A 144,179-nucleotide genomic window follows, 5' to 3' on the forward strand; every position below is an offset into this window, starting at 1 on the left:
ACCACCTCACCTGACTCCTGAGAAACCTGCATGAAGATAAAGAAGCAACGATTAGAACCAGGCATGAAACAACAGACTGGTTCCAAAGAGGGAAAGGAGTATGTCAAGGCTGTATATTGTCATCCTGCTTATTTAACTTATACGTGGAGTACATAAAGGGAAATGCTAGGCTGGCTGAAGATCAAACTGGAATCAAGATTGCCGGAGAGATATCAGTAACCTCAGATTATGCATATGACGCCACCCTAACGGCAGAAAATGAAGAGGAACTGAAGAGCCTCTTGATGAAGATGAAAGAGGAATGTTTCAAAGGTGACTTAAAATTCAATATTCATAAAATGAAGATCATGGCATCTGGGCCTATCACTTCATGGCAGATAGTTGGGGAAACAACAGAAACACTGAGAGACTTTATTTTCTGGGGCACCAAAATCACTGCAGATGGTGACTGCAGCCATGAAATTAAAAGACGCTTACTCCTTGGAAGAAAAGCTATGGCAAACGTAGACAACATATTAAAAAGAAGAGATATCAGTTTGCTGAGAAAGATTCATCAAAATCAAGCTGTTTTTTTCAGTAGTCATGGATGTGAAAGTTGGAATATAAAGAAAGCTGAGCATCAAAGAATTTATGCTATGAACCATGATGTTGAAGAAGACTCTTGACAGTCCCTTGGACTGCAAGGAGATCCAACCAGTCCATCCTAAAGGAGATCAGTCCTGAATATTCATTGGAAGGACTGATACTGAAGCTGAAACTCCAGTACTTCGGCCACCCTATTCAAAGAACTGACTCATTGAAAACAACCCTGATGCTGAGAAAGATTGAATGCGGGCGGAGAAGGGGATGACAGAGGATGAGATGGTTGGATGGCATCACAGACTTGATGGACCTGAGTGTGAGCAAGCTCCAGGGGTTTGTGATGGAAAGCCTGGTGTGCTGCAGTCCATGGGCTTGAAAGAGTCAGACACAGCTGAGTGACTGAACTGAACTGTTTGTCTCAATATATATTTTGAATAGAAACAGTATAATGGTTTTATGCTGTGGACCAACACATCCTGTGCACCACAACTATTGAGCCTGTGCTCTAGAGCCTGGAAGCTACAACTATTGAGCCTACATGCTGCAACTACTGAAACCCAAGTGTTCTAGAGCCTGTGCTCCAAAAGAGAAGACACTGCACTGAGAAACCCATGCACCTCAATTAGAGAGTAGCCCTTACTTGTTAAAACTAGAGAAAAGCCCACACAGCAATGAAGACCCAGCACAGCCAAAAAATAAAATGAATAAATAAAATTATTTAAATAAAAAAAAAAATAGTGCAGCCTTGGGAAAAACTTCCAAGTGATGCACTTAATGGCATCTTTAAACTCTTCTACAGTACTAAAACCCCTAACAAATGGAAGATGAGCTACTTGATTAAACAATCTTTATTCCAGAGAGAAGGTCATAGTTTGTAACCTTGAGAACTACAGAAGGTCATTAAGAGACCACCTGAGGCCAGATTAAAGGAATGCAGGTCCTGAACACACTCTGATCCTTACCAGGAACCCTGCCCTTGAACCATTACTATAAAATTCCTCACCAAATCCTCCTGGGGTGGGATAGAGTTTTTGAGGACTCGGTTTTGTTGTGTCCCCCTATGCCTGGCAAAGCAATAAAGTTATTCTTGTCTACTTCACCCCAAACTTGTGCCTCTGAGATTTGACTTGGCAGCAGTGCACAGAGGCTGAGAGTTTGGCATTGAAACTATTCTGGTTTCTGTTTCGTTCTTCTGCGCACTAGGGTAATTATGACCTCCTTGCCGTTGTGGTTGAGTGCCACCACTTGGCACCTGTGACCCAGGGATTATAAATTTCTTTAACGAATGCATTCAGTTTATTCTTCTTTTTGCTTCATAATATAGTAGTCCCCAAATAATACTATTGGCTCAATATAGATTTTGAATAAAAACACTACAATGTATTATAGAGAACCTTTAAAGAAGACAGCTGCAAATACATATGTATACAGACACAGACTTATCTGGGAGCTAATAATCTCTAAGATATTTAAATATATTGAATTACAGAAATATAGTTTGTGTGCAGCTTTATTTCTGCTACATGTACATATCTATGTATGATGTATTTTTGTGTGGCATTATGTTATGTATACACAGGAAACATTATGCCAAACATCTAGTTCTTTTTTTTAAAAATATTTTTGTTGCCAAAAGAGTAAGCTGGTGGTATTTAAAGGTGCTGAATAATTTCTTAAGAAGTTCCACTGTAGTTCATTTACTAAAAACTTGGTAAAATTAATCTAATTAAATGCTATTGTTGATCTCAGACTAGTTGGCTCTTGCCACAGTATCTTATTTTTTTCAACAGATTATTAAATTTAGATTGATAATAAAGACAAAAATAAATAAAAATGACAATGAAATTACATTATAAATGGTAAAGCTCCCTTTGAATTTAAAACACTTGAATTTAGCCTTCTTAGAAGACATGTTCTAGACAGGACAACAGACCAAATAAAATCTTCTATTTCATGTCTTACACTCTGACAATTTTTGCTCTACTTTTTCACATGTATTTACTAACCTAGTAATTTTCATATTGTTTTGAATATCTGAATCACTAATATTTCTAAAATTGTATCAAGCAATATTTTGGCAGTGATAGTGGTACTTAACACTAAATAGATATTTAGAACAGCACCTGCATAATTTCTCTTTGTCTAGTTATTTTTTATTCTCCTCAAAATGATGCATTTTTAATTTGTTTTTATAGTCTACCACACATCTCCCCTTGGTATTGCTATTAGAAAATGATATTAAATATATCCCTTCAATCATTAAGATAAAATGGAATTTTAAAAGGTAGAATTATATGAAGCTATACCCTATAAACATGGCATGGGACTTTTCATTCCCAGTTCTTGATATGAATGAAATTTAACATTATAATAGTTTATAAAATTTATAGTTTTCCCTCCTGTATAATTGATTATATAAAAACTCAGAAAATAGAGCTTTTCAAGATACTGCTAGAGTATTAAAACAAGACTCAGGTATGCTAAGTACAAGTGAATTCTTGTGTTAACATTACTTTGTTGGATTAACTGGAATAGGAAATATTCCTTTTGTCTTCCATTTCAGTTCAGTTCAGTTCAGTTCAGTCACTCAGTCATGTCTGACTCTTTGCGACCCCATGAATCGCAGCATGCCAGGCCTCCCTGTCCATCACAAACTCTCGGAGTTTACTCAAACTCATGTCCATTGAGTTAGTGATGCCATCCAGCCATCTCATTCTCTGTCATCCCCTTCTCCTCCTGCCCCTAATCCCTCCCAGCATCAGGGTCTTTTCCAATAAGTCAACTCTTTGCATGAGGTGAACAAAGTATTGGAGTTTCAGCTTCAACATCAGTCCTTCCAATGAACACCCAGGACTGATCTCCTTTAGGATGGACTGGGTGGATCTCCTTGCAGTCCAAGGGACTCTCAAGAGTCTTCTCCAACACCACAGTTCAAAAGCATCAATTCTTTGGCACTCAGCTTTCTTCACAGTCCAACTCTCACATCCATACATGACCACCGAAAAAATCATAGCCTTGACTAGAGGGACCTTTGTTGGCAAAGTAATGTCTCTGCTTTTTAATATGCTATCTAGGTTGGTCATAACTTTCCTTCCAAGGAGTAAGTGTTTTTTAATTTCATGGCTGCAATCACCATCTGCAGTGATTTTGGAGCCCAAAAAAATAAAGTCTGACACCATTTCCACTGTTTCCCCATCTATTTCCCATGAAGTGATGGGATGAGATGCCATGATCTTGGTTTTCTGAATGTTGAGCTTTAAGCCAACTTTTCCACTCTTCCATTTAGGATTCCATAAATCAGAGAGTCTAGTTTCCTGTTGCTGTGCTATACAATCAGTAAGAAACAAAAATGAAACCTTTGAAATTGGCAGGCAGTGTGTTGTAGCACAGATAAAAGATGAAAGGAAAGGACTTGAATCAAAATGGTCAAATAAGAGGATGTGGAACTCACCTCCCCCTAAGAACACATTATAGATACATTTACCTGTGGAACAGTGGTCAACGAAAATTAACTGGGTCATTGGCAGAAAGACTTCTACACAACCAAGGCTATGAGAAGATCCACACAGAATAGGACAGGAAGGGTAAAGACCCAGATCTGTAGTTCAAGATGGGAATCAGAGAAAAGATTAATAGTAGGTTACATGGGTGGAAACTTCACTGGGTAGTGAGTGATTCATATTTTGGGTACCAGCCCTTGGATACAATGAAAGGAAGATGAGCTCCCTTGACTGGTTGGAGGGCTGATGAGACTAATAAGAGGGCTGAGGAAAGCCTAGATTCCTCTTACGAGGAGTGCAGAATGCTTATGGACACCAAAAGCACTACAGAGAGAATGGCTTGAAACGGCATGGGGTTTTGACTGGCTTATTGCAACCCCAGTGTATGCCTCAGCCTGAGCCAACTGAATGCTACAGCAGTGCTTGCCTCATGTCGTAGTATTCCCATGATGAAGTAAAGGCTACTACAACCTAGGGAAAACCTCAGCCACTAGAGGCTGAGGCAGCTCAAACCCTAAGTAGCATCTGAAGAAGTAGAAGGCAGACATTACTGGTGATTGCACAATCAGCAAATCAGAAGTCTGGATCACTGATGGCAGCCAAACCACCTGCAGACCATTGTAAATACCCACATCAGCTTGGGTACTTCTCCCCTCTGGGGCAAGGATGCCAACACTCGGAGGGTGAAAATCACACATTTGTGGGATTACTGAGCCAACTCTCACCCAATGCTCAGGGCTTCTTCCCCAGAAAATTGGAACTGTTCAGTCACTAAGTTGTGTCTGACTCTTTGAAAATCCATGGACTGCTGCATGCCAGACTTCCCTGTCCTTCACTAGCTCCCAGAGTTTGCTCAAATTTATATCCAATGAGTCAGTGATACTATCCAATTATTTCATCCTCTGCGGCCTTCCTCCTTTGCCTTCGATCTTGCCCAGCATCAGTTTTTTTTTTTTTTTTCCCAGTGAGTTGGCTCTTCCCATTAGATGGTCAAAGTATTGGAACTTTAGCATCAGTCCTTCCAATGAATATCCAGGGTTGATTTCCTTTAGGATTGACTTATTTTATCACTTTCAGTCCAAGGGAATCTCAAAAGTCTTCTCCAGAATGACAGTTCAAAACCATCAATTCTTCAACTCTCAGCCTTCTTTATGGTCCAACACTCACATTCATATGTGACTACTGGAAAAAAACATAGCTTTGTTTAGATGAATCTTTGATGGCAAAGTGATGTCTCTGCTTTTTAATATGCTGTCTAGGTTTGTCATAGCTTTTCTTCCAAAGAGCAAGCTTCCTTTAAATTCATGGCTGCATTCACCATCTGCAGTGATATTGGAGTCCAAGAAAAGAAAATCTGTCTCTATTTCTATTTTTTTCCCTTCTATTTGCCATAAAGTGAAGGGCCTGGATACCATGATCTTTTTCTTTTGAATGTCAATTTTAATTCAGTTTTTTCACTCTACTCTTTCACCTTCAAGAAGTTCTTCAGTTCCTCTTCACTGTCTGCCATTAGAGTGGTATCATCTACATATCTGAGGTTATTGATATTTCTCCCAGCCATCTTGTGATTCATCCAGCCAGGCATTTTTGCATGATGTATTCTGCAGAGAAATTAAATAAGTAGGATGAAAATATGCAGTCTTGTCATACTCCTTTCCCAGTTTGGGACTAGTCAGTTGTTCCATGTAAGGTTCTACCTGAACATATCACAAATTGGGCAGTGACAGATACTGAATAGAAGGAAAGCTCCACCTCACACCCAGCTCTGTCCTAGCCCCTCCAAATCCAACTCTACTTCCAACAAAGGTGATAGCTGCCAGCACACAGAGAAAGAATGTGACTAGTGGTCACATTAAACATAGCTCTCATACCAGCTACTGAGCTATTGTAGACTGTATAGGGATGCTGCCACATAAGGACACTCCTTCAAGAATGAAGTTTTAATCATTTCACCTAACTTCATATAGACAGAGAAAGATAAAGAAAATCTGAAAACAAAAGAATTTACCTCAATTAAAAAAACAAGATAAAACTACCAAAAATACAACTACTGAAATAGTAATAAATAATTTACCATTAATAATTCAAATCATTAGTAATAAGAATAATGACTGTATTAGGGAAAAGAATAGATCAACACAGTGATCATTTTAACAAGGAACTAGAAGATGTACAAAGATCCAATCATAATGAAGAATATAGCAACTGAAATGAAAAACACACTAGACAAAAGGAACAGCAGATTAGGTGATAAAAAAGTGTGCATCAGTGGCCTGGAAGACAGAGTAATGAAAATCAACCAATCAGAACAACAAAAATAAATTAATTAAAAAATGAAAACAGTTTTTGAGAGATTGTTGGGATAACATCAAATGTACCAACATCAGCATTATAGGAATTCCAGAAAAAGAAAGAGAAAATTATATATTTGTTGAAATCATGGCTGTAAACTTTCCAAACCTGAAGAAGGAAACAGATATCAAGGTACACTAAACACAGACTGGATCAAATAAGGTAAACCCAAACAGACCCACATCAAGATATACCATAATGAAAATAGCAGAAGTGAAATACAAAGAGAGAATGTTAAAGGCAGTAAAAAAAGAAGAAAAAAAGTCATATACCAGAAAACTTCTGTAAGACTCCAAGATAATTTTTTCTACAAAATTTTTCAGGACAGGAATGAGTGGCACAATATTCAAAATGCTAAAAAGAGGGGGAGGGAATCAGAAAACTGATACTCTACCCAGTAAGATTATCATTTAGAGTTGAAGGGAAGATAAGGAACTTAGACAAAAACTAAAAGCATTTATCAATAATAAACCTACTGAAAAAGAAATGTTAAAGGGTCTTCTTTAAGTAGCTAAGAAAAGGCTGTGACAAGAAAGTATCCATAGAAAAGGAAAAATCAACTGATAGAGAAATATATATATATAGTCTATGTGTCACCAACTTAAATAAAGCAGTACAAATATTGAGACAAAAATTGTAAAACTAAGTATAAGTATAATAATATGTAAATGGATAAACATGAAGATGTAAAATATGACATAAAAAACACAAAGTATCAGTAGAAAGACTGAAAAGTGTAGATATTTTTGAATGTTTGAACTTAACAGACTATATATTTGAACTTAAATGACTACTTGTTTAAAACAAATAGATATATTTATAGGTCATCATATATAAACCCATGGTATCTACTAATCAAAAGCTTATCATAGACCATAGATGAACAAAACAAGGAGGAAACAACACTAGCATACCAGTAAATAAAATCATCAAACACAAGGTAGAAAATTAAAAGAAGAAAAGAATAAGGAAGAACGACAAAAAAAAAAAGTTAATAAAATGGCACTAAATACATACATATTAACAATCACTTTAAATGTCAATGTACTAAATGTTCTAATTAAAAGACATAGGGTGATGGATTGGTTTAAAAAACAAGACCATCTATGTGCTGCTTACAAGAAATCCACTTCAGAACTAAAGACACATACAGACTGAAAATAAGAGAATGGAAAAATATAATTCATTCAAACGAAAATGACAAGAAACCAGACGTAGTGATACAAAAAAAAAAAATATATATATATAGAAGGAGGATGATGTCTTTAGCCAAACACAGTGAAGGGCATTTATTATAAAGAAAGAAATAATACAACAAGAGAATATTTGACTCATTAATATAAATGAATCCATTACAGGAAAAAATAAATATATGAAACAAATAATAACAGACATAAAGGGAGAATTAACAATAATACAATCATATAATAGAAGACTTTAAAACCCACTGTTATCAATGGGCTAATTATACAAACAGAAAATCAATAAAGCAAGAGCAGTCTTAAAGAGCACAATAAACAAGTTGGACTAAATAGGACATTCCATTGAATAACAGCAGAACATGCATTCTTTTCATGTGAAAAGTATATTCTCCAGTATAGATCACATACGTGCTAGGCTGCAGCACAAGTCTCAACAAATTTAAGAAGATAGAAATTATATCAAGTATTTTTTGCAACCACAGTAACATGAAAATAAAAATCAATTACAGGAAGAAATTTGGGAAAAGCACAAACACTTGGAGACCAAATAACATGCTATTAAAACGCTAACGAATCAATGTAGAAACTAAATGAGAAATCAGGAAACAATCTGACAAATAAAAGTATAAGCACAAATTTCCAGAATCCATGGACCACAGCAAAAGCAGTTCTCAGTGGATAGTTTATAGTGAGACAGGTCTACCTCAAAAAATAGGAAAAATCTCTAATTAAAAATCTAACATCATTCAAAGGAATTTGAAAAAGGAAAAGAAAGCTGAAAGTTAGCAAAAAGAAGGATATAAAGACTAGAGAGAAAATAAATGAAATAGAGACCAAAAAAAAAATTAATCAAATAAACAGAATCAAGGAAATCACACATTGTTTCTTTGAAAAGACGAAAAAAGCAAAAACACAAAATGTTAGTCAGGCTTATCAAAAAGAAAAGACAGATGACCCAAATAAACAAAATTAAAAAAAAAATAGTGGAGAAATAAGAAAACCACAGAGATACAAAAAATCAGAAGAAAATACTATGAATACTTTTATGCCAAAAATTGGAAAACCTAGATGAAATGGGCAAGTTTCTGGAAACACACATCCTGCCAATATTGAATCAGGAAGAAACAGACAATCCAAACAGACCAAACAAAATTTCAGGACAGGACTTTTCCTAATGTCACTGGGAAACTCTACCAAACATATAAAGAAGAGCTAATAACCATCCTTTCCAGATTAGTCCAAAAAATTGAAGAGAATGAAACACTCTCAAATTCATTCTACTTGGCCATTGGCCACCCTTATTCTGCTATTGAAACCAAATACAGTACTGGAAAAAAGGAAAAGAAAAGAAAATTACAGGCCAATATCTTTAATAGAAATATATGCAAGAATCGTCAACAGAATATTAGCAAATCAAATTCAACAATATATAAAAAGAATAATACACTGTGATTAGTGGGTTTTATCCAAGGGGTGAAAGGATGATTCAATATTCACAAATCAATCAATACAATAGACCACATTAACAGAAGGAAGGATAAAAAAATCACATGGCTAGCTCAACATATGCACAGGAAGCATTTGACAAAATTCAACATTCACTTCTGATACAAACTCTAATTAAAATGAGTGTAGAGAGGGCATATCTCAAAAGAATAAAGGTCATTTATGACAAGCCCACAGCTAACATCATGGCCAACAATGACAAACTGAAAGCTTTTCCTATAAAATCTCAAACAAGAAGGACGCCCACACTTATCACTTTTATTAAGTATACTATTGGAAATTCTAGCACAGCAATCCTACAAGAAAAGAAAATAAAAGTCATCCAAATCATGATGAAAAAAATTAAAACTCCCATTATTTGCAGATTGCAAACACTATGTGTAAAAAGCCTAAGGTCTCCACCTAAATCTATTAGAAGTAATAAATGAATTCAGTAAATTTGGAGAATGCAAGATGAATATTCAGAAATCAACTGCTTTTCTATTCATTAATAATGAACAGAGAGATATTAGATTTCCCTGGTGTTCTAGTGGTTAAGAATCCTCCTGACAATGCAGGGGACACAGGTTTGATCCCTGATTGGGGAAGATCCCATATACCACAGAGCAGCCAAGCCCATGCACCACAACTACTAAAGCTCGCATGCCTAGAGCCTGTGTTCTGCAAGGAGAGAAGCCCAACGCAATGAGAAGCCTGTGCAGCACAACAGTAGCCCCTGCTTGCTACTGCTAAAGAAAATCCATGCACAGCAGTGAAGACCAGGGCAGAAAAGAATAAGTAAGTAAAGTAGCTTTTAAAAAGAAAATTATATTAAAGTAATAACACTATTTATAATCACATCAAAAAGAATGTTACCTAAGAATATGCTTAACGAAGGAAAGGAAAGACCTAAACTCTGAAAGATATACAACGTTGATGAAGGAATTTGAAAGCAATACAAAGAAATTAAAAAAAGAAAATTCCACATTCTTGGATTGAAAGAATTATTTTTTTTTTGCTTTTATTATATAAGATGATTTTTTTTCTTTTTTTTTTTTTTTCATTTATTTTTATTAGTTGGAGGCTAATTACGGAAGAATTAATATTGTTAAAATATCCATGCTACCCAAAGCAATCTATAGATTTAAAACAATCCCTTTCAAAATAGCCATGGCATTATTCACAAAATTAGAACAAATAATTCTAAGATTTATATGGAACCACACTAGACACCAAATTGCAAAAGAAATACTGAGAATAAACAACAAACCTGGAGGTATGATGTTCCCTGATTTTAAACTCATCTATGCAGCTACAATAATCACAACAGAAATCAAAACCATCAACACGACAAAAAGGCAACTTAATAAGATAAAATATTTGTAAATGATATTTCCAATAAGGGGTTAATATCCAAAGCATAGAAACAGTTCATGCAATTCAATATCAAAAAGCTGAAAACCCAATTAAAATATGAGTAGAAGACTGAAACAGATATATATATATTTTTTTCAAAGAAGATATACAGATAACCAACAGGCATGTGAGAAAAATGCCCAACATTTCTAATTATCAGAGAGATACAAATCAAAACCAAAATGAGGTATCCTCCTCACACTGGTCAAAATGGCTATCATCAAGGAGTCTACTAATAACAAATGTTGATAAGAATGTGGGAAAAAGGGAACCAACTCTTGGTGGGGTTGTAAATTGGTGTTACCACTAAGGGAAATAGTATGAAGTTTCCTCAAAAAAATTAGAGAACTACCATAATATCCAGCAATTTCTCTCCTGGATATATATCTAGAAAAAAAAACAAAAACACTAATTCAAAATGACACACGCACCCCAATTTTCATATCAGCATTATTTACAATAGCCAAGGCACAGAAGCAACTTAAGTGCCCATCAACTTAGGTTAGATGAATGGATAAATAAAATATGATACACACAAAATGGAATGCCACTCAGACATAGAAAATAAAATTCTTCCATTTGGAACAATGTATTTGAAAACTTAGAAATAATTAATTAGTGAAATAAGTCAGAAAAAGACACTCTATTATTACTTACATGTTCAATGTAAAAATAAATTTGTATTTTTTTAAAAAATACTCACACACACAGAGAACAGGCTAGTGGTTACCAGTAGAGAGAGAGAAGGGAAGAGTGAGGAATATGTGATTGAGGCAAAAGCTACTATTCATAAAATTAAAAAACAGCAAGGATATGTACAGTATGGCACAAGGATGTATAATCATTATTTTGTAACAACTTTAAATGAAGTGCAACATATAAAAATAGTGAATCACTGTTGTACACCTGAAACTAACATAATATTGTAAATCAACTACTTCAATCAAACATTTATTTAATTTTAAAAATGAAAAAAGGGCAAAAACAGAAAAGTATATACACAAGTACACATACATTCATTCTAAATATTAATGTGAAAAATAAAGACTGCAGCTGAAATAAAATTTTGGACACTTCTTCATGGAAGATATATTGATAAACAGTAATTTAAAGAAGATTGTCTGAAAAATAATCTGAAACTTGGAAATACGCCAAAGAGATTGTTCAGCTTTCTTTCAGTGAAGTACAATCTAGTGTTTGAAACTTTGATGTATTTACATATTTTATAAGTCAATAGAAATATAAGTTAATTTTTAAATTTTTAACAAGCAAGAAAAATTCAAGTATTTTCTGCCACTGGGAAATATAACTGAAATTTTTATTGTTTATTGTCTTAATATGCATTTAGGAATTATCTATAAATACCCAGCTCTTCACTATGCATTTTGAACTGGTCCTAATATCTCCTTATTAATATATTGTTTTGATAAAAATTTGATACACATTGTTTTATGTTTTCAGTTTTGTGTATCCTATTTTGTTACCATAGTGGATTTATCTGATGTGGTCAATTATATTTTGTTGCTTGAAAAGAGCACATCATTGGCTGGTTAAATTCAGGCACATCTTTTCTCTTTCTTGGCTTCCAGAGGGAAATCTGAGAAGCAACAGAATTTTCCTCTACCTCTTTCTTTCCCTCTCCCTTTCCTTTTGTTTTTGGCTACTAGTTCACACACAGCCAGTGACTTACTTTCCAATGTGACTATAATTCAGAGTTTGATTTTTAGTCTGATAATTTGGAGACATTTGTTAGATGAATGATGAAGATCTGTACCCTACCAAGTGAAAGGTAACAGAACATCTATGTTTTAGTTTTTTGTTTGTTTGGTTCTTTGTATACTTGTCACTCACTTTTATTGCAATCAAGTGCTTTCCCTTGCACTTACTATTCTTAGTCAAAGGATCATATATTTTCTGACAACTCTCTTATGATTCTCTGACAATACTGTTTCTCCAGTGTCTGATTCTATATTTTAGGGAGGGGGAGCTTTTTCACCACAAACTTTAGAATTTCTCAGAAGCCCTTGAAATCACAGAGATTTGTTATTTCTATGCAATAAGAGATAGCAGGAATGTTTTGTATGTGTACAGTATATATTATATGTTATCTCATCACTGTTGGAGGAGCTGCATGGGAAGAATCGTGAAATTGGAAGACATATCAGCTGTTTCTAAATCAAGCTTCTAAGGTTAAATGTTGTTAATATAAATACTTCAGAAACTATATGCTTCTAAGTGGTGGGGGAGGGCACTGGGTATATCCATACCTTCCCTATACATACTATGTTCTGACCTTTGAGGAAACATGAATCACATCCTTATGAAATAGTTATGCATTATAATTCAAAGCCAAATTTGTAATAGCCCATTTTATATAGTTACTGAAGTAAATTAATGACAGTCATTCAGTCTTGAAATCAAACAGATCTCTGCTTCCTTATATAGTCCTTGTATATTCCCCACTGTAGTTTAGAAAATGTCCTCACAGTCCCAGATCTCTGTGCAAAGAACTGCATCATATCCTTTGAAAGATTCATATTTTAGAAAATAGGTAACTTTGTGCAGGCTACCCAGCTCTCATTGCATGTACAGCTCTTGACTATGCAATTAGTCACTATTAGAATTTTTGGAATTTAGCTCATAATCAGAGCGACTAATGACTCAAAATAAAAAAACCCAAAATTAATTCCATAAAATTGAACTAGTGAGAGAATTGCAATTCTTATTTGGAATATTATTCATAGTATTTTCACTGACATATGTCAGTATTTGATATTCAGGATCTCAGTGTCACAAGTGGTAAGGAAGTTTATAAACTTTAGCAAACTTTGAAAACCTCAGAAAGAGTGTTAATTCATCCAACTTAGTAGATATAAACAAGTAGAGAGAGAGTTTTATACTTAGTTTTCTAGCCTCAATACACAGAAACAAATAATATAGGATTTTGGATGTGCAATCTCAATTCCATATGAAAATTTCCAGAAGAAAGTGAATTCTCTGGTATTGATTTGTTCAATATTCCATGATCAATGAAATATATGTAATTAATTAACACCTGTTGGATTCATACATCTAATAATCAGCCCAAATCTTATGAAATGATTAACATAATTAAGATTGATCTTTGGAGATTTTCATCAAAAGGACAGTGGGAGACTGTTAGAAGTTATCTTCAGATTGGTAATAAGCAGAAGAGATTATTAGTTATTCCTTTAAGACATTTCCACTCTTGTACCTTTAGACTGATTTTCTGCTGACTGGTTTACTTTACATTCTATAAGGAAGCTTTATTTTGTAGATTATTTTCAAGTAAAGATACAAAAAGTGTGTGCCTGTTAAAAAAGATGAGTTTAAAGATTACAATGTATTGTCTTAATGACATGAATGAGCTCTGGATCTAAAAATCTAATTTTATCTTACATTCTTTTATTAGATTGTAGATACAGCTCAAATGAACTTTGAACTAGTTTCAACACAGTACTGTTTCCTCATGAACTAATGAAAGCAATAAAATGCTTGACATATATTCACTATATAATTTCCCTTCTCTTTTTTAACCTTTTAATATTTTAACATTAGAAAAATGCACATTAAAACCACATATCACAGAACAAAACAACAAACAGTATTGGTCAAAAACAAAAATTAAAAACAAATAAAAAGGCTGTCAACCTTCAGTTTAGTTCAGTTCAGTCGCTCAGTCATGTCCGACTCTTTGCGACCCCACGAACCACAGCACACCAGGCCTCCCTGTCCATCACCAGCTCCTGGAGTCTACCTTAAATGTTAGCAAAAATGTTGAGTCACTAAAACCTCATGCACAATTCATTGGAGAATAAATTGATAACCACGTAGGAAAGTGTTTAGCAGTGTCTAGTAAATCATAATATATATTAATTTGTGACCTAAAAATTTTGTGTATATAAATATGCATATATGTATATATATTTAAACACTATGGAACCTTACCCAAATATCCATCAAGAGTATATACAAAGGATAAATTGTGTGCATTTAGAAAATAGACTGTATAAAGCAATGAGAATGAATTGACAACTATGTGCATTAATATGAATAAATTTCACAAAATTGATGTTGAGAGAAGCCAGATATTAACAAATATAAACTCCATAACTCCATTTATATCTATTATGGTGATGGTTTAATCACTAAGTCCTGTATAACTCTTGTCAACCCATGGACTATAACCTGCCAGGTTCCTCTGTCCATGGGATTTCCCAGGCAAGAATACTGGAGTTGGTTGCCATAGTATGTCTATTATAAAATTAGTTAAAACCAATCTATCTTACTGAAACAGAATGATAGGGTAAGTTGCCTGGAAAACCTTCACTAAGAGGGGCGGGGGGAGAGGGGTAGGGAGGGGGATGGAATTTGAAGTACTGATTAATTATTTAATTTGTTAAGCTGAGATGTAAAATTTTAAAATATTAGCAAAATATATTGAAATCAACAGCAAATTCTATGCTATGGCAAAATCAAGACGTGTTACATTATAAGTATAGGAGTGTTCACCCTATTGTATAGTTGGCAGAACTTATAGTTCTATAAGAAAATGCTTTAGGCAAAATATGACTTCCAAGTAACTGTGAATCAACAACAGGCAACCTCAAACTAAAGTATGGGTGAAAGAAAGAAAATCATTTATGATTTGATTTAATGTTCCAATCAATATTCATTAAATTGTGGGTTTCTTAAGGGCAAGCATTATATTTTTGTACATTTTAGTTTATTTCTTATATTTCTATGTCATGTTAGTCTTTTAAGCTATTTATTCTACTTATGATAACATAGAATAAAAACAATAATGAAATAGCTAACATATCGATTATATAGCATGTATAAAGTACTGTGAAAATTCAATTTAAGTGGATTAGCTTATTTAAAATTTCAATAATTATCTGGGAATGATTTTTGGGTGTTTTTATCTTATGAAAACAAGTTTATGGTTTGTCAAAGGTAGCTATGAGGACATTGATTTCAGAGCAGTCTTAAGGTTTTTTGTTTTTCTGTACAGTCATATTGGTTTCTTTGGTTAGGATTCCAATATATCTATTACACCTCCAACCATGAAATAGGCATTCCAAGCAGGAAGAAAATGAGAGAAGGGGAAAAAATCTGAATGCTATGTTCCTCTTCTTTTTTTTTTTCAGAAAACCAAGAACTTTCCCAAATTACCTGCCAAGAAGTCTTTTCATGCTTCTTATTAGCCAGAATCATATCACATGTTCATCCCTAGATGTATGTATTAGCTCAAGTAGTTTAGACCAATCACAAATCTTTCCCTGGATTAACCAAATCTGGGAGCATCATAAGCAAGAGAAATAAGATTGGAATCAAAGTCTGTTGAGTGAGAAAAGAACATTAGATGCAGATTTCTTCCTGGGCAGCTAATGAAAACCTTTATAATGTACCTTTTTAATTTTGAATGATGTGAATATATTAGCCAAATCAAACCTGCAAATTTAACAACACTGAAAATAGGATGAAAACAAATACAAAAACTCATGCTACCTATAGAATGCAAAGATAATACAGCATCATTGTACGATGTTACTGCTTAAGATGCAAAATCTGTGTCTAAGAAGCCCAGCCTGAGAAATATTCTACATATTGCCTTCCTGGGTGGCGCTATAGGTAAAGAACACATCTGCCAAAGCAGAAGACATAAGAGATGCAGGTTAGATCCCTGAGTCAAGAAGGTCTCCTGTCGGAGGGCATGGCAACCCACTCCAGTGTTCTTACCTAGAGAATCCCAAGGATGGAGAAGTCTGGAGAGCTACAGTCCATTGGGTCACAAAGACTTGGACACAACTGGAGCGACTTTACACACACACACACACACACACACACACACACACACACGGCCTGTAACCAGTGAAATGATCATGATCATGAAAGACAAAACAGAATTCTTTCCCTATTTAATGAAGACATGAGGACATGAAAACTTTATACAAACATGATTCTTGCCTGGATACATTTGTTTTAAAGACATTGGAAAGATCCGTGAAACTTTATTGGCTTTATTATATCAATATTAATTTATCAGCTTTGATGGTTACATTGTAATTATGCATCAGAGTCCTACTGCATAGGAATTACACACTAAAACTTATGTGAAAATGATTTGGCCTTATATTGGCAATTTAGTTGCAAATAGTTGAAGAAAAAAGTGCTCTTTGTGGTGTGTTTGCAAAAAAACTTTGTAAGTTATATTTTCTTTTAATGTGAAGATTTAAAGAAAGGAAAAAAAAAAAAAGGAGCTCAAAGTCTGCTCCTTGAATAGGTTTTGAATCCTGATTACCACTTGCCAGCACAGAAATTCTGATTCAAAACCAAAACACAAACAAACCAAAAATGAGAGAGAAAAAAGAGAGATCAACAGCTCATGAAACCTGTAGAGTCTGGTAAAATAAATATGAAATGTGTAACTTATATATCTGTAAACTTCACATCTCATGATATATGGCTGACTCCCATGAAAGTGTTAGAGAAAATAAAACCACAGACTCCAGATTTTACACAAATGTATGTATGTATATGTATTATATATGCAAAATGTATACATATATGTGTAACATTTATATATATAGATATAAATGAATTGCCTAAGGAAAGTGATAAGCATGCTTACAAACCAGTGACTTGAAATCTTCCCTTTATATTATTTTCAGCTTTTCTTTTATATATAGGTACACCCTAGAATATCCTCATATTCTTGGGGACAGCAAAGAGGAAAGAATCTTATGAAACTTTGGTAGATTGACAAAGACTTTGGGATTGTCAACAAGTGGGGAGAGGGTTGGATCTGTAGCCTAATTTAGCAAAACTTTAAAAAGCTATTTGGAAGGAATTTTAATGACATGACGTGGAGGTTTTGGTTTCTGTCCAGTAGAACATTAACATTTCATTTAACATAATACTTCATTTAGTGATCATTTATCTTTCTAGCTACTGATTTGCAGTGATGACTTACGGAAGGACTGATTTCTTCATCTGAGAGCAACTTCCACTTAAACTAATTTCACAGACAAAATGACAAAGCACATCAGGAAATCCACAGATATGAAAATAGATTAAAGAATTGAAAGAAATGAAAAAAAATTGAAAGAGAAAGAACCATACATTTTTAAAGCATGTGAAGAGGAGAGTGAAAAAGTTGGCTTAAACATTCAGAAAACTAGGATCATGGCATCCAGTCTCATCACTTCATGGAAAATAGATGGGAAACAGTGACTGGCTTTATTTTTCTGGGCTCCAAAATCACTGCAGATGGTGATTTCAGCCATGAAATTAAAAGACGCTTACTCCTTGGAAAGAAAGTTATGACCAACTTAGACAGCATATTAAAAAGCAGAGACATTACTTTGTCACAGAAGTCCATCTAGTCAAGGCTATGGTTTTTCCAGTGGTCATGTATGGATGTGATAGTTGAACTATAAAGAAAACTGAGCACTGAAGAACTGATGCTTTTGAACTGTGGTGTTGGAGAAGACTCTTGAGAGTCCCTTGGACTGCAAGGAGATCCAACCAGTCCATCCTAAAGGAAGTCAGTCCTGGGTGTTCATTAGAAGGACTGATGCTGTAGCTGAAACTCCAATACTTTGGCCACCTGATGTGAAGAGCTGACTCATTTGAAAAGACCCTGATGCTGGGAAAGATTGAGGTTAGGAGGAGAAGGGGACAACAGAGGATGAGATGGTTGGATGGCATCACCGACTCAAGGGACATGGGTTTGGGTGAACTCTGGGAGTTGGTGGACAGGGAGGCTTGGCATGCTGCGGTTCATGGGGTCACAAAGAGTCGGACATGACTGAGCCACTGAACGTAACTGAACTGAACTGAGGTGAAAGTGAAAGTCGCTTAGTCCTGTTTGACTCTTTGCCACTCCATAGACTGTAGCCCGCCAGGCTCCTCTCTCCATGAAATTCTCCAAGCAAGAATACTGGAGTGAGTACCATCCCCTTCTCCAAAAAGCATGTGAAGGGGATCTTAAAATAGGTCTTGATTAAAATATGCAAAGAGTACAAAGAAAGAACAGAATAAGATTAAGTGAGTATTAGTACCTTGTCCAAGGTTATATAGTTTCAAAGAGATAGATATAAATTCACACTCAGATGATCATGAACCAGAGCTTCCTCTCTCTCTCTCTCTTTTTTTTTAAGCCATGTTACCTGTCCTCCTTATACTCTAATACTGTTTAGGTAAAGCCTAAGATTCAAAAATGCATTTATTAATTTCTCTGGCATTTCTAGTTCTGACTTTCTCATGTACTGACTGAACAGACTTGGGAAGGTTGCAGTCTTTCTAGGACTTAGACTAATAATTCATATTACCTGACATGTAGGGCAAAAAGGAAGATGAATAATACACTGTATATAAAAGTGTTCTATATTCTTAACCTAACAAAACATCAACAAAAAATAAAACTCAATTGTTTGTGACAGATGCATTACTCAATTTTTAAAATGCTGGATGATATGTAGATCTAAAAGCAATTTTACTTGGCAGTCAATTAGCATTTTCCTTCTATTGCAAAGAAAAGGCAGTTGAAAATTCATGGGTACAGGTTAAGGGCTAGCTAGGTTATTGACTAGTAATTTATTTGCTATTGTTTGGGTGCTGTTATTTTTGTATTTGAAAACAACTAAGTTTTAGACCTCCTGACCATATATGAAATATTTATGCAGACTATAAAAAGTCAAATCCTCAATACCAAGTTCTAAAATTTTCTTTTATAACATAGAAAAGCTTTAAAAAGTACCCTTTTGATGCAAAATCTGACTTGTTTGAACTCATTTGATGGAAAACATACTTTGAAATGATGTAAGACTATTTGAATTCTATGTTTATAAGTAATATTTTAATTAATATTTTTGGACAGTTTAATATAAGTAGAAATTGCTGTCCAAGCCCATGCTGAGAATAGTATACACAATCATGTAAACTTTAATTTATTTATTAAATGTGAAAACCTCTCAATTGGAAATATATCTGGCCCAAAGTATTTCAATAAGAGAACTTGGATCAACAAAAATCAAAGTAAATCAGTATTTTTAAAAGTCTAATGAAATTAAAGAAGTTCCCAATTGTTAAAGTGCTATTCCAAGTGAAATATCTGAGCTAGAAATACTCTAATTCACTACTATGTTATATATGAAACAAAATATATCAAGTAGATGAATTCTATTTATTTTTTATTGGAGTACAAGAAAGTGATTCAGTTATACATACATATATATCTATTTTTTTTCAGATTTTTTTCCTTTATAGGCTATTACAAAATATTGAGTAGAATTCCCTTTGCTATGGAACAGGTCCTTGTTGGTTATATTTTATACATATATATATATATACATATATAATATATATATATTAGTGTGTTTATATTAATACCAAACTCCTAAATGTTAAAATTGATAATTTTTTAGAGAACTGACTAAATGACTATTAGAAGTTATTGTGGAACTGTAACTTTTATTTTTAGATTTATAGGGAAGTTTCTAACCTCCAGGAGCAATGGATCATCATAAGTTTAGATAACTGAAAGGAAAGAAATGGATGTACTGTACCATGTATGAGCATTAACCCATACTTTAAGGGATATACTAATTTTTCCTCTGTATTAAATATTAAATCAAATAGTTTCTACTTTGTAGACAGTAGAGATAAAAATGGTGTGTCTAAAAGAGGAATGATAATGTTTATAAACCCCAAAGGCTTTTTTGTACTTGTACTTAACTATGACACTTAATTAGGGTAGTTTATAAAGTTTTGAGCATCTGAAATTTTTTATTTTGGCTTCAATTTAATCAGTGTTTTTCCTAGGAAATTTTCTGATGGCTACTTAAACAGCGACAATTATTCTAATCACACTCAGAATATAGCATAGATAAAAATAAAGTCATAAAAAACAACACAAACATTCTGCATATCTTTGAGATTTCAACAATGAATTTTTGTAATTTTCTCTATGTTTGATTCAATGTGAAAGAAAAATGCTATCTACATTTCACTGTAGGGAGTATAAATACATCTAGATGGAAAAATTAATTTGAAAAGTATAAAAAATATATAAATAGAATGTCTTATATGTCAATAATTTTAATATTTAGCATATTGGTAAATTATACACTGAAGTAATTAATTCCTAGCTCTGAATTCTTAACTAATGGCAAAACAATAATGATACTTGCATAACAATTTTAGTTTAAGTATTAAAAATTACTTTTTAAGGTATCCCAAATGCTTCAGTTACACTTACTGGTAGATTTATAGTGATGTGATTTTATGTTAACATTAACATATATTTTACCAGTTTTATGCCAAGGGCATTAAAATCAGGAGACCCATAACGAGTCTACTGTGCATAAGTTAAAATATATCACAGATCAATGGAAAATATCTCACTTTTTAAGTCTTAAATATCAGTGAGAATTAGGAATTTGGTAATTGAGTTACCTTCTGTCATCATATAAATTCAAATTCAAATTCCAGAAATCACGACATATTTATTCTAGGACTGTACATAAAATGTTGTTGTTCAGTCACTAGGTTGTGTCCCACTCTTTGTGACCCAATGGACTGTAGCCCACTAGGCTGCTCTGCCCATGAGATTATCCAGGCAATAATTCTAGAGTAGGTTGCCATTTCCTTCTCCAGGGGATCTTCCCAGATCAGAGATAGAACCTGTCTCCCGCATTGGCAGAGAGATTTTATCACTGAGCCACCAGTGAAGCCTGATACATAAAGTATACATCACAAAAAGGTGAGTGCCTACTCCAGATCTTCTTGAATATGGACCCTTAAAATCCTTGGCAGTAATTGTGTCTTGGGAAAGTTAACTTACCTCCTAGAGTTAGTTTCCTTCTTAGTAAAATGGGATTCATTAGAACTACTTGAAATTATTGAGAGCTTTTATGAAATAACATTAGATACATCTCAGTATTTGACACACACAAACCAGAAATTGATTGTTTGGATTTTTAATGTATGTTTTATTTTGTTTTTCCTCTTCCTGTCCTGTTCATCTTCAGCCCTCAACAAATACTGTGAAACAGCTTGTCATGCTGGACCATATCCTTGGTTAATATCTTCCAGAGCTTCATATCCACTCAAGAAAAAACTGTGGGCCACACAATGATGCACACATTTAATATTAGGTTTGGAGAAGACTCTGATGTTGGGAAAGATTGAGGGCAGGACAAGAAGCGGGCAACAGAGGATGAGATTTGGATGGCATCATCAACTCAGTGGACATGAGTCTGAGCAAACTCTGGGAGATAGTGAAGGAGAGGAAAGCTTGGTGTAATGTAGTCCATGTGGTCCCAAAGAGTCCAATATGACTGAATGACTGAACAACATTAACAAAAACATCAGACTGGGAGGGACTCTAAAGTTATTTGCTACATTACCCATGTGATGTTTGAAGTTGTATTAAGGAATCAGTTGCTGAACACAAATGACTAAAGTTTTCTAAAATACTTTCAAAAATGTTTATAGTGGGAGTGAACATCACCATAGTGCTTGAAATGCTCTTATCTGTTAGTCAAAGTACTAGCACATATCAGGCAACATGAAATCTAGATTAAGGACATTAGATTCAGCCAGTTCTGGAATAATATGTATCTCCACTTTTGGAAAACAGAGATGCATATCCTGTAGGTTTGCAGTGCATAGCAAATAAGATGCAATGTTTAGAGTGCATATAATTTACAATATCACTGCTACTATTACTACTACTTAAATATTTAGTACATAGCATGCTATGGCTATTTGGCACAATGTCTATCAAATGTTTGCCAGACACTGTGCCAAGCCTTTTATAAGAATCATCTTCTAATTCCCATGAGGTTATAAAATAGATTACATTATTTCAGTGATTTTACAGATTAAAAAACCGGACATTTAAAATTATAGATGTGGATTCATCAAAGATGGTTGTTAATAGGCCCATCTTATCTGAATATTACAGAAGTTTCATAATAACACACTCATTTTTAATAAGCTAGATCCCCTGAGTCTCTTCCTGTAAATGAGTATTAGACAATCACAATCAAACTAACACAACTTGGATTTTCTATTCGAGGCTCAAGTGAACTTTTTTTTTCTTTTTTTACTTTTAATTGCTTATATTTAGCCCTCTTAGTCATACTAATTACATACTAATAATTGATGCCTCCCTAGAACTAGGTACCTTGTTTAGACTGGATACTTACATAAACTAATACTACTATAAATTTCTATTCATAAAATAATGCATATCCTTGCTTCCTTAAATTCACAGAGTCATCTGCAAGATACAGAAAAAGGATCGCAAGTGATCATCTGGATTACAGAAAAATGATGTTTTGTTAATTTCACTTTATCATATCATGAGTGTTCCCAAGTTTGACTCAGAGAAGGAAACATTATCAAAGACTTTATAGTTTTCAATGCTATTTTACATCATTCTCTATCCTTCTGTAATTGTTGTCCTATATTTCATAGGAGAGTCTACACCCGCATGTTTGTCTTACCCAAATGCAATCTCTATAACATTCATATATGGTGTGAGTATTCAGTTCAGTTCAGTTCAGTTCAGTCCATCAATCCTGTCTGACTCTTTGTGACCCCATGGATTGCAGCACACCAGGCCCCGCTGTCCATCACCAGCTCCCAGAGTTTACTCAAACTCATGTCCATTGAGTCGGTGATGCCATCCAACCATCTCATCCTCTGTCGTCCCCTTCTCCTGCCTTCAATCTTTGCCAGCAACAGTGTCTTTTCAAATGAGTCAGCTCTTCACATCAGGTGGCCAAAGTATTGGAGTTTCAGCTTCAACATCAGTCCTTCCAATGAACACCCAGGACTGATCTCCTTTAGGATGGACTGGTAGGTTCTCCTTGCAGTCCAAGGGACTTTCAAGAGTCTTCTCCAACACCACAGTTCAAAAGCATCAATTCTTCAGGGCTCAGCTTTCTTTATAGTCCAATTCTCACATCCATATACGACCACTGGAAAAACCATAGCCTTGACTAGATGGACCTTTGTTGGAAAAGTAGTGTCTCTGCTTTTTAATATGCTGTCAAGTTAGTCATAACTATCCTTCCAAGGAGCAAGCGTCTTTTAATTTCATGGCTGCGTTCACCATCTGCAATGATTTTAGAGCCCAAGACAAAAAAATACGTCACTGTTTCCCCATCTATTTGCCATTAAGTGATGGGACCATATAACATGATCTTAGTTTTCTGAATGTTGAGGTTTAAGCCAGCTTTTTCACTCTCCTCTTTCACTTTCATCAAGAGGCTCTTTAGGTCTTCACTTTCTGCCATAAGAGTGGTGCCATCTGCATATCTGAGGTTATTGAGATTTCTTCTGGCAATCCTGATTCCAGCTTGTGCTTCTTCCAGCCCAGCATTTTTCATAATGTACTCTGCATGTAGTTAAATAAGCTGGGTGACAGTATGCAGCCTTGACGTACTCCTTTGCTGATTTGGGATCAGTCTGTTGTTCCATGTCCACTTCTCACTGTGCTTCCTGACCTGCATATAGATTTCTCAAGAGACAGGTTAGGTGGTCTGGTATTCACATCTCTTTAAAAATTTTCCACAGTTTGTGTTGATCTACACAGTCAAAGTTTTGACATAGTCAATAAGGCAAACATAGATGCTTTTCTGGAACTCTCTTGCTTTTTCAATAATCCAATGGATGTTATGATGTTACATGAACTTAAATTGCATTTCCAAAAGAAAAAAAAAAGCAAGTTACACTTCAGTAAAATGTGTGATTTTGAAAATTCACTTCTATTAAGGATTAGGTCTGGTTAAAAAGAAACTCCAGTGTATGTATGTGAGGGTCATGTGATGTCCATGCAATTTCTGACCTTTCATGATCTGAAAGAAATTCATCAAGAAACAGATGTCTTTAATAGATTTGTCAGTTTTTATATATTTAATACAGTCAAGTCATTGATTGCCCAGAGCTAGACCTTTTATATGTATAGATAGATATACAGAATAATTTTTTCTTCTGTGTCCAAAATGTACTGCTTAGAGACTTGAATGAAGGTTCTTTCATTTCTTACTTTATCTTAACTTCTTTCCTTTCCCTGTTGACAGTTTCTCTTGAAATGAAATCAGGCCACTGCAGACCTTCCAAAAATCATGTACTAGATGTTAAAACCACTTTGTTTCAGGTGTTTAATCAGAGCAGTGGTTTGATATGTTGAAGTTGTTGATGTTGTTTGTTTGTTGTTTGTTTTTAATTTCATAAATATCAAATTGACAAGCCTTGTTTCTTTTCTTTTTTTAGTTTGTCCATTTGCTTTTCTTCTTTAATATTCTCTGTTAAATTACACTTTCTGGTGTGTATCATCATTAATACACAAAATACTTATTTCAGTGCTCATCTTCCTAGTAGTCTTTTCCTTTGGAGTTTATAATTTTATAAATTGTTTGAAAATATTATATTTTAACAAACTGTTGCTAAAATTATTTGTTCTTGTTACAATAAAATTGTGCCTGATCTATTGATTATATACACATACACATTCATTTTTCAAAAAATCCTTTAAAAAATACTTTTTGCATACATAGGCAAGATTTATGTAAAATAATTTGAATTCTCTGTACATAAAAGTGCTTAGAAAAAATGAGACAAATGTCCCACTGTCCCTTAAGTTCTGTAAATTAAACTCTAGACAAAATATATTGGAGTCAATAATGCAGTGAAAAATATACTTTCAGATGATATGATAGTTGTTACAGATAGAATTATTGGGGACTGATCTGAGAAATGAAGGTGTAGAAAATTTGCCTCTGGATAATATTTTATATTTAACTTTCAAAGACTTTGTAATAAATATTAATTTTGAATATGATTTTGAATGAAAAGCTGAAAATGATGAAAATGAAACTGTAAAGATTTTAGAAGTATTCTGGTCCACAAATAATATCCAGTGCTTTGGGATTTCAAGGTGACCATATTTAGTTTGGAATTTTTCAAAGTAAGCTTTCTGTCACCTTTCTATCATAGAAAAATAAATCTATATGCATCACTAGAACCATCATATTTCATTGTACATGCAATTTACTTTATAATAAAGAAAAGCATAGGCATTTTCAGTAATTTTAGTGTTTCGCCTCATATTTGTTCCTTTGAGAAATTTAGTACAAACTAGGGAATTAAATTTAGCGTTTTTAAAATATACAATACTTCAAATTCTGCCCATGTGATAGTATAGATCACTGAACTTTCACAAACTTTACACCTGTGTAACTTCTATAAATAAAAAATATATATTACTAACACCACAGAAGCCACTTCTTTCTTTCTAGTCAGTAACCTGTATCTTTAAAGTTTGTATTGACTTCTAATAAAGTATTTATCTCCTGTTTTTACACTCTATGAATGCAATCATATAGCATGCACGCTTTCATGTTTGCCTTTACTTATTTGATTTTATGTTTGTGACCCTTTATTCTCATCTCAGCATAGCGTTTCATTGCATGTTATAATTAATTTATTTTTCTGGCATCCATGTAAAATTGTTTAGTTTCCAGTTTGAACCTATGACAAATAATAAACCCATAAACATTCTCATATAGATTTCTCATGAACACATGCATAAGTTTCTGTTGAATATCTATTTAGACATGGATTCACTGGGCCCTAGTGTTAGAGCCAAAACTGGCTGGACTAGCTAGATCTGTGACCTGATGCTTCACTTGCACATCCTCCTCTTTCCGTGTTTTGTTTTTTGTTTTTTTTTTCTTTCTTTCTTTCTTTTTTTCTTTTTTAGGTAATGATTCCTTTGCACCTAATTGCTTAAAGTAACACCTCGTAGTTAAAGCTCTGTCAAGCATATGGTGTTTTTCCGCTTTGAAACACTACCTACTACTCCTCTTCTTTGTAAGCATTCTTCACTCAAGAAGAGAAAGTCATGTAGGATAACCCGGAGACAGTTATTTAAATGCAATTTGAATGCAAGATAATACTCAAAATTAATATTTATTACAAATTCTTTATAAGTTAAATGCAAATTTTATCCAAAGACAAATTTTTTACACCTTCATTTCTCAGATCAGTTCTCAATAATTCTATATGTAACAGCTATCATATCATCTCAAAGTATAATTCACTGTCTGGCCCCTTCCCTGATCCTTATCAAGAACCCTATTTTGAGCTAGCATTCTGATACAGTCTTGAGGGCACTAGCTTGATTTGGCTTCCTTTGACAGGCAAATAAATAAAGCTACTCTTTTCTTCTTTACCTGAAGCTGTCTGTGATTTTGATTTGGTGCCAGTGTACAAAATCAAAATTTTAGCAGCAATAGGTTTTTTATTTAGTCAGACTAGGTAGAAATTGTCAAACAACTTTTCCAAGTGGTTGTATCAATTGTATCTCACCGGCAACCTGTGATTGTTTTTGTTGATCCATATTCTAAAATGCACTTTACTCTTCATTTATATATCTATCTATCATCTGTCAATATTTATATATATTTCTGTATTTTATTAATAATCTCCATTCTCTACTATATGTTGTGGTGTCACATTGTGCTTTTGGTGGTGGTATTGTCTTATTCTTTAATTTTTCTAAAACTAAAGAGATAGAATCATTGCATATAATTTCTGGCTTATTTGATATTCTCTTTGGAAAAATGCATTCTCAACTATTATGCCCATTTTTATTGGATTGTTTGACCTTTCATTTTGGTTTTTGAAAGCTGGCTTATTTTCTGAATTTTTATATCATATGTGTGCATTGGAAGTATTCCTTCTCACTTTGTGACCTACATTTCTAATATCAGGTGTTTTTAAAACAGATGTATTAAATTTTAAGATATTAAGCTGCATATTTAATCTTCATGACTTTGACTGCTTTATAAGGGAGCTATTTTAACTCAAGTCTATGACTTTTCTTCTAGAAGCTTCATGATGTTATCATCTGAATTTGTATCTACAATTCATCAGGAATTTACTTTTGTATATAATGTATTATAGAAATCCAGATTTATCTTTTGTATCCCATATGGACATCAAATTGGTCCAGAACAATTATTAGAATGATCATTTCTCATTTATGTCAGGGTCACATTGCTATAAATTATAAGAATGGGTGAGTTTTTTCCTAGAATCTATTCTAAGTATTGGTCTAATTGTTAATCTTCATGTCAATATCATACTTCCTTGAGTGATATAGCTTTATATTTTGATCTTGATGATCATGAAGAGCTTAATCTTTGTTCATCTTAATGTAAGGATTTTCTTTATCCTTTTTTAAAAGTAACTGTTTGTCCCCAAATATTATGTAGTTCTGAAGGAAATAAACAGCTAAAATCTGAGATCATTAGCATCCCTAAGCCAGTTGAACTTTATGGTTCAGAAGAACACAGTTTGGGAAATACTGGTAGAGAAATGTAAAGGAATGAAGAAAAGTCTTTCCATGTCTTGGAGAAATCTGTATGGTTTTCAGTATCCACCTGTCAATGTTAAATGGTTTCTCTGTAAATATAACACTGGAAAATACTAGGACTGGGCTAATGGTGGTCATTCAATACAAGGATTTTTTCCTCAGTATCAGCACAGTAGCATCAAAACAATCTGTGAAGTGTTCTCAAAGCCAGAGAAATAGATCCATCAAGCAACAATCTTAACTGCATCTATTGTCTGAGAGTAGACCTCATGGCAGGTGTTTCTATAAGGAATCAATCAATGAGGGACTATAGAATTGAAACATATTAGTCGTTAAATGATTTAGATCTATTCCTCAAATAATTTCTCAACTATTTAATACAAATATACATGGAATAAAAACACATGCGAATACTCATTGTTCTATTTGCCCACCTTCATTGCACATGCACACATCTGTGTACACACACACATACATGTAAGCACATTGCTAAGGGTGGTATCTTTAAGAAAATCATAGGGCATATAAAAGATGAGACATTTCCTAAGAGGACCAGCTTTCCTAAATGGTGAGAAACCATATATTGCTTACCCCTTTTCGTTAAGGCTAAATCCTTAAAAATTAAATTTCATCTGAGAGCAAAATCTCCAGAACAATTGAAAAACAATTTTCAAAGTTTTTAAAACTCAAGCAAACTCACCCCACTTGAGATTATTATGTGATGAAAGACTCAGATATTATAAAATTGATTTCCAATTTGGTCATGGATATATTTAACAATTTTTTTTTAATATGTGTATTCTTCAGAGTTACATAACACTCATGTGAATTTTACAGAAGCTAGCTTCTATCTGCTTTATTGTACTAGAAACATCTTCCAAAATTATTATTGTTTTTAATGCCAGCATTCTTGAATTAATAGCTTAATTATTGCTATAATATAGCTATTTATATATAACTATAGCTATTTTAAAAGATACAAACTTAATATTATTAGTCATTTTCCTTATTTTCATGTGAACATACACATGTTAGAGTATTTTCTTTAAAATTTGGAAAAGATATTGAATATACCAATAGCTTATTTATATCTGTGGGAATTTTAATTTGCTTACCTTATTTGTCCTAATAGAGTTCCTTCCATTTATCCAGAATTCTTTAGTAGAACTAGTTATTTTCTATCACTTTTATATTCTCTTTAGTGATTTTATATATATATCCATATAGGAATTTGGACTATTTTGAGGATTATAAATCTATATTTGGAATTGATTCTTTGTTCACTGTTTTACCTTTATGAATAGATTTGGCTGATTTTCTGTATTTGTTGTTTTCTATATTTCTTAACATAGAACAAATATGATTTTATAATTATAACTGTATAATTATAATATACATTGTACTATTTTCTATATTTTCTAGCAACTTATATTATGGGAACTTTTTCTTTGATAACTGTCAAAACTTATCTGAAAATTTATGTAGAAACTGAACTGTAATATGTTCAATGCTTATAATTGCTTCAGTGAAAAGTTGCTTTTTTTACTTTTCTTGTAGATTTTAGAATAAACATCTATTTCTTTTAAAAATATAGTTCTTGGATTATGTCTGAATATATATATGAATTTGTGTCTTCAAAGCCATGAAAATAGTATATCTATACATTTATTTAAGGTTTCCCTGGTGACTCAGTTGGTAAAGACTCTGCTTACAGTTCAGGAGACCAACTGCAGAGCAGGAGATCTGGATTCCATCCAGAAAAGGAAATGGTGACCCACTGCAGTATTCTTGCCTGGAGAATCCCATGGACAGAAGAACCTGGCAGGCTACAGTCTGTAGGGTTGCAAGAGTCTGACATGAATCAGTGACTAAACCACCACATACATTTATTTAGATTTTTTTTTATTTCTTTCATCATTATTTTACATTAGTTTATAATTTTCAGCAAAAGGTCTTACACATACTTTGTTGGATTCTTACCTAAGTATACTTTTCCATAAGCTCTCTAACTGATTTGTTCTTTCCTAATCACCTAACTAAAAGCTCAGTGGTTGAGTTTCCCAAACTTTGCATCACATTTCTTCACTTTTTCTCCTGAAGTCTTACCATTATATAACATTGTGTGCTGTATAATTTTTTTCTATCTCTTTCTCCCATTTATGTATAAAATCCTCTTGAATCAAGTTTTTTTTGTTTATTTGTTATGGTTTGCTTTTTAACAGTATGTAGAAGACTGCCTACTAGGTAGTAACTGCTTGATAGATATTTGTTAAAAAAGTAATAGCTGAGAAAAAGGCAAGAAAAAAATAAAAGTGTGCAAAGACTTTTCAGAGAGTTGGCAGAAAAATAACAAGAAGAAATTAGTGTATCTTTTAGCTCAGAGTTTAAAAATATCACTGTGGCATATGGGGTAGTGTCAAAGTTTTCATTTTGACCAATATATTTTATTTACACTTGTAATGCATCAACGCTTGGAACAAGTGTGAGCTGTTTATATCTCCATTGACCCATGAATGCTATTTTTGGAAATGTATGAACAGCCATTCGTGTTGAAATATAATGAGGGTTATTAAAGAGTCAGCTCAAATTTGGCTGAACATGCAGGATTTTTTAGAGCCCACAAAACCAGAAAAATAAATTTAGAATAATGTCTAACATCTTTACAATAACATACCTTAAATTTTAATTTTTCCTACAAGACTATGTAGTCATCCAAGTAACTGACTTTGCTTTAGGTAAACTTACTTGGGAAAATTATTCAGAAATTACTTGAAAATCATAGATTTTACTGTTTGAAAGCGTATTAAATGATTTCTTTTCACATACCTTTTAGTCTTATCAAATTTCTGATAAAATAAGCATCCAATTTATCATAGTAATTAACACTTACACAGCAATTGTTTCAGACTCTATCCTAAATTCCTTTATATATGCATTATTCATAATCTATTGGGTTGGCCAAAAAGTTCCTCCCATTTTTTAATTAAAAATAAAAGACACACTTTTCATTTAAACTAATAACCTTACTGAAGAACATATTCACAGTTTTGTTCCACTACTTTCTGCCATTTTTCATGCACCTTCATAATTCTATCTTCCCAAAACTTTTTAAATGTTTGAGCAAAGAACTACTCCAGGTGCCTTTTCCCTTCCAGGGAATTGCAAGTTTTTCTACTAAGAGGGTTTTGTAAAGGCCAAAATAAATGGAAATCTGGAGATACAATGTCTGATGAATCAGATGAACTTCCCAGCCAAGCTGTAATGGCTTTTGCCTGGTCATCAAACAAATACGCAGTCTTGTGTTACACTGATGAAAGATTATGTATTTTCTATTGACTCATTTTGGATGATTTCATAAAGTGCTGCTTTCAGTTGGTCAGTCTGAGAGACGTACTTGTTGGAATTAATCATTTGGTTTTCCAGGAGGCATTCGTGATGGAGTTTGATGGATCTAACATATACACAGCACCACCTCTTTGGATGAAGACCTGCCTTTGATGTGATCGGTGGTAGTTCATTTTGTTTGCCCCATGACCTCTTCTGTTCCCCATTGTTGTACAATACCTATTTTGCATTGCCTGCCACAATTTGTCTTAAAACCAGAATGCTTTTGTTATGTTTAAGTAAGGTTTCTTTCAATTAACTTATGTGGAACTCAAATGACAAAGCAATTAATATAACAAAGCTAGTTCAAATGATTTCCAACCCTTGATTTGAATATTTTGAGTATGTCAGCTATCTCCCACATGGTATAACATTGATTGTTCTCAGTTAATGTCTTGATTTGATCCCTATCAACTTAAACCAGTCTACTTGACCTTGCAGCATTGTCGAATGAGAAAACTATAGCACAAAACTTCACAAACTATTTTTGACACATTCAACCAGTCACCATATCTTCTCCATACACTGCACAAATAATTTTTTGTGTGTTTCAGTTGTATTTTTACCTTTCTTGAAATAATAATGTATAATATACTGAAAATGTTGCATTTTAAAATTCTACCTTCAATATTAAAATGGCTGCACAAAAATTCATGACTTCTGATTTTTCTTTAATTCACACTAACACAACAGCTGTCATATCACAATGCAATCTAATGAAATTGTTTCAAATGAAGTTAAAGACAACTAAGAACTACTAGGGTCATTTTAAGGAAGAAACCAAATGAAACTTCTGTCCAACACAATGTTTATCACCATTTGCTTATAACACAGGAGTGATCATTATTATCACTTTATAGATGAATACTGCTGTGCGTGGCAAAATATATTTCTCAGAGGGTCAGATAACATTCAGTTCACAATATACAAATCAGGTTGCCTGGTATTTGGTGGTCCATGGTTAAGCATTTGGTCTCTACTAAGGCCCACTAGGAAGCCAAGAACTGTTTATCAAAAAAGAGAGCAGAGGTCTGTGGAGCAGCAGAGAGTTTTGCTAATAAAATCCTAAGGGCCTAAACTCAGATTCCTCCATAAAAGTCTGTTAAATGCTACAAACACCATTTCTATCTGCCACTGATACTTCAAGTACCATATGCTGTATCACATGACCTGAATGGCAGAGGAGCTTGTATTACAGTCTGGACCTTGTTGTACTGTCTTCCCTTGTTCTGGTCCCCATTTAAATCTACCAGCATTTCAGGTGATTTTGTAAATGGGCCAGAGAAACATACTCCAAAGAAGAATATGTTGTCTCCCAAATTCAAACAGGCCCAATAGACATGGGTCTCCTTTTTTGGTTATAGAAGGATCAGATGCAGCTACTTATCCTTCACCTTTGTAGGGATATCTTCACTTGACTTACATCAATAAACTCCTAAAAATTTTAATAAGGTAGAAGATCCTTGATTTTTGAAATTTATTTTATTTTATTTCACTGGTCATGAATATCTTAGAAATCACTTCAGTTCAGTTCAGTTGCTCAGTCGTGTCCGACTCTTTGTGACCCCATGAATCACAGCACGCCAGGCCTCCCTGTCCATTGCCAGCTCCCGGAGTTTACTCAAACTCATGTCCATCAAGTCGGTGATGATATCCAACCATCTCATCCTCTGTCATTCCCTTCTCCTCCTGCCCCCAGTCCCTCCCAGAATCAGGGTCTTTTACAATGAGTCAACTCTTTGCATCAGGTGGCCAAAATATTGGAGTTTCAGCTTCAGCATCAGTCCTTTCAATGAACACCCAGGACTAATCTCCTTTAGGATGGACTGGATGGATCTCCTTGCAGTCCAAGTGACTCTCGAGAGTCTTCTCCAACACCACAGTTCAAAAGCATCAATTCTTCGGTGCTCAGCTTTCTTCACAGTCCAACTCTCACATCCATACACGACCACTGGAAAAATCATAGCCTTGACCAGATGGACCATTGCAAAGTAATGCCTCTCCTTTTTAACATGCTATCTAGGTTGGTCATAACTTTCCTTCCAAGGAGTAAGCGTCTTTTAATTTCATGGCTGGAACCATCTGCAGTGAATTTGGAGCCCCAAAATCAAAGTCAGCTACTGTTTCCACTGTTTCCCCATCTATTTCCCATGAGGTGATGGGACCAGATGCCATGATCTTAGTTTTCTGAATGTTGAACTTTAAGCCAACTTTTCCACTCTGCTCTTTCACTTTCATCAGGAGGCTTTTTAGTTCCTCTTCACTTTCTGCCATAAGGGTGGTGTCATCTGCATATCTGAGGTTATTGATATTTCTCCTGGCAATCTTGATTTCAACTTGTGCTTCTTCTAGCCCAGTGTTTCTCATGATGTACTCTACATATAAGTTAAATAAGCAGGGTGACAATATACAGCCTTGGCAGACTCCTTTTCCTATTTGGAACCAGTTTGTTGTTCCATGTCCAGTTCTAACTGGTGCTTCCTGACCTGCATATAGGTTTCTCAAGAGGCAGGTCAGGAGGTCTGGTATTCCTATCTCTTTCAGGATTTTCCACAGTTTATTGTGATCCACACAATCAAAGGCTTTGGCATAGTCCATAAAGCAGAAATAGATGTTTTTCTGGAAGTCTCTTGCTTTTTTGATGATCCAGCAGATGTTGGCCATTTGATCCCTGGTTCTGCCTTTTCTAAAACCAGCTTGACCATCTGGAAGTTCACGGTTCATGTATTGCTGAAGCCCGGCTTGGAGAATTTTAAGCATTACTTTACTAGCGTGTGAGATGAGTGCAATTGTGCAGTAGTTTGAGCATTCTTTCACATTGCCTTTCTTTGGGATTGGAATGAAAACTGACCTTTTCCAGTTCTGTGACCACTGCTGAGTTTTCCAAATTTGCTGGCATATTGAGTGCAGCACTTTCACAGCATCATCTTTCAGGATTTGAAATAGCTTATTTGGAATTCCATCACCTCTACTGGTTTTGTTCATAGTGATGCTTCCTAAGGCCCACTTGACTTCACATTCCAGGTTGTCTGCTCCAGGTGAGTGATCACACCATTGTCATTATCTGGGTCATGAAGATCTTTTCTGTACAGTTCTTCTGTGTATTCTTGCCACCTCTTCTTAGCGTCTTCTACTTCTGTAAGGTCCACACCATTTCTGTCCTTTATCGGGCCCATCTTTGCATGAAATATTCCCTTGGTATTTCTAATGTTCTTGAAGAGAACTCTAGTCTTTCGCATTCTGTTGTTTTCCTCTATTTCTTTGCATTGATTGCTGAGGAAGTCTTTCTTATCTCTGCTTGCTCTTCTTTGGAACTCTGCATTCAAATGCAAATATCTTTCCTCTTCTAATAGGTCTAGATTAGCTGCTATTCCTTTCTATCTAGGTCCAGTCAGCATGATCTTATCAATGTAACAGACCAATGTGACATCTTGTAGAAGGGAAAGCCAATCAAGAGCCCTACAACCTAATTTAGAGCATATGGCCAGAGAGCTTGTATATCCATGATGAAGGAGAATGAAACTGTATTGCTCAACTTACCATATTGCTCATTTTACAAGCTATAAGCAAGAAACTTCTGGTGTGTTTTTGTTTCTTTTAACATGGGTAGATTTTTTTTTCCATTTATTTTTATTAATTGGAGGCTAGTTACTTTACAATATTGTAGTGGTTTTTGTCATACATTGACATCAATCAGCCATGGATTTACATGGGTAGATTTTTAAAAAGCATCTGCCAGATCAATAACCATATATCAAGTACAAGAGGATCTGCTATTTGCTCAAGTAATAAATGCACATATGGTGCCAATAAAAATGCAACTGGAGTCATCACCTGGATAAGCTTATGATAATATAATGTTGTTCCCAATATGCATCTGTCTTCCACACTGGATACATAGGCCTGTTGAATGGAAATGTCATAAAATCATCACCTCTTCAAGTTCTTCATGGTGCCACTAATCTCTGTAACCTCCCAAGGAATGCAGTTTTACATTTTATTTACTATTTTCTTAGGTTGAGGCAGTTCTATTGTCTTCCACTTGGTCTTTATCGCATAATATCTCTCATTCTATATGTCAGAAAACCAATATGGGGATTCTGCTAGCCATTCAATATGTCTATTACAATTTTACATTGCTTAAATGAGTAAATAACTTCAAAATGGGTCTGATGACCCATGGGACTCACTCTGAGATGGGTCTGAACTAATACTTAATTTGTCAACTTATTGCTATAAACCAATACTCTTACTGGTTGACCACAGTGGCATTTAGTTTCTCATGGAATTAATGGTAATTCAAAGCTAGTGTCCAGTAGTCCCCAAAAGGTTTGATAATTTCCTCTTCCCCAATGCACAGTTACCCACATAGTAGACCAGAGGTCATTTTCTGGGAAAACTGTGAGAAAGATTAAAAGTATAAATTTTAGTTGTGTAGTGAAGTATTTTCTGAAGGAGTTCTAGCCTCCCCTACCTTCAAGGGGCTTAAGACTGAGAATTGACTCAGGAGCCATGACTCTTGATTTTTATGATTCAACTTAAAGCTATGTTCACTTGGCCTGCAATTTTTCTGCTTAGGTAGATCATGTAAGATTTTCGCAGAATTTCTATCAATTTCATTTCAAGGAACACTGTAATTAAGTGGTCGATGACAAAGTCCTGTGCAAGTCAGATCAAAACAGAACAGGACCATGTGGGTACAGAAGATTTTCTGTGTCTCTTGTTTCTTATCTGTAGGAAATAGGCTTTCATGACCTTCCTGAGTTTCAAAGAACAGACTAAAACAATTGTTAATCAGGGAGGGAGTGCTGAGACAAGGGAGGAACGGTCAGGACATAATAGTGAAGGCTTTTTTGGTGGCTCAGTAGTAAAGAATCCACTTGCCAATACAGGAGACACAGTTTCAATCTCTGATCCAGGAAAATTCCCCATGCTGTGGAGCAACTCATCCTGTGAACAGAAACTATTGAGCCTGTGCTCTAGAGCCCAAAAGCCACAATTATGGAGCCTATGTGCCACAACTACTGAAACCCAAGTGTACTAGAGCCCATGCTCCAAAAGAGAAGCCACTGCACTGAGAAACCCATGCACCCCAATAGAGAGCAGCCTTTGCTTGTTGCAATTAGAGCAAAGTCCACACAGCAATGGAGACCCAGCACAGCCAAAAATAAAATAAATAAATAATATTAGTTAAAAAAAAAAAAAAAGCAAACAAACAAACAAAAAAACAATGAGGCCTTGGGAAAAACTTCCAAGTCATACACCTAACAACATCTTTAAACTCCTCTACAGAACTAAAGCCCTTAACAAATGGAAGATGAGCTGCTTGATTAAACAATCTTTATTCCAGAGAGAAGGTCATAGTTTGTAACCTCGAGAAATACAGGTCATTAAGTGACCACCTGAGGCCAGATTAAAGGAATGCAGGTCCTGCACACACTGATCCTTACCAGAAACCCTGCCCTTGAACCGTTACTATAAAATTCCTCACCAAATCCTCCTGGGTTGGGATACAATTTTCAAGGGCTTGATTTTGTTGTGTCCCCCCATGCCTGTCAAAGCAATGAAGCTATTCTTTTCTACTTCACCCAAAACTTCTGTCTCTGAGATTTGACTTGGCATTGTTGCACAGAGAATAAGAGTTTGGCATCAAAACTATCCTGATTGCTGTTTTCACTCTTCTGTCCACTAGGGTAATTATGACCTCCTTGCCTTTGTGGTCCAGAGAAGGCAATGGCAACCCACTCCAGTGTTCTTGCCTGGAAAATCCCATGGATGGAGGAGCCTGGTGGGCTGCCGTCTATGGGGTCGCGAAGAATCGGACACAACTGAATTGACTTAGCAGCAGCAGCAGCAGCCTTTGTGGTCAAGTGCCACCACTTCGGCCCTGTGACCCAGGGATCTAATCTCTCTTATTGTATTTAGATATCCCAATTCAGAGTCTGCAGTTTTTACTGGAAGATCAGGGCTACAGAGAAAAGAGATCACAGAACATTTCAAGGACTTGAAAAGTGGTAAATGCCTTCTGGGCCCTACCAATGTAAGTGAGTGTAAGTAAGTTTAATGACAAATCCACACTAACATGCCAACCCCCTAAGACTTTGATTTTTGTTCTCTACATTAAACCAAAGCATGCCTCGCCTTTCTAACTCACTCTCTATGAGCCACTCTTTGGTTCATGTTTCAGTCAAGCAACCAACCAATTGGAACACTTTCTAACTCTAACAGAGTACAGAATCTCTGCTTAGTGAGACTGAGACAGTAGCAGGCAGGAAGGCCAGGGGTCTCCTAATGGAGGAAACAGGCTACAAGTGTCAGATTTTTTTTTTTTTTTCCTCTGTATACAAAATCAAAAGGATGTTTCTCTTAAAATTTTGTGTTGCCATGATGACATCTGGTTCTGCCTAAACTTAACTTTTCTCAAACATGGAGCTAACCAATGCATTTTCCTTATGGAAATGTTTTTCTTAAGCTATGTTAATGAAACTATGTATTTGTTTTGGTATTTGCCTTTCTTCAAAATTGTTCCACCTAAGACTAACTTTTCTTTTTTTTTTTTTTTTCTCAAACATTGGGTTAATGATAGATCAACAAACCAGTACTCATATCAATTGTTTTATGGCTGGGAAATGACATGTTTAGTGCCATCCTATCTCAAAAATGCATACTGTGGGAGAGGGGCCTGGTGAAACTCCCTCAGCCTTGAGGTGTGTCTCTTATCTGATTAACAGCCTTCTAACAGACATGAAACAGTTAGCTAAAACTAGCAAGGGGGCCACTCTTTCTGCTTCCTTCAGATGAATATGTCAGAAGATTTGTTTATCTCTTTTATACTTTAATAAAATTTTATTACCCAAAAAGCTCTGAGCCATCAAGCCTTGTCACTGGTCCCAGATTGAATTCCTCTCATGGAAAGCAAGAAGATCAAGCCAGTCAATCTCAAAAGAAATCAACCCTGGATAGTCTTTGGAAGGACTGATGCTGACTGAAGCTCTAACACTTTGGCCACCTGATTCAAACAGGTGACTCTTTGAAAAGACCCTGATGTTGGGAAAGATTGAAGGCAGAAAAAGAGGGTAACAGAGGATGAGACGTTTGGATGGTATCATTGATTCAATGGACATGAGTTTGAGCAATCTCCGGGAGATTTGTGAAGGACTTAGAAGCCTGGCGTGCTGTAGCCCACAGGGTCTTGAAGATTCAGACATGACTAGGTGACTGAACAACAACAATTAGCCTATGAAATTATTTAATCCATGAAAACCTATGATTCCATACTCAGGGATCACTCTCGCTTTTGAGATGGGCTGCATTCTGTCTATGGAATGCCTACCTCTCTAAATAAGTTTGCTTTCCCTTTATTCTGACTCACTTTAGAATTATTTCCTGAATGAAGCCAAGAATCCGCATATGGCAGGAAGTCCTAAGGACTCCTGCAAGTATCATCATGACATGACATTTCCCTCTCCTGAAACACATTTAAGGCTGGGAATTTATTTTGCTGTAATTTGGCAAATTGCAGAGTAAAATTCTGATTTTCGGTTTTGTCAGTCTCACTCTGTGCCTATAAGAGAAATTTTAGGGTTAATTTTTGGAAAGATAGAGAAACTTTCATGTCATTTATGTAGTTCTTGATCTGGGAACTTGAATCATGAAACTCCAGCTTTCCCACTTTCTGCTGTGACATTCGGATCACCCAGCTTATCTCATATACTATTACTTTGACAAAAATATTTAAAAATGTGTCATCAATAAACCCTGCTCCTTATAAATGTATGATTGAATGTAGCTGACAGTGAAATGTTGCCTATTTCTACTGTAAAATCACCCCTTCATGTATCACAGACTTGTTATGGTAAAGGGGCTTGTATAAGAGAGAAGCTCTGAGCCATGCCGTGCAGGGCCACACAAGACGGACGAGTCATAGAAAAGAATTCTGAGCAAACATGGTCCACTGGAGGGGGAACTGGCAACCCACTCCAGTATTCATGCCAGGAGAACACCATGAACAGTATGAAAAGGCAAAAATATATGATAAGACACCAGAGGATGAGCAACCTCCTCCCCCTACCCCAAGCTAGAAGGTATCCAATATGCTACTGGAGAAGAGTGGAGGGCAGTTACTAACATCTCCAGAAAGAAAGAAGCATCTGGGCCAAAGTAGAAAAGATATTCCACTGTGGATGTGTCTGGTGTTGAAAGTAAAATAAGATGCTGTAAAGAATGAGACTTCTTTATAGAGAAAAGGAACTTGGAGTTTTATGTCCATGAATCAAGGTAAATTGGATGTGATCAAGCAGGAGATGGAAAGATTGAGCATTGATATCTTAGAAAGCATTAACCTAAAATGGACAAAAACTGGATAATATAATTCAGATGACCATTATACTTAATACTGGGTTCAGGAATCATAAGAAGAGATAGAGTAGCCCTCATAGTCAAGAAAAGAGTCCAAAATTTAGTACTTAGGTGCAACCTCAAAAACAGCAGAATGATCTCAGTTTGTTTCCAAAGCTAACCTTCACCATCACAGTAATCCAAGTCTATGCCTCAAACACAGATACTGAAGAAGTTGAAGTTGGCTAGTTCTGTGAAGACCTACAACACATTCTAGAAATAATACTATGAAAAAAAATCACCTTTTCCTCATAGGGGATTGAAATGTAAAAGGAGAAAGCACGTTTGTTCTCAGAATACAAAATAAAGCAGGGCAAGACTAACAGCATTTTATCAAGAAAACATGAAGTTCATAGAAAGTACTCTTTTCCATTTCCAACAACCTAAGAGATGAGTCAACAAGTGCACAACAATAGATGGTTAATAACAATATGTTCTTTGCTGCCAAAGATGGAGAAGCTCTCTATAGTAAGCAAAAACAAGATCTGGAGCTGACTGTGTCTCAGATCATGATCACCTTATTGCAAAATTTAGGCTAAAACTGAAGAAAGTAGGGAAAATCATTAAGCTATTCAGGCATGTGTGTGTGTGTATTTAGTTGCTCAGTCATGTCTGACTCTTTGTGACCCCATGGACTGTAGCCTGCTGGACTCTTATTTCCATGAGGATTCTCCAGGCAAGAATGCTGGAGTGGGTTGCCATGCCCTCCTCCAGGGGATCTTCCCAATCCAATGATCAAACCCAAGACTCTCACATTGCAGGCAGATTCCTTATTGCCCAAGCCACCAATCAAATCACATGTGATGATACATACAGTAGAGGAGATGCATGTATTCAAGGGATTAGACCTTATATAGTGCCTGAAGAAGTATGGACAGAGTTTGTAATGCTGTACAGGTGGCAGTGACAAAAACCACCCCAAAGAAAAAGAGATGCAAGAAGGTAAAGTGGTTCTCTGAGGAGTCTGAAAATAGCTGAGGAGATAAGAAAAGAGAAAGGAAAGGGAGAAAGGGAAAGATATACCCAACTGAACACAGAGTTCCAGAGAATAGCAATGAGAGAGAAGAAAGCCTTCTTTCAATGAAGAAAGCAAAGAAACAGAGGAAAGAAATAGAATGGGAATGACTAAATATATCTTCAAGAAAATTTGAGATATCAAAGGAACATTTCATGCAAGGATGGGCATGATAAAGGACAGAAATGGTAGAATTAACAGAGACAGAAGACATTAAGAAGAGGTGGCAAGAATACACAGAAGAACTTTATATAAAAGATCTTGACTCAAATAACCATGATGATGCAATCACTCACCTAGAGCCAGATATCTTGGAGTATGAAGTCAAGTGGACCTTAGGAAGCATTACTACCAATGAAACTAGCTGAGCTACCTCAAATTCTAAAAGATGATGCTGTTAAAGTGCTGTACTCAATACACCAGCAAATTTGGAAAACTCAGCAGTGGCCACAGGACTGGAAAACGTCACTTTTCATTACAATCCCAAACAAGGTCAATACCAAGAATATTCAAACTGCCTCGCAATCACACTTATTTCACATGCTAACAAGGTTGCACTCAAAATTCTTCAAGCTAGGTTTCATCTGTATGGGAACTGAGAGCTTCTAGCTACATAACTGGGTTTAAAAGAGACAGAGGAGCCAGAGGTCAATTTGCCAACATCCACTGGATCACAGAGAAAGCAAAGGAGTTCCAGAAAAAGCTCTACTTCAAGTTCATTGACTACAGTAAAGCTTTGGCTGTTCAGATCACAAGAAATGGTGGAAAATTCTTAAAGAGTTTGGAAACCTGGGTCAAGGAGTGGATGAAAAAGCAACAGCTAGAGCTGGACATGGAGAAAGGGACTGGTTCCAAATTGGGAAAGGCACATGACAAGGCTGTGTGCTGTCATACTGCTTATTTAAATTAAATCATGCCAAATGCTGGACTGGATGAATCACAAGCTGGAATCAAGATTTCTTGGAGAAATAACAACCTCAGCTATGCAGAAGATACCACTCTGATGGCAGAAAATGAAGAGGAACCTCTTCAGAAAATAAAGAGCCTCTTGAGGGTGAAAAGAGATAGTGAAAAGGCTGGCTTAAAACTCAACATTCAGAAAACTAAGATCATGGCACCCAGTCCCATCATTTCATAGCAAATAAAAGGGGATAATTGGAAGCAGTGACAGATTTTCCTTTCTTGGGCTCCAAAATCACTGTGGACGGTGACTGTAGTCATGAAATTATGACACTTGCTCATGAGAAGGAAAGCTATTACAATCTTAGTGTATTAAAAAGCAAAGACATCGGTTTGTCAACAAAGATCCATATAGTCAAATCTATGCATTTTCTGGTACTCATATATGAATGTGAGAAGTGATCCATAAGGTTGAGTGCTGAAGAATTGATGTTTTCAAATTTTGGTGCTGGAGAAGACTCTTGAGAGAGTCCTGGACAGCAAGGAAATGAGAACTGTCAGTTGTAAAGGACATCAACCCTGAACATTCATTGGGAATGCTGTTACTGAACCTGATGCTCAAATACTTTTTCCACCTGATAAGGAGAGGTTGACTCATTGGAAAAGACCCTGATGCTGGGAAAGATGGAAGACAAATGGAGAAGGGGACAGCGGTGGATAAGATAAGGCTAGATAGCATTGCTGAGTCAATGGACATGAATTTGAGGAAGCTCTGGGACATAGGAGCCTGGCCTGCTGCAATCGATGAGATCTCAAAGAGTCAGACAGGACTTATCAACTGAACAACAAAAACTATCAAATCAGACTCTGGATTATCAGTGGTCTCTTTACAACTAAAATAGGGATCTCAGAGCCAATCAGAAAATTCTTTTTGTGTGTTTAATTCTTTTTGTTTTGTTTAGATTTAAACAAATTTAAAGGGTAGACCCCTTTAAATTTCTACACCCCACAAATTAGAGTCCACTCGTGTTACCAATTTTTCTTGTTTTGAAAGTTTTATCAACAAATCAAAATGCCTAGCAAGTTCAGATATTTTGCCGAGTTTGCTTTTGTTTTTGTTTTTTTAAAAATTGAAATATAGCATATAGAATACTCCAAATGCAACAATTGTTCAGCTCAGTGACTTATTGAATAATGGATAGTTTTACCATAATTCAGATTGTTAAGAGAAAATTATCAATAATGCAGAATCTCATGATTCTTCTTACTAGACTACTTTTATGTTTCCAAAATGTAATCATTAGGTCGAGGTAATTATTCCTAATTAAGCTTTTTACCTTGAGAGAATTGTAGATTTACATGCAGTTGTAAGAAACAGAGAAATACTAAGCATCCTGTTCTCAGTTTCTCCCAATGGCAACATCTTGAAAACTTACAGCTTTTATCACTATCAGAATATTAGCCCTGATAAATGCATATGTAGTTAGATATTGCTAAATTTCCCTCTGCAGGTGTTTTACTACATTCCATGCTCAATTATAATCTGCAAGAGTACTTATTTTCCCTGCTGTCTCATTAAAAGAGCTTTTTGTCAGGTGTTTGAATATTTCCAAAGAAAGAATTCAGAAGAAGCGCATCAATGTAATTTAATTTGTTTCCTCTTATTGTGAGTAATGCAAAGCTTGCTTTTCATTACTTTCCACTTTTGAGTCATTTGTATATTTTTATGTGAAATCTGTTCATTTCCTTTGATTTTTATTCCCTTGAATTTTTGAGAATATTTATGTACTATACACATATATGTGACACATATATGAGAAAATAGCCCCCTTAAAATTGTGAGATATATAAATATATACATATATATATGTGTGTGTATATATATATCACCTTTCCAGATCATTTAAAATTTTATTTTTGGCATTGTTTATGGTTTTATCATGAAATGTTTTCTAGAATATTGTAATTTGATTTATCAGTCTTTTCTTTTTATATCTCAATTTTGAACCACAGCTGGAAGCCTTTCACTATATGTATATATGTCAATTAATTGATGTTTTAATTAAGATATTTATTTTTTAGATGTTTATGTATTTTACCAGTACCATTTTATTGAATTTAATATGCCAGATTTTTTAATGGCTATCAAAATATTCCATTTTAGCATATTAATAATTTCATATTCTCCATAAAGCACTTAACAGGTATTGGATTTCCTGATTTGCTTGTTTCTGTTTCTAGGCTTTAAATATTTTGCCCTTATGGCCCATCTATTCATGGACCACTATTCTGTTTTAATTATAGAGGCCTTACAAATGTTTTAACACCTGTGAAAGATGTTTGCTCTTTCACTGAGCTCTTTATTAAATATTTTTTTAATGTTGGATGTTAATGTTGGTTCTCTATATGAGCAAGAATTATTTTGCAATACCTAGGATAAAGAATAAAACTCATTTCTGTTTATATGTGGATTACACTAAAATTTCATATTTGAATGGGAGAAATTAGCAATTATATATTGCTAAAATGGCCTTCCCTCACCGGAAAAAAAAAAAATCATCTTCAAATTCACTCAAGTGCATTGTGAATATTTTGTGTGACATTATTTTGGCCACCTGATGTGAAGAGCCAACTAACTCATAGGGGAAGACTCTAATCGGGGTAAAGATTGAGGGCAGGATGAGATGGGGATGACAGAGATGAGATGGTTGAATAACATTACTAACTCAATGGGCATGAGGTTGAGCAAACTCTGGGAGATACTGAAGGACAGGGAACCCTGGCATAGTAAGGTACGCAAAGTAAGGAAATCTTTTTGCATCACATCAAGTGGTACATGACATAAATATTTATATCTCTTTACAAGTAAAGTGCACCTTGATTTTTACCACAGTAAGTTTACTTATACTTACAACTTCATATTCTGCTCATTAGAAGCAAATCACTATGTACTGTCCACTTTCAAAGAGAAAGGAATTAAGCTCTATTTTTTCCCATACATTTCCAAGAAGTTTCTTGTGCTCTTCCTGTAAGAACCCCCAGGAAATGTATGGAAAACTCCCTATATCTGAGGTTGCAATAGGCTTCATACTCACACATTTTGTAACACTTGGATGTTAGCAAATCATTAGAAATCTCTAATATGGCAAGCTAAAACAGAATTAATAGGCTATCTCTCCAAAGTAATCATATTTTAGGTACAATTTCTTCTTTAAGGCACCAATTTTTTTCCTCTCATATTTGGAATTCATGTGTGTGTCGGTGTTTTAGTCACCCAGTTGTGTCTGACTCTCTCCATGGGATTCTCCAGGCAAGAATACTGAAATGGGGTGAAATTCCCTTCACCAGGGGATCTTCTTGACCCAGGGATTGAATCCAAGTCCTGCATTACAGGCATATTTCATTACTGTCTGAGCCAATATCACAAATAAATTGTAACTGCATTTCACATCAACCTTATGCTCTATGTTTTCTGATGTTTTATTTCTCTGTGCTTCATTCTAAACAGTTATTCAATTATCTCTTTCTATTTCTTAATTTTATCTACTGTTCTTCTTAATCTGCTAAACTTATGACTGAATTATTAAATTGTTATTGCAAATTTTACATTTTAGCTCTACATTTTCTACTGCTTTTCTTAGAATTTTCATTTTCTCTATTAGTCATTCGGATATTAAAACCACCTGTTTATATTACTGAAAAGTTATTCTGAAATTATTATCTGACAATAGGCTGTTCCTATGGTTTATGTGCTTACTAGGTTTTTGTTTTTATCTCATCTTCTTAGTCAACTTTATATTTCTATTGAGTTTTGGTCAATATATATAAAATAAAAATATATTTCATGTTTTTATTTAAAATTATATTTTAACTATCTAATCACCCTAAATTGATGCAGGAAACAAAAAAAGACTTGAATATATGGGTTAATCCTAGACAGCCTGTTCATTGACATTTTAGGATCCCACAGGAAAACTTGGGGTTTTACTAAGATCTCCAAACTTTAGTGAGATCTAAATTCTATTTCGTACTTGACTCATGCATATATAAAGCATCCTGTCTTCTTATTGTTGTGTTACTATTTTAGGAGTTAGAAAACTCCTTAAAGGTTAAATTAGCCCCATATGCTAATCTTACTTCTCTAAATATATTTCTTTGTTTCTGATGAACTGATTTCCTACTCATTTGACAAGTGTCTGATGTAATTTTTTATTTTGTTCATTTATTTTCTCATTGTTCATGACAAAAGAGTTATTTCAAAAGGTTATCTACTCTGCCATTCTCATAGGCAGATATTTTTGGTCTCATTTTACATATGCTATTTTTATCTGAGTGGATATGTTTTTAAATAGTTGCATCAAAAATATGCAAATTGAAACTGTCTGTTTAGATGAGAGAGTGATAGTTGCTATTAAACCTGAATGATTAATAAAGATTTGATGCACACCATGAAACAATGATACAAAAATGGCTTCTATATTTCCAATACAAAAGACAATAGATAACAATTAAATAGAGAAAGAATGAATGTTCAAGTTATTGTACATTTGTGCTCATTTCATATGCTAGCAAAGTAATGCTCAAAATCCTTCAAGAGAGGCTTCAGCAGCACATGAACCAAGACCTTGCAGATGTACAAGTTGGGTTTAGAAAAGGCAAAGGTTTAGATCAAACTGCTAACATTTGTTGGATCATAGAGAAAGTAACAGAATTTAAAAAAAAGAAAACAACAACAACAACAACCTACTTCTGCTTCATTGACTACTCCTGTGACTGTATAGATAACAACAAAGAGATGAGAATACCAGACCTCCTTACCTGTCTCCTGAGAAACCTGTATACAGGTCAAGAGGCAACAATTAGAACCAGACAAGGCTATGGTTTTTCCAGTATTCCTATATGAATGTGAGAATAGGTCCATACAGAAAGCTAAGTGCTGAAGAGTTGATGCTTTCAAATTGTGGTACTGGAGAAAATTCTTGAGAGTTCTTTGAACTACAAGGAGATTTAACTAGTCATTTCTAAAGGAAATCAACCCTGAATATTCATTGGAAGGACTGATGCTGAAACTGAATATCCATGGCCACCTGATGCAAAGAGCTGACTCATTGGAAAAGGCCCTCATGATGAGAAAAAAATGAGGGCAACATAAGAAGGGGGCAGCATAGGATGAGATGGTTGGATCATCAACTCAATGGACAAGGGTCTGAGCAAATTCTGGGATATAGTGAAGGATAGGGAAGCCTGGCATGCTGTTGTCCATAGGGTCACAGAGTGTTGGATGAAACTTAGTGACTGAACAACAACATGGGAAAACAGGATTATAATTAAGTCAAGAAAAGCAGTGAACCAATTAGAATTGCTATGAAATACTACATTCAAGAGCTATCATATGCTAGGATGACTCCTATTTGAAAAGAAAAAACAACATGTGAACACATATTTCTGTGTGAAATTAAACTTAATTATATTTTTTTAATGTGGAATAAGTTATATATACCCAGAAGCTTTTCTTCCATTTTTTTTACATCTTCCCAAAGTACTTTGCTTTATCTTTATATTTATAATTCAGAGTACAAAATAGTGTATTTTAATCAATATTAAGCTAACTTCAAGTGGATATTATCATGAAATTAAGAAATCATTTTTTTAATTCATTATGAGTTACATGCACTCTTATTTTAGCATCTGAAGCTCATTCATTTAAAAAGAATTTTTCTCTTTTACTTTATTAGTAAATTCTTGTACTTCAAAAATTCTGAGGTATTAGTCAGTTATATTGCATGATTTTTATTCTAGCTTTGTTTTAAAATGGACAAGGATTAAAAGTAATGCAAGAAAAACTCCGTTGACCAGGAATGAGAGGAGTTTCAATCAAGATTTTAACAAAATCTTCAAGCCTGTTAGTATTTAATTCAGACTGTTGGAAAATTTTCATCAAATATTGTACTTTTGAACATGAATGGTTTTAAATAATAATTGTTAACATTTTGATAAATTATTAGCCAATTAAATTTTAGAAAGAAATGAAAGCTAAAAGTGAATTATAAAAATGGGAGGGGAATTCCTCTGATTTTAATATATCTCTCAAAAGCTAACAATATTCTCTTTCATGTCATTCATGAAAATGTGGTGCTTCCTTGGTAGCTCAAACAGTAAAAAAAAAATCTGCCTGCAATGAAGGAGATCTGGGTTCAGTCCCTGGGTCAAGAAGATCCCCTGGAGAAGGGAATGGCTACCCACTCCAGTATTCTTGCATGAAGAATTCCGTGGACGAAGGAGCCAGCCTGGCAGACTTACAGTCCATAGGGTCACAAAGAGTCGGATACCACTGAGTGACTCACATAAAAATGTGTCTGTGCAGATAACTTTTGTACAAGCAAAGCTGTAGGTAGAGCAACTGCATGATGTTTGTTTGCTAAAGTATAGCCATATCTTATTATTATTTTTTTTTAATTTTTATTAGTTGGAGGCTAATTACTTTACATCATTACAGTAGTTTTTGTTATACATTGATATGAATTAGCCATGGATTTACATATCTTATTAAAAATGCTATATGTTTATGTAAAAGGTAAATAATCACATTGAATAACCAAGTTATATTGTATAAATAATTTTGATTTCAATTTGAGCAGTCTCAATATAAAATCTTTGTAAATAAAAATAAAAAAATATAAAATCTTAGCAAATATTATTACCTAATCTTCATTGTTAAAATACATTTTAATTCTTATATATCAGCTTATCTACATGTAGCAGAACCAAAGTATTATATTGAATTCATATTTTGTAGGACAGGTGTATAATATGTTTTTATAATACACTAAATATATAATTGCATCTATTTCTATACAACTTTTTTAATATATTGAAATTTTTATCTATATCATTATTTTTTATAACCCATGGATACATTTGATTGTACCTTAAGCCAAGACCAAAGAATAAAGAATCTGATACAATGCATTAGATAAATGAGCAAAGTGAAAATTGTATATATATATATATATACATATATATAATTTTAAATAACTTGATGCTTATATATTTTGCATATAGTATATGCATAAGTACACATATAAAATGCTTTATGTATATAAAACATATATAACATATATATGCTTATATACCACACATACTTGCAATTGCTCAATGACTAAATATGAAATATGTGGTATACACTTTAACTGAATAGCAAGAGAGTGATTGTACTTATATTCCTACATATGCACATTCATGAAATGTGTGTGTGTGTGCGTGTGTGTGTGTGTGTATGAGTGCTCAGTTGTTTCCAACTCTTCGCAGCCCCATGGACTGTAGCTCACCCAGACTCCATTGTCCATGGACTTTTCCAGGCAGAATACTGGAGTAGGTTGCCATTTCCTTCTTCAGTGGATAGTCCCGACCAGGGGATGAAACGCACATTTCTTGCGTCTCCTGAATTTTCAGGTGGATTCTTTACCACTGCACAATCTGGGAATGTATGCACATTAACATCCATACATCCATAAATAAATTCATGGAGATTATTTAGAAGTTAATTTTAAATTATTGGAAAATACATATATTTAGATGTATTAAATGGAATCACAAATACTTAACCAGTGGATGTGTATGAAATCAACAAGGATTTCAAAATTTTAGCTAACATATTAGTTATTTTTTCTATATATACATAACAAAAGCTGACTTTTGCATCAAAATAAGTAAATAATAAAAGGCAAAATAAATGATAAATTATCAGTCTAGAAAGGATCTTTACTTATGTATATATAATATATGTTGGTCATTACATATAATCAGTGACAGCCTACTTCTTTTCAAGTGGCTGAAGACTCAAGATGAGCAACATTTCTTTCTTTTTTTTTTTTTTTTTTTTGGGAGACTTTATTTTTTTTTTTCCCATTTATTTTTATTAGTTGGAGGCTAATTACTTTACAGCATTGCAGTGGTTTTTGTCATACATTGAATTAGCCATGGATTTACATGTATTCCCCATCCTGGTCCCCCCTCCCACCTCCCTCTCCACCCCATCCCTCTAGGTCTTCCCAGTGCACCAGGCCTGAGCACTTGTCTCATGCATCCAACCTGGGCTGGTGATCTGTTTCACCCTAGATATACATGTTTCGATGCTGTTCTCTTGAAACATCCCACCCCCTCGTTCTCCCATAGAGTCCACAAGTCTGTTCCATACATCCGAGTCTCTTTTTCTGTTTTGCATATAGGGTTATCGTTACCATCTTTCTAAAGTCCATATATATGTGTTAGTATACTGTAATGGTCTTTATCTTTCTGGTTTACTTCGCTCTGAATAATGGGCTCCAGTTTCACCCATCTCATTAGAACTGATTCAAATGAATTCTTTTTAACGGCTGAGTAATATGCCATGGTGTATATGTACCACAGCTTCCTCATCCATTCATCTGCTGATGGGCATCTAGGTTGCTTCCATGTCCTGGCAATTATAAACAGTGCTGCGATGAACATTGGGGTGCATGTGTCTCTTTCAGATCTGGTTTCCTTGGTGTGTATGCCTAGAAGTGGTATTGCTGGGTCATATGGCAGTTCTATTTCCAGTTTTTTAAGAAATCTCCACACTGTTTTCCATAGCGGCTGTACTAGTTTGCATTCCCACCAACAGTGTAGGAGGGTTCCCTTTGCTCCACACCCTCTCCAGCATTTATTGCTTGTAGACTTTTGGATAGCAGCCATCCTGACTGGCGTGTAATGGTACCTCATTGTGGTTTTGATTTGCATTTCTCTGATAATGAGTGATGTTGAGCATCTTTTCATGTGTTTTTTTGCCATCCGTATGTCTTCCTTGGAGAAATGTCTGTTTAGTTCTTTGGCCCATTTTTTGATTGGGTCATTTATTTTTCTGGAGTTGAGCTGGAGGAGTTGCTTGTATATTTTTGAAATTAATCCTTTGTCTGTTGCTTCATTTGCTATTATTTTCTCCCATCCTGAAGGCTGTCTTTTCACCTTGCTTATAGTTTCCTTTGTTGTACAAAAGCTTTTAAGTTTCATTAGGTCCCATTTGTTTATTTTTGCTTTTGTTTCTAAAATTCTGGGATGTGGGTCATAGAGGATCCTGCTGTGATTTATGTCGGAGAGTGTTTTGCCTATGTTCTCCTCTAGGAGTTTTATAGTTTCTGGTCTTACATTTAGATCTTTAATCCATTTTGAGTTTATTTTTGTGTATGGTGTTAGAAAGTGTTCTAGTTTCATTCTTTTACAGGTGGTTGACCAGTTTTCCCAGCACCACTTGTTAAAGAGGTTGTCTTTTTTCCATTGTATATCCTTGCCTCCTTTGTCGAAGATAAGGTGACCATAGGTTCGTGGATTTATCTCTGGGCTTTCTATTCTGTTCCATTGATCTATATTTCTGTCTTTGTGCCAGTACCATACTGTCTTGATGACTGTGGCTTTGTAGTATAGTCTGAAGTCGGGCAGATTGATTCCTCCAGTTCCATTCTTCTTTCTCAAGGTTACTTTGGCTATTTGAGGTTTCTTGTATTTCCATACAAATTGTGAAATTATTTGTTCTAGTTCTGTGAAAAATACCGTTGGTAGTTTGATAGGGATTGCATTGAATCTATAGATTGCTTTGGGTAGTATAGCCATTTTGACAATATTGATTCTTCCAATCCATGAACACGGTATATTTCTCCATCTGTTTGTGTCCTCTTTGATTTCTTTCATCAGTGTTTTATAGTTTTCTATGTATAGGTCTTTTGTTTCTTTAGGTAGATATACTCCTAAGTATTTTATTCTTTTTGTTGCAATGGTGAATGGTATCGTTTCCTTAATTTCTCTTTCTGTTTTCTCATTGTTAGTGTATAGGAATGCAAGAGATTTCTGTGTGTTAATTTTGTATCCTGCAACTTTACTGTATTCATTGATTAGCTCTAGTAATTTTCTGGTAGAGTCTTTAGGGTTTTCTATGTAGAGGATCATGTCATCTGCAAACAGAGAGAGTTTCACTTCTTCTTTTCCTATCTGGATTCCTTTTACTTCTTTTTCTTCCCTGATTGCTGTGGCCAACACTTCCAAAACTATGTTTAATAGTAGTGGTGAGAGTGGGCACCCTTGTCTTGTTCCTGATTTCAGGAGAAATGCTTTCAATTTTTCACCATTGAGGGTGATGCTTGCTGTGGGTTTGTCATATATAGCTTTTATTATGTTGAGGTATGTTCCTTCTATTCCTGCTTTCTGGAGAGTTTTAATCATAAATGGATGTTGAATTTTGTCAAAGGCTTTTTCTGCATCTATTGAGATAATCATATGGTTTTTATCTTTCAATTTGTTAATGTGGTGTATTACATTGATTGATTTGCGGATATTAAAGAATCCTTGCATTCCTGGGATAAAGCCCACTTGGTCATGGTGTATGATTTTTTTAATATGTTGTTGGATTCTGTTTGCTAGAATTTTGTTAAGGATTTTTGCGTCTATGTTCATCAGTGATATTGGCCTGTAGTTCTCTTTTTTTGTGGCATCTTTGTCTGGTTTTGGAATTAGGGTGATGGTGGCCTCATAGAATGAGTTTGGAAGTTTACCTTCTTCTGCAATTTTCTGGAAGAGTTTGAGTAAGATAGGTGTTAGCTCTTCCCTAAATTTTTGGTAGAATTCAGCTGTGAAGCCATCTGGTCCTGGGCTTTTGTTTGCTGGAAGATTTCTGATTACAGTTTCGATTTCCTTGCTTGTGATGGGTTTGTTAAGATCTTCTATTTCTTCCTGGTTCAGTTTTGGAAAGTTATACTTCTCTAAGAACTTGTCCATTTCTTCCAAGTTGTCCATTTTATTGGCATAGAGCTGCTGGTAGTAGTCTCTTATGATCCTTTGTATTTCAGTGTTGTCTGTTGTGATCTCTCCATTTTCGTTTCTAATTTTGTTAATTTGGTTCTTCTCCCTTTGTTTCTTAATGAGTCTTGCTAATGGTTTGTCAATTTTGTTTATTTTTTCAAAAAACCAGCTTTTAGCTTTGTTGATTTTTGCTATGGTCTCTTTAGTTTCTTTTGCATTTATTTCTGCCCTAATTTTAAAGATTTCTTTCCTTCTACTAACCCTGGGGTTCTTCATTTCTTCCTTCTCTAGTTCCTTTAGGTGTAGAGTTAGGTTATTTATTTGACTTTTTTCTTGTTTCTTGAGGTAGGCCTGTAATGCTATGAATCTTCCCCTTAGCACTGCTTTTACGGTGTCCCATAGGTTTTGGGTTGTTGTGTTTTCATTTTCATTCATTTCTATGCATGTTTTGATTTCTTTTTTGATTTCTTCTATAATTTGTTGGTTATTCAGAAGCGTGTTGTTTAGCCTCCATATGTTTGAATTTTTAATAATTTTTTTCCTGTAATTGAGATCCAGTCTTACTGCACTGTGGTCAGAAAAGATGACTGGAATGATTTCAATTTTTTTGAATTTACCAAGACTAGATTTATGGCCTATGATGTGATCTATTCTGGAGAAGGTTCCGTGTGCACTTGAGAAAAAGGTGAAGTTGATTGTTTTGGGGTGAAACGTCCTATAGATGTCAATTAGGTCTAGCTGGTCCATTGTGTCCTTTAAAGTTTGTGTTTCCTTGTTCATTTTCTGTTTAGTTGATCTATCCATAGTTGTGAGTGGGGTATTAAAGTCTCCTACTATTATTGTGTTACTATTAATTTCCTCTTTCATACTCGTTAGTGTTTGCCTTACATATTGCGGTGCTCCTGTGTTGGGTGCATATATATTTATAATTGTTATATCTTCTTCTTGGATTGACCCTTTGATCATTATGTAGTGTCCATCTTTGTCTCTTTTCACAGACTTAATTTGAAAGTCTATTTTATCTGATATGAGTATTGCGACTCCTGCTTTCTTTTGGTCTCCGTTTGCGTGGAATATTTTTTTCCAGCCCTTCACTTTTAATCTGTATGTGTCCCTTGCTTTGAGGTGGGTCTCTTGTAGACAGCATATATAGGGGTCTGAGCAACATTTATTTCTATTGACTCCCAAGGTAGGAAAATAATCAGTTATCAAAAGCGCCAAGGTGAAAGGCTTGCAATTATTTATTTGAGTGTGTGAATGAGAAAAATCGATGCATAAAAGTGGATTTTATTTTTTCTGAGCTAAAATTATGCTCACCTCATTTTCTAAAAAAAAAAAAAAATTCTATTTCTTTTCTCTTCCGAAGAGTAATTTATGTATGTCTTTCCAGGATTTGGTTACAATAGTATTGATACATTACATCTTTTATAACATGGAAAACTAGGCCCACATTTAGTTCTTGCAATACTGATAACATTAAATAGAATCTTGCTTATAATTTATTTACACTTTGCCATATTATAAGAATATAAGACTTTTCTGTATATAAGTATTCTTTTTTTACAGTCTTTTGAAACTTATTTATACTATTTAATTTTTCCCTTTAAAATAGCTCAACTGAATTCTTTACATAAAACTAGATACGTTCAATATCTTTTTACTTAAGGGTAGCATTTATTGCATCCAATTCTAGTACTGAATGCTTTATTCCATTTTTTTCTTTCATTCACGAAACAAATGATTGCTCTCATTTTAGAGTAGAAGAAATATTCCTAAGCAAATTGTCTAATGATACATGAATTACATATTTATACATCCAGCTAATTAAAAATGAAATGCATATAAAAACATTGTGCGCTCCATAGATAAAGCAAAACTCTTAAATGTACAAACATTTTAATTAATAAATTAATAAGGAAAATTTTATTCTTATTAAATCAAACCCAAGTATAAAAAGAAATTCTTCATCTAGAATATACAGAAAATCCTAAATTTGACTAATATTGATATGAGCTGGCTAATGAAGATCAGATAGTGATGTATGTACAGACAAAAAAAATTCCAAAAAGACATGGCAGTATACATTTCTGGGAAAGATAAAACAGAATTTATTTGGCAGCAATCATAGAGGTACCAGGCATTTAAAAAACCACCTTGGAAAAAGTAAATAGAAATAGCTAAATCAGATGGCATTTTTTAATATCCTAGGTTAAAGTTTATATAACCAAAATGAATTGATATTATCTTTATTTGAACTTCTAGACTATATGAAATGCACACATATAGACACACATATACACACAACTATTTGTGTGTATACACAAGAAATTTAGATGGCCCATGTCATTTTGCTGTTGTATTTTTCTTCCTTAATCATATTTTTAGTTCAAATGAAATATTTCAATATATTTTCACAGTAAAAATTATTGATTGAATTTTCTCTAGTGATTTGGAAGCAAATTTCAGACAATAAAAATTGAGAAATAATTACAATACCTGAAAGGAGTCTGAAGCAGGGTGGAATTTTTCTCTTGGAATTATGTATTTTTTTATATTTCTCTAATATATCTCACTTTGATAAAATTCATGCTTAATTTGAAATAAATTATTTAAATTAAAGCATCATTGTGTTTGGTTTCTTGAGGTCAACTAAAAAATAGCTAAGCTTTTTATGAGCAAGTTTTAAAAGAAGCATAAATTTGTGATTACAAAAATATTGTTGACACAAATGTCTAGAATTATAAATGAATATGCTTTGTGACTATGCTTGTTGGCAATTTGATCTCTGGTTCCTCTGCCTTTTCTAAAACCAGCTTGAACATCTGGAAGTTCTCAGTTTACATACTGATGAAGCCTAGCTTGGAGAATTTTGAGTATTACTTTACTAGCGTGTGAGATGAGTGCAATTGTGTGGTAGTTTGAGCATTCTTTCGCATTGCCTTTCTTTGGGATTGGAATGAAAACTGACCTTTTCCAGTCTTGTGGCCACTGCAGACTTTTGCAAATTTGCTGGCATATTGAGTGCAGCACTTAAACAGCATCATCTTTCAGGATTTGAAATGGCTCACCTAGAATATCATCACCTCTACTAGCTTTGTTCATAGTGATGCTTCCTAAGACCCACTTGGCTTCACACTCCAGGTGCTATTGGTAAATGATCCACCTGCCAATGCAGGAGATGCAAGAGATGGGTTTGATCCCTGGGTTTCGTAGTTCCCCTGGAGAAGGAAGTGGCAACCCACTCAAGTATTCTTGCCTGGAAAATTCCATGGACAGAGGAGCCTGGTGGGCTACAGTCGACGGGGTTGCAAAGAGTTGGACACAACTCAGTGAGCCCAATATAATATATGGTTAATGTCCTACATATGTAGTTCATAGAGGACTTTGAATCACAATGAAGCTTATTACATTTTTATACTTTAGCTCAAATATCTAAATCACAGTTTTATGAATACATATTAATGATATTCATGCCATCATAAAAGGTAAATGTCCTGACAATCTTTACATAGATTCACTCTAAAATTAAAATTACATGTATCATCAAAAATACCAGGTTTGCCACCAGTTCATCTCATTTTTTGTTCCTTTGGCCCACATGAAACCTTTCAGATAAATCAACTTACCAAAATTACAGTGCATTGATATGTTTGTATGGCATATGCTGAAACTTTAATTGTATGAGATTCAATTTTATTTCTTAATGCACTGTGCCACTAACACTCAAAGTCACTGTTAGAATATTAGGATGCTATTAAAAGCTACACATGTGAAAGGCCACATAATATAGAGCTCTGTGGCTCCAAGAAAATGATATTAAAAGAGAACAGCTTCTGGAAAGATTTGTATAAGCTTATACATTTGAGATTTGAAAAGTAGTTGTAATGATACCATTCCAGAAACACTTAGGGACATGTTAGGAAACATTACACCAATTACTTTTACATTCTGTTATGGTCAAAATCTTTGCAACTCTTTTAAGTGTTTAACTAGGAAAATATTTAGAAAAACATCCCTTTACTAAAGTTTGTGCATACTGATACCAAAAAAAAAAAAGAACAGAACTTATCAATGTATTTGAAATCATTAGAACTCCAGCTGATTTTGGACATCATAAAAACAATTTTATTGAGTAGGAGAAAGCTTAGAGTTTAGAATTCAATTGTTAGAAGAGTGGATAAAAAATGTATAATTAATGTTTAGCACTATATATTATTATTTTCATTTGACTTAAGAATAGCTATTTTACAATATTAAAATGTAAAAAATGCTTTATTTATAATATTTAAAGGACATTTGATGCAACTTTCAAATGGCAAACAGCAAAACAGAGGTCTTTATTTTTTAAGGAATCCTGATCCTAACATATTTCCCATTTTAGCAGACTGGAAAGCAATGCTCCATTAATTGTATCCAATTTTTAAGAAAATAAGTATAATCAATTCTTCTTGTAAAAAGGATCCCGTAATTGATTAATCTGTTAAAAATTTCTCTGATATCTGATATTTTCTGCAAAGTTTTCATCTTTATGATTGTTTTTCTCTCTTTTACATAGATATATTACTGAAATACAGTCATGTCAAAGTTGAAATCTAGATATCATTGTATACTGTCCTTTTCTTATATATAGTTAGTTACAAATTTTTGACCTAAAACAAATAGATATTTCTTAAGCAAGAATGGGTTTATTAGGGATCATCAGAAAATTGCAACTTGGGGACTGCAAACATGACAAGCCATGTGAAAAGCTCCCACAAGGCAAGAAAAGAGGAATGCTTTTATAGAAGGGAAAGGACAATTGAAAATTTATAGTAAACAGAATCCACGGTTTTTCACTGACTGAGTTCCTGCCAGGAATATAATGTCTCTCTTCTTCCCCTTAGGCTCAGCTATCATCTCACGTCACAAGAGCTTGCCATTCTGTTCTCCCAAATCTATTTAATTGAGGATTATTATTATTTTTTTAATGGATGACGTATGCTTTTGCAAAGAATGGTAGAAAATATTTAAGTGAGTGTTTGAATAGGAATTAAATTTGAATAGGATTTTTTTTTCTTTTTAGAACATTTGTGTTTATATTAATTATACCGAAGCAACGGTTATTACCTACACACGAGGTTATCTTTTAGATACACTATTTCTTAAAAATGTTCCTAGATTCTACACACTTGCTTAAGCATTCTTTTTTTTTTTAAAGCATTCTTTAGTATTAAAGTACATTCAACTAAACTAATGTCCTAGAGCTGAACATAAACTTACCTGATTGTACACTTGATTATGTATAAAACCTTTTATTACTTAACAATCTCTCTAACCCCTTTCTTGGGTTTCCCTGGTGATGCTGTGGTAAAGCCAGAATCCACCTGCCAGTGGAGACCCGGGTTTGATCCCTGGGTCAGGGAAGATCCCTGTGGTAGGAAATAGCAACCCACTGCAGTATTCTTGTCTGGAAAATCCCATGGACAGGGGAACCTGGCAGGATACACAGTCTGCGGAGTCACAAAAGAGTCCCATAAGACTCAGTGACTAAACAACAACAACAACAATCTCTTAACAGCTCTACCCCCTTATTTCTCTTTTGTTAATGTGGCCAAAGCTTTATTTTGGCATTTGCAACTTGCCGGTTTGAAAATTTTCATTCTTCTACACACTTTTCATGCTAGAAAATGTCACTGTCTTATGTATGGTTTAGTCACTGAGTCATGTCCAACTCTTGAGAACCCGTGGGCTATAGCCTCCCAGGCTCCTATCTTCATGGGATTCTCCAAGCAAGAATACTGGAGTGGTTGCCATTTCCTTCTCCAGTGGTTTTATATATAGTCGCTCTTTAAATTATCTCCATGTGTTTGGAGAAAGGTATTCAGATTTGGGTCCAAAAATATGTCATTAATATTTCTGGCATGTGGGTGGATGAAAGCATGAGAGAGACCATCCTTCTCTATTACACACTGGTAAAGCTATCCTAGACAGGTCAACACATCATACTTTATATCTAAATACTCAACGTCCAATATTTCAGCAGCAAATGTCATAAATTTGATTCACATCTTTAGTTCACTTTACATCAGCTTTAAACTGAAAAAGACACTCTTTTTTTTTTTTTATTTTTATTTTTATTTTTTTATTTTTTATTTTATTTATTTTTTTTTTTTATTTTTATTAGTTGGAGGCTAATTACTTTACATCATTACAGTAGTTTTTGTTATACATTGATATGAATTAGCCATGGATTTACATGTATTCCCCATCCCAGTCCCCCCTCCCACCTCCCTCTCCACCCGATCCCTCTGGGTCTTCCCAGTGCACCAGGCCCGAGCACTTGTCTCATGCACCCAACCTGGGCTGGTTATCCGTTTCACCCTAGATAATACACATGTTTCAATGCTGTTCTCCTGAAACATCCCACCCTCGCCTTCTCCCAGAGTCCACAAGTCTGTTCCATACATCTGAGTCTCTTTTTCTGTTTTGCATATAGGGTTATCGTTACCATCTTTCTAAAGTCCATATATATGTGTTAGTATACTGTAATGGTCTTTATCTTTCTGGCTTACTTCGCTCTGTATAATGGGCTCCAGTTTCATCCATCTCATTAGAAGTGATTCAAATGAATTCTTTTTAATGGCTGAGTAATATTCCATGGTGTATATGTACCACAGCTTCCTCATCCATTCGTCTGCTGATGAAAACCACAATGAGGTATCATTATACGCCAGTCAGGATGGCTGCTATCCAAAAGTCTACAAGCAATAAATGCTGGAGAGGGTGTGGAGAAAAGGGAACCCTCTTACACTGTTGGTGGGAATGCAAATTAGTACAACCACTATGGAAAACAGTGTGGAGATTTCTTAAAAAGCTGGAAATAGAACTGCCATATGACCCAGCAATCCCACTTCTGGGCATACACACCAAGGAAACCAGATCTGAAAGAGCCACATGCACCCCAATGTTCATCGCAGCACTGTTTATAATAGCCAGGACATGGAAGACACTCTTTTAAGATAGATTTTTCAAAAGAAATATTAAACCATCATCCAACATCTGAGGTCTTTTCTGTAAAAGTTACAAAATTCTCAGTGAATTACTTTTATAAAGTATGCTTTTTTATAAATAAGCCAATAATTATATGTGTGTTATCCAGTAATTGCGCTAGGCACCCTACACACATTATTACTTTAACCATTACACTCATAAAAATTATTATAGTCATCTTTATACAGATAAGAAAACAGTACCTTTAGTAACTTTATGTAGCTAGTGTATCAGAGTGAGAATTTGAAATCAATTACATCTGTTTTTGAAAAGAGAGCTTTTTTACATTCACTACAAAAGTAAAAGAAGCATAGAGCTTCCTAACTACCAAGGTAAACCATCATAATTTAGAAATCATGGCCTTTCATTTTATTGATTTTGATTTTTCCAGGTTTTCCTCTATGAGAAGTTAGCTGTAATTTTATGAGTTTTTGAATGATTGTTAAATATTTAATTTAGCAGTGATGTAACTACCATCCCCCACTGCATTTCTCCAAGTTACCTTGTTACCGTTCTGTCTAAATGCTTTTTAATTAGTTTAAAATGGAGGAGAGTGACTTTAATGCTAGAGATAATAGTGCCATAAATCTTGTGGATCATATAATTTTACGAGTGATGTTATCGCAATTCAGCCAAATAATAAAAATAAATATGAATCTAGTGTATAACTTAAAGCTTAGAATAGTTTAATAAAACACGTGGAGTTGATGATAGAGTCTTGGTCCTCTAGAATTCTATTCACTAAATTTATCTAAGCATTTAGAAATGATCCTCACATCCTTATTACTGCATTTCCTTACTGGTCAACATTTACAACCTCATCTACTTTCATCGAAGGCTAGATTTAGATTTCATAATCTAGCATCTGTTTTTATACTCAGTTCAATTTTGATATGCCATGCTATTCAAAGGGATATTTTGTTCAGTAATTTTTGCCACAGAAGTAGTCTCAAAAGTTAACTAGCAAGAGGAATGGAGCCACTGAGTTTTAAAATAAGGAAAGGATATTGTATGAAAAAAATTTCAATGTGTATATGTGTATCTGTTTGTTTGTATGTGTGCAAGAATGAGAGATCAAACCAGTCAATCTTAAGGGAAATTAACCCTGAAAACTCATTGGCAGGACTGAGGTTGAAGCTGAAACTCCTGTATTGGTCATCTGATGTGAAAAGCTGACTCACTGGGAAAGTCCCTGATACTGAGAAAGGTTGAGGGCAGAAAGAGAAGAGGGTGTCAGAGGATGAGATGGTTGGTTGGCTTCACTGACGCAATGGATATGAACTTAAGCAAATGTCAGGAGATGCTGAGGGACAGAAAGATGTGGCCTACTACAGTCCATGGTATCACAAAGAATCCGACATGACTGGGTGATGCAACAACAAGAATGAGAGGGAGAGATAAGAAGGAGGGAAGAGGAAAAATGAGGGAGGGGAAAGAGACAGTGAGGTATGATGTTGCAAAATTGATAATGACTAATAATAGGAAATGGAAGAAGATTTATTGAGTGCTGATTATTGGATCTGTTCAGTCACTCAGTCGTGTCCCACTCTTTGACACCCAAGGAGTGCAGCACACCAGGCTTCCCTGTCCATCATCAACTCCCAGAGCTTACACAAGCTCATGTCCATTGAGTCAGTGATGCCATCCAACCATCTCATCCTCTGTCATCCCCTTCTCCTCCTGCCTTCAGTCTTTCCGAGCATCAGGGTCTTTTCCAAGGAGTCAGTTGTTTGCATCAGGTGGCCAAAATATTGGAGTCTCAGCTTTAGCATCAGTCCTTCCAAAGAATATTCAGGATTGATTTCCTTTCGGATTGACTGGTTGGATCTCCTTGCTGTCAAGGGACTCTCAAGAGTTTTCTCCAACACCACAGTTCAAAAGTATCAATTCTTCAGCACTCAAGTTCCTTTATAGTCCAACTCTTACATCCATACACGACTAATGGGAAAACTGTAGTTTTGACTAGATGGACCTTTATCATCAAAGTAATGTTTCTGCTTTTTAATATGCTGCCTAGGTTGGACATAGTTTTTCTTCCAAGGAGCATGCATCTTTTAACTTTGTGGCTTCAGTCACCATATGTAGTGACTTTGGAGCCCAAAAAAAGAAAGTCTGTCACTGTTTCTGTTGTTTCCCCACCTGTTTGCCATGAAATGATGGAACCAGATGCCATCATCTTACTTTTCTGAATGTTGAGTTTTAAGCAAACATTTTCACTCTCCTCTTTCACTTTCATCAATAGGCTCTTTAGTTCTTCTTCACCTTCTGCCATAAAGGTGGTATCATCTGCATATATGAGCTTATTGATATTTCTCCTGGAAACCTTGATTCCAGTTTGTGGTGCATCCAGCCTGGCATTTCACATTATGTGCTTTGAATATAAATTAAATAAGGAGGATGACAATATACAGCCTTGACACACTGCTTTCCCAAACTGGAACCAGTCTGTTGTTCCATGTCCAGTTCTAACTGTTGATTCTTGTCTGGCATACAGATTTCTCAGAAGGCAGGTAAGGTGGTGTGGTATTCCCATCTCTCTAAGAATTTTCCACAGCTTGTTATGATCCACATTCAAAGGCTTTGGTATAGGAAATAAAGCAGAACTAGATGCTTTTCTGGAAATCTCTTGCTTTTTTAATGATCCAACGGATTGTTGCTTACTTGATCTCTGGTTTCTCTGCCATTTCTAAATCCAGCTTGAATGTCTGGAAGTTCATGGTTCGCATACTGTTGAAGCCTGACCTGGAGAATTTTGAGCATTACTTTACTAGCGTGTGAGATGAGTCCAATTGTGCAGTAGTTTGAACAGTGTTTGGCAATACCTTTCTTTGAGATTGGGATGAAAACTGACTTTTTCCAGTCCTGTGGCCACTGCTGCTGAGTTTTCCAAGTTTGCTGGCATATTGAATGCAGCACTTTCACAGTATCACCCTTTAGGATTTGAAACAGTTCACCTAGAATTCCATTACCTCCACTAGCTTTATTCATAGTGACTTTTGCTAAGGTCCACTTGACTTTGCACCCCAGGATGTCTGGCTCTAGGTGAGTGATTATACCATCACGGTTATCTGGGTTATGAAGGTCTTTTTGGTATAGTTTTTCTGGGTATTCTTGCTGCCTCTTCTTAATATCTTCTGCTTCTTTTAGGTCCACACCATTTCTGTCGTTTATTGCACCCATCTTTGCATGAAATGTTCCCTTGGTATCTCTAATTTTCCTGAAGAGATCTTTAGTGTTTCCCATTCTATTGTTTTCCTCTATTTCTTTGGATTGATCACTGAGGAAGCCTTTCTTATCTCCTTGCTATTTTATGGAACTTTGCATTCAAGTGTGTATATCTTTCCTTGTCTCCTTTGCCTTTAGCTTCTCTTCTTTTCTCAGCTATTTGTAACACCTCCTCAGACAACTATTTTGCTTTCTTGTATTTCTTTTCCTTGGGGATGGTCTTCATCACTGCCTCCTGTACAATATCATAAGCCTCCATCCATAGATCTTCAGGCAGTCTGTCTATCAGATCTAATCCCTTGAATCTGTTTGTCACTTCCACTCTATAATCATAAGGGGTTTTATTTAGGTCATACTTGAATGATCTAGTGGTTTTCCCTACTTTCTTCCATTTAAGTCTGAATTTGGCAATAAGGAGTTCAAGTCCTGTGCCACAGTCAGCTCCTGGTCTTGTTTTTGCTGATTCTATAGAGTGTCTCCATCTTTGGCTGCAAAGAATATACTTAATCTGATTTTGGTAATGATCATCTGGTGATTCGATGTGTACAGTTGTCTCTTGTGTTGTTGGAAGAGTGTGTTTGCTATGACCAGTGCGTTCTCTTGGCAAAACTCTATTAGCCTTTGCCCTGCTTTATTCTGTACTCCAAACTTTGATTTAAGATAGATTGTATGTTAAACTCTTGAACTTTAAGGAAAGATAATTTTACTTTTAGAGGTTTAAATTTTAAGGTAAATATACACTGGAAAACATGTATACAGTTTTAGCCTAGTGTACTCTGTATTATTTTTGGGGGCTCCAAAATCATTGCAGATGGTGACTTCAGCCATGAAATTAAAAGATGTCTTCTCCTTGAAAGAAAACTTATGACCAACCTAGACAGCATATTCAAAAACAGAGGCATTACTTTATCAACAAAGGTCCATCTAGTCAAAGCTATGGTTTTTTCAGTAGTCATGTTTGGGTGTGAGAGTTGGACTATAAAGAAAGCTGAATGCTGAAGAATTGATGTTTTTGAACTGTTGTATTGAAGAAGACTCTTGAGAGTCCCTTGGACTGCAAGGAGATCCAACCAGTCCATCTAAAGGAGATCAGTCCTGGGTGTTCATTGGAAGGACTGATGTTGAAGATGAAACTCCAATACTTTGGCCACCTGATGGGAAGAGCTGACTCATTTGAAAAGACCCTGATGCTGGGAAAGATTGAAAGTGGCAGGAGAAGTGGATGACTGAGGATGAGCTGGTTGGATGGCATCACCGACTCAATGGATGAGTTTGAGTAAACTCTGGGAGTTTGTGATGGACGGAGGCCTGGCGTGCTGCAGTCCATGGGGTCACAGAGTCGGACATGACTGAGCAACTGAACTGAATTGAACTCTGTCTATAACCTCTTATACATTCTCTCACTACATATTTCAAGTACTAGAATGATATATTGAAAATTACCCAATAATTGTGTTCACATTTTACTTGTAAGATCAAAGTCAAAGATGAGGGATAAAGTTCTTATAGTAACCTCTATCTATTATGTTAATGTCACTTTCATCTGATCATTAGATAACATTCATATAGGTCTAAAACGTGAATGGATAGCTTTAAAGACAGTTGCTAAAGAAGTTGGTTTTCTCTAACAAAATTCTTTACTTTTAGACTTCCTAACAGAGTATTAAAAAGGAGTATGCTGTTTCAGTTTATTAATAATTTTATATGCAATGTGTTAGTGGTAAAACTTTCTGATAGCCACCTTAAAATTGAATTTATAGCAGATGGTGCTACATTAATGTCTGCAATATAATATACCTCTTTAATTAGATACCACCATACAGGTGGGCATTTTAAAATACACTATGTTCAGATTAAGTTGGCATATTGTCAGAAACTGATCTATGATCTATGATTTCACTATTAAAGCACAGTTTTCCGAGTAACTTTAATTATAGAAACAAGACCCTCAGAAAATATAAAACATAAAGAATATTTTGCCAAATACCTGTTAAGTAAACAACTATATTAAATTTTTATCCACAATATTAATGATTTATTCACGGTGTACCAACAGAAACTTTAGAGAACAAAATAGGAATATTGATTTTTAAAATGTTTTTTAATTGAGTGTAAAAATTCTAACCATGTCAATTATGAACAGCATGAAGCTAATTCCCATATGTTTATTTACAAATTTAATTTCACAATACCAATTAGGTATCATCAAATTCATCTGCACAAAGTTTCATGCAATTTTTAGGTTATAAAATTGTTTTGTAGACCTAATGCTTCATTATGCCACTGAAGGCATAAGGGGTAATCACTCTGCAATGAACTGCTTTTATTTCATTTTTATGTAACAATTAACCTATCCCTTCTGGCTAAATATGTCATTTATGAAACAGAATAGCAGATTAATTATAGTTTCTAGAACTGATCACCATGAAATTGTTGGTGATGTCACTCACCATGTGCCCTCCTCTCTGATCCCTCTGAAATATTCATTCATTCCAACAATGACCAATGCTAAAAAAGAGGAAATAAAAAAAGCTTAATTATTTTTAAAACATACCATTTGCACTGTTTTATGAAGCTCTTCACTGAATTATCTATTGTCCGTAAGATGCCAAGAACAGTCATGTCCTCATACCCTCAGATAACCATCTTTTACCATTTTCATCTATTCTAACATAGACTAATTCCAAATTCCCATTCTTTTTGCCACATCCACAAACATGCACTTTACTACAACTGAGAACACTTCAGGATTTAGACTCCAGGATTTCTAAAGCTCTCTTAACGTACTAAAATGTCCCTAGCTATTTTAAATTAATTCTTGTGTGAGGCCAAAATATGTATAAACACCAACTATTTATGAAGCAATATATTGGTTAAAGGAACATACTCTGAAGTCAAATCAAGATTTCAGTATCTCCTGTCTATTTACCAATTATACAAATTTATGAAAGTTACTTACTAATTTTTCCTTAGTTTTCCATAAAATGGAGCTATTATCTTAGCTTCTTATAATTGCTAGAAGAAATAAACTCAGTGATATGTATAAAGTACTTGGCATGGTGTTTGGCATATGCTTAATAAATCTTAGTTACTTTGGAAAAGATGGCTTAATATGCTGTTTAAAGATGTTTATGATCCTAATAAAAATATTTAAAGAACTTGATTAACATCCTTGGCTACCATTTGACAGGTTTATAGAGGCTAACAAGATTGTGAAAATTAACTTTTTAAACCATTTTTTACTGTGAAGATAACTCTTACTAGTAAATCTTATCTTATTTGATATTATTAAGTTCTTGAAAGTTGTACACTTTGTAGCAGAAACATTTGCACTGTTCTTGGTGAATATGTGAGCTAGGTGAGGAAACTAAATTGAGGCAAGAAAAATTGAGGAATGTAAACTTAGAAGCAAAAATTCAAATGCACATATCCTAGATAAAGTGGTTTAAGTCCAAGTGGATATGGAAGCAATGGGTAACAAATCAAGATTTTTGAACTTTGCCACAGAGGGTGAGAGATCAGTGTAAAATCCTTTCTTCCCTACCAAAAGTCTGAACAGGAAGTCAATGACATATTTTAAGTATTCAGAAAACTGACTACTAAAGCATAAATGAAAGGCATACTTGTGTGTGCACCCAAATGGACTGCTGCTGCTGCTAAGTCGCTTCAGTCGTGTCCGACTCTGTGCTTCAGTGGTGTCCCACAGACGGCAGCCCACCAGTCTCCCCCGTCCCTGGGATGCTCCAGGCAAGAACACTGGAGTGGGTTGCCATTTCCTTCTCCAATGCGTGAAAGTGAAGTTGTACAGTTGTGTCTGACTCCTAGCGACCCCAAGGACTGAAGCCTACCAGGCTCCTCTGTCCATGGGATTTTCCAGGCAAGAGTATTGGCGTGGGGTGCCATTGTCTTCTCCGATCCAAATGGACTATCACACTCAAGACTGGTGGACAATCTTGCCCACCCAGTTGCAAGCAGCATTAATCAAAAACAGGCCATATGCAAAGTTTAGAGAAAGAGTAGGAGAGAGGGACTCTAGACCAACTGATGTTCTTTTAAACAAGAAATTCGCGCACATTACTCTAGTTCGTATTTCATGCCCAAATGAGGTCAGAAAAGATACAGAAAATCTGTCTCTAGCTTTGGCAGCTATATATCTTGTTACAACTTTATACTAATGAAAAGATCATTTTGTTTCCTCAACATTTGTCCTAGAAAACCTTTTGCACTTAAACAAGAGGTGACATAATATTATTTAAGATGATTGCATAATTAACAAAACAGACAAAACAGAAACATTATACACTAATTTCATGATATTGTTTGTTTTCTGAGATAGGAAAGAAAAACGGAAAAGTGAAGCACCATAAAATTTCTGAAAATAGAAAGCAGCTGAAAAATTGCAACTGACTAGCAAAGACAAGAAAGCTGAAATATAAGTGACTATATAAATAAAGACAAAGTGAAACAAGACCATATATATTAGAGACTGTTTCTAAAATTTACTGCTTCATGTGATGTAGGAAGAAAACAAATTAAATATATTACCATTTCACTGTAACATCTATTTTAACTTTCTCATGTAAGAAAGATACTGTACGATTTTATAACTTACAGCTTTTCAAATGTATTTATCATTCAAATGATTTGTTCCTCATATTTACTGAAAGAATTAGGAACATGAGTTTATTTCTAGTACATTTTATATCTGTGTATTCCTAAGAGCATCACAAACTTATGACACAGACCCATCTGGAGCCACTTAGCTGTCATTATTTTCTTTTGGATTCTCAAGCTGTCACTGCATCACCTCTCTGTAGGTGATGGTGAGGTGGTTGTATTTAATGAGATCCTACTACCTGTCAGCGAAATCTTGATTTCTGACAATTGCAAGATATCCCAGGATCATCTTGAATTCTCCTCTCCTAAATAAGGAGCCAATGAGCCCTGCATCCTTTCAGTAGAAAGTAGTTTCAATGTCTTGTTGGAGCAGATTAAACTGCTTTTCCTTGGTACTCAATCTATGGATGATGACACCAGGAAGAAGTAAATTTAATCTTAGAGCAAGAGTTATCTTAGAAAAATAATTATGAGAAGATAAAAAGTGTCATGTATTTAAGCAGATACTTCCAATCCACATAACATTATTGTTATCTGGTTTTCATAAAAGTGAAAACTGTTAGTTGTTCAGTTTTGTCTAACTCTTTGTAACCCCATGGACTGTAGACCACTAGGCTTTTCTGCCCATGGGATTCTCCAGGCAATAATACCAGAGTGGGTAGCCATTTACTTTCCTGGGGGATCTTCCTGGCTTAAGGATCGACCTTGGCTCTCCTGCATGGCAGGCAGATTCTTTACCATCTGAGCCACCAAGGGAGTCCATGAGATTTATTAATATTTTAAAATATTTTATTTAATCTTGATATATTATGCTAAATGCTATTATAACAAATTGCAAATTAAAGCTACATTTTCCCTCAAATTTAGCACTCTCCATAACATTGATCACTTTCTGATTCAGGTAGTAGGTACCCTGAAATGATTTGGAAATATCCAAGCATACCTGGTCCTATGTGTCAGTAGTACTTGATCACTTACTGAGGGAGGAAAAAAAAAAAAAAAAAAGGATTCTCCTCCCAGAAAAACACTAAATAAAGCACAAGCTTAGCAATACATAGTCTTTCATATAACCTCTATACTACTCAATGGCAATGATGATAAGGTAGTCCAGAGACAAATGTGGATGTAGGGATTTATTTGAAATTGTCCTTTAACTATCACAGTGGGAAAATTATTTATCTTCTATTACGCATATCTTATAATGGAAACCAAACTTCTAAAGATCTTTAAATAAATAAAGATAGATATTCAAGAATCAAAAATCATGTTCGTGTTAGTCCCTCAGTCATGTCTGACTCTTGCCATGAGTTTTATAATCATATAAACTCAGAATATTAAAAGCTAATTAACAATGTCATAAAGCCCAGCAAAATTAATATCAAGGACATTTAAAAGCAAAAGGGTACATTTTTTAAAAATCACCTTATATACTGTTTCCAGAAGAAATCAATTCATAAACATGCAAATATTTGGATAATAATAACTTCATAGAAATGTTATTCTCAGTTGAATTTTGATATAAGTCAATGCTTAAGGAATTTCCAGACTCAGTGTATCATGAGATGATTTTATTATCATGAAAAACAAATATAGAAATTTAGAAAAATTTTATGCAAATCTCTTTTGTTTTTAAAGCATCTTATGCCTGTACCACTTGTGCCTTTTACAGGTAATGCCATTTTCTTGTAGGTTTCTTGGTAATGGTGTACTGTGCTATATTAAGATGGCATAGAACATTGGCTCACCAATTTGCTGATTAGCATAGTGATTTTCTTTGATGAATATATAATAGCCAAAGATAAGTAGATAATTATAAGCAAATATTAATATTGAAATAATAAAATCAAAATAGAGGTAAAACCTTATGCTGAAAAAGATTGAGGGCAAGATGAGAAGGGGGCAACAGAGGATGAACTGGTTAGATAGCATGATTGACTCAATGGACATGAGTTTGAGTAAACTCTGGAAGATGGTGACGGACAGACAAGCCAGTCAGGCAGCAGTTCATGAGATCACAAAGAGTCAGGCACAAGTTACTAAATGAACGACAACTTGCATGATATATTTGTATAATATTCTTCATTAAAAAAGGTTACATTTTTTTCAAGGCCCTGCAGTTCAGGAATGTATATATTTTAAGTGATTTTCAAACACTTACTACTTCCTTATCACAGTCCTACTTTTCCTCTATTTCTTTCCATTGATTACTTAGGAAAGCTCATTCTCTTTCCTCACTATTCTTTGTAACTCTGCATTCAGATGGATATGTCTTTCTTTTTCCCCATTGAATTTTTTTTCCCCCAGCATAGTGGTTTAATTATGAAAAAAAAAAATTCATTATGGGGAAGTTCAAACATATATGAGTGGAAATAATTGTATGGTGAACTCTGATGTACTTATCACATAGCCAATCAATTCATGGCCAATCTTTTTTCATCTGTGTCCCCAACTCCCTTCTATTTTACCCATATCCTTTTGAAAGAAATCTCAGATACCATATCATTTCATCAATAAATATTTCAGGATGCATCTAACTGAGGTCTTAAAAAATAACAATACAATTATACCTAAAAATGAACAATGACTATTTACTATCATAAAATTTCTAATCAGTATATAAATTTCTGATCATACCACCACTTTTTTAAATGTTTATTTCTTTGGATGAACATACTTTAGATTGCACATATTTCAGGTGCACAATTTGGGAGTTTGGCCTACATATACACCTGTGAAACTATCACCATAATCAAGCTAATAGACATATCCATCATCCCCCAAAATAGAAAAATATATATTTGGATAAACTGACAAGAAGGTACCAATGGAAAGAGAAATTGATTTAAAGGAGTGACGATAATAGAACCAAACCAAAGGAGCAAGTGGAATCTAAATATTTACCTCAGTTATTCATTCAAAGGCCTTTTTTCCCCCCCCCTTTTTCTTTCTCCTTTTCCCTGGTATATCCTGTATTATCATTTAAGTTGTAATTTTTTAACCAAATGATGTTAAAATAAATGATAGATTTCTTTAAAACACAGTATCAGTTACAGAAAAACAGTGTAGCTGTAGAATTTGACTGGGACATTCCACCAAAAGCCCTCAGATTTCCTACCACTTCACATGTCTCTTTGTATCTTTATACATCAACACGTTAAAACCTCTAAACTGTGTATCTTCTCTTGCAGCCCAGTTAAAGGATATTGCCTACAGCACCAAGCAGAACAAATTTAAGCCAGAAATCATGCCAGATGACTCAGTTGATGAATTTGATGAAACCATTCACTTAGAATAAGGCGAAAACCTATTTGAAATCCATATCAACAAAATAACCTTTTCTTCTGAAGTTTTACAGGCATCTGGGGATAAAGAGCCTGTCACCTTCGGTACCTATGCTTTCTATGATTTTGAACTACAGACAACTCCCATAGTATGGGGCCTTCACCCAGAATATAACTTTATGTTCATGTTAATGACTTATTCTTACAGTACATTCAGAAAAATACTGTCACTCTTGAGGTCCACCAAGCTTACATCACAGATTATGAAATAATTGCAGCTTGTCAGATGATATTCCATGAAATTTTAGAAAAAAAGCAGTTGAATATTTTGCACAGCAAGTTTGGTTGGTAAGTACAGTCTTACAGACTTCGGCTGTTTGAATCCCTGAATGGTTTTTATATTAAAAAGGCGTTTCACATTAGTATCTTCTCTCACAGATTCAAGGTGCCTTTAGGGTAAGGACAGTTTTCTCTGATTCAGCTGCCCACTGTTGATTGCACTCTTAAATGTCATTGATAATGTCAGTACAATGACTGTTGAGTTTTTAAAGCTTCTTAGTACAAAGGTTTATTTACCGTGTTGATAATCTTTGTTTGATTAAACATTAATTATAGTATGTTGATGACTTTCAAAACTCTTGTCTCAGCTATTTGTAAGGACTCCTCAGACAACTATTGGACTTTTTGCAATTCTTTTTCTTGGGTGTGGTTTTGATCACCACCTCCTGTACAATGTTAGGAACCTCTGTCCATAGTTCTTCAGGCTCTCTGTCTATCACATCTAACCCGTTGAATCTATTTGTCACCTCCACTCTATAATCATTAGGGATTAGACTGAGGTCATACATGAATGGTCTAGTGGTTTGCCTATTTTCTTCAATTTAAGTCTGAATTTGGAAATAAGGAGTTCATGATCTGAGCCACAGTCAGCTCCTGGTCTTGTTTTTGCTGACTGTATAGAGCTTCTCCATTTTCGGCTGCAGAAAATATAATTAGTCTGATTTCAGTATTGACCATTTGGTGATGTCCATGTGTAGAGTCTTCTCTTGTGTTGTTGGAGGAAGGTGTTTGCTATGACCAGCATGTTCTCTTGGGAAAACTCTGTTAGCCTTTGTCCTGCTTCATTTTGTACTCTAAGGCCAAACTTGCCTGTTACTCCAGGTATCTCTTGACTTACTATTATTCTATTCTGGACCTCTATGATAAAAGTGATAAATGAAAAGAAATAGAGGAAAACAATAGAATGGGAAAGATTAGAGGTCTCTTCAAGAAAGTTAGAGATACCAAGGGAATATTTCATGCAAATATGGTCACAAAAAAGGACAGTAACGGTATGGATCTAACACAAACAGAAGACATTAAGAAGAGCTGGCAGGAAAACACAGAAGAATTATACAAAAAAGATTTTAATGACCTAGATAACCATGATGGTGTGATAACTCACCTAGAGTCAGACATCCTGGAGTGTTACGTCGAGTGGGACTCAGGAAGCATCACTACAAACAAAGCTAGCGGAGATGATGGAATTCCAGGTGAGCTATTTCACATCCTAAAAGATAATACTGTCAAAGTGCTTCACTCAGTATGCAAGCAAATTTGGAAAACTAGGCAGAGGTTACAGAACTGGAAAAGGTCAGTTTTCATTCTAATCCCAAAGAAAGGCAATGCACAATTGCACTCATCTCAAAGGCCAGCAAAGTAATGCTCAAAATTCTCCAAGCAAGGGTTCAGCAGCACATGAAAAGAGAAATTTCAGATGATCAAGCTATGTTTATAAAAGAACCCAGATTTATAAACCCAGGTTTATAAAAGAACTACAGATCAAGTTGCCAATGTCCATTGGATCATAGAAAAAGCAAAAGAATTCCAGAAAAAAACATCTACTTCTGTTTCATTGACTACACTAAAGTCTTTGACTTTGTGGATCACAACAAACTGTGGAAAACTCTTAAAGAGATGGGAATATCAAACCACGTTACCTGCCTCCTGAAAAATCTGTATGCAAGTCAAGAAGCAACAATTAGAACCAGACATGGAAACATGCAGTGCACCCAAATCAGGAAAGGAGTACATCAAGGCTGTATATCGTCACCCTGCTTATTTAACTTGTAGGCAGAGTTCATCATGCGGAATCCTGGGCTGGATGAAGCACAAGCTGAAATCAAGATTGTCGAGAGAGATATTAATAATCTCAAATGTGCAGGCGACACAACCCTTATGACAGAAAGCAAAGAAGAACTAAACAGCCTCTTGATTAAAGTGAAAGAGGTTAGTGAAAAAGTTGGCTAAAAACTCAACGTTCAGGAAACTAAGACCATGACATCTGATCCCATCACTTCATGGCAAATAGATGGGGGAACAATGGAAGCAGTGACAAGCTTTAATTTTTTGGGCTCCAAGATCACTGTAGATGGTGAGTGCAGCCATGAAATTAAAAGACGCTTACTCCCTGGAAGAAAAACTATGACCAACCTAGATAGCATACTAAAAACCAGAGACATTACTTTGCCAAAAAATGTCTATCTAGTCAAAGCTATGATTTTTCCAGTAAGCATGTGTGGATGTGAGAATTGGACTAAAGAAGAACTGATACTTTTGAACTGTGGAGAACTAACTCATTGGAAAAGGCCCTGATGCTGGGAAAGATTGAAGGCAGGAGGAGAGGGGGATGACAAAACGAGATGGTTGGATGGTATCACTGACTCCATGGACAGGAGCTTGAACAAGCTCTGGGAATTAGTGATTGACAGGGAAGCCTGGTGCGCTGCAGTCCATTGGGTCTCAAAGAGTCAGACACAACTGATCGACTGAACTGAGTCCTACTTTTAGAAACTAATATATGTATGTGTGTTTATTTACATATGTATTTCTTTCCATATATTTATATATATATATGTACATATTTAGATAGATATGTATATCAATCTCCAAACATTTCATGTGACTTTGCTGGAATTTCTTGGTACATATATTTGCAGAGAAGATTATAACATGCAGAGTAGATTATTACATGCAGTATTATAACATGCAAAGTAGATTATAACATGCAATATTATAATTTGTTTATTTTGTACTATCTGTGCCCAGTGGCATCTTTGGCTGCTCAGATTGTAAAGAATCTGCATGCACGGTGGGATTTCTGAGTCAGGAAGATCTCCTGGAGAAGGAAACAACAACCCATTCCAGTATTCTTGTCTGGAGATGTCTATAGACAGTACAGTCCATGGGATGGCAAAGAGTTGGTCACGATGGGTAACTAACACTTTCACTCTCATTTTTATCTCTGCCTTGCACAGTTCTCAGTATCTTGGCATTCTTAGTATTTAACTCTCGTTTAAATGGATAATTATAAAAATCATCCTTTCAAATTCAATTAGCTAACTTAATCATTCACAATCTAAACTTTCAGTAGACTGAATGTTTCTTTTCTTCAAAAACACCATTATGTCTTACTTTTATTTTGATATTAAATATTAAATTGAACTCTTCTAGTCTTTTTGAGTGAAGATCTGATATATATATATATATATATTGCTTATATGTATCAGTCCGACATGAGATACACAACCACCTTGAAGAACAGGCTTTCCATGTTTAACAAATGATCTGCCTGCAGCCTCCAATAACTAAAGTTATAAGTTAGCACCACGGATAAGATGAATGTTATAGGGACATTTTTGAAGTACTGTGCTTTTCTCCCACCTTTTACTAGTGGAAAATACAAGCTTTGTTTTCATCTAACTCTCAGAGAAATAGCATTTAAGGGAATTACTCTGATAACATAATAGTTGTAACCTACATTTTCTAGAATTTAAAAGATCCTTGTGTGACTCATTTTAAGAAACGGAGTTAATGACTAATGTGCCTTCTGATACGCTGATAAGAAAGATTGGACACTGAGTGGGGTTTAGCCTGTGTTCTCAATGTTTGCTTTGATAACAAACAAGTGTGAATCATGTGTGAAAGAACTGGGCTTCAATCATCTTGAATCTTGTTAGAGGGCTACAGGGACAGAAAAGAAGAACTCCCCAAAAGAGTGAAACACTGTATTTCCACAGGTTGAGAAAGACGACTTAAGTGACTGGTGGAGAAGCCACAAAGGAACCACCCTTGAGGGCACCCAGAGGGCAAAATCTGGATCTCTTATGTTTGTAACACAGGATAAACTGTATGTTGCATCTCAAATCAATGTTCTATTTTCAGTGAAGGTTAGCAATCTTAATTTTTGTAAAAAAAATATAGATAGTGAAATTTAATGTATCAGTTGGTAATTAATACTTCATTCCCTGTTACATTGATATTAGTACAAAAATATTGCTTCCTCCATGCTATTTGAAATACTAACTCTGAATGGATATTATCTGCATATTATACAAATCCTGTACTGTGCCCAATCATACTTCTGCTTAAATTTCTTCAGTGTTCCCCTTATCAACACAGAAAAAAATTAAAATTTCTTAAATCTGACTGTGGTATTTTCCTCCAATACCCCCTAACTTTCTTCTGTCACCTTGGCTTTCTTTAATAATTATTATTATTTTCTTTTGACTGTATTGCAAAGCATGTGGGATCTTAGTTCCCTGACTAGGGATCAAACCCCTGCCAGGCTTAACCACTGTATTGCCAGGAAATTCCCACCTTGACTTTCTTAGTGCCTCGCAAAATCCAAGCTCTTGGCTGCTTTATTTCATTTTCACATTTTTCTGTGTTTATAACACTGCCTTCAAAGCATACAATGATGCCTCCTTGTTTTTCAATTTAAATTCCACTGAGACTTTTTCTAATCACACAATAAAAACATATTTCAACTCGCTTCCAGTTATTGGTTCATACCTTTATATGCTTTATTTCCCTCAACAGCACTTATCTTACTCTATAATTTTTATAATAGTTTTCTGTTTGGTTTTTTCTATTTCCCTCACTAGAATTTAAACTAGATAAGTGCACAAATTCTGACTTTATTTTTAGCTTCTTCACTAACACTTAACACTGAGCATTCAGTTTGTAAGTACCCTTTAAATAAATGAGGACTTCCCTGGTGACTCACGTGGTAAAGAATCCTCCGCCAATGCAGGAGACACAGGATATGTTGGTTCAGTTCCTGAACTGGGAAGATTCCCTGAGAAAGAAATGGCACTTCACTCCAGTTTTCTTGCCTGGGAAATCCCATGGACAGAGCAGCCTGGTGACTATGGTCCCTGGGGTTGAAAAGGTGGGATATTACTGAGTGGCTAACACTTTCACATTTGAATACGTGAAGGTAAAGAGTGGAAGTAGGAGGGAGGGAGAGACGAAAAGAGAAAGAGAGGGAAAGGGAGAAAAAAAGAAAGGGAGGAAGAAAGAAAAGAGGGAAGGAAGAACCTGTAAGCATAAAAAGCTCACAGAATCTGAAAGATCTTCAATAAATGCGAAAGTAGAAACTATTAATATTATGTAATAAAAAGTAGTGATTTTCATTGTATAATGTTAAAAACTCAAAAAGATAGCAAAAGAGAAAAAATGATTGCTTGAAATTCATCATTTCCAATGTCAGATTTTTACCCCAAGTCCTGTAACTTTCCATATTATCTTTATGAAAAAAGTTATGTGGAATAAGAATCATTTAAGAAAAAGAATGAATTACATTTTATAGATGGAGAACCTGAGACTGAGTGTAATAGAGCTTTTTTTGTTTGTTTGTTTTTTCTCAGTGACATTGATTAAAAAAACAAAAACAAAAACAAAAAACAAACATGTATTATCTGTCCTCTAAGTATATTCCAGACATATTAAAGGGTCTTGTTCTGAATGTTGAGCTTTAAGCCAACTTTTTCACTCTCCTCTTTCACTTTGATCAAGAGGCTTTTTAGTTCTTCTTAACTTTCTGCCATAAGGGTGGTGTCATCTGCATATCTGAGGTTATCAGTATTTATCCTAGCAATCTTGATTTCAGCTTGTGTTTCTTCCAGTCCAGCAATTCTCATGATGTACTCTGTGTACAAGTTAAATAAGCTGGGTGACGATATACAGCCTTGTCGTACTCCTTTCCCAATTTGGAACCAGTCTGTTGTTCCATGTCCAGTTTTAACTGTTGCTTCCTGATGTGCATACAGATTTCTCAAGAGGCAGGTCAGGTGGTTTGATATTCCCATCTCTTTCAGAATTGTATGCGTGTGAGTGTTGGGCTATAAGGAAAGCTGAGTGCGGAAGAATTGATGCTTTTGAACTGTGGTGTTGAAGAAGACTCTTGAGAGTCCCTTGGACTGCAAGGAAATCCAACCAGTCCATCCTAAAGAAGATCAGTCCTGGGTGTTCATTGAAAGGAATGATGTTGAAGCTGAAACTCCAATACTTCGGCCACCTGATGTGAAGAGTTGACTCATTTGAAATGACCCTGATCCTGGGAAAGAGTGAGCACAGGAGGAGAAGAGGACGACAGAGGATGAGATGATTGGATGGCATCATCGACTCAATGGACATGAGTTTGGGTGAACTCCAGGAGTTGGTGATGGACAGGGAGGCCTGGTGTACTGTGGTTCATGGGACTGCAAAGAGTTGGACACGACTGAGCAACTGAACTGAACTGAGGTTTTCTACATTTCTTTCATAATGAACCTTCAAATATCAATGTTGTTTGTAGAAAAATAAAAGAAGGCATATTGTGATTTTTCCCCCTTTTCTAAGAAGTTTGTCTTTAAAAAAGCATTAATAAAAAAAGGAAACTGTATTTGCTTTTAATAATTCCATAGAAGTCTTCCTTAAGCCTGAAATTTGGGAATGTATGCTGCATGTCTATTCTTTATTTTTGTTGATGTTTTCATAAATTAATAATTAACATATGATGCCTGGTTCACCAAAGGTGGTTTAGAAGGTAAGCCATGTGATTTGATTTTGATCCAAGTCTTAGCTAAGTTCTACTGGACTCCTTGAGTTATAAATATCACAAAACATACCATATTTATCTGTTATGCCTATTAATCAATCATAATAATCTATACTATCCATTTGTAAATCATAAACATGTAAAGTGCTTTGTTCAACATGTTAAAAGTGTTTATTATTAACATAATACTATGATTTATGTATACTAATATAATGCCATACTTACTAATTTACTTAAAATTAAAGTATCACATTAAGTACAAAATATTTTGAATAATAATCTTTCAAACACTGTGGGAGTTTCAAAGGGTTTATTTGATGTAGGATACACCATCAAACAATCTAGAATGTTTTCTAAGTAATTTGATTATAATTCAGGCAACATACTATTATTGGAATATGGAATTACAAGATATAGAGAAGGGTAAGATTAAAATTAACCTGAATAATAAGGAAATGTAGACATGTACTGAATCTTGAAACAATTATAAAATTTGAAACTGTAGAGATGCAAGGAGAGAACAAGCTGAGCCTGTGAATAGGCACAGAAGATATAGAATAGTGAACAAGATGCATCCCTGAGTCTAAGGGAATAAAATGCAATAATGAATATTGCAAAAGTGATTTTTTTATTCCCATAATGCTTATAACCTTGTAAAAGTAGCACAAAACTCACTATTAATGACAACTTATAAAGGCTATATTAATAGTATTTATTTTATTTATAAGGCAGTTATCACTGGTGATTAAGGTTTAGACAATTAAACCAAAGCTAACATATTCATTTAATGAATACTAAGGGAGGCCTGGCATGCTGGGATTCATGGGGTAGCAAAGAGTCGGACACGACTGAGCGACTGAACTAACTGAACTAACTAATGAACGGCTATTTATTTACTCTTAAACATGCTTTAAACATACATATTGTAGGCCAGTGTAGTGGACTTAAATGAGATAGTAGGGGTGCAAAGATGAATAAAGCATATTGTGCATGAATGCCAAGTCACCTCAATTGTGCCTGACTTGTTGCAACCCCATGGACTGTAGCATATTAGGCTCCTCTGTCCATGGGATTCTCCAGGCAAGAATCCTGGAGTGGATTGACATTCCCTTCCCCAGGGTATCTTCCTGATCCAGGGATCAAACCCAAGTCTCCTGTGGCTCTTGCATTGCAGACAGATTCTTTACCACTGAACCATGGGAGAAGCTCGAAGCATATTACACATCATCAAATATTCTATATATTCTGTTACTCTGTTAAGAAAGGCACTTACATAAACATGTACATTACAGACATATACAGTGCTTTCAGAGGCAGAAAAAGGCTGAGTCATGAGGAGAAAGATAGTTACATGGTTCCAAAGTGTCTCCAACAAATTGCTTCAAAAAAATCTATCACAAAGGTAAATAAAACAGTAACAGTTTGGCGGAGAAACTAAAAATATTTTAATCATGCTTATCAAAAGTAACAGAGATGTATCGTGTTTCCCAGTATTATAGTCTGGAATATCATACCTCACATTAGAGAAGAAATAAAGAGAGGCTGAATGAACAACCCAAAAATACACAGGCAGAAAAGGTGTGTTTTTATTTGACTTTAACTAAAAGTTAAAACTCAAGTTTGTGTACCTCCAAATCTGTGTTGTTTACTATTGGCAGGCAAGAAAATGAGATTTCTCTTTTATTTAGAATTCTGTAATATTTTTGGCAGCATTTTATTTCTCATGCTTATTAATTTTTAACTTCAAGAGTTATAGTGTCCCTTACTTTCCATTTTTCAATCCTTTAGATTGGGAGAAATCAGGGCCCAATATTCCTGACTTGTCACACCTGGATGCTAGATATAGGAAATGAATCTCCCATCTCTTGGCTGAACATATCTGTATTGTAATTTAACCTCTTACATACAGTCACCAGCACTTCTCATGCCCTTTAGCAATTCTATGTTGCAGAGGTTAAATTCTAGGCAAGTATACCATAACTTTTATGTATGGAGTACTACTTTTAAGAATAAAAGATATATGGAATATGGACATTTTCAGTTAAAATTCAGATTTGTCAGTAGATTCTCAAAGATATAATTCAGCTTCTTTGAAATAAATATTTATGGAGACACATATGAGTTAGTCCATCATTATACAGCTGGAAGTAGGCAATATTAAAATTTAATATTTCTTAATTATATGCTGATTGCATTTTCCTTGTATAAAGACTTTCTTAGCTAACTGAGAAACTGATCAGTTTCTATTGAGAAACTGACCTTAGTACTATCTTTAAAATTATGAATTTATGTTTTAGTCACACCAAAATGCTTGACAGTTTCCTAGAATTCTATGAATTCAACTAAATACTATTTCAGATTCTGCATTTTTGATACCAACCTGTATCTCCTTATTCATATTCTATATGTCAATTGATTATATCTATTCATCCAGTTATTAGCACAGAACCATAGATATTGTAATCTTTTATTCTTTCCGTAAATCCTCCTTGAATTTTTACCAAGAACTACTTCCTATGGATTCTACCTCCAGGATAAGATCACTTATGATGGATTCATGATCTCTGAGGAAGATTTAGCTTCAGGATCAGGAACCAGGCTTGATCACTCAGAGCTTTTGTGTGGCAGAAGTTATGCTACACTGGAAAGGAACAAAGAAAGCTTATGACATAAACATCAGAAGGAAGAAGGCAAGTGCCCCTACTGGGTACTCTTATCAAGGCCTTATATACTTTCACCACACCCACTCCCACAGTTCAGTTCAGTTGATTAATCATGTCTGACTCTCTGTGAGTCCATGGGCCACAGCATGCCAGGCTTTCCCCTCCGTCACCAACTCCCAGAGCTTATACAAACTCGTGTCTATTGAGTTAGTGCTGCCACCCAACCATCTCATCTTCTGTTGTCCCCTTCTGCTCTGCCTTCAATCTTTCCCATCGTCAGGGTCTTTTCAAATGAGTCAGCTCTTCACATCAGGTGAACAAAGTATTGGAGTTTCATTTTCAACATCAGCCCTTCCAATGAACATTCACACTGATTTCCTTTAGGATGGACTGGTTGGATCTCCTTGCAGTCCAAGGGACTCTCAAGAGTCTTCTCCAACACCACAGTTCAAAAGCAGCAATTCTTCAGCCCTCAGCTTTCTTTATAGTCCAACTCACATCCGTACATGACGACTGGAAAAACCACAGCCTTGACTAATGGACCTTTGTTGGCAAAGTAATGTCTCTGCTTTTTAATATGCTCTCTAGGTTGGTCATGACTTTTCTTCCAAGGAGTAAGCATCTTTTTTATTTCATGACTACAGTCACTATCTTCAGTGATTTTGAAACTCCCCAAAATAAAGTCTGCCACTGTTTCCACTGTTTCTCCATCTATTTGCCATAAAATGATGGGACCCCATGCCATGATCTTAGTTTTCTGAACGTTGACCTTTAAGCCAATTTTTTCACTCTCCTATTTCACTTTCATCAAGAGGTTCTTTAGTTCTTCTTCACTTTCTGCCATAAGTGTGGTGTCATCTGCATATCCGAGGTTGATATTTCTCCCAGCAATTTTGATTCCAGCTTGTACTTCATTCAGCCCAGCATTTCTCAAGATGTACTCTGCATAGAAGTTAAATAAGCAGGGAGACAATATACAGCCTTGATGTACTCCTTCTCCTATTTCGGAACCAGTCTGTTGTTCCATGTGCAGTTCTTGTGGGCCCCTGGAGTCCAAATTTGCTGCATAATTGAGTGTCCTTTTTTCTTTTTTTGAATATCAAGGAATTGTCACTTACCACTTGCTTTGCTTATATGTGTTTGTTTAACCTGTTACTGGTCTTCTATTTTCTGTTACATGTCACTGTACAAGGGTTTCATTCTCACCCTTCTCTTTAGAACTGATTGCAAATGGGAATATTTTTTGTTCTTTTTTGCTTTTCCTTTTCAGTATTGTAACCCTCGACAACATTTCTTTTTTCCATTTCTTTCTGCTTGGGATGATCTTATATGCTCCATACTTGGATACTACATGCTCCATGTACATTCAGGCATCTCTAGATCTCATCCTTCAATCTATTTCCTTCATTTTAATTTGAGATTGTTGGTTATGTCTGTGGTGGTCTATTTTGCTTCTTTTCACTGATTGGCATAGGAGTTTAATTGAGATCATCACTCACTTGTTTTCATGGGCTGTATAAGTTTCATTCCAGTTCTAACTGTTGCTTCCTGACCTGCATACAGACTTCTCAAGAGGCGGGTCAGGTGGTATGTTATTCCCATTTTTTCAGAATTTTCCACCGTTTATTGTGATCCACACGGTCAAAGGCTTTGGCACAGTCAATAAAGCTGAAACAGATGTTTTCCTGGAATTCTCTTGCTTTTTTGATGATCCAACAGATGTTTATAATTTGATCTCTGTTTTCTCTGCCTTTTCTAAAACCAGCTTGAACATCTGGAAGTTCATGGTTCATGTATTGCTGAAGCTTGGCTTGGAGAATTTTGAGCACTACTTTGCTAGCATGTGAGATGAGTGCAATTGTGCGGTAGTTTGAGCATTCTTTGGCATTCCCTTTCTTTGGGATTGGAATGAAAACTGACTTTTTCCAGTCCTGTGGCCACTGCTGAGTTTTCCAAATTTGCTGGCATATTGAGTGCATCCCTTTCACAGCATCATCTTTTAGGATTTGAAATAGATCAACTGGAATTCCATCACTTCCACTAGCTTTGTTCATCGTGATGCTTCCTAAGGCCCACTTGACTTCTGTTGTTTTCCTCTATTTCTTTGCACTGATCACTGAGCGAGGCTTTCTTCTCTCTCCTTGCTCTTTGGAACTCTGCATTGAAATGGGTATATCTTTCCTTTTCTCCTTTGCCTTTTGCTTTTCTTCCTTTCTCAGCTATTTGTAAGACCTCCTCAGACAACCGTTTTCTTTTTTTCCATTTCTTTTTCTTGGGGATGATCTTAATCACTGCCTCCTATACAGTGTCAGGAACCTCTGTTCATAGTTCTTCAGGCACTCTATCAGATCTCATCACTTAAATCTATTTCCCACTTCCACTTTATAATTTTTAGAGGTTTGATTTAGGTCGTACCTGAAAAATCTAGTGGTGGTTCCTATTTTCTTCCTTTTCACTCTGAATTTGGCAATAAGGAGATTATGATCTGAGCCATAGTCAGCTCCCAGTCTTGTTTTTGCTGACTGTATAGAGTTTCTCCAACTTTGGCCATAAAATTATAGTCAACCTGATTTTGTTTTTGACCATCTGTTGACATCCATGTGTAGAGTCTTCAATTGTGTTGTTGGAAGAGGGTGTTTGCTATGACCAGTGCATTCTCTTGGCATAACTCTATTAATCTTTGCCCTGCTTCATTCTGTACTCCAAGATCACATTTGCCTGTTACTCCAGGTGTTTCTTGACTTCCTACTTTTACATTCCACTCTCCTATAATGAAAAGGACATGTGTTTTGGATGTTAATTCTAGAAGGTCTTGTAGGTCTTCATAGTTCCATTCAACTTCAGCTTCTTCAGTGTTATTGGTCAGGTCATAGACTTGGATTACCATGATATTGAGTGGTTTGCCTTGGAAATGAAGAGAGATCATTCTGTCATTTTTGAGACTGCATCCAAGTACTGTATTTCAGTCTATTTTGTTGACTATGATGGCTACTCCATTTCTTCTAAGGGATTCCTGCCCGCAGTAGTAGATATAATGGTCATCTGAGTTAAATTCACCCATTCCTGTCCATTTTAGTTCATTGATTCCTAGAATGTTGACATTCACTCTTGCCATCTCCTGTTTGACCACTTCTAATTTGCCTTGATTCATAGACCTAACATTCTAGGTTCCTATGCAATATTGCTTTTTATGGCATCAGGTCTTGCTTCCATCACCAGTCACATCCACAACTGGGTGCTGTTTTTGCTTTGTCTTCTTCTCTTCTTTCTTTCTGGAGTCATTTCTCCACTGATCTCCAGTAGCATACTGGGCACCTACCCAAGTGCCTCTACTGGTTAGTCTATCAAGGCCTTATATACTTTCACCAGATCCACTCCCACAAGCTACAGCCTAAGATGACAAGATTAGTCACAAGGTTCTTGTTAAGAAGGAGAAAAAATTTTCAGATACATTGTTGTTGTATAATCATTAGTACAGAAATTAAAGAATAGTATACCCTTGAGAAAGATGAGTCATTTTGTTGTGTAATCATTAGCTCTGGACTTAAAGAAATTTATTCTTAAAGACTGCTGTCATAACAACTCAGAGTTTAGGAAAACAATTCTTATGTGACTAAGACAAAGCAATGTAGAAAAAAACAAAAATCAAAAAACTTTGTCCCTTTTGCCTTCTCTAGAGCCCTGGACCCCTTGCTCCTCCTTGACTTATCAACCTACCTAAGAATTAACTCTCTCAACTACATAAATTTCTTTTCCCCAGTGTCTATTACCTTATTTAGGTCAGCACTTATAAGAAATGTGTCCATTTCTTATATTGTTGCAAATATGAAGTCTCTAATTGGAAGGAGAGAGTTTATAGTTAGCTCTTTCCTCTAACTCCAGCAGCTCTCCATGTACCTATGGACACCTTATCTTCGACAAAGGAGGCAAGGATACACAATGAAGAAAAGACAATCTTTGGTCTAAATGTAAGACCAGAAACTATAAAACTCCTAAGGAGAACATAAGCAAAACACTCTCCAACATAAATCACAGCAGAATCCTCGATGACCCACCTCCCAGAATATTGGAAATAAAAGCAAAAATAAAAATGGGACCTAATGAAACTTAAAAGCTTTTGCACAACAAAGGAAACTATAAGCAAGGTGAAAAGACAGCCTTCAGAATGGGACAAAATAATAGCAAATGAAGCAACAGACAAAGGATTAATCTCAAAAATATGCAAGCAACTCCTGCAGCTCAATTCCAGAAAAATAAATGACCCAATCAAAAAATGGGCCAAAGAACTAAACAGACATTTCTCCAAAGAAGACATACAGATGGCTAACAAACACATGAAAAGATACTCAACATCACTCATCAGAGAAATGCAAATCAAAACCACAATGAGGTACCATTACATGCCAGTCAGGATGACTGCTATCCAAAAGTCTACAAGCAATAAATGCTGGAGAGGGTGTGGAGAAAAGGGAACCCTCTTACACTGCTGGTGGGAATGCAAACTAGTACAGCCGCTATGGAAAACAGTATGGAGATTTCTTAAAAAGCTGGAAATAGAACTGCCATATGACCCAGCAATCCCACTTCTGGGCATACACACCAAGGAAACCAGATCTGAAAGAGACACATGCACCCCATTGTTCATCGCAGCACTGTTTATAATAGCCAGGACATGGAAGCAACCTAGATGCCCATCAGCAGATGAATGGATAAGGAAGCTGTGGTACATATACACCATGGAATATTACTCAGCCACTGAAAAGAATTCATTTGAACCAGTTCTAATGAGATGGATTAAAATGGAGCTCATTATACAGAGTGAAGTAAGCCAGAAAGATAAACACCAATACAGTATACTAATTCCATACATATATATGGAATTTAAAAAGATGGTAACAATAACCCTATATGCAAAGCAGAAAAAGAGACACAGATGTACAGAACAGACTTTTGGACTCTGTTGGAGAAGGCGAGGGTGGGATGTTCTGAGAGATCAGCATTGAAACATGTATATTATCAAGGGTGAAACAGATCACCAGCCCAGGTTGGATGCATGAGACAAGTGTTCGGGGCTGGTGCACTTGGAAGACTCAGAGGGATGGGATGGGGAAGGAGGCAGGAGGGGGGATCGAGATGGGGAACACATGTAAATCCATGGCTGATTCATGTCAATGTATGGCAAAAACCACTACAATATCATAAAGTAATTAGCCTCCAACTAATAAAAATAAATGAAAAAAAAATCATCAGCTTTCGATTAATGGACCCTTGGGCAATCCTAACAACAAAGGTTCAAAAAATTTACAAAAGTATACCCATAGTGAACTCAACACAAAGTGTATACCCACACTTGACTATTTTTTATTATACGTACTCAACAGCCAAAATGGAGCAGATGAATTTTTTTTTGGTTTTTTTTTTTTGTTCTTTGTTTTTTTTTTTTTGTTTTTTTTTTTTTTTTTTAGATGAAGTTACTCTAGAGTACTGGAGATCATTAATTCTGAAATTTCAAGATTTAAAATCTCAAGCAATCTTACAAATGAAGGTTTCTCTGACTCAGGTGATCCTTATTCATTACACTCATTTTTGATGATTGTATTCCAAATACAATCCCTGATTATCAGTTGTCATAAAAATATATGCTGCTATCTTGAAAACTTCATCAAAGGTAAGTAACCCTTGCACTAAGTGAAGCTCTTTCTCCTTTGTGAATTAACAAATTTTGATAAAGAACCACAATTATTTGTCGCGAAGAGAGGATGATATATTAATATTTGCATTTGATTTCATCATGTTTATTTTTAAAAATCCCTCACTACCTCCTTAATGTTATCAGAATAAACGTTAAACAGTACAAGTCTTCTTGCAAGAATTTTGTGGTTTGTTCTATTCTGATTTCTCCAATATCACCTCATGAGTCAGTAGCACATTGGTTTAAATTCAGAAATTCTTCTCTCATAAGAAATATTTTATAAATGATCCATCACTCCTCTGAACTATAGTATCACTTTATAACACTATCATGTAAGTTCTTGCCTGTGTATGTATGTGTGTCTAGTATCATATTTTGTTCTATTCTTTAACATGCTATAAGCTCCTTAGAAGGAGAAAATTTCTGTTTTTGAAAATTATGGTAAACATACCTTGCACAGAATAGATATCAAATAGGAAGGTATAAAGAAAATAGAAATATCATGCAGTATTTGAAATTCACTTTAGACTTTTTCCCAAGATTACTATTGCTTAATAGATATAATTTTAAGGAAAGGAGAATCAAAAAAGAAATTGGCAAAACAGACTAGTTAATAGAGAATTTTCTTATAAAAACTGAAAAAGAAAGAATTTCATTATCACTGAATTTTTCTAGCTGTAAATTTAGTTAAATTTAGTTGTCAGAATGAGATATAGACAATACATTTAGTTTCCTTTATTTGTACTTGACAAAATCCCCAAATTCCATGAACAGATGAGCCTGACAGGCTACAGTCCATGAGGTTGCAAAGGATCAGGCATAACTGAGCACATACAACACACACACACACACACACACACACACACACACACACACACAAACTATAAGAAAACAAGAGAAAACCATTATTTTTCTGTCTCAGTAGTGTATGAAGAGATTTCACAGTATTTTGTTCAGGTTTCATTTTTGCTCTAGTCCAAATGCTTAAGCTAGCATTATCTGTGAAATTGACTATTATTAACAAAGTTCTCCACAGATGACCCAGTACATTTTTTTTTCCAATTGTCATAGAGAATCTAGAGCTTACTTTAGACTTGCAATTTTTGGTTGTTGTTATTGTTATCTCTAAAACATTGAAAACTGTTTAATCTTGCCTTTTTCAACACAGGCTCACTGTAAATTTCTGTTATTTAATATAATTCTGATGACAAATATTTGTTGACTAGTGTTCAGATTTCTCACTGAGCTCACTTTCAAGACAACTGAGGTCCTGTACTTTTTGCAGAAAGAATAGAAATTACAGAAAAGTACTAGATTGTGTAATATTTTTAAGGATATATACTGAAAAGTTTGTCACTAGATGCTCATAGATAAAATTCAACTGTTTTTAAAATTACTAATAAACACATGAGTGAACCTATTTAGCACTCTTGCTTCTACAATTATAGCATACAAAAATTTTATCATAATCACTCTTACCCTTTTATTGGTATACTCAAAATTTCTTATTGTCTAACTTGTAATGAAGAAGAGAGAGAAACATTTTGATCAACTTATAAGAAGAAGGATACTTTCAAAGTATAAATAGCTTTATTATAATTCATCCAATATATGCTATTTGGTATGTTTAATGGGTTTCCCAGGTGGTGTAGTGGTAAAGAATCCACCTGTCCATGCAGGAGATGTAAAATACGTAGGTTTGGTCCCTAGGTCAGGGAGATGGCTTGGAGGAGGGCACAGTAACCTTCTCCAGTATTCGTGCCTTGAGAAGACTATGGAGAGAGGAGCCGGGCAGACTTTACTCCAAAGAGTCACACAGAGTCGATTAGAAAAAGGATATTTTCAATGTGAACTAAAATGGACAGGAACGGGTAGATTTAATTCTGATGACCAGTATATCTACTACTGTGGTCAAGAATCTCTTAGAATAAATGGGGTAGCCCTTAGAGTCAACGAAAGAGTCCAAAATGCAGAGCTTGGTGCAATCCCAAAAGTGAATGTTCTTGGTTCATTTCCAAGGCAAATCATCCAATATCACAGTAATCCAACTGCAACACCAAAGAAGCTGAAGGTGAATGGTTCTATGAAGAACTATAAGACCTTCTTGAACTAATGTCCCCAAAGATGTCCTTTTCATCATAGGGGACTGGAATGCAAAAGTAGGAAGGCAAGAGATACCTGGAGTAACAGGCAAGCCTGGCCTTGAAGTACAAAATGAAGCAGGGCAAAGACTAACAGTTTTGCCATGAGAATGCGGTGGTCATAGAAAATATCATTTCCAACAACAAAAGAGATGACTCTACACAAGGATATCAACAAATGGTCAATATCTAAAGCAGAATGATTATGTTCTTTGCAACCAAAGATAGAGAGGCTTTATACAGTCAACAAAAACAAGACCAGGAGTTGACTGTGGCTCCAGTAATGAACTCCTTATTACAAAATTCAGACTTAAATTGAAGAAAGTAGGGAAAACAACTAAACCATTTAGATATGTCCTAAATTAAATCCCTTTTACTATACAGCAAAAGTGACAGATAGATTTACAGGATTAGATGTGCTAGGCAGAGTGCCTAAGAACTATGGACAGAGGTTCATAACATTGTACATGAGGCAGTGATCAAAACTGTATGCAAAAAGGCAAAGTGGTTGTCTGAGAAGGGCTTACAAATAGCTGAGAAGAAAAGAGAAGCAAAAGGCAAAGAAGAAAAGGAAAGATATATCCACCTGAATTCAGAGTTCCAAAGAATAGCAAGGAAAGATAAGAAAGTTTTCCTAAGTGAGCTATGCCAAGAAATAGAGGAAAACAATAGAATGGAAAATAACTAGAGATCTCTTCAAGAAAACCAGAGATACCAAAGGAACACTTCATGCAAAATAGGGACAAAAATGGACAGTAACAGTATGGACCTAACAGAAGCAGAGGCAAACGTAGAATTATACAGAAAAGATCCTCATGACCCAGATAACCTTGGTGGTGTGATCACTCACCTAGAGCCAGACATCCTGGAATGCAAAGTCAAGTGGGCTTTGGGAAGCAACACTATACATAAAGCTAGTGGAAGTGATGGAATTCCAGCTGAGCTATCTCAAATCCTAAAATATGATGCTGTCAAAGTGCTGAGCTAAGTATGCCAGCAAATTTGGAAACCTCAGCAGTGACCACAATACTGGAAAAAGTCAGTTTTCATTCCAATCACAAAGAAGGACAATGCCAAAGAATGTTCAGACTACCACAGAATTAGACTCATTTCACATGCTGGTAAAGTTATGCTGAAAATCCTTCAAGCTAGGGTTCAACAGTATGTGAACCGAGAATGTCCAGATGTTCAAGCTGGATTTACAAAAGGCAGAGGAAATAGATCAAATTGCCAACATCCATCAGATCCTAGAAAATGCTAGAGAATTCCAGAAAAACATCTGCTACACTAAATATGCTAAAGCTTTTGACTGTGTGTATCACAACAAACTGGAAAATTCTTCAAGACCACCTTATCAGACCACCTTACCTGCCTCCTGTGATATCTGTATGTAGGTCAAGAAGCAATATTAGGACATTAGGACATGGAACAATGGACTGGTTACAAATTGGGAAAGGAGTACATCAAGGCTGTAAGTTGTCACCCTGTTTATTTAACTTATATGCAGAGTACCTCATGCAAAGTGCTGGGTTGGATGAAGCACAAGCTGGAATAAAGATTGCCAGGAGAAATGTCAATAACCTCACATAGGCAGATGACACCATCCTTATGGCAGGAAGTTAAGAAGAATAAATGAGATTTTTGATGAACATGAAACAGGAGAGTGAAAAAGCTGGCTTAAAACTCAACCCTCAAAAAAATAAGATTATGGCATCTGATCCCATTGCTTCATAGCAAATAAACAGTGGAAACAGTGGCAGACTTTATTTTCTTGGGTTCCAAAATTATTGTGGACCGTGACTGCAGCCATGAAATTAAAAGAAAAACAAAGACAAATCTAGACAGCACTTTAAAATGCAGAGACATTACTTTCCCCACAAAGATCCATCTAGTCAAACCTATGGTTTTTCCAGTAGTCATGTACAAATGTGAGTTGGGCAATAAAAAAATAAGGCTGAGCACTGAAGAATTGATGCCTTTGAACTATAGTGCTGGAGAAGACTCTTGAGTTTCCCTTGGACATCAAGGAAATGAAACACAGTCAATCCTAAAGTAAATCCAACCTGAATATTCATTAGAAGGACTGATGCTGAAGCCAATGCTCCAGTACTTTGGCCAGATGATGTGAAGAGCTGACTCACTGGAAAAGACCCTGATGTTGGGAAACATTGAAGGCAGGAGGAGAAGGGGATGAAGGAGGATGAGATCACCAGCTTAATGGACATGAGTTTAAGCAAACTCCAGGAGATGGTGAAGGACAGGAAAGTCTTGCATGCTGCAGTCCATAGGGTCACAAAGAGTTGGAAATGACTGAGTGAACAAACAACAACAATTTTCAATGTATAAGTAGTTATTATAATTCATCAAATATATGCTATTTGGTATATGTAGTTGCACATCATTAAAATAAAATAAAATGGTCATATATGCAGATGCTTGCAAACATAGAATAGTGTAAGCACAAAATAGGTAGACAATGAATACATTTTGAATAAGTGAATACTAAACTCCAATACTTTGGCCACCTCATGAGAAGGGTTGACTCGTTGGAAAAGACCCTGATGCTGGGAGGGATTGGGGACAGGAGGAGAAGGGGACGACAGAGGATGAGATGGCTGGATGGCATCACCGACTCGATGGGCATGAGTCTGAGTAAACTCCAGGAGTTTGTGATGGACAGGGAGGCCTGGCGTGCTGAGATTCATGGAGTTGCAAAGAGGCGGACACGACTGAGTGACTGAACTGACTGACTAACTGAAACCAAAGGATTGCTTTCTACAATGCACTCAGAAAGTGTATTGTTTCCACAGTACTATGATTCATATCTCAAAATCTCACTCAAAATCTCACGCTAAAAGACACAAAAATTATATTTTCTAACATCACCTGTAGCATGAAAATAGTTGCAAGTCAAGTCTCTATCGATGCAAGTAGCGGTCTCTCTATCATATCAATAAAAGGCTATAAGTTTTTGACTTGAATAATATTAGGAATTCTCACACTTAATCTATCAATAACATTTGCTCCCAAGGCTAACCTGAGTAATTCCCGATCTCAAACTGCCTTCCAAATAATCAGAAACAGGATAACCTAAAAGTTTAGTCTTAATGTCATTATTTTATTAATTGATTGATTTTTTGGTAATACTGTCGTTTGTTCAAGATGTTTGGCTCTTTACCACCTGCCTTTTTATCTACAAAGCTATTTGAATCCAAAGACGTATGTATTGGGTTGGCCAAAATGTTAGGGGTTTTTTGGTAAGATGTTGCAGGAAAACCCAATTGCTTTGATGAAATACTCTCTTGCTATTGTGAAAAGGTTGATATTAAGATCATAAAAACTCTAGATATTATTCATATCGATAGAATCTGAAAAATGCATCTTAGTATGATTTGAAAGTTATTGCAGTTCAGTTCAGTACAGTCGCTCTGTCATGTCCAACTATTTGCCACCCTATGGACTGCAGCACACCAGGTTTCCCTATCCATCACCGTCAACTGGAGCTAGTTCAAACTCATGTCCATGGAGTCAGTGATGTCACGCAACCATTTCATCCTCTGTTACCCCCTTCTCCTCCTGCCTTCAAACTTTCCCAGCATTAGGATCTTTTCCAATGAGTCAGTTCTGCGCATCAGGAGGCCAAAGTATTGAAGCATCAGCTTCAACATTAGTCCTTCCAGTGAAAATTCAGGACTGATTTCCTTTACAATTGACTAGCTTGATCTCCTTGCAGACTAAGGGACTCTCAAGAGTCTTCTTCAACACCACGTTTGAAAAGCATCAATTCAGCCTTATTTATGCTCCAACTCTCACACCCATACATGACTACTGGAAAAACCATAGCTTTGACTAGACAGACTTTTGTTAGCAAAACACTGTCTTTGATTTTTAATATGTTACCTAGGTTGGTCATCTTTTTTGGGGTGTTAGTTCTGAAAGGCCTTGTAGGTTTTCATTGAAATGTTCAACTTCAGCTTCTTCAGGGTTACTAGTTGGGGCATAGACTTGGATTACCATGATATCGAGTGGTTTGCCTAGATCAGTCTGTCATATTTGAGATTGCATCCAAGTACTGCATTCCAGACTCTTTCATTGACTACAATGGCCACTCCATTTCTTCTAAGGGATTCTTGCCCACAGTAGTAGATATAATGGTCATCTGAGTTAAATTCACCCATTCCAGTCCATTTTAATTCACTGATTCCTAGAATGTTGATGTTCACTGTTGCCATCACCTGTTTGACCACTTCCAACTTGCCTTGATTCATGTACCTAACATTCCAGGTTCCTATGCAATATTGCTCTTTACAGCAGTGGACCTTGCTTTTATCACCAGTCACATCCACAACTGGGTGCTGTTTTTGCTTTGGCTCCATCCCTTCATTCTTTCTGGAGTTATTTCTCCACTGATCTCCAGTAGCATAGTGGGCACGTACCCACCTGGGAGTTCATCTTTCAGTGTCCTATCTTTTTGTTCCAAGGAACAAGCCTCTTTTAATTTCATGGCTGAAGTCACCATCTGCAGTGATTTTGGAGCCCAAGAAAATGAAGTCTGTAATTGTTTCCATTGTTACTCCATTTGCCATAAAGTGATGGGACCAGATGCCATGATCTTAGTTTTCTGAATGTTGAGTTTTGAGCTAGCTCTTTCACTCTCCTCTTTCACTCTCATCAAGAGGCTCCTTAGTTCCTCTTTGCTTTCTGTCATATGGCTGGTATCACCTGCACATCTGAGGTTATTGATATTTCTCCTGCAATCTTGATTTCAGCTTGTGCTTCCTCCACCCCAAGATTTCGCATGATGCTCTCTGCGTATAAGTTGAATAAGTAGGGTGACAATATACAGTCTTGATGTAATCCTTTCCTGATTTGGGACCAGTGCATTGTTCCAGGTCCAGTTATAACTGTTGCTTCTTGACCTTCATTCAGATTTTTCAGGAGGCAGATCAGGTGCTGTGGTATTCCCACCTCTTGAAGAATTTTCCACAGTTTGTTGTGATCCACAGAGTTAAAAACTTTGGCTTAGTAAATATAGCAGAAGTAAATGTTTTTCTGGAACTCAACTTCTTTTTCTATGATCCAACAGATAATAATTTGATCTCTGATTCCTCTGCCTTTTCTAAATCCAGCTTGAACTTCTGGAAGTTCTCTGTTCACATACTATTGAAGCCTCATCTGGTTAGGCTTTTGAGAATTACTGTGCTAGCATGTGAGATGAGTGCAATTGTGGGGTGGTTTGAACATTCTTTGGCATTGCTTTTCTTTGAGGTTGAAATGAAAACTGACCTTTACCAGTCCTGTGCACACTGGTGAGTTTTCCAAACTTGGTGGTATATTGAGTGCAGCACTTTCACAGCATCATCTTTTAGGATTTGAAATAACTCAGTTGAAATTCCACCACCTCCACTTGCTTTGTTCAGAGTGGTGCTTCCTAATGCCCACTTGACTTTGCACCCCAAGATGTCTGGTTCTAGGTGAGTGATTACACCACTGTGATTATCTGGGTCATGAAGATTTTTTTGTATACTTCTGTGTATACTTGCCACCTCTTCTTAATATCTTCTGCTTCTTTTAGATCCATACCATTTCCATCCTTTATTGTGCCCATCTTTGCATGAAATATTCCCTTGGTATCTCCCATTTTCTTGAGGAGATCTGTGGTCTTTCCTGTTCTGTTACTCTCCTTTATCTCTTTGCATTGATCACTGAGAAAGGCTTTCTTATCTCTCCTTGCTACGCTTTGGACTTCTGCATTCAAATCAGTATATCTTTCCTTATCTCCTTTGCCCTTTGCTTCTCTTCTTTCCTCAGCTATTTGTAAATCCTTCTCAGCCAACCATTTTGCCTTTTTACATTACCCCCCCCCCCCACCTTTGGGATAGTCTTAGTCACTGCCTCTTGTACAATGTCAGGGACCTTCATGCATAATTCTTCAGGCACTCTGTCTATCAAATCTAATCCCCTTGAATCTATTTGTCACTTCCATTGTATAATTGTAAGGGATTTGATTTAGGTCATATCTGAATGATATTGCATATGCTAGTATTATTTCCAAATTGCATCAATTATGTAAAATTTGGTATATATAAATAGTTATGTCTGCATTTCAAGTCTGTTCTCACATTATATTTTTGAATGCAAAAGATTTTTACTGTTCAAGTGATCAATAAAATATAAATTTTACACTCAAATTGTGATTTTAAACAAATATATTTTGTATATCAATAATTTACTTATGTTATGGAAATGAGTTCTCTAACACACAGTGTAGCTTATTACTGTACAGTTACTTGAAAATTATTTTTTTCTGCATATCACTCTTCTGAATGTGTTTCATTCAAGTCACCATCATTCCACCTTTACCAAGTGCAAACATTAAGCCTTGAATATAAATTTACTTTAGTTATCAGAAGATTTTGACATGTTTGATTATACTATTTTTTTGTTTCTCCTTTTTTACTCCTTTACTGTTCTCTGCTCTTTTCTTTCATTTTGTAATTTTGGAGTGTTTGCATGGCTCAGTGTTTATCCTTTTCTCTTGAAGATATTTTCCAGTCTCATGGCTTTATATATCACCTATTAATACATGTCAGTGATTTTTATGTATGTATATGTAGGACTTTTTAAATATCAAAAAGTTTTGTTTTGTTTTATTTTTCAGAGAATTCTTTGAAAACATCTGAGATACATAACACCTTCCTGTCAAACCTTCAATAAATTAATACAACTAAAGTTTATTCTTCATTTATACAAAGTCTGCTACTAGTTTTTGTGATTTATCAGGGCTACTTTTATCCATAGGTCGGCTTATAATCCAAGATTATTTTGAATTTATAGTATTTCCGTAATATCACGCGAACCCACAGTTCAAATGAGGAAACTGGAAAGTTGAACTCAGCCAATTAAATAATCCCATCTTTGAGTGTAGCAAACTATTTTCATTCGCATCTAATTGACTGAAGTAAATAACACAGCCATAACTAACTTCTGGTTGATGGAGAATTGAAATCTCCTGTGTACCTGCAATAGATATTGATAAACAGATAAAGTGACAGTGAAAGTGAATTCGCTCAGTCGTGTCCGACACTTTGCAACCCCGTGGACTGTAGCCCACCAGGATCCTGCATCCATGGGATTCTACAGGCAAGAATACTGGAGTGGGTTGCTATTACCTTCTCTAGAGGATCTTCCCGACCCAGGGATCGAATCCAAGTCTCCCGCATTGTAGGCAGACGCTTTAACCTCTGAGCCACCAGGGAAGCCCTGAAACAGATAAGGTACCTATTAAAGATGACCCGTCTGGGGGGATTTCTTTTAATAAGACTTAATATGTTATTAAATGCTTTGAACAGTGCCTGGAAGAAATTAAACACAAGTATTTGTCAGTAATTATTATTTGGGGCAATCATAATTCTTAGCTGACACTTTGAGAAAACAACCAGAATAAAATTCCAGGTGGTAAGTCACTAATTTAGATTCTGTATCATAGAACAAACAGCTGCCAATCAAGAAAGGAAACCAGTAGGTTAGTATCTGTTAGGAAAAAACAAAAACAAAAAACAACAGACTAATTTCTAAAAGAGAGAATGTGTTTTTTGAAACTGAATATAGAAAAAAGAAAATTCTAAAAGTGAAAAAACATTTTAGCTGCAAAATATAATATTTTCCTGACAATTCAAGTACTGTAGCTAAATCCATTAAAATTAGACATTATGGGTAATTAAAACCTTGTATTCTGCTGATATATCATGAGATAATAGAGAAGACTATCAAACTTCCATTAAGGATAATAAAATCTCCATTATTAATATGCAATTATGCAATAATTAGACAAGGGCTTAACAGAAACAGAAACTGAAATTACTGGCTTGAAGAAGTAGAAGAGCAAAGTCTACTTAAAACTTTCCTTTTCTATTCTGCAGATTGGTAAGTCTTCACTCAAAGGTATCACCAATAAATATTTGCTGATAAATGGAAGAAAATAATTTATAAAAAGGATGCAGAGTAAGATATGGTTAATACCTATGAAAATTCATTGTAAAACAAGATAAAATGATATCAGATTATTAGATGATTACATAAATGAAGAAAGATCTTATGTTTTATTTTATTATTATTATTTTTTTGTCTTTACCTTGATTTGTATGGATATAAGACATATGTCCTCAGAGCAAAATGTACAAATGCAAAAATATAATCAAGATAACTTTGGATGCAGTGGTGTCTTTAGTTTTAAGAATATTCAGAAAAAGGAGATAGATGGCAAACGCTTGAGAGAACTAGATATAAGAAAAAAGCAATAGTAAAATAAATAGTTTCTATCTTAAGTGCTCATAATTTCTCTGTGCAAAATTGCAAATCACTAATACTGCTACCACAACAATGTTTTTAAGTGTCTGCAGGACAACCCAAACCAGAGTTGAAATAATGCCTTTGAAGGATAATGATCCTCAGTTAAAGGTGATGTAAAAAATTTTTCAAATTTGGCTAAAAATAGAAAAGTTACTGCAACTTGGTTGATTATGATCACTTCCTTAATACAAAAATGTTCACACTACTTTCAAAGCGACATGAAAGTATATGTTGCAATCCTTAGACATCTAAAAAAATAGCATCCATTTTAGATAAAAGTAAGAATGTTTACATTGACCATGGATGTTTGGAGTTATAGCTTGGCTCTTTTCACACACACACACACACACACACACACACACACGTGCACACAATGAGTAAACTTTTTTTCTTTATCTACTCCAAAATCCAAAAGAAAGAAAAAGTTATAGTAAAGAGCAAGCTTCTTTCCTCAAAAGGTTACTAAAAGCTATTTCATCTGGTAAACATCCATCACCTTGAAAGAATTAAGTCTCTACATTGCTAGGGTGGTTAAAGCTACATATATCTAAACCTTGAATTTTAATTATATACATTTGGGGTTTTTAAAATTGTATTTCTCCTCCTTTCTCCACCTCTTCCTCACCTCTTACTTTTGTCCTTTTCATCTTTCTACTTTCCCTTCCCCTTCTCCTTTTCACCATCTTCTCTTTTTTGAGGTAATTTCAGTAACTCCCCATTTCCCTGCTTGAAATATCTTATAATCCATTTTTACCTAGTATTTAAATTGTTTCTTTTTCTTTTCTTTTTTTTCCACTTTCATGATAGAAGTATTCAAACATAACAGGATAGGGTCTTTAACACACTATTAGAACATGAAAGAGTTCACAGGTTTTACTGAGCTGATATGTGTTATGTTTATTTTAATATTTTAAATAGATTTTATTTTATTTCTCCCCTTTTTCATGCCATTTTCCTATCATATCTGATAAAAATGGGTCTTTTGTTTGAGAATTGCCCCTCAAATTGTAATAGACTCCTTCACAGAGCCGTTTAACATTTTCCTCAACTAAATAATATTTTCTAAACTCCTAATGGACTGTTATTTCATTAAAGTTCTTTTATTTGGCAATAAAACTACACAAGTTGTATGGTTTACAATCTATTACATAACAAGATAATTTTCACAGTGCTATTTGTCCCCTGTTCCAACAATAATATCAAGTATTTTCAGCTTGATCTATTCAAAATAAATTTCCCCATCTCTCCCTTACCCAACAGTTTAACTTGCATTGACGACAATTGCATGGGTCTATTATTTCATTATTAGATTTACCTAGTGGCTCTGGGGTAAAGAGTCTGCCTGCCAACACAGGAGAGGCAGGTTTGATCCCTGGTCAGGAAGATCCCCTGAAGATCCCGTGGAGTGGCAACCTACTCCCAGTATTCTTGCCTGGGAAATCCCATGGACAGAGCAGCCTGGCAAGCTACAATCCAAGAGGTTGCAAAAGAGTTAGACACAACTTATCAGCTAAACAACAGCATTGTTTCATTATAGTTATAAGACAAGCGCCCCGGCTGCGACGGACCGCGCAGAAGCGTGGCCATGAGGAGCTACCCCACATCCGAGGTCAGGGGTGGCGGCTGAGAGGAGATACCCCACGTTCAAGGTAAGGAGCAGCGGCTGCGCTTTGCTGGAACAGTCATAAAGAGATGCCCCAGGTCCAAGGTAAGAGAAACCCAAGTAAGACAGTAGGTGCTGCGAGAGGGCATCAGAGGGCAGACACGCTGAAACCATAATCACAGAAACTAGCCAATCTGATCACAAGACCACAGTCGTGTCTAACTCAGTGAAACTAAGCCATGCTGTATGGAGCCACCCAGGACCAACGGGTCATAGTGGAGAGGTCTGACAGAATGTGGTCCACTGGAGAAGGGAATGGCAAACCACTTCAGTGTTCTTGCCTTGAGAACCCCATGAACAGTATGAGAAGGCAAAATGATAGGATACTGAAAGAGGAACTCCCCAGGTCGGTAGGTGCCCAATATGCTACTAGAGATCAGTGGAGAAATAACGCCAGAAAGAATGAAGGGATGGAGCCAAAGCAAAAATAACATCCAGTTGTGGATGTGACTGATGATAGACGCAAGGTCCAATGCTGTAAAGAGCAATATTGCATAGGAACCTGGAATGTTAGGTCCATGAATCAAGGCAAATTGGAAGTGGTCAAACAGGAGATGGCAAGAGTGAATGTCAACATTCTAGGAATCAGTGAACTAAAATGGACTGGAATGGGTGAATTTAACTCAGATGACCATTATATCTACTTCTGTGGGCAGGAATCCCTTAGAAGAAATGGAGTAGCCATCATGGTCAACAAAAGAGTCCAAAATGCAGTACTTGGATGCAATCTCAAAAAGGACAGAATGATCTCTGTTCATTTCCAAGGCAAACCATTCAATATCACAGTAATCCAAGCCTATGCCCCAACTAGTAATGCTAAAGAAGCTGAAGTTGAATGGTTCTATGAAGACCTACAAGACTTTTTAGAAGTAATACACAAAAAAGATGTCCTTTTCATTAGAGGGGACTGGAGTGTAAAAGTAGGAAGTCAAGAAACACCTGGAGTAACAGGGAAATTTGGCCTTGGAGTACAGAATGAAGCAGGGCAAAGGCTAATAGAGTTTTGCCAAGAAAACACACTGGTCAGAGCAAACACCCTCTTCCAACAGCACAAGAGAAGACTACATATGAACATCACCAGATGGTCAACACTGAAATCAGATTCATTATAATTTTGCAGCCAACGATGGAGAAGCTCTATACAGTCAGCAAAAACAAGACTGGGAGCTGACTGTGGATTAGTAAATGAACTCCTTATTGCCAAATTCAGACTTAAATTGAAGAAAGTAGGGAAAGCCACTAGACCATTCAGGTATGACCTAAATTAAATCCCTTATCACTATACAGTGGAAGTGAGAAATAGATTTAAGGGACTAGATCTGATAGGCAGAGAGCCTGATGAACTATGGATGGAGGTTCATGATGTTGTTTAGGAGACAGGGTTTAAGACCATCTCCATGGAAAAGGAATGCAAAAAGGCAAAATGGTTGTCTGAGGAGGCCATACAAATAGCTGTGAAAAGAAGAGAAGTGAAAATCAAAGGAGAAAAGGAAAGATATTCCCATTTGAATGCAGAGTTCCAAAGAACAGCAAGGAGAGATAAGAAAGCCTTCCTCAGCAATCAATGCAAAGAAATAGAGCAAAACAACAGAGTGGAAAAGACTAGAGATCTCTTTAAGAAAATTAGAGATACCAAGGGAACTTTTCATGCAAAGATGGGTCCGAAAAAGGACAGAAATGGTATGGACCTAACAGAAGCAGAAGATATTAAGAAGAGGTGGCAAGAATACACAGAAGAACTGTACAAAAAAGATCTTCAAGACCCAGATAATCATGATGGTCTGATCACTCACCTAGAGCCAGACATCCTTGAATGTGAAGTCAAGTGGGCCTTAGAAAGCATCACTACTAACAAAGCTAGTGGAGGTGATGGAATTCTAGTTGAGCTACTTCAAATTCTGAAAGATGTTGCTGTGAAAGTGCTTCACTCAGTATGCCAGCAAATTTGGAAAACTCAGCAGTGGCCACAGGACTGGAGATCAAATTGCCAACATCCGCTGGATCATCAAAAAAGCAAGAGAGTTCCGGAGAAATATCTATTCCTGCTTTATTGACTATGCCAAAGCCTTTGACTGTGTGTATTACAGTAAACTGTGGAAAATTCTGAAAGAGATGGGAATACCATACCACCTGACCTGCCTCTTGAGAAATCTGTATGCACATCAGGAAGCAACAGTTAGAACTGGACATGGAACAACAGACTGGTTCCAAATAGGAAAAGGAGTATGTCAAGGCTGTATATTGTCACTCTGCTTATTTAACTTCTATGCAGAGTATATCATGAGAAACTCTGGGCTGGAAGAAGCACAAGCTGGAATCGAGATTGCTGGGAGGAAATATCAATAACCTCAGATATGCAGATGTCACCACCTTTATGGTAGAAAGTGAAGAGGAACTAAAAAGTCTCTTGATGAAAGTGAAAGAGGAGAGTGAAAAAGTTGGCTTAAAGTTCAACATTCAGAAAACTAAGATCATAGCATCTGGTCCCATTACTTCATGGGAAACAGGTGGGGAAACAGTGGACACAGTGTCAGATTTTATTTTTGGGGGGCTCCAAAATCACTGCAGATGGTGATTGCAGCCATGAAATTAAAAGTCACTTACTCCTTGGAAGGAAAGTTATGACAACCTAGATAGCATATTAAAAAGCAGAGACATTGCCAACAAAGGTCCATTAGTCAAGGCTATGGTTTTTCCAGTGGTCATGAATGGATGTGCGAGTTGGACTGTGAAAAACGCTTAGCGCCGAAGAATTGATGCTTTTGAACTGTGGTGTTGGAGAAGACTCTTGAGAGTTCCTTGGACTGCAAAGAGATCCAACCAGTCCATCCTAAAGGAGATCAGTCCTGGGTGTTCATTGGAAGGACTGATGCTGAAGCTGAAACGCCAGTACTTTGGCCACCTCATGCGAAGAGTAGTGTGCTGCAATTCATGGGGTCACAAAGAGTCTCACAAGACTGTGACTGAACTGAACTGATAAAACAATGATGAAAAAAATCTTCATTTTTAAAGTCCAATTCCTCTAAATATAAAAAGCTCTCCTGATTAACTACTTGGTTAGCCTGAATCATAGTTTGTTTACCTAGTAAAGTAGTATAAAAACCTGAAACTTTCCTTTTATTTATCTATCTTCTAGATAATTGATGTTTCAGTAAATCCTAATGGAGAAGGACACTTTTCTTTAAGTATCATTATGGATCTTTGGACTATAGAGCTTTTATATCTTTTCAGACACTATAGATGTTATCCCTTCTCAATAGGCTAATTGTCTCTATTATATGGAAGTTCATTCAAATTTTTTAGTCATCTTTCTTTGTCTTTTCATTTTTCTTTTTTCCTTTGCAGTAGATGTCTACAGTACTTTTTTTTTTTTTTAAGAAAACAGCTTAATTTTGAGAACACTGTAGGTCTGCCTGTAGTTGTAAGAAATAAAAGACATAGAAATCCTCTATACTTATTTTCCCCCAGTGGTAACACCGTACATGTCTATAATACAATATCATAATGAAGAAATTAACATTCATAGAATCCATCCATCCTTTTTTCTGTGTCCTTTTTACAAAGCCTCAGTCATCTTGGCTTTCTGTGCTCTCTGGCCCCAAACATGATCAGAGATCATCTGGTATTTTCCTTGTATGTGAAATTAGCCATTGTTCCAAAGAACTGAAATTCATTTCAGCAGAAATGCTGTTAAAGACGAAAATCTAGAAACTAGGTTCTTCACTGATAGTATGTTGCTATGGCTTCTAAACATTTTTAGCTTTCAGAGATAGCAAACATGCATTTTTTTAATTAAGAAAAATAAATTAGTTCATACTGATAGTCTCTCAAATAAAAGATAACTGATTTTGTTGTTGTTGCTTGACATGTTTTACTTTGTATTTTGCTTATTTCTTCTTTTGCTGATCATCTTGGGTGATGTTGACATGTACATAACATATTGGACTTCCCAGGTGACTCAGTGGTAGAGAATCCGCCTGCCAATGCAGGAGACACAGGAGACTCATATTCTATCCCTGCGTCAGAAGGATCCCCTGGAGGAGGCAAAGAGTCAGGCATGCTTAGTGACTGAACACTCATACATGATTTAACATATTATTGTGATGGGTATTTTCTATTGTCTGTAGATTTATATTTTTACATTTCTCCATTTTACTTTTTTTTTTTTTTTTTTTTTTGCACTCAAAAGACTGTCCAAACAGACTGCTCTCTAGCTGTCCTTCGGTTCCAGCAAATGGAAGGAATCGGGAAGACACTGGAGAGATGAAGGCATATAAAGAAGGGATACAGTGGAAGCCCTGCATGCGTGCTGTGCATGCCATGTTGCTTCAGTCATGTCCGACTCTTTGCAACCCCATGGACTGTAGTCCACCAGGCTCCTCTGTCTGTAGGATTCTTCAGGCAAGAATGCTAGGGTGGGTTGCCATTTTTTACTACAGAGGATCTTCTTGACCCAGGGATTGAACACTGGTCCCTTGCATGGCCTGCATTGGCAGGAGGATTCTTTAACCACACCATCAGCAGGATATAAATAAAAGCTTGTTTTAATTTTCAGCTTTGGGGAAATATCAGAGACCTAATAAAGGTTGAACCAGTACTTTGGGACTGGCAAACACAGAAAACCACGTAACCTCTATACTTGAAAAACAAAAGGGGCACATAGATCGTGTAAACCCAAGAAAACAGTTCTGGTGAGGTTTGCATCATAGGAGCTGTGAGTTAAGGACTGGAAGAAAAATATCTCTATTTTACATGCCTCCATCTCTCGAGTTTCTTCCAGTTCCTTCCATTTGCAAGAACCAAATGACAACTTTACAGCCCCCTGATCGGTATAGACTTAATTCATTCGCTTCCTTTATTCTTACTTGGGGCTTCCGCAATGGTTCAAACAGTGAAGAATCTGCTGCAAGGCAGACCTGGGTTCAGTCCCTAGGTCAGGATGACCCCCTGCAGAAGGGAATGGCTACCCACTCCAGCATTCTTGCCTGAAAAATTCCGTGGACAGAAGAACTTAGTGGGTTGCAAAAAGTCAGACATGACTGAGCATACATGCACATGCACACATATTCTATCATTTGTTCTAGGGTATTTTCATTTTTAAAGACACAAAATATGTCTTTTTTGAAAGACAGAAAATATGTCGCCTGCCTTCCTAATCAATAGGTTAGTTGGTGAAACAGGCAAATACTTTCATGAAATATAGTAAGTCAATTATAGAACTATGGATAAGCTGTTTTGAGCACAAAATAAAACTGGTAAAACCATCTAGAAATTCAATGTGGACTTCCTAGTACATATGTTTCTGAACTATATTTCCTAAGTCTTTATATAGAGAAAGAAAGTTTTGAGGAAAGTATATAACTTGTTATCTTCATAATATACACAAAACATAGAAAATGTACAGGATAGATTAAAAATGCATTTTGAGTGACTGACTACTCAGGTATATGAGCACAGATAATCAAATTTTAAAAATAGGTTGCATGTGTTTTTAAACTGAAAAAAAACCTCATTGTCACACACACTTTTTAGTAGCTTGTACTGCCTTCCACAGAATTCATCCGCAGACTCTGTAAATTAATTATTTCTTTGTGCCTTTACAAATTTTATCTAAGTTAGATTTGAATGAATGTTTGGGGGATTGACAGTGCCTATTTAAATAACAGTTACATTTTATATGTGGGCCATGGAAAGAGGAATAAAGAAACTGAACATCTAATCGGACCAGTCTTAAAAGTACCTGAAACCAACAGAATGGCTAATGCTTGAATAGCCATGTAGTGTTCTTCCTTTAACGGTCATAGGACTTTGATTGATTACTCCAGTTACTGATACCTTGTTTTCTTTGGAGACAGTTTAGTTTATTTCATTTCAAGTCTGACATTTAGAAAATGTGCAGTGTTTGTAAACTTATCCAAGCTTAATCAGATATAAGGAATAGATTTGTTTACATTATAAAAAATTGATACGCAGTCATTCCAGTTGTATGTCAGGTCAAGCATAATATAGAATTTCAAATCTGTTTTTTTTTTAAATTTACTACTTCATAATCAATTTAATTTTTATTTTCTAAATGGAAATTATCAGAAAAGTCAGTGTAAGTATTGTGTCTTAATTGAGGGTGAGCAATTGAAATTTAATTCAAATTGTCATGTTATATCTTGCTTAAAATATCAAAAGCCATTCTAAAATAAGATAGTGCTTTTCCACTCATGCTATTAATATTTTTAAGCTTAATTCAAGCACAGTTAGTAAGATAAGAATAAAATATTGTGTCAATAACTGAAATAATATTTCACTAATAACATGTCGTAACATCTTTTAGTCCCATATTTGTTTCTATTCCATCTTTTTAATAAACATTAAATTACAATATGGTACTGGCACAAAAATAAACACAAATATCAGTGGAACAAGATAGAAAGCTCTGAAATAAATTCGTGCATCTATAGTCAATTAATCTATGACAAAGGAGATGAGAATATATTAATACAATGGAGAAGAGGTAGTCTCTTCAATACATGATCCTTGGAAAACTGATCAGCTATACATAAAAGAATAAAATTAGAACACTAACACCATGTACACTAACAAAATCAAAATAGATTCAAGACTCAAATGTAAGATTGGATACGATACAATTCCTAGAGGAAAACACGGGCAGAACACTCTTTGACATAAATTACAGTAATATCTCTTTAACTCTCTATCCTAGAATAATGGAAATTAAAAAAAAAAAAAAAACTTCAAAATGGGACTTAATTAAACTAAAACCTTCTGCACAGCAAAGAAAACCATAAACAGAATGAAAAGATACCTTACAGAATGGAATAAAATATTTGCAAACAATATGACTGATAAGAGTTTAATTTCCAAAATATACAAGAAACTCAGAGCGCTTAAATATTTTAAAAAACAATCAACCCATTCTCCCTGAAACTCCCCTCTCATCCAGGCTGCCACAACAGTGAGAAAAGTTTCACGAGCTATAAATAGAAAGGATACATGTATACCTATGGCTGAGTCCTTTCACTGTTCACCCAAACTGTCACAACATTGTTAATCATCTATACTGCACATGAAAATATGCTGAACAATGCTAACTACCAGAGAAATGCAAATTAAAACTACAGTGAGTGATCACTTAACACCATTCAGAATAGCCATCATCAAAAAGTCTACTAATAATAAATGCTATAAAGGATGTGGAGAAAAAGGTATTTTCCTACACTGCTGGTGGGAGTGTAAATTGGCACAGACACTGTGGAGAACAGTTTGGAGGTTCTTAGAAACTAACAATAGAGTTGTCATATGATCCTGAGATCCCACTCCTGGGCATATAACCAGAGAAAACTATAATTCAAAAAGATACAAGCAATTCAATGCTTATTGCAACAGTATTTACAATACCCAAAGCATGAAGCAATAACATATAATAAAATAATGCTATTTGCAGAAACATGGATAGACCTAGAACTTAGAGATTGTCATACTAAGCCAGAGAAAGACAAATATCATATAATATCAAGTATATGTGAAATTTTAAAAAATGAACTTATTTACAAAACAGAAATAGACTCACAGACACAGAAAGCAAAGTTATGATTACCAAAGGGAAAAGTGATGAAATAGATAAATTAGGAGATTAGAATTATCATATACATACTATTATATATAATAAATAATCAGCAAAACATGTTATATAACACAGGAAACTATACTCAAATTTTTGTGGTAAACTATAAGGGAAAAGAATCTGAAAAATGATATAAATATGTATCACATACATAACCTATAATATATATATAACATATATGTATATAACCATATATGTATATAACAATATATTATATATCATGGTAATTCAGTTATATGTATACATGCATATTCAGTTACATGTATTATATACATATTCAGTTTTATGCATATATACATATCAAGTTACATATGTATAAACATATAAGTGAATTATTGTGTTGTATACCTGAAACTAACATGACACTGTAAATCAACTACTTTAAATAAAATACAAATAAAATAAAGACTACCATCAAAATTATTGCATTTTGTTGAGAATTATAATTTATTAAAAGTCAATTTTGCCATACAAACCCAAGATATATCTGACACAGCAGAAGCAAAAGGCTATATTTTTTGTTTTACAGGACTAGGACTTGCAGGCTGCTTATAAAGCAATATTGTACTTGAGCAATTTATGTGTGTGTGTATGTGTGCATACACACACACATGAGTGTGTATATTTAGATTTTTCTCATCATTTTTAACAATTTTGGTGTGTGTGTGTATATATATATGTATATATATGTATATATATATGGAAATTTTTTGATTCTCAAGCTTACCTCGTCAAACCATTAGGATACACTTCCCTCATGTTCCCATGATTCCTGTACCCTAAACTATTTGTTTTATGGAAAGCAGTGTTGCTAAGTATGAGTTCTGAGGACAAATGATATCCTTGTGAGGTTAATTCCTCAGATCTAGTCATTGACAGCTTTTTGTTTGCTTGCTTGTTTATCTATCCAAGAGGCAATAAATTCATTCAGAGCAATAGAGTTGTTTTCTTCTGGTAAGAAAGTTCAGAGATATTTGGGGCTTCAAGATTCTCAGCTACATGGTCTATGTTCCTAGGAGGACAGTGGTAGATATCTAATTTCTAATTCTAAATCTCAGCAAATGCTTTCAAAGTGTATATGTATCAAAAGAGGAGCTGATGAAAATAGGTTTAAAAACTTCCATATACGTATAAAAGAGAAGTTTTTTGACAGAACTGTGGTCTTCAGTAAGGGAATGGAGCCAAGCAATGATGACACGGCAAAGAATAAATATTCTGATCCAAATTCATTCTGATTCTTCAGGTTCCTGCCTCTTTCTCCTAATGACCACATTCATCCAGAAGCAGGAGGGCAGAAAAAGCATTTCTGCATGTGTGTGTGGGAGGAGGGGCGACAGTCTAATCCAAAAAAAGGGCAGGGTGAAGATGGGAGAAACTTTATCTGGAGAAGCAAAAAAAAAAAAAAAAACAGTCTATACAACTAAAACAAACTTAAGTTAGTATGACATATACTGCCGTGTGTTAGCTAAAATTTCTGTCTTAGTTTTCCTGAGCACACAGGTAAACCACTTCCCAGGCTCCCTTCTGTGTACATGCTACTTTGTCAGGATGAACAAATAAAAATGCAATAGATACATTTTAATTTGCATTTTAAATAAACAGGTATATGTTTTTAGTACAAATATGTTCCATGAAATATTTAGGACGTCCACAATTATACTAAAAAATGCATTCATTCTTTGTTTGAAATTTAACTATCTGTGGGCATCCTGCATTTTATTACATTGTTAGATCAATAGAAAGTGAATTGAAGTGATAGGCTGATTTGCAATAGGCTCTCTGTAAAATAAGCAGATTAGCAATACTAATAATAGTAAATAATAACAACCTGCCTTGGTGGAGTTGGCCCATCTCCGTGGTTTAAATAGTCTCACTATGGCCAATATCAAACTAACAACATGAATTGAACACAGAGTTGGAAAGAGAGTTGCACAGTTGGCTCTCAAGAGCCTTTTCAAGCCAGCTTCAGGACATCACTGAATATACACTACTCTCACTTGAAACAAAAAGCTTCATACATAACCCACCACTTCCATTTCCTCTTCTAGTTGGCACAAATGTAATTAAATATTCAGGATAACCTTGGGAGCCATGAGGAGAAGATAGTAAACATCTACAAGCTGGAACAAGTCTTAGTTCTCTGCATCTCCCAGAGGTAAGCTGTGGGATCAGATACACCTGCTTTGCAATATGTGATTTGAGTAGAAATAAACTTGAAGTGTGTGAAACCACTGATATTTTGAGGTTTATTCATTACAGCAGCTAGCATTTATGTCATCCAGTAAGCTAGTATTTTCATAGGGATTGTGATATAAGTAAACATTAGGGGACCAAAGTGAAAATTTCACTCTTCTAGTCATTATTTAAAATATTTACCAAACGTGTTAAATGAGAAGCTTGTACTAGATACAGGAGCTGTAACAACATTTGCCTTAGTTTAAAAAACTTAGAGAAACTATAGAAGCTTACAAAAACATAATATGAACTAGAAAAAAAATTAGAAGTAGTTTTTTACAAGCATATTGAAGAATTGAGTGGTGGGATATTTAATATTTTTCTTTTCTACTTCCTGTGAGATATTCCTGGAGTGGTAGCTTTCCATTCCTGCCTGGCGAATTGCTGCTTATTATTTAAAGCCTGATTCAAACATTATCTATGTACTTTTCAAATATATTTTCCTGAATACTTCTTTCTGAGCAAAACTCATTTATGGCTCTTTTTAATTATTTCATTTCATATTTAGACTTTATCACTGAATGTTGTATGTGTTTAGAACTAGACCCTGATATATTTATCTTCATTTCATTTTCAGTGTCCCTAAAATGGTTGTGTGCATAATATTTAAGAATAATTTCTGTTCCTTCTGCCAAGTATGATATATTGATAACTTATTTCAGATCTTCTATTATACAGCCACGTGCATGCTAAATCACTTCAGTCGTGTCCAACTCTTTGCAAGCCTATGACAACAGCCCGCCAGGCACCTCTGTCCTTGGGATTCTCCAGGCAAGAATAATAGAGTGGGTAGTCATTCCCTTCTCCAGGGGATCTTCCTGACCCAGGTATCCAACCGGCATCTCTTATGTCTCCTGTATTGGCAGGCGGGTTCTTTACCAGTCCTGCCACCTAGGAAGCTCTTATACACCACCTTGTCATCACAATCATTCCCAGGAAGTCAGATCTCCTTTAGAAATTAGGTTTCATGCAGCTGGCTATTGTGTATCAGGTTTTTAAAAATATGTTTCCACATTAGTTCTTCCTGTCAGTATTAGCCTAAGAGTATAGATGAAGAAATAATCCATATAGTTATTGAATATAGTCCTGCAGAAGTCCTGTATTTCCCTCTGGGTTGTACTTGAGGATATGGATTACTTTTTATTTTGATTCCTCCCAAGACACAGACTAGTGCCTTCTGAATTTAAAATATTGAATAGGATTTCAAACACCCTTTCCTCATCTATTTGTGCAATGCTATGCTAATACAATCAATGAGGTAAAGTTACACAAGAACCCAGGAGAATTGTCAAATGATGCTAATCACATTTTGCAGAACCTGGTGGAATTTGCTTTTCTCCCTGCTCTGCATCAGTATCTTCCCCAGGTTTTTGATGGTATACTGCTTTGATTGCTGCTTTCTCGTCTGTTCCATCTGCTGCTCTCTTATTTCCCAGCAGACAAGCCACTATACTGTGCCACTTTAATTTCTGCTTTAGTGCCCTTAAACTGCTTCTCCTACTTACCAGCCAGGCTTTAGTTCACCATAAAGCACCTGCTAGGGAATTCAGCTGCCACACACGTGGCCAGCCTGGTGATTGTGGGACGCTTTCAGAAATAAGGTGAAAATACTTGTGGAATTGAGGTCAAAAACCTCCTTCATTTCTCTTGGCGGTTTATTGACTGTGCTTCTTTGAGTAGGGGTGTGAGATATAGTATGCTATTGTCCACAGGGTCAGGAATCAACAGTTTCTGATGCTGAAGTCTCTAGCTTCATTAAAAGGCCAAGCTAAGGCCACAACCCACCTGCCCAGGTTTTTGGTGCCATGCGCCTATTGATGGCAGGTGTTTATTCTGTCAATTAGGATACAGCTACAATGTAGACTTATCAGCCGCTTCAGGTGCTACATTAATTCTACAGCTGACATGCTGGTCTTCCAGAAATCTTGAACAGATCCTCTCAACTAATTAAAGAGCTTACCCTATGTCATTCTTTCTGCTTGACTGAGCTTTATATATAAAGTTGCCATAGGTGTCTGAGCATTCAGTTAAGATATGAATGTTGCCTATTTTGATAGCATAGAATGGCCTCAACTAATGAACTGAACAAGTATGCTGGCAAGATAAAATTGTATACTTATCTCTATTTATCTTACATACATATTTTTGCTTTAAAGAAAACTTTTATTTCATGACTTGTGATTGATTCTCAAGATTATTGTTTCTTTAATATTTGTACATAACATTTATGTTTAATCAATTTAAAAAAAGTATTCTCTTATTGAAATGTAAGCAGAATCTAGTTTAGTTGTGTTTTTGCTAATTCACACACTTTCTGGAAGAACAAACAAAGGAAATGTTTCATCTTTAGCAAGTTCGACTCCTGAACACAAATCTAACAGATTCTTAGATTTTTTCAGATCAAGCCTTCATTTTTAGTTATATAGAAATCTTACTAATACAGGACCTCTCTGTAATTATGATTTAAAAATGGATATATATCTGAAGGATTTTTCCTTTATTTTCTATTTTTTTCTAATTAAAAAGATCTGTAATGATTTCTGTACCTTGTTTAATGAGTTCATTATATCAGGAAAATTCTATCCTAAGAGCTTAGTGATATTTCTGCAAGCCAAGAGGAAGCTGTTATTTTTCAAGCCTCTGATCATTCCATGCTAGGATATGGTAAGATGCAGGTGCATGCTAACAACAAGGAAGTTAATCTTCTAAAGGAAATGATTTCAAACATTATTTTTCATCTGGGTGTTATTTCTTCAAGCAATTCTGTATGAAAGTATGAAAACGAATGAACAGATAAAAGACAAACTGCTCTGTTCAAAGGTAATGAAAATGCAGAAATCTAAAGGTAATCCATCTGCTAACCTTCCCGTAGAAACCTATCAGTGTCTATTAGTGCATCACTCACACACACACATGTATGTGCTCTCTTTTTATTAACCTATTTAAATAGATACAGATATCATAATACAGTTTTCTAGATAAATAGATGAAAGATGGATCAGTTCACTTCAGTTGCTCAGTCGTGAATGACTCTTTGCGACCTCATGAAGCACAGCATGTCAGGCCTCCCTGTCCATTGCCAACTCCTGGAGCTTGCTCTAACTCATGTCCATTGAGTTGGTGATGGCATCCAACCCTCTCACCCTCTGTCATCCCCTTCTCCTCCCGCCTTCAGTCTTTCCCAACATCAGGGTCTTTCCAATGAGTCATTTCTTCACATCAGGTGGCCAAAGAATTGGAGTTTCAGCTTCAGCATCAGTCCCTCCAGTGAATATTCAGGATTGATTTCCTTTAGGATGAACTGGTCAAATCTCCTTGCAGTCCAAGGGACTCTCAGAGTCTTCAACAACACAGTTCAAAAGCATCAATTCTTCTACACTCAGTTTTCTTTATAATCCAGCTCTCACATGCATACATGACTACTGAATGATAGATAGTTTCTTATAATATATAATCAAGTGCTGATAGTGGAGACAGAGAATGATGAAATACCATTAATAAAATGTAGCTATTTTAACTGTCATATTTAAAAGTAATCACTTCATGAGAGAGAAAAAGTGATTTAAGAGCAAATAACAGGACTTTTAAGAAAATAAGTTCAAAGAAAAAATCTGTAAGTGTGGAACAATCATAGCCTTAGGTAGGCATAATACTGTCAACTTTGATTTTAAAGCTCATCATTTGTGTCAGTGGAAATGCAAATACCAAAGTAGTTTGATGTTGTATGATTATAGGCTTAATATAGTGGTTATTTTCAGAATTTCTCACATTCTAATCATGGTTTATCATTACGCTCTACTTACAAATCCATTATATCTCTATTTTGCATAATTTATTTGTGATTTATGATATTTTCAATTTATTATGCCTCAAAGTTAAAGTTTTGCCACAGAAAAATTATGTTTTATTCATTTTTATAGCAATGCCTTAAATTTTTACAAATGCTTAGCAAATTTAGTTTGCTACACAGGATCTGCTAAACATTTCAGAATAGTTTGCTATAATTAAGACAATGACACCATAGGAGGTATTTAGTGTCTTCAAAGTGACAGAAGCATACAATTTTATCAAATCCTTACAATTTACAATAAGTAAATATTTTTGGTAAAAATTGCAAATGATCTTGCAAGGTTTAAATAACCTGCCAATAACCACATAATATATAAATATATATGTATGTATACATACATATGGAGGGCTTCCCAGATGGTGCTAGTAATCCTTCCAGTGCAGGAGACAGGAGAGATGATGATTCGATCTTTGGATCATGAAGATCCCCTGGAGGAGGTCATGGCAACCCACTCCAGTATTCTTGCCTGGAGAATCGCATGGACCGAGGTGCCATGACCTAATGTCCATAGGGTCACATAGAGTCAGACAAGACCGAAGTGACTGAGCACGCAGCCATGCACTGTGAGCTAAGAAATACACTCCAGAAGCCTTAAGATGCTGAAGGTCATTCTCTCTCTCTTGTTTTCACAGTAAAACTAATCATAATGCTAGTTTCCATCTCTTCAGTTCCTCCTCTGTGCCTGACATCTTGTAGCTCATTTAATCCTCACAGTGTAGTATAGTTTACCTCCTAGTATTTATTTGGTCTGAGGTGCAGAGGTTTGGGATAATTATACCCTTAGTTCTGCAACTCAGTACCATCTGTCCTCTTTGTTTATTTGCTTCTTTTTATTTGCATATCTCTCTCGAATCTCCATCTTTCCACAAACAATAAGAAAACATCTTTATTTGTTAAACATCTTTGCATTTGTTTTGTCAAATCATCATATTGGTTATTTATATGTATACTTGATATATTTTTAACAGCTTGAGGTATTATTCACTGGCATGCATCCATCCTTATGAAGTGCACAACACCATGATTTTTAGCATATTCAGAGTATGGCATCTATCACTCCATCAATTTTAGAACAGAGTCAGCTTTCCCTATCCACAGATGCAAAACCCACAGAAACTACACCGTTTTATCTAAGAGAGCATGCAGATTCTGGAATCCAGAACCAATCCTTGTCTGAGACTGAGAAAGTGTGAAAGGGAAAGTCGCTCAGTCATGTCCGACTCTTTGAGACCCTAAGGACTATACAGTCCGTGGAATTCTCCAGGCCAGAATGCTGTAGTGGGTAGCCTTTCCCTTCTCCAGGGAAACTTCCCAACCCAGGGATTGAAACCAGATCTCCCACATTGCAGGTGGGATTCTTTACCAGCTGAGCCAGAGGGAAGATAAGAGCTGGTGAGGGATGAGAGATGGTGATGTCTCTACAGATTTGCTCATTATGGACATTTCATGTAAATAAGGTCATAAAATATTAAGTCTCTTATTACTGATTTATTTCACTTAGTATAGTTTATCCAAGGTTTTTTTTTTTCCCCCCACATCATAGCATGACACAGAGCTTTAGGACTTTTTATTGTTAAATCACTATCACTATATGGATATCTACTACATTGTATTTATCTATTCATCAGTTGATAGATATTTGAATTATTTCCACTTTTTGGCCTTTAAAAAATGTTGTAATAAAAATCCATGTATAAATTTTGCAAGAATATATTTTATCATTCAGTTCAGTCAGTTCAGTCACTTAGTCGTATACGACTATTTGTAAACGAATGGACTGCAGCACGCCAGGCTTCCATGTCCATCACCAACTCTCACAGTTTTCTCAAACTCATATCTATAAAGTCAGTGATGCCATCCAACCATCTCATCATCTGTCGTCCACTTCTCCTCCCTCCTTCAATCTTTCCCAGCATCAGGGTCTTTTTCAATGAGTCAGTTCTTCACATCAGGTGGCCAAAGTATTGGGAGTTTCTGCTTCAACATCGGTCTTTCCAATGAATATTCAGGGCTGATTTCCTTTAGGATTGACTGGTTGAATCTCCTTGAAGTCCAAAAGACTCTCAAGAGTCTTCAACATCACAGTTCAAAACATCAATTCTTCAGCACTCAGGTATCTTTATAGTCGAACTCTCACATCAGTACAGGACTACTGGAAAAAACCATAGCTTTGGCTTCGGACCTTTGTTGGAAAAGTGACGTCTCTGCTTTTTAATATGTTGTATAGGTTGCTCAGAGCTTTTCTTCCAAGGAGCAAGCATCTTTTAATTTAAGGCTGCAGTCACCATCTGCAGTGATTTTGCTGCTGCTGCTGCTGCTGCTAAGTCGCTTCAGTCGTGTCCGACTCTGTGCGACCCCATAGACGGCAGCCCACCAGGCTCCCCCGTCCCTGGGATTCTCCAGGCCAGAACACTAGAGCAGGTTGCCATTTCCTCCTCCAGTGCATGAAAGTGAAAAGAGAAAGTGAAGTAGCTCAGTCGTGTCCAACTCTTCGGGACCCCATGGACTGCAGCCTACCAGGCTCCTCCATCCATGGGATTTTCCAGGCAAGAGTACTCAAGTAGGTTGTCATTTCCTTCTCTGCAGTGATTTTTGAAGCCCCCAAAAATAAAGCCTGTCACTGTTTCCACTGTTTCCACATCTATTTGCCAAGAAGTGATGGGACCAGATGCCAGGATCTTAGTTTTCTAAATGTTGAGTTTGAAGCCAACTTTTTCACTCCTCTTTCATTTTCATCAAGAGGCTCTGTAGTTCTTTTTTGCTTATTGCCATAAGGGTGGTGTCATCTGCACATCTGAGGTTATTGATATTTCTCCCAGCAACTTTGATTCCAGCTTGTGCTTCATCCAGCCTGGTATTTCACATGATGTACTCTGTATATAAGTTAAATAAACACTGTGACAAAATACAATCTTGACATACTACTTTCCCAATTTCAAACCAGTCTGTTGTTCCATGTTCAGTTCTAACTGTTGCTTCTTGACCTGCATACAGATTTCTCATTTGGCAGGTAAGGTGGTCTGGTATTCCCATCTCTTTCAGAATTTTCCAGTCAGTGGTGATCCAAACAGTCAAAGGCTTTGGCATAGTCAATAAAGCAGAATTTTTTTTTTTTTTTCCTGGAACTCTCTTTTTCTATGGTTCAACAGATGTTGGCAATTTGGCCTCTGGTTCCTCTGCCTTTTCTAAATCCAGCTTGAACATCTGGAAGTTCACAGTTCATACACAGTTGAAGCCTGGCTTGGAGAATTTTGAGCATTACTTTGATAGTGTGTAAGGTGAGTGCAAGTGTGTGTTAGTATAAATATTCCTTGGCATTGCCTTTCTTTGGAATTGGAATGAAAACTGACTTTTTCCAGTCCTGTGGCCACTGCTGAGTTTTCCAAATTTGCTGGCATGCTGAGTGAAGCACTTTCACAGCATCATCTTTTAGGATTTGAAATAGCTCAACTGGAATTCCATCACCTCCACTAGCTTTGTTTGTAGTGATGCTTCCTAAGGCCTGCTTGACATCACATTCCAGGATGTCTGGCTTTAGGTGAGTGATTATGGCATTGTGATTATCTGGGTCATTAAGATCATTTTTTGTACAATTCTTCTGTGTATTTTTGACACCTTTTCTTGATATTTTCTGCTTCTGTTAGGTCCCTACAATTTCTGTCCTTTATTGTACCCATCTTTGCATGAAAAGTTCCCTTGGTATCTCTAACTTTCTTGAAGAGATTTCTAGTCTTTCACATTCTGTTATTTTCCTATATTTGCATTCATCACCAAGGAAGGCTTTCTTATCTCTTCCTGCTATTCTTTGGAACTCTGCATTCTGATGGGTATATCTTTCCTTTTCTCCTTTGCCTTTAGCTTCTCTTCTTTTCTCAGCTCTTTATAAGGATTCCTCAGACAATCATCTTGCCTTTTTGCATTGCTTTTTCTTGGGGATGGTCTTGATCACTGTCTCCTGTACAATGTCACAAACTTCTGTCCATAGTTTTTCAGGCACTTCATCTATCAGATCTAATCCCTTGGATATATTTATCACTTCCTCTGTATAATCATAAGGAATTTGATTTAGGTCATACTGAATGGTCTAGTGGTTTTCCCTACTTTCATCAATTTAAGTCTGAATTTGACAATAAGGAGTTCATGATCAGAGCCACAGTCAGCTCCCAGTCTTGTTTTTGCTGACTGTATGGAGCTTCTCCATCTTTGGCTGTAAAGATTATAATCAATCTGATCTCGTTATTGACCATCTAGTGATGTCCACATGTAGCATCATATCTTGTGTTGTTGGAACAGGGTGTTTGTTGTGTTCTATGTGTTTTCTTGTCAAAACTCTGCTAGCCTTTGACGTGTTTCATTTTGTACTCCAAGGCTAAATCTACCTATTACTCCAGGTATCTCTTGACTTCCTACTTTTGCATTTTATCATTACTTGGGAGCATATATCCAATAATTTCATAATTGCTCATATTCATAGTAAAATACTATTATTTTATTCAATTTTGGTGGGGTGGCAGTAATATACTCCTTTCATTGCCAATTTTAGTAAAAACAATTTGAGTTACCTCTATTTTTTTATCATTTTAGCTAAAAATTTATTAATTTCCTAATTCTTTTCAAAGAATGATTTCCTAGCTTTATTAATTTTCTCTATTTTTCTCACTTCTGAAACTCCCCCTTTAAAAGCTCTTGTGCCCTGACAGGCAGTGGGGGATTTGTTCTTTGGGACATGGGTCTGCCTTCTTCCTAGGTTGCCAACCTCCTGAATAAAGCAATCTTTTCTTACCTATCCACACATATCTCTCAAGCACTGACTTTCAAGCAGTGAGCAGCGGAACCTGAGTTTGGTAAGAGTGCTATATGAATAACAATTGTGCCTTATTGAGACATAGTCATTGTGCAATAAACTGTTCAATGGAAATTTGGCTGTTGTGTACACATGAGTAGCCACTACCCAAAATAAATATAAAGCATTTCTACCTCCTCCCTCTCAAGTGCCCCTTGTTCTTCCCCTAGGAAATTCCTTATCCAGTTAATATCCCATTTCTCAAATCCCTATTTTTATACTTTTCAGAACCACTACATAATATTCCTAAACATAAAACTGTTTCAAATTTGCCTGTATTTGGATCTCATGTAAACTGAGTAACGCTGTATATGATTTTATCTACCTGGCTTATTTTGCTGAGCATAATGCTTTTGAGATTTTGTGCTTTATTGTTGCTTGTTCTTTTTTATTTTTTTAATTGCTGATGAATTTTCCACTGTATTGGCTCTTCTTGTTGTTCAGTCGTTCAGTCGTGTCTGACCTTCAAGACCCTGTGGACTGCAGCATGCCAGGCTTCCCTGTCCTTCACTATTTCCTGGAGTTTGTTCAAACTCATGTCCATTGACTCAGTGATGCTACCCAACCATCTCATCCTCAGTCACCCCCTTCTCCTTCTGCCCTCAATCTTTCCCAGCATCAGGATCATTTCCAATGATTGACTCTGCATCAGGTGGCCAAAGTATTGCAGCTTCAGCATCAGTCCTTCCAATGAATATTCAGGGTTGATTTCCTTTAGGATTGACTAGTTTGGTCTCCTTCCAGTCCAGGGGACTCTCAAGAGCCTTGCCCAGCACTACAATTCAATAGCACCAATTCTCCAGGGCTCAGCCTTTTTTTATACCATAATCTATTTATGTAATTTTCTGTTGATGGAGAGTATTTCCAATTTTTGGACACCATGAATAAGTATGCTCTGTGAATTCCAGTTTATGTCTTGTTTCATTTTATTTCTTTTTTAAATATTAGTTAGTTTTTTTTTTCCTCCTCAGGAACAGTTTTCAAAAGTACTTATACTTTATTTCATTCCTACCATCAAGGTATCAGAGCCCCACTTGTTCCATATCCTCACAACATGCTATTGCCAACTTTTTATTTTTATTTATTTATTTTTTCATTGATTTTTATTAGTTGGAGGCTAATTACCTTACAATATTGTAGTGGTTTTTGCCATACATTGACATGAATCAGCCATGGATTTACATATGTTCCCCATCCTGATCCCCCCTCCCACTTCCCTCCCCATCCCATCCCTGTGGGTCTTCCCAGTGCACCAGCCCCGAGCACTTGTCTCATGCATCCAACCCGAGCTGGTGATCTGTTTCACACTTGATAATATACATGTTTTTGATGCTGTTCTCTCAGATCATCCCACCCTCGCCTTCTCCCACAGAGTCCAAAACTCTGTTCTATATATCTGTGTCTTTTTCTGTCCTGCATATAGGGTTATCATTACCATCTTTCTAACTTCCATATATATGCATTAGTATACTGTATTGGTGTTTTTCTTTCTGGTTTACTCCACTCTGTATAATGGGCCCCAGTTTCATCCATCTCATTAGAACTGATTCAAATGTATTCTTTTTAATGGCTGAGTAATATTCCATTGTGTATATGTACCACAGCTTCCTTATCCATTCATCTGCTGATGGGCATCTAGGTTGCTTCCATGTCCTGGCAATTATAAACAGTGCTGCGATGAACATTGGGGTACACGTGTCTCTTTCAGATCTGGTTTCCTCAGTGTGTATGCCCAGCAGTGGAATTGCTGGGTCATATAGCAGTCTATTGTCAACTTTTTAAAAAACTTTCTCAGTGCATGGAAGTAGTAGCTTATTGCAGTTTTACTTTGAAGTTTTCTAATAACTAATGATACTGAATAACTTTTCTTCTGTGATTGCTGACCATTTTTATATCATCTCTTGTGAAGGATCTGCTAGTAGATATTTTTCCCTTTCTCACTGTAACTATTAATTTATATGTGTGTGTGTGTGTGTGTGTGTGTGTGTGTATTTCAGGTTATGTATTTCAAAGACGAATGCAACTTTTATCTCTTATAGTGTTAAAAGGAAAAACTAGTCTATCTTTTACTTTTTGATTTATAGTCACAAGTGACACTATTAAATTAGCAAAATTTAAGAATTAAAAATAATAAATACATACTAGTATTTGACATGTATCACCTGAAAAAAAAAATATATATATATACAATATTGCATGTACTTTTCTTCAGGGATTTTTTTTGTACCATTTTTTGAGATATAATTGGCATACAACATTATACTAGTTTCAATTGTGCAACAGGATGATTCAATATTTGTATATCAAAATATGTTAAATGATCACCATAATAAGTCTAATTAGCACCTAGTTAAAAGATCTCAGGGTCTTTTTGTGAAATAGATTAGGGCTACCATATACACAAATCTTTGTCCCATGGACAGAGTAGCCTGGCAGGTACAGTCTATGGGGTCTCAAGAGTCATGCATGTGTGAGCAGCTACACACAGGCACTAATGTACACACTATGTGTCCATTACACAGAAGATGCTTGAAGGTGAAGTGAAAGTCACTCAATTGTGTCTGCCTCTTTGCAATCCCATGGACTGTACAGCCCATGGAATTCTCCAGGCCAGAATACTGGAGTGGGTGGCCTTTCCCTTCTTCAGGGGATCTTCCCAACCCAGGGATTGAAACCAGGTTTCCCACCTTTCAGGTGGATTCTTTACAGGCACTACCTCTATATACTATGTGTCTGTCACACAGAAGATGCTTGTGAGTGGAATAAATGAATCTTTGTATCATATGAAACCAAAAATTTAAATTACTGAGTGGTAAATTACTTTTTTTTTTTATTTTATTTTATTTTTTTTAATTTTTCTTAGTTGGAAGCTAATTACTTTACATCATTACAGTAGTTTTTATTATACATTGAAATGAATTAGCCATGGATTTACATGTATTCCCCATCCCAGTCCCCCCTCCCACTGTCCATTTTTAAGAATCACCATCTCTTAGTGAAGCATGCACAGACACAAACAAATTACTACATTTACTAGCTGTGTAATCTTGGGAAATCACTTATCTTCTCTGTGCCTCAACTTCTTCATCTATTAAATGGAAGTGCTAATAGTTATTACTAACTTATTGTTGTAAGATGTTAAAGGCTCGTTGTCCATAAAAAAAAAAACACATAAAATATCCATAGGCATTCAGTTGTAATTGCTTGCTATTATTATAGTTGAGAGATTAGGGTGAGTGAAAACAAGACTTGCTCAGAAATTTGGGGAAATTTGACATTGTTTGCAGTGGGCAAAAATTTTATGCTAGCAGGTGGACAATAACATTGAGCATATTACTTGGCAGGAGGAAGTGAACATTACAGTGAAGAAAGAAGTAGCAGAATCTTCATTCAAATGTATTTTCTATCAAATTGTTTCTTAAGCAGTTTATCTGGAACCTATTTAGAGACACTTGTGACTTATTAAATAGATAGCTGCTAAATCAATAGACCAGACCACTGCTGCCTACAAAATAGTTATAATTATCACTCTTACATGCATTATCACAGTTATATAATGCATGTGAAAGCTTTCCATGAATTGCAAAAAAACTATACAAATGATTTTAGTACCAAAAAGCCTGCATTGGTGGGTGCCACTGGTAATTTCTTTTATATTTTATGGACTTTTCTCAGTTTTCCTCCATCTCTGTAATCATGTAGTTAAATCTCTCATTTCTCCTTCAGCTTCCTATCTACACTGAGAAAAACATCTGTCCTGTTTCTGACCCCTTTCTTTCTGACTAGTCCCTTATCACTCTCCATCTCCCAGACATATCTACTTAAACGTCTTTCTAACACGTCAAATTCACTATGCTTAAGACAAAATGTCTGATCATTCCCTCAAGTCACTTCTTTTGCTTTTTCCTTTCTATTGAAGATGGAACATTTTATTAGTATTTAAACACCCTCTTGAAAATACTAATCCTAAACTCACAACAATGTATGTACAGATGTTTTCAACCATCACAATAACTGTAATATTTTTATCATTCTTTATGGATTAACTTTACTAATTTTAACAATATCACCTGTGTATACAAATCAGAAAGTAAAGGAAAGGGTAGTTTATTCTTTGTCCACTGTAATAGATAATAGTTTCACAAGTCTTTGAAATATACTACCTGAAGAATTCACCTTTATAATGACTATATAAACTTTGATACATTAATACATTTCTTCTAAGAATGGAAATACTAAATTTTAAATATACATAAAGAAAAGACTAAGTTATTGAAATTATTGAAATGAGGGTGAAAATTGAGACTAGAAAAGTTATTACAAGAAAATTCTTCAAAGACTCTTTTAAAGAAAAGGAAACAAGAATAGAGATTAACAGCCAACATTCAACTACTCTGTTATATTAAATAATTTTTAGTCTTTGAGGGTATATTTAAATTTTCAAAACATTACTCTGTTTCCACAATTTCCTGGTTAATATATATCATGTTGCCAAACTTTTTCAACAGTGTTGTTCACCTTAAATTTATTATTTAGATGCAAGTACTCTAACAATCCAAAAAAAAAAAAAAAAGAATACTTTGACTTCCAAAATAACGTTTAGAGAAAGAAGTGCCTCAAATCTTACTTATCTTAATTTTCACCAGTAATTTTGTACGAATTAATAACATACAGTATCTGTAACATGTGCTATTAACAAAATAAAAAATATGAAATAAGAGTAAAAGCAACATAGATGAAATACCCTATTTCTCTTGATAACAGTATTAAATCTTTCACAGATGACTGCTACTTCAGCTAAAGTTTAGATAAGCTGAAGATTTAGTTAAAGGTTTAGCTGAAAGATGAGTAGGTTTTTCCTTTACAAGTAAGAGTGGAAAGAGCTAGCCAAGCTAAAGTTGCAATTTTGAAAAGTGCATTAAATAAATTAAAACTTTAACTGAATATGTAATTAATCTATGGATAAATAATTGCTATAATAAAATAAGACTGAAAGTATAAGCTGGATAAAATTGTGATTAGCTGTATCTTTTTTTGATGTGCCACACAGCATGGGCTTCCTAAGTGCCTAAGTGGTGAAGAATGCTTGTGCCAGTGCAGGAGATGCAGGAAATGCAGATTTGATCCCTGGGTCAGGAAGATCCCCTGGAGGAGAAAATGGCAATCTGGTTCAATATGCTTGCCTAGAGAATCCCATGGGCAGAGGAGCCTAGTGGGCTACAGTCCATTGGGTTGCAAAAAGTCAGACACAACTGAGCAAATGAGCACACATGCACAGATGGCACACAGTATGTGGGATCTTAGTTGCCTGACTTAGGATTGAACCTGTGCCCCCTGCAATGGAAGCACAGAGTCTTAACACTGGACTGCCAGGAAAGTCCCTAGGTAAGCTTTACTTTCTTGTTAAATACTTCTGAAAATTGTGTAATAAATAAACATATTAGAGATTGATGGTGAGAAGCAAAACATTTTTAGTCAAGACTCAATCTCTTGAAAGGGACAGTAAGCCCAGCTCAAGCAAGCTTAATGAACTATTAAAAAATAGGAATGTATTTTCCAAGAACTGAAAAATCTAGAGTGAGCTTTTATTTCAGGTAAAGATAGATTTACATTATTACAAAATAATTTTTATCCTAGTGACATTTTTTCTGTCTATTGCTATAATTTCCAGAGATTCTGCAAATAGTTACATAGCTATTCCCTAACAATTCAAACATCCTTTAACTATAAATAACATCTTTTCCAATATTTGGCTATAATTTTTATTTGTGATTTACTTGACTTTGACTCAGGTTCATGCTCAGGCCTGAATCGATATCGCTGGGGAGACACAAGGTTCTTACTGGACAGACTGGATTATATGTTCATTTCGGTAGCTGGAAGAGGCATCAGTCCTAAGGATAAAATCATTTTTTCTTTAAAACACTGGATCATTGAAAAAGCAAGGGAGTTCCAGAAAAAAAAATCTATTTCTGCTTTATTGACTATGCCAAAGCCTTTGATTTTGTGGATCACAATAAACTGTGGAAAATTCTGAAAGAGATGGGAATACCAGACCACCTGACCTGCCTCTTGAGAAACCTGTATGCAGGTCAGGAAGCAGCAGTTAGAACTGAACATGGAACAACAAACTGGTTCCAAATAGGAAAAGGAGTCTGCCAAGGCTGTATATTGTCACCCTGCTTATTTAACTTATATGTAGAATACATCATGAGAAACGCTGGGCTGGAAGAAGCACAAGCTGGAATCAAGATTGCTGGGAGAAATATCAATAACCCCAGACATGCAGATGACACCACCCTTATGGCAGAAAGGGAAGAACTAGAGAGCCTTTTGATGAACGTGAAAGAGGAGAGTGAAAAAGTTGGCTTAAAGCTCAACATTCAGAAAACAAAGTTCATGGCATCCAGTCCCATCACTTCATGCAAATAGATGGGGAAACAGTGGCTGACTTTGTTTTTTTTGGACTCCAAAATCACTGCAGACGGTGATTCCAGCCATGAAATTAAAAAACATTTACTCCTTGGAAGGAAAGTTATGACCAACCTAGACAACATATTAAAAAGCAGAGACATTACTTTGCCAACAAAGGTCCATCTAGTCAAGGTTATGGTTTTTCTAGTAGTCATGTATGGGTGTGAGAATTGGACAATAAAGAGAGCTGAGTGCTGAAGAACTGATGCTTTTGAACTGTGGTGTTGGAGATGACTCTTGAGAGTCCCTTGGACAGCAAAGAGATCCAACCAGTCCATCCTAAAGGAGATCAGTCCTGGGTGTTCATTGGAAGGACTGATGTTGAAGCTGAAACTCCAATACTTTGGCCACCTGGTGTGAAGAGCTGACTCATTTGAAAAGATTCTGATGCTGGGAAAGATTGATAGCAGGAGGAGAAGGGGACGACAGAAGATGAAATGGTTGGATGGCATCATGGACTCAATGGACATGAGTTTGCATAAACTCCAGGAGTTGGTGATGGACAGGGAGGCCTGAAGCTCTGTGGTTCATGGGGTCACAAACTGAGCGACTGAACTGAACTGAAGAAAAAACTGGCAACTTCCACTTAACAAGCTGTTATAATGGGGAAAAAAAAAAAAAGCCTCAAGTAGGGGCCCAAGAGGAGAATAAGGAAGGGGCTGCCACCTGCATACCTAGCTGAGCTCTCTGGGAATTAGCAAGCATGTATTTCCCACTCTTTGAACTAAGCTGCCATTAAAGTCAACCTTTTTGTTATGTCAATCTGTCCAGCTGATTCCACAGGGAGCACAACATTGTTACCTTCTGGAAAAAAAAAATCTTCTGCAAATTCAAATTCCTGAGCAAAATAAACAATTGCTGTTGTTTCAACCCATTCAGTATGGAATGGTTTTTACAGAACAATAGATAACTAGGATGGATTTCCTGTACCAGGAAGTGGTAAGCTGCTGCCTGAAACCTAAAATCTGTGATATTTTACCAGCTTAGATAGAAAAGGAGAGATTATGAAGTAATGCATTATATATATATACATATATATATATATATATATATATACACACACAGACATACATACATGCCTATATATGTATCCTCAGCCTTCTAGGAGGAGGGAGCAGGCCTAAACTGATCTTGGTGTGACAGCAGTGTACAGAAGCTTGAATCTAGATCTTAGTTCCTTGCCTGGGAATCGAACCTGTGTTACTTAGGTGGAAACCAGGGATCCACACCAGTAGACCTCCAGGGACTGGTGGCTAGAAGTAGAGCCTTGGCTCTTGTCTTCTTTGGGAAAAGAATTTCACAAAGAGACCAAGATAGCAAAACAGGCATGCAGTGTATTAGAAGCAGAGAATGTGTGGGAGAGCGCACCAAGCTGCAGTTGATTTCAGGCAGCAGCAAATCAGAGCTGCACACTCCAAGAGTAGTACATCACTAGTGAGGACCAAAAAAGGATGTTTAGATCGCTTATATGGGAGCAGTTTTCTTTGTTCCCTCTGGCTACTCACCTTGCTCATTGCCCATATCTGACATGAGGCAAGGTCCTCCCCCAGGTGCATTTGCATATTTTAGCCAAAGAGGGTTCTAGCATGAGGGTCTCTGGGAGTTTTGCAGAACATATTGCAAACTCTTTTTATGAACCACTCCTTTTACAGGGTGCCCACTCCTTTTATGACCCTTGAGGAACCTTTCTATTTATATATAGTTGGGGAGGTCTCCTTGACCTCAAGAATACAAGATGTGATCATCTTGTCTGTCTACCCAGCAGAGATTATTTCCTCTTTGTTCCTGCCAATATCTTTTTCCTAAAAATGTTAGTGAGAAACAAGCTACAGTTGCCAATAAAGACAGACTCCAGCTGCTCACTTAGCCTGGGTCATCATCTACCTCCTACCTCAAAATGGTTCCTCAGTTGCAAAATGGGCTATTACTGTGGGAAGGAAGGAATAGAAATTTTGAAACTGAGTCAGTTAAGTGCAAAGAATCATAGATAGCAGGATTGAGTCCTTCTCAAAGAATTTGGAAAATTAATAAGATTTATTCAACCCACGACTTCCATATGCCTTTGGCCTCCCTTTCCTCCTTTTTCTACAATGGAAGTAATGTTTTGGTTGTCTAATCAATTACTATGGTACAGTTGCAACGTTGTGTGCTAAATGTATGGGAGCAGACATCTAGCTGTTCCCTTTAACTCACAGGTCTTCAGATTCATATGAACTGCACCCAAGAAGGCTCATTTACATTTACACCTGGTTTAGATGTCAAGATCCTAGATTCTATGAGATGGAACTTCCCTGGCTCAAACGGTAAAGCGTCTGCCTACAATGCGGGAGACCTGGGTTCCATCTCTGGGTCGGGAAGATCCCCTGGAGAAGGAAATGGCAACACACTCCAGTACCCTTGCCAGGAAAATCCCATGGACGGAGGAGCCTGGTAGACTGCAGTCCACAGTGTTGCAAAGAGTCGGACGCGACTGACAAACTTCAATCACTCAGGATACGGATGAGTGTATTTTGCACACGGGAGGAAATAAATGCTTTTTGACTGGTGTGTGGTAGGTTAAAGACTGAAAGTTCCTTGGCATTCCTTCCCCAAAAGGATTGTTCCATGTACCCAACAGTTAAATCTGCGTGAGCTCTATAACTGCTCTACAATTAGAATATGACAGAGGTGATCAACTGCCAATCTGTGACCCCAGGGCATCAGAAGCTGGGAGCTGCCACTTGCTCTGCAGCTCTGAATAGTGACACGTGTTTCAGGTTTCTGTTACTGCGTTTTGAAACACAATCCAGTCATAATACAGGTGGCCCCATGTAGAGAGCCTTGTGAAGAGAAATAGAGTCACTCTACAATAGCCAGCAAATACTTGCCAGATATGTGAGTGATCCATTTTAGAAAAAAATCCTCCAATCCCAGTTGAGCTGCCCTAACTGAAACCACGTGGAGCAGAGATGAGCCTTCCTCATTATGTCTTGCCCAAATTGCAGATTCCTGAGAAAAATAGTCACTGCTCTTTTAAGCTACTACTAATTTAAGGGTAAATTGATATATAGTAAGAGATAATTATAACACTGGGTAAGGCATATAGAACAGAAGATAAAATTGAGGATAAAAATGTTGAGCACCTAGTAGGGAACATTTTGAATGAAATTTATTTTTCTTTTCCTATTTTTCCCAATGTAAAAACTCCCCACCCTAAAAAAAAAAAAAAAAGAAAAAGAAAACCCAAAAAAAAAAAACCAAAGAGTAAAATACAGTGCAAGACCTAGGAAAGAAATGGATTCCACTGAATTGTCAAAGATTCCCAGGAATTAAAAATAAAAGTACTGGTGTGGACGAAATTTATAACACTACTCTGGTAAAGAAACAATGAAATTTTGAAGACAATTTTCACACACCTAACGTTTTTAATCTTCTTGCTAGTAAGAAGTTGTAGTACTCTTGTGCATTATATACCTATGAAGATTTGATATTCACTGATGAGATGGTTAAATGGCATCCCCAACTCAGTGGACATGAGTTTTAGTAAGCTCCAGGAGTTTGTGATATCCCAGGGAAGTTGGGCATGCTGCAATCCGTGGAGTTGCAAAGAGTCGGACACAACTAATCGACTGAAATGAACTGAACTGATGGTCTATTTTGCCTTTTCATCCTGTTCATGGGGTTCTCAAGGCAAGAATACTGAAGTGGTTTGCCATTCCCTACTCCAATGGACCATGTTTGGTCAGAACTCTCCTCCATGACCCCTCCATCTTGGGTGGCCCTACACAGCATGGCTCATAGTTTCACTGAGTTAGACAAGGCTGTGATCCATGTGATCAGTTTGGTTAGTTTTCTATGAAGAAAATTTGGAAGAAAAGCTTTGAAACTAGTCAGCATATTATAAAGCAGAGACATTACGTTGCTGACAAAGGTCCCTCTAGTCAAAGCTATGGTTTTGCCAGTAGTCATGTATGGATGTGACAATTGGACTATAAAGAAAGCTGAGTGCCAAAGAATTGATGGTTTTGAACTGTGGTGTTGGATAAGACTCTTTGAGAGTCCCTTGGACTGCAGGGAGTTCAAAGCAGTCAGTCCTCAAGGAAATCAGTCTTGAATATGCATCTGAAGGACAGATGCTGAGACTGAAGCTCCAGTACTTTGGCCACCTGATGAGAAGAACTAACTTATTGGAAAACACCCTGATGCTGGGAAAGATTGAAGGTGGGAGGAGAAGGGGATGAAAGAGGATGAGATGGTTGGATGGTATCAGTGACTCCATGGGCTTGAGTTTGAGCAAGGTCTGGGAGTTGGTGATGGACAGGGAATCCTGGTGTGCTGCAGTCCATGTGGTCGCAAGGAGTTGGACACCACTGAGCAACTGAATTGATCTAAGTGCTGATAATTTATCAGATTAAAGACACATTCCAGGACAATGGAGAAGGATGTTTACTGGAAACAGATCAAGGTCTCAGAGTTCTACACGGACTGCCTAATAATTTCTACCTCACTGTTAGAAGTGTGTTTTGATGGCAATATTAAAGATATTAATAAATTATCAATCTAAGAAAAGAATTGTATGCTATATGGTTCAGAATCTTTGTTTCTTAATTTTTCAGTAGAAACTAAAGTTTCTAAGGGTTGAGTTATAATAAATATATGAAATTAATCTTTTGCTTATTTCAGAATTAGAAAAAAGAAAATAAAGGGTAAACTATAGACATAGAAATTGGGAACAGAGAGGAAAAGAGATAAAGAAACTTATGTAATCAAGTTGGCTAAAATTAAATTTTTATTGTGGAGAGTTTAAGGCAGAATTTTTAATATCAGTAGTCTCAGTTCAGTTCAGTTCAGTGGCTCAGTCATATCCAACTCTTTGTGACCCCATGGACTGCAGCACACCAGGCCTCCCTGTCCATAAGCAACTCCCGGAGTTTACTCAAATTCATATCCATTGAGTCAGTGATGCGATCAAACCATCTCATCCTCTGTCGTACCCTTCTCCTCCTGACTTCAATCTTTCCAAGCATCATAGTTTTTTCAGATGAGTCAGCTTTTCCCAACAGGTGGCCAAAGTATTGGAGTTTCAGCTTCAACATCAGTCCTTCCAATGAATATTCAGGACTGATTTCCTTTAGGATGAACTGGTTGGATCTCCTTACAATCCAAGGGACTCTAAGAGTCTTCTCCAACACCACAGTTCAAAAGCATCAATTCTTCAGTGCTCAGCTTTCTTTATAGTCCATCTATCACACCAATGCATGACTACAGGAAAAACCGTAGCCTTGACTAGACAGGCCTTTGTTGGCAAAGTAATGCCTCTGTGTTTTAATATGCTCTCTAAGTTGGTCGTGACTTTCATTCCAAGGAGTAAGAGTCTTTTAATTTCATAGCTGCAGTCACCATCTGCAGTGATTTTGGAGCCCCCCAAAATAAAGCCTGTCACTGTTTCCACTGTTTCCCAATCTATTTGCCATGAAGTGATGGGACCGGAGGCCACGATTTTCATTTTTTGAATGTTGAGTTTTAAGCCATCTTTTCCACTCCCCTCTTTCACTTTCATCAAGAGGCTCTTTAGTTCTTTGCTTTCTGCCATAATTGTGGTGTCATCTGCAAGTCTGAGGTTGTTGATATTTCTCCTGGCAATTTTGATTCCAGCCTCTGCTTCATCCAGTCCAGCCTTTCTCATGATGTACTCTGCATACAAGTTAAATAAGCATGGCGACGATATACAGCCTTGAAGTACTCCTTTTCCTATTTGGAACCAGTCCACGTCCAGTTCTAACTGTTGCTTCCTGACATGCATACAGGTTTCTCAGGAGGCAGGTCAGGTGGTCTGGTATTCCCATCTCTTTCAGAATTTTCCACAGTTTATTGTGATCCAAAAGTCAAAGGCTTTGGCATAGTCAATAAAGCAGAAATATATGTTTTTCTGGAACTCTCTTGCTTTTTTGATGATCCAGCAGATATTGGCAATTTGATCTCTCATTCCTCTGCCTTTTCTAAATCCAGCTTGTACATCTGAAAGTTCACAGTTCATGTATTGTTGAAGACTGTCTTGGAGAATTTTGAGCATTACTTCACTTGTGTGTGAGATGAGTGCAGTTGAACAGTAGCTTGAGCATTCTTTGGGATTGCTTTTCTTAGGGATTGGAATGAAACCTGACCTTTTCCAGTCCTGTAGCCACTGCTGAGTTTTCCAAATGTGCTGGTATATTGAGTGCAGCACTTTCAGGGCATCATCTTTTAAGATTTGAAATAGCTCAACTGTAATTGCATCAGTTCCACTAGCTTTGTTCATAGTGATGCTTCCTAAGGCCCACTTGACTTCACATTCCAGGATGTCTGATTCTAGGTGAGTGATCACACCATCATGATTATCTGGGTTGTGAAGATCTTCTTTGTACAGTTCTGTATATTCTTGCCACCTCTTCTTAATATATTCTGCTTCTGTTAGGTCCATACCATTTCTGTCCTTTATTGAGCTCATCTTTGCATGAAGTGTTCCCTTGGTATCTCTAATTTTCTTAAAGAGATCTCTGTTCTTTCCCATTCTATAGTTGTTTTCCTCTATTTCTTCTCACTGATCACTGAGGAAGGCTTTCTTATCTCTCCCTGCTATTCTTTGGAACTCTGCATTCAAATGGGTATATCCTTCCTTTTCATCTTTGTTTTTTTCCTTCTCTTCTCTACTTATTCTTATGTAAGTAGTCTACTTACATAAAATTATATATTAACTTCCTTTCCATAACTGTCAATGTTTTATTGGATTATTGGTCTGTTCTTGCTAATAATTTTTAAAAAATGTGAAATATTTATCTTTATCTTTTAAAGTAGCCTGCCTAGAAAACAAAGATTCTGTATATTTCCAAAATAATTCTGTTTATCAGATATTTGATAATTTAAATTCACCACTGAAAAATTAAAAGATTTAAGTTTGCTTGCAAATATGAAACCTTCTGAAATGGCTGGCATGAATATTGAATTAACAGAACTGAACTCAAGTATCAGGAAAATGCTCTAGCTAACTTTCATGCAAAGGCAGCAGCAATAGAATCCATAAAGATTATGGCACATGTGGGTGAAGTCTATTCTGTTTTGCAAAAAAGTAACTTTTGTAACCAGATTTTTGCCTTATGATGTCCTTGCAACATCCCAAATAGTCATCTCCTATATCAGAGAGATTGAAGAAGAGCCAGGGCTATGGGAAACACAAGAAGTCCACTTAGTTCTTCCTGACTCTTTGGCAAATCCCATTTTTCAGTTTTTGCATTCTTCACTCAAGATAGTATATTTAATAAAAACTATTTTTGTGCCTCGATATACCAGACCTTCTTTCTCTGGATATTTTAACATCTGGACTTCATTTAAAGGCCACTTAATGTGTTATTGATATGTTTCTCTCTCTCTCTCTCTTTTTTTTTTACTATATATATGTATCTTCCAGGTGCATTGAAGACCTCCCTTGCCTCAGAAGCCATTCCTTCACGGTGTTTAAAAAAAAAAATTATCTGAGAAAATATGTTTCCTATTTGTGGTATATCTTACACTATCTCCAGTGATAAACACACCCACTTCACTGGGCAGGTCATATAAGCTTTGACAATAATCTTACAAATTTCTTGGAATTATTACTGCCTCTATCTCCCTCAATAATTAGTCAAGGTCCAGGGAATTACTGGAAAAACAGAAATCAGCAGAAAAAAAAATTAATGAAAAGGACCTAATGAAATGATGAAATGCTTATAATTTAGATTTTTTTCTTTTTAAAATTTTAATTTTTTAAATGTTTTTCCAAAGTTAAAGATATCTTTTCTGTTAATCTATCAACAGTTTAGTAAGTTATAATTTGTCAACAAGATGAAACCTTTACTTTTGCTCTCTACTGCATGATGCCTCCAATATTTAGAAATCTGAATATTATATCTTTAAAAAATGTATTGCAATATATTTGACTAATATTATATTAGTTTCATGTATACAACATACTGATTTTATATTTTTATTGATTTTATACCATACACAATTATTGTAAAATATTAACTAAATTTCTTATGCAGTACATTACATTCTTGTGACTGATTTATTCTATATCTGGTAGTTTGCAACTCTTCTTTTTCATCCCTTCTTCTTCCCATTTCCTTTTATAGTAACCAATAGCTTTTTTTTTCTCTTTATGTGAATCTATTTGTTATTTATTATATTTATTGATTTGATTTTTCTTTTTTCAGATTACATGTATAGGTGAAGACATACGGTTTTTGTTTGTCAATGTTTGACTTATTTTACTAAGCATAATAATTTTCAGGTCCATCCATGTTGTCACAAATGGAAAGATTTCATTCTTTTTTATGTTTGAATTATATTTGTATGTATCATGTTTCAGGTCTTCTTTGTTCATTTATCTACCAATGGGCATTTAAGTTCTTTCCATATTTGCGAACAATATACCTAATAAGGGGTTAATATCAAAAATATCAAAATAACTCACACAATTAAATATAAAAAGATTTAAATGAGTCTCTGGTCTTACATTTAGGTCTTTAATCCATTTTAAACTTATTTTTGTGCATGGTGTTCAGGAACCTTCCAATTTCATTATTTTACCTGTAGCTGTCCATTTTTCTCAACACCATTAACTGAAGAGACTATCTTTCTTCCATTGTATAGTCAGTCTTTCCTCCTTTGTTGTGGATTAATTGACCATAGGTGTACAGATTTAGTTCTAGGCTTTCTTTCTTGTTCCATTGATCTATATTTCTGTTTTTGCTCTAGTACCATACTGTTTTGATGACTATAGCTTTTAAATATTTACCAAAAAAGAAAACAGGCACCTGCAAGATGCATAACCTGATTAATCATAATGGAAATGCAAAAACCATAAGGAGATTTCACCTTACACCTGTCAAAATGGTTATCATGAGAAAGTAATAAATAACAAGGGATGTCAAAAATGTGGAGAAAGAGAATTTTAGAATACTATTAGTGGGAATATAAATTGGTACAACTACTATGGAAAACAATATGGTGGTTTCTTAAAAACTTAAAAAAATAATTATCACACAATTTAGCAATTCCATTCCTGGGTTTATATATAGAAAATAAAACACTTATTAGAAAAGACAGATACACTCCAATGTTTAATGCAGCTTTACTTATAGTATCCAAAACATGGAAGCAAATTAAGTGCTCATATCAGTGAGGATTCTTATTTTCATGCCAATATACTTATTTGTGCAAATTCATCAGGAATCCATTTTCCTTACAACAGGACACAATTTGAAACAAAGGAGTCAGACTTTTGAGAGTTTAGTTCTAAAACTCCTTATAAAGAGTTTCAACAAAGCAGTCTTAAAAAGAACTTATACAGATAATCTCTGTTCTTGTTGCATGTATGTAAATAAATCAGATCAAATTTAATACAAAAATAATTTTATTGTGATTATCTTTTGTAAAAAAATGAAGTTAGTTGTAGACAGGAAAATTATGTTTGCACATTTGTAGATATTACATTCATTGTGGTTTTGTTTTATACCTGTACCCTGAGCTAGATTCTGAATTCTACTTTACTCAAGTACCTGACTATGATTTACCAACAAACATTTCCCATTCTCTCATATCCTTCTGATTAAAAATTACTAGCCACAAAATCTGCCCTTAAATCTCCTTGGAAGGGACTCTACCAGGTCCTCCTCAATACCAAGGTGAGAGATGTATTTCAAGGACATGAATATTATATATATATATATATATATAATTTTACTAAGCATAATATATATTATGTATAATATATATTATCTATATTAAGTATCTCTATATATATATATGTATATATATCATAGCTGAAGAAGATCCCACAATTCTAATATTTGTTAATGGAGATGATCTCCTCTAATAATCTCTTGCTTCTTCAACAAATGCTATTTTTAGAAGTGCTCTCTCTCCCACTGGTGATGGTGATAGTTGCAGGGCATAATGCTGTGCAGAGTACTAACCTAAATGTGCAACACCCAGGAAGCTAATGCAGGCTTTCAAAGTCCAAAATTATTTCTCCCAAACATGAGTGTAACAGTTGCCATGTTCTTTATAACCTTATAGGTGTTATTTAGAAGGAAGCTTTGTGGAGACTGGGAGCGCTATGCATAAAGAAACAGAAAAAGCATTATAATCAAAATATATTAATTTCACAGAGCTGGGAAGAATCTTTCTGGTTGCATTCTAATAAATCCTAATGATTCCTAGAGTTAATAAAATAAATACACACAAATATATATATTTTTTATTTTCTCCAAATATTCAGGAAAATTTGAGTTGCTCAATAAACACAGAACTTAATTCTGTTATAGGCTAAATATGCTTGTTTGTATTATGATGTAATTAGGCACTAACATTTGTTAAAGAGCAGGGACATGCAGCCTCATGCTAGATCATATTAGTAAATAGAATATATATATATATATATATATTCTTGTCAGAAAACACTACCATTAGTAGGTAAGAAAATTTAGTTAGGAAAACAAAATAAATGATATCTTAAAACTCTTAAAATGAAATAAAAACATCTAGAGTCAATAACTTGATGTAAAATATTTTGTAAACCAGACTTATAAGCCCTAGTAACTTATACGTAACCATAGAAAAATTCAGGTTATTTGTGTTAATTATGTATGGTCTCTGTCTATTGATGTGCCATTAGTTAATATGGAAAAAAAATAAAAAATTCTGCTAGTTATTTCACTGCTTACAACAAAGGTTTACCACAGGTTTACCAGTGTAGGTATTTGATGAAAATGGAATAAACATATGTATGCATCAGAGTCTTGAAGACATCTGATTTTTTTAAATGGTGGTAATAAGAATTCAAGCATACAAGTTCCTAGAACTAAATTGATAAAGAAAATGAAATATATATAAATATCCTATTTTCACCAAACTAGTGAATGTTCCCCGCTAGTATAAGTGCTAAACTTTTACTGAACAAAGTTTGAGTAAACAAAGTTCAAAGTAGAAGGAAGTAACAAAATATTAACTCTCAAGTGTTTTCATATATTTATTATATAAATTTTTTTATTACCATTATTAATGCAAATTCTTAATGAGTATCACAAATGTCCCTCAAGTTACATATGAACATAATGAAATGGTGAGCTTCAGGAACAACTTTATATTTCACAGAGAGTATAGTAAGGATGGCTTCAGTGGGAAAATATAGACAGTCACATTAAAAGAAAGTTCAATGTTTAGGGGAGTTTTTATCTGACATAAATTCATTTCTATCGGGATTCTAAAAACAGAGAGTGCACATTCCTAACTGAGCACTTGGAAGTGTTGTACATGAAGGAGACAACAAAAAGAATGGAAAACGAGGTACAACCAGTGTTGAAACAGTTTACATAGGCAGAAAAAAATATGGTGCAGATGAACCTATTTCCAGGGCTGGAATAGAGATGGATGTGAGATGTAGGGAATGTAGAGAATGGACGTGTGGACTTTGGGTGGTGGGGTGCAGAGGGAGGAGCAGAGGACTGAGAGACTGGGAGTGGTCTCTGGGCACGGCTGCATGTAAAACAGACAGCCACTGGGAACCAGCTGCTATCCAGGGGGCTTGGCCTGGTGCTCTGTGGTGACACAGATGTGTCGAGTGGAAGTTCAACAAGAAAGGGATATATGTGTACATATGTCTGATTCACTTCATTGTACAGCAGGAAGTGAAACAACATTGGAAAGCAACTATACCCTGATTTAAAAACAAAATAAAAAACCCTCTTGGAGAACATTTACCCCAGTTATTTCTTTTCATTTTTTTTCATGCTTAACTCACCTTCAGTTTCTGAATGACTAAGCTGACATGACATATTAACATCACCAGCATTGTAACTTACATTTCAAAATAGGAAAATCTATGACATTGAGTTCAACAAGGAGGTATCACAAGAATACCACTTTCTGCAGAATTCCAAAGAAGAGCAAGGAGGGATAAGAAAGTTTTCCTAAGTGAACAATGCAAAGGAATAGAGGAAAACAATAGAATGGGAAAAGCTAGAGATCACTTCAAGAAAATTAGACACCAGAGGAATAATTCATGCAAAGATGGGCACAATAAAAGACAGAAATGGTATGGACCTAACAGAAGCAGAAGATATTAAGAAAGGATGGCAAGAATACACAGACGAACTATACAAAAAAGACCTTAATGACCCGGATAAGCATGATGATGTGATCAGTCACGGAACGTGAAGCCAAATGGGTCTTAGAAAGCAACACTTTTAACAAATCTAGTGGAGACGATGGAATTCCGACTGAGCTATTTCAAATCCTAAAAGATAATGCTTGGCTGGAGGAGGCACAAGTTGGAATGAAGAATGCAGGGAGAAATATCAATAACTTCTGGTATGCAGATGAAACCACACTTATGGAAGAAAGGGAAGAAGAACTAAAGAGTCTCTTGATGAGGATGAAAAAGGAGAGAAGAAAAAACTGGCTAAAATTCAACATTCAAAAAACTAAGATCATGGTATCCAGCCCCATCACTTCATAGCAAATAGATGGAGAAACAATGGAAACAGTGAGAGACTTTATTTCCTTGGGCTCCAAGATCACTGCAGACGGTGACTGGAGTCATTGCAAAAAAAAAAAAAGTAAATAAATAAAGATGCTTGCTCCTTAGAAGAAAAGCTATGACCACCCTAGAAAACACATTTAAAAGCAAAGACATTATTTTGCTGACAAATGTCCATGTAGTCAAAGATATGTTTTTTTCCAGTAGTCATGTATGGACTGAAAGTTGGACCATAAAGAAGGCTGAGGACCAAAGAATAGATTTTGAATTGTGGAATTGCGGAAGACTTTTGAGAATCCCTTGGACTGCAAAGAGATCAAACTAGTCAACCTAAAGGAAATAAACCCTGAATCTTTAGGACTGCAAAGAGTCAAACACGACTGAGTGACTGAATAACAACAATCACAAGATCGCACCCATTGTTTTTTTTAGGATTTCCCTTATAGCTTAATCAGTAGAGAGTCTATTTTCAATGGAAGAGAACCCCTGGAGAAGGAAATGGCAACTCCCTCCAGTATTCTTGCCTGGAGAATCCCATGGACAGAGAAACCTGGTGGGCTACAATCTATAGCGTCACAAGAGTTGGACACAACTGAGCGACTAAGCATAGGCACACTCACACACACACACATTGTTTCTTTTAAACAAGGAAAAGGTCAAGAAATCTTTCTCCCTCCAAAAACAAGTAAAAGGGGAAAAATGAAACAAAACATTTTCTGGATAGGGTGAGCTAGTAAATAGATTTTGCGGGCCAAGGGTCTCCCTTACACCTACTCAGTTCTTAAGAGATGGGGATCAGAAAAATGAGTATTTTCCAACCCTTTTCCTGAGGGCATTAATTCCATGCCTTATCTGAAACCTAATTCTCCAAGAATTTTAATAGTCTGTCTTTATAAAGAAGGTCTGAGGGCCTAATGAACAACACAGTGACTGTAATTGATGAACCTGTAATATGTAATTGAAATATGCCAAGAGAGTAGACTTAAATGTTCTCATTAAAAAATTCTTCTTTATAGCCATCTTATGTTGTTTTTATATGATTTCTTAGGTTACATATAACTCAGTGTTAGGAGGTATAGCTGATGATACTTTTGTTGCCATTTTTGAATATTTTTCAAAGTCATGTTAAGAAAACTCTGCTGATTCCTTTCAAGCTACTATGATTCAGGTAGAGTTAACTCATCTTTAGATATCTTATTATTATTATGTACTAATATCCTTTTGGGGCTTCCTAGTGGCTCAGTGGGTGAAGAATTTACCTGCAATGCAGCAGACACAGACAGACACGAGTTTTATCTGGGGTTGGGAAGATTCCCTGGAGGAGGGCATGGCAGCCCACTCCAGTATTCTTGCCTGGAGAATCCCATGGGAGAGGAGCCCAGTGGGCTACAGTCCATAGGGTCGCACAGAGTTGAACAAGACTGAAGCAACTTAGTATGGCATGCACACACTAGTCTCCTTTACTCCTCTTCATTGTCCTTAAATCCCTAAGCCCTACTACAATCATGTCAAACGACAAACCTCACATGGTAAACTATCCATAACTTCCAGTGCTTTGATGTTTTCATCTGTATTTGACCTTGCCTTCACTTCACATCAGCCCCTAATTGCCATGATAACCCATTGGATCTTGGCATTACTTATAATGGTTTCAACTAGAAAATCACTACTTCAAGTGATAATTTTTTTGTTGACAAAAGATTCTTCTTATGGTAATATTGTTAACTCATTTGTTCATTAAAAAACTTGGTTAGGCCTTGAATCAGTGGGCCATTCTTGCTGTGCAGTGCTGTGTTTTGTACTCAGCCATGTCTGACTCTTTGTGACCCCGTGGACTGTAGCCCGCCAGGCTCCTCTGTTCATGGGAATTCTCCAGGTAAAATGCTGGAGTGGGAAGCCATGTCCACCTCCAGGGAATCCTTGCAACCCAGGGATCAAACCCAGGTCTCCCGAATTGCAGATTCTTTATAGTCTGAGCCACCAGGGAAGTCCGAGTCATTCTTAATTATTTCAGAATAATTAACTATGTCTTTTTTCACTTGCATTTTCACCCAGATTAGCTTCCATAGATTTTTATTTTAGTAACATTTTAACCGATGTTATTGAAGTCTTTTTCTTTGCATTTTTCATAGTACAACTTGTCCAAATATCCAAGCCAATATTATTTTATCTAATTCAATTTCTTCTTTATACTGAAGAATCAGTAGATTCTACTCTAAATTGAAAACCTTAAAAATAATATTTTTCAGTCTTACCATATTCAATTACTTATTCAATTACTTCCTTCCAATATTTTATCTCATTTCATCTCTCATTTCCAATTCTCCTTTCATCTCCTCTTCAAAATCAGTTTTCTTGAAGAGCCTATTTACACTCATTCTCTCTCTCTCTCTTTTTTTTCTTTTTTTTTTTGCCAGCCCAAATCAACCTCAATGCATTTTGTGCTTGTTTTTATGCTCATCATTTCCAAAAGTCTTAATCCAAGGTCATCAATGACTTCCATACATTAAATCGAACTGACATTTTTCAAGCTGTAAGTTATTTTTTCTTTTAGCAGCAAAAGACCTCAGGTCTTTTCTGTCTTGAAATATTCTTATGTGGCTTCTGCAATAAATTCCTCTTTGTCCTCAAACTTTTAGCTACTAATTATTTCTCTCATTTGCTGGTCTTTTACATTGCATTAAAAGTTGAAATTACTTCAGTTCAAAGACATTGCTAACTTTCATTGTACTTTATCTCCAGAGTAAATTGTATATGTTCTTGCATGGTCTGTAATGAAAATATGCAAATGGTACATAGATTTACACATCCAATCTCCTTAACAGTTTGCCACCTACCTGTCTGACTTTCCAGATTTTTTAGAAGTATCTCAGTCTCAGAGTATTTGAAGTTAATTAAAAACTTTCCTCTGGTCTAGACTTTTTCTAGTGTTTCTTATTTCGAATACCAACATTCCATCAACTTGCACAAGCTCAAAATTTACATAGCATTTTTAACTAAGTAATCACCAATTATTAAATTTCCCCAAGTGTATCATGGGTCCAATAACTTTTGCAACTTTTTTTGCTATTCATTCAATTCAAACTATAAACCACCATTACCTATACTATGTAATTGCTACTTAATAGTTTTACCTAAAAAAGTAATTTTGCCCATCTCTGATCTATTCTCCGGTAGATATATATATATCAATTGGTTCTACCTATATATATATATAGGAATGAATATCTTTACTATTTAACTACTAAAAAAGAAATAATACTGTAGAAATTTTATATTCCTCATAATGTTGCAGAGAAATCTATATGCAAGTCAAGAAGCAACAATTAGAACTGGACGTGGAACAAAAGACTGGTTCAAAATCAGGAAAGGAGTACATCAGGCTGTATATTGCCACTGTGCTTCTTTAACTTATATGCAGAGTACATCATGAGAAATGCTGGGCTGTATGAGGCACAAGCTGGAATCAAGACTGCAGGGAGAAATACCAATAACCTCAGATATGCAGATGACACCATCCTTATGGCAGAAAGGGAAGAAGAGCTAAAGAGCCTCTTAAAGAAAGTAGAAGAGGAGAGTAAAGAAGTTGGCTTAAAATTCAAAATTCAGAAAACTAAGATCATGGCATCTGGTCCCAGTTCATGACAAATACATGGGGAAACAATGGAATCAGTGAGAGACTATTTTGGGGGGTTCCAAAATCACTGCAGATGGTGACTGCAGCCATGAAATTAAAAGATGCTTGCTCCTTGGAAGAAAAGCTATGACCAACCTAGACAACATATTAAAAAGCAGAGACATTACTTTGCCAACAAAGGTCTGTTTAGTCAAAACTACAGTTTTTCCAGTAGTCGTGTATGGATGTGATAAATGAACTATAAAGAAAGCTGAGCACTGAAGAATTGATGCTTTTGAACTGCGGTGATGGAGAAGACTCTTGAGAGTTCCTTGGACTGCAAGGAGGTCCAATCAGTCCATCCCAAAGGAAATCAGCCCTGAACGTTTACTGGAAGGGCTAATGCTGAGGTTGAAACTCCAATACTTTGACCACCTGATGAGAAGACCTGACTCATTTGAAAAGAGCACTGATGCTGGGAAAGATTGAAGGTGGGAGGACAAGGGGATGACAGAGGATAATATGATTGGATGGCATCACCAACTCAATGGACATGAGTTTGAACAAGCTCTGGGAGTTGGTGATGGACAGGGAGGCCTGGTGTGCTGCAGTCCATGGGGTTACAAAGACTCAGACACAACTGAGTGACTGAACTGAAGTGAATGTTGCTGTCACTCATCCACTCAGCAAATAATTTGTGAGTAAATGCTATATAAGATAGCCATAAAATTCATTGGCCAAATTGGGACATTTTGTCAATGGAAAGGAGGTCCCAACCAGATAACATAAAAGCAGGTACTATTCATGGAAATGCATAACCATTTCTAGTGAGTATATTGTAGTAAGTATATTATAGTAAGCAAAGTGGTCAAAAACTTTTCCTTCTCCTAGAATTTGTTCTAGTAGGAGAGATAGGAAATAAGATTGTAAACAAAAATGGATCATATTAATCACAGAATTATGTTTTGCCTCTCTTCACCTCACAATAAACAGTCAACCATCTTGGAATAAAAATTTAAAAAATCTTATCAAAAACATGATGCTAACACTTCTGGATCTTCCAATTTCCACAAACTTTTTCAGGAAAATTTAAAAAGCCCTCTAGATGGTCTGTTTAATTTTTGGTTTTTAACTTCAATATTATTTAGTTGAGAAAGGGTTACCTATCTTCTCAGGGATAATTTAGATGCTTTCTATTCTTCAGTTTTCCAATTTGTTCTCAGTCAAGCTTATCTATCTGCCTTTAAAGAGTGAAACAGTGATGACCAATATTCAAATTGCATTTTTTCTTTTTATTTCCTCTTTCCTTCATTCCTTCATACATTGGAATTTCATATATATATGCATATATGTATAAATGTATATATATATATATATATATATATATATAAACAGTGCAAATGATATATGAAATACAGATACAGAATGTATCTTTATGCAGCATCTTTTTATGCAGGAGCAACTAAAAATTGATAATCCATATATCTCATGAGAAATGAGGCTAGAAGGACTTTCAATTTCAAAGGAACATTGAATCAGAGGCTTTCTGTCCTTTATGAGTAGTCAATGAGAGAAGTGACAAAAATATTTCTATGGAATAATATAAATTTCTGCTAGTCCTCAGGAATATAATTTAGTTCTATTTTTTTTGTTTGTTTGTTTTTTTGCATATTTTCTTTTCTCTTCTTTAGACATCCTGCCATAAGTGCATTTATTGCATAGTGCTGCAGAACATTATTTCTCTGTATTCTGTGTATATTTTATGAGTGAGACACTTTGATATCTCCAGTGACTAGAATAATACCTAATATATAAAAGTTAAAAAACTTTTAAAAAGTAGCACACATTTTTGATGAGTGTATAAGTCACAAAAATTTTAATATAAAAGCAAAAAGATGACAAAATGATAAATGGAATAATATTTATAACATTTATGATATTCTGTTTTCTAATGTTTGTAAGTGGATGAAAGATCAAACAACACTCAATACAAAGAGAGCAAATGGCATAAACATGCTATTTTTAACCTGAAAACAATTACATGTGAATAAATATGAAGGTAATAGGAAACAGGCAGCATTTTTCAAAAACTGGCAATCTGAAAGCCAATGAACTATGTCCATTATATGCATTTATATAATTCATATCAAAACCATGATGTGTAGTAGTTTTATAATTATTACAATGTCATGGTGAGAAAATTGAAACTTGAAATAATTTTTGTGAATCATCCTGTTTCAATAAATGATAACTTTACAAAAGAATAATGTATTTCATTGTAGACTTTGTCCAAAACTTAAATGATTTTATTATTTTATGACAGTCCTAGCACTGCCATAACAGAACACTAGACTAGTGATTTAAACAACAGAAATGTATTTTTTCACAATTCAAGAGAATATAAAATTCAAGATAAAGTTGTTAGCAAGTTTGATTTCTTTTGAGGACTCTCTCCTTGGTTTGTAGATGGCTACCATATCACCTGTCCTCATATGGACATCCCTCTGTCTTTGCCCTAATCTCTTCTCATTATTAAGGATCCTAATAATATTGGAAGTGAAGTGAAGCCGCTCAGTCGGGTCCGACTCCTTTTGACGCCATGGACTGTAGCCTACCAGGCTCCTCCATCCATGGAATTTTCCAGGGAAGAGTCCTGCAGTGGGTTGCCATTTCCTTCTCCAGGGGATCTTACTGACCCAGGTATTAAACCGGAGTCTCCCGCAATGCAGGCAGATGCTTTACTATCTGAGCCACCAGGGAAGCCCATTAATTAGGCCCCAACATAATGACCCTGTTTTAACTTAATTACTGCTTGAAAGGCTCTATCCCCAAATAATCACATTCTGTGGTCCTCCAGATTAGGCCTTCAACATATGGACTTGGAGGGAACACAATTCAGACCATAACATTGATTGAACAAAATACCCACTGTCTCATTCAAAAGGACTATGTGATTCAAAAACTGTAAATGAACACCTGTGTGCCATATACTCTTTTACACATTATGAGATGTGAAGATAAATGACATTGTTGTTCAGTCATGTCTGACTATTTGTAAACCCATGAACTGCAGCATGCCAGGCTTCCCTATCCTTCACTATCTACCTGAGTTTGCTCAAACTCACACCCATTGAGTCAAACATGCCATCCTGTTTTTGCATCTTTTGTGGTCCCTTAGTCTTCTTGCCCTTAATCTCTCCCAGCATGAAGATCTTTTCCAATGAGTCAACTCTTCACATCAGGGGCCAAAGTATTGCAGATTCAGAATCAGTTACTTTCAATGAATATTCAGGATGGATTTCCTTTAAGATTGGTTGGTTGGATCTCCTTGCAGTTCAAGGGACTCTCAAGAGTCTTCTCCAGCACCACAATTCAAAAGCATCATTCTTCAGTGCTCAGCCTTATTTATGATCCAACTCACATCTGTACATGACTACTGGAAAAACCATAGATTTAACTAGATGGACCTTTGTCAGCAAAGTAATGTCTCTGCTTTTTAATATGCTCTCTAAGTTTGTCATACTTTTTCCAAGGAGCAAGTGTCTTTTAATTTAGTGGCTGCAGTCACCATCCACAGTGATTTTGGAGCCCAAGAAAATGAAATCTTTCATGTTTCCATTTTTCACCATCTATTTGCCACAAATTGATAGGACCAGATGCCATGATCTTAGTTTTATGAATGTTGAGTTTTAAACTAGTTTTGTTCACTCTCCACTTTCACTTTGATCAAAAGCCTCTTTATTTCTGCTATATGGTCATAGCTCTTAATTATTTTAATAGAAGTGAAAAGTGCTCTCTATAAAGTTAATAAAATAATAAAGTAAAAATTCAGGGCAAATTTTCTCAACCAACCAGTTAAAGAAGGGAAGAGGGATACGGGGAGCCATATTAGTATTGTTTACTTATAAATTGCTTATTAACTAAATATACATGAAAAAATATTAATAAAAAGAGTGTCAGGGTTAGGGAGAAGGGCGTTATTCTATTAGAGAGGACAGTGAATGGCACATGAGTGAGAAACATTCAGATAACTGTTTTCTGTTGTTCAGATAGCCACTTGTCACTCTTTAATCAGCAAATATTCAGGAAATATATATTTCTTTTCTGGTTTTATTTGCCAAATAGTCTCTAATATATTCTTAAATATACAAAATTACAGGCTGCAAAGCTCTCTACCAATACCATGGATCCTGTGGATTTACTGACTATCTTGCTATTACAATATTTTGAAAGCCTTAATAGTGAAGAGTTTCATTGAGTTTCATATATATATATATATATATATATATATATATATATATATATATACAGTATATATGCATATATATACTTTTGCAGTATATACTTTTTCCTAAATAGTCAGGGTATTTTTACCAGTACTTGTGGCCCACAGAGGAGATATAACTACCCTCTACTGATTTTTTATTAGGAAAAAACTGATTTTCCTTACACTTCAAAGTTCATCTCCTTCATGGAATGAAGAATCAATTGAATCAAAACCTAATTAAGATAATAGTTCTGTGTCTTTATTGCCAATCATATTTCAGTAAAAGTTAGCAGGTGAAATTTTAGAGTAGTAGATGATGACTGTAATCATGAAATTAAAATACACTTGCTCCTTGGAAGGAAAGCTATGGCAAACCTATACAAGGTATTAATAAACAGAGACATCACTTTGCTGACAAAGGTCCATATAGTCAAAGTTATTATATTTTTTTTCCAGTAGTCATGTATAGATGTGAGTGTTGGATCATAAAAAGGCTGAGCACCAAAAACTTGATGCTTTCAAATTGTGGTAGAGAAAACTCTTAAGAGTCATTTGGATTGCCAAGAGGTCAAACCAGTCAATCTTAAAGAAAATCAACCCTGAGTATTCCTTGAAAGAACTGTAGCTGGAGCTCCAATACTTTAGCTGCCTGATGCAATGAGCTAACTCATTGGAAAAGACCCTGATGCTGGGAAAGATAGAAGGCAGGAGGAGAAGAGGACGGCAGAGTATGAGAT

This window comes from Odocoileus virginianus, chromosome 10 (genome assembly GCF_023699985.2).
Source record: "Odocoileus virginianus isolate 20LAN1187 ecotype Illinois chromosome 10, Ovbor_1.2, whole genome shotgun sequence".
Taxonomy (NCBI): Eukaryota; Metazoa; Chordata; class Mammalia; order Artiodactyla; family Cervidae; genus Odocoileus; species Odocoileus virginianus.